Here is a 144,179-nt window from a genome sequence, read left to right on the forward strand (position 1 = left end):
TGAATCCAAAATTGGATTGCAAAGGGTTAAGCATCATTTATGTTATCACAACTAAAAGATAAAAGTCCCATAGTGATGCTTTGGTAAAGGCGAAACGTCAGCCCATGTGAATCTTTCACGGCGGAATATTCTGCAGTGTCCTGTGGAATATTCCGCCCTGCGTGGACGGCCCTTAGGGTCCTCTACACATAGCATTGTAGTGGCACAAACTGCCGCCATAAGAACACACTGTCTTTTCTACCACAATGGCCCTCAGGACGGCCTATAAACTGAAATGAAAAGGAAGTCCACATAAACACATTTATTTACATGGAGCAAAGAGGAGCTCAGTGGCAGGACGGAAATAGGTTAAAAGAGCTCTGTACCTCTATGCCAGAAGGAGGGGGGAAATATCAAAAGCAAATATCCAAACTGTCTGCCCACCAGAGCCAGCGATCGTCGAGGAGCATAAAAAAAAAGCAACCAAAACTATAAAAATAAACCCTGCATGCACACTGCCGGATAATAAGGAATAAAATAAGAAGAAACACGATAATTAATGATGACCGGGAGATGTAGCAGCACGGTAAGACTGAGGAGATCTACCAAAACAGCCACCAGGGGGCGAAGTGGACCCCATTATTATGGAAGCCCCAAAAAGCTGTCGTACTATAAAACTGGAAGAGGCCCAGCTCCTCCATGGAGCCGCCAGGGACCTGGAAATAAGGCACAGTAAGCTTATAGAGACAAAGTCTTGGGGGTCTCCGCAAAGGAGACATTAGAGCTATTGCACTTGAGTTCATGGCCATTTCCATGTCACATGATTGTCACTATAGGATTAGACTCCGAGAGGATGGTGGGTCACACAGGCTGCCGCCGCCAGCTCCTTGCAGAACTCCTCCAGGACTACCACTCCTTTGCAGAGAGTTTCATGTCCCAACCTGCAGGGAGAGACACCGATAAATACAGCATATTGATAGAGCAGGTGAGTCCCATCATCGTGTGATCCTCTCCATAACGCTTTGGAATGTGCTATAGGAATACTACCTCTTGGGTAAAATAAGAACAATCGGTAATTTGCGGTGTAAATGAGCCTTAAAGAAGACTTCTCAGGTCAGCAGGGCCATCTGCATAGCTTTGCACAAATGTCCCTTTTCCCCCTCTACCGCCTCCCCTTGCCCTCTGATGCTGTGAATGTATCATGTGGGCAAATAGGCTGCCCACCCGACACATTCACACTAAGAAAAGCCCATACAGGAGAATGGGAGGGAGTAGAGAGACAGTTATAGTAAGAGGGGCTGCAGCTGCAAAGCTATGCAGCCGGCTCCGCTGACATGATTATGTTTAAAGGGGCTGTGTGAGATTAGTAAACATAGTTTGTAGTATTACCAGCACCACTCTTGTACATAGGTTGTGTCTGGTATTGCAGCTCAGCCCTATTTCAGCTAATATGTGCAAAACCTGGAGCAGCCCAAGAGTAGCGCTGTGTATGGAAAAACACAATTACATAATATATTTAAAGCGCAACTAAACTTTTTAAAAACTTCTGACATGTCACAATGTCATGAGGGAGCTGAGAATTCCACCGGAGGATTATAAGCACTCAACTGAGTGCTATGCCTCTTCTGTTGTGATCGTTCTGCAGTGTACAGGCACATAGTCGGTATTATTGTATCTGGTCACCACCAGGAAGTACTTGTGGAGCCCAGAATGACAGGCAGGTGACGCCCCTGTAGCTGATTGGCTGCATAGGTGGCTGGCGTGCAGGTCCTGGCAGGGCACTAAGGTTCTCCCACAGCTGCAACAGTGGGAGTGCCAGCGGCAGGACATGGAGAGGATCCAGAGGCGGCAGAGAAGAACAGCAGCAAGCTTGGGAGTAGTGGCACAACATCCAGAGGCAGTGGCAACAGTCAGACCGCCAGGAGGCACGACATCCACAGGCAGAGGCAACAGTCGGAACACCGAGGGTAGCAGGAGATGCAGAAGATGCACACTCTGCAGCAGCAGGAAAGGACAGCAGCAAGGCTGTGAGCAATGACAGGACATGCAGAGCCAGCGGTGACAGGAGAGGCACAGCGGTCAGTAATCCCCCAAGTGCAGCGGCAAAGCTCCGAGCTGCTGCGGTGCTGGCAGGAGACACAGTAGCAGCGGTGCAAGCACAGCCGGAGCAGTGAGGGAGTGGAGCCAGTGTCTCAATGCAGGGGGATTGCTGCAGCGCGGAGGTGCTGGCTACTGGTTGCCATGGGGAGATGCTAGGGGGATGGCTGCTCCAGGGAAACACCTAGCAGCAGCATCTGTATAGATTGTTGCGTGGGCTGCACGGTTAGGGTGAGTACTTGCATGTTACCTCTGTAACATGCAAGTATTTACAGCTAATAATTTAAGCCTAACCCGAACCCTAACCGCCCAGCCCAGGCAACAATCTATACGGACGCTGCTGCTAGGACCTTACAGAAGTCACCCAATCGGAAGCTAGGTGTGTGACAGGGGCGTTCCTGCATTCAAGCCCTGTCACACCCCTAACTTCCGGTGGTGACAGGATACAATAATACCCACATAGACTTTTTATTGAGCCCATACACCAACCCTAGCACAGATGAAAAGAGCTGAATAAGCACAACGCCTGATAAGTGAGGGGCTCAGCCTCCCAACAGATCACTATGGCATGTTAGAAATTGTCTAAAATTTTAGTTACATTGTACAGGTTCTCCATGGCAGAGCTTCCTCACAGGCAATGCACAATACTGGGATCTTACTGTTTCTCAAGAAAACATAGCAACTGTAAAACGTAGAATATGGAGTAACGGTGCGCTTAGACAGAACGATTAAGGCTTACAAAATGAATGAAAGTGAATGATAATTTTACACGCAAGCCAACGACTGAATGACAAATGAGAATCCTGAAGTTCTCATTGATCATTCTGTTTCAGCCGGGATAAGAAGGAGTGCCGCCTCGTTCACTTGTCGGGCAGTTTAAACCCCGATCGTTCAGCGCTTTACATCCCTCTGTGAAACGCTGAACGATAAGTGAATGAGAACTGAATGATTCAACGACAATTGTGCGGTCTATACAGTCAGCCCAAGCGCGGATCAGCTGGAGAGGACATGAGATTCTCGTTCTGTCTAAAAGGGCCATAAGATATACTCACGGTTCAACAGGAGTTTCTCCCGTCAATTGTCTTCTAACCAGGATCAGCATCTCCTGGAAATTCGATATTCGCTGAGATCGCTGAGCGAGATCTGCAACCACCTACAGGTAACAAGCATCCATACAAAAGGTGAGAGAAGACACTAAGAGGGGGAGGGGCATATGGATTAGCAAATATATACATGACTGATCATATATAATCCACCTGGATGTAAAATCTCATATGTACATATATCATGCAAGCAGTGTAAGTGCGATGCCGCACATTTGCTGTGATTTTGATACCAGAAGACTGAAGAACACCTTGTCTGCTGACTGCCTCTCATGGCTACTTAGGGTGGCTTTACACGGGACAACTACCGCCCAAATAAGTGTGACAAGTGATAATTAGCTCACCAGTCACTAGTCAGTTCATTTTTGCTCACCTAGGAAATACATCGCTGGTTGATCAAATGCCATCTGCTGTAAAAAGTCACAGTCGTACATACTTGAATGACTTGCGAACAAATTTGCATGGGGATCCCCCCAAAAAGTCGGGTAACAACTAAAGAACAATAAGTGATGTAAATGTCCATTAGCACTTTACCAGCTTCATTTGTTTATAAAAGGGCCTCCTGGAGCTGTGTGCAGAGCACAACATGTGGTCTGAGCTCTGCACACAGCTCCATTGTTCTTGCAGAGACTATCGGCAGAATACATTGTAATCTTCTGGCACCAGTTGAGAACACAGCGTGCGGTTTCAGTTATCTTTCTCTGGCTGAGCAATGGATTTTAAGCTCACCTTAAAATCATCATTCAGCCGAAGAGTGAACGATGGAAGTGTTTACACGCAACGATTATCGCTCATATGCCATCGTTTGACCAAACTTTGAGCTATAATCGTTGCGTGTAAATAGGCCTTTAATCCAAAGAGTAGAGATCCTGAATCTGGACTGCAGATTGCCCCTGGATACTCACCCGTACAAGCACAGAGAAGAGAGTCCGTGCGCCCGGGGCCAGGTTGATGAATGGATTAAGAAGATATTCCTGGATGTGTGGGTGAGGAAAGAGGGCTATACGGGTGAGCAGAGAGGTGACCTGCAGATTTACTTCGTACGGCTGAAAGACAGAAGAGAGAATACCGAATGATCTGCGTTAGTACTTAAGCTGCATGAGGATGTCATTTTACGGGACATAAACATAAAGACGCATCAATGGCAATGCGGTGAACAATGGTGTATGGCAGAGGAGGATTGGCACAGGGTGGGGCGTTTTCTGGTATTGCAACATGAAGCTATATTTTCTGCTCCAAGGACCTGGAGAGATTACCTGAGGACTGATGCAGGAAATTGTCAATTTAAAGGGTTGCCCTATCAGGTAAAATAAGTCCGCTCGTGTCCCGCTTGTTACGGCACTCTGCCCCCCGAGCGCCAGGTGGGGTGCCCTGAACGTCCCGCACCCCACTGTCCCTGCCTACTTGCCTCGGCCCTGGCTAACGCCAGGCGGACAACTGGGTGGCGGTCCCTGCTCTGGCTAGGGACCTGGCGACTACCTAGATGGAACTACTAACAGGGGACAGAGTGCCGACAGAAGAGGCAGGTGGAACAGACCAACAGAACTTACAAGGCAGAGTCAGGCTGGAGATGGAGCTCACAGGCAAACTGGAAGGACACTGACTAGCAACTAGAGCAGACTGAGCCAGACCTGACTAGAGGCTAACAGAACCAATAACTGGCAGTGAGCTCAGGTCACTGCCAGCCTTTTAACTTCAAGCCTCCGCCCATGGGCGGAGAGTGGGAGGAGCCGACTCTCCCACTGTTGCATATGGAAGGTGGAGGAGAGCGGGCGGCACCCTAGGGGCGGACACGCCCATGCCGCTGCACGCTGGCTGCTCCATGCCGCCGGGAGAGCCCCGACAGCAGAGCTCCAGGACGCCGGAGCCGACATCGGAGCGGTGCGCGCCGGCCGCGGGACCCAGCGCCGCCCTGCATGGTAACATCGCTGTATTCAGGGCAGAGAACCATTGAAAAGGTCTTCCCTAAATTTTGAGCACAACCATGCATCATGTGGTCAACCTGCAACGTGGCAGTAGGAATGTATTCGGTCCAAGGAGAGCAGTTAGTCACCGGGGAGCTTCGATGCAAACATCCTGCTAAAACGGTTTCTTTTGCAGTAGGCCCCTTTCACACGGACGACAGCAATATAGTCGCGAGAAAATCGAAGCGATATCGCATCTGTGGTCTGTGCGATAACGTGATTTTGTGTCGCTACAAAGATGCGCGACTTTAGCTGTTGGTTTGCCGCTGTATCTGCCCAGATAGGCTAATTTCACACAGGCGAGCGCGATATCGGGCCTCATACAACGCTCAGGAATGTGCGATGTCCCCATCACTTTTGGGGAGTTGCAATCCTCGTATTGCACGCCGTGCGATGTATTTTCCGGCTCCATTGAAAACAATCAGCACAAATCTTGCGCAATTTTCCCGTCTGTGTGAAAGCTGCTTTACTGTGAAAGGAGGGGGGCGGGCTTTAACATAACATGATATCATGGTGTGCCGTGCCATCAGGGTCGTTTATTTACACTTGAATGAAGGCCCTTGTACATGGAACGATCATCAGACAATCATTTAAATGAACGATCATCATTCAGTGTTCGCTTATCGTTCATTTTTTCAGGCAGAAAAATAATCTTTGTCTCATTCACTAATCGTTAAGTTTAAATACCGATCGTTCAGTCGTTCTCATTCACGAATACAGTGAATGTGAAAGACTGAACGATTTATCGTCTGCCCGTATAAACCGGCTGCATGAAATGGTACAATTTCATAACCAGTCTGTCAAAAGCACCCTAAGGCCGAATACCCATGGATGGATTATCGCTGTTGAATTCAAAGCAATGGTAAGAGATTCTCCGCTGCCCAAGAGCGGAAATCAACTGCGATTTTTCCACGCAGGGGAGAATCGTGGCATGTTCTAATTTGTGTTAAATCGCACGGGCGGCTTCTATTGCAGTCAATGGAAGCTGTCCATCCTGTGATACTTCCGCTGTGAGAACAGTGGAAGTATTGTGGGTCATCGAGTCACCGCCCTGTGTCAGCACGTCATGCGCTGCACTGCGCATGCGCGCTGGCCAAGATGTTTGCAACAGATCCAGAGAGGGGAGTATGGGGTCTCTGGGGGGCACCGGCTCTGATTCCGCTGCGAAATTTCACAGTCGGAATCCCACCCGGCCGTTGGCATGAAACCTAAGTGTGGAGATCAGCATCAAGACATGCAGGTAATTAAACTGGTGGTTAATAAAAACCAAATGGTTAGTTTACAAATGCTGAAGATGTATCAACATTGATGTGAGGGGTTGGAGTGAAAACTTAGGAGAGACATTACCTGGTCTAGGATACTCCCTAGGCGATTAAGCAGAGTCTCAAGGAAAAGCCCCTCATAGAATTCATCCTGTCCTGAGTGTCCGCTACTCGGTGGTTGCAGTGACAGCGGCCATCCCCACGATGATGCCTGCGTACAGCAGCTGTGGTACTGTGTAAAAAGTAAAGCAAACCAAAGATGACATTAAATACAATACCCCTGCCACCGATAAAGGGGTTCTAGAACTTCAGGATGTTGTAAACTGAAACTGTAGTGTGGGCGACATGGCTTATTAACCCCCTAGCAGTCTACCTGCCTCTAACATAAAAATTGGAATTACCACCTTGAAATAGTTACTTTTAATTGCAGATATTGAATTTCTGCCTCATGTAAATGTACGTGCTGCCCAATTCATGCCCCTTGGGGTACATTCAGACATTGCGGTTTTTCTGCAGCAGAAAATGTGTGTCAAATTTCACATCAAAATCCATGTCAAAATCTGCAGCATTTGGTGTGAATTCTGATGTGGATCTGCAGCAGACCTTCTGCCTTCAAATGAAAGTGTGAAATCTGCTGCGGATCCGCATCAAAATCCGCATAAAACAGTGTGGATCCGCACCACAATCTGTCACATGTGAACGTACCCTATGTGCATATTAACCCTTTAATCACGTAGTCGATTCTGACATTAAAGACTAACAAAAATGTTCACCCCTCTCCATTCCGGTGAGCGGACAGCTGTGCAAGGCTGAGCATTTTATGTATTTGTTGTTATTTAACTTAGCATTTAGGCCTCATGTCCGCGGCACGCACGGATCTCGTGCACGGAATCCAGCCTGTGCCGCGGCCAGTAACTCTGCTTACCTGTTTTCACCAGCATCTGCGTGGATCCCTCCACTTCCGGGTTCGCTGTACTGCGCATGGCCCTCATGGCTCGCCGTTGGACATGCGCAGTACAGTTTTTTTCACCAAATCTCCTGCTTTCCCGCAGATCCGTGGTCTGCCTGCAGTATCAGCTGCAGGCGTGCCGCGGATCAGACGGCTTCCATTAACTTCAATGGAAGCGGTCAGTGCAGGAATCCGCAAAAAATGGTGCATGCAGCGATTTTTTCAAACGGTCCACAAATCAAATCCACCCGTGGACATCGGGCCTTAACCCCTTAACGACCAATGACGTACCTGGTACGTCATGGAGCGTCGGGGTATGTATGAAGAGAGGTTGCGATGCAACCTCTCTTCATACAGTGCGGGCATCAGCTGTTTATAACAGCTGACATCCGCGGGCAATAGCCGCGCGCGGCCGATCGCGGCTATTAACCATTTAAATGCCCCGAACGATGTTCGGGGGTCCCGCACGGCCCCCCCGCGGTGAGATCGGGAGAGCCGTGCATTTGTGTCATGGCAGCCGGGGGCCTAATGAAAGGCCCCAGGGCTGCCTTAGCAGACTGCCTATCAAGCCGTCCCCGTGGGGTGGCTTCATAGGCTGCCTGTCAAAAAGCAATATGACGTAATGCTATAGCATTACGTCATACTGCAGGAGCGATCAAAGCATCGCATCTTAAAGTCCCCCAGGGGGACTTCAAAGTAAAGTAAAAAAAAAAAAATCAATAAAGTTTTTTTTTTTATTGAAAAAAAAAAAAAGTTGTAAAAGTTTAAATCACCCCCCTTTTGCCATATCTATTATTAAAAAATCTAAATAATAAATTAAAAATATGTATTTGGTATCACCGCGTCCGTAAAAGTCCGAACTATCAAAGTACCACATAATTTTTCCCGCACGGTGAACGTCGTTCGAAAAAAGAAATGAAGAACGCCAGAAATGCATTTTTTTAGTTACCCTGTCTCCCAGAAAAAACGCAATAAAAAGCGATCAAAAAGTCGTATGTTTTCCAAAACGGTACTATCAGAAACTACAGGACATCCCGCAAAAAATGAAACCTTGCTCAACTACGTCGACGGAAAAATAAAAAAGTTATTGCGCGCACAAAATGACCGCAGAAAATAATTGAAAAAATTTTTATGTCTTTAAAAAAAAAAAAGAGGAGTATAGTAAAAAAAAACCTATACAAGTTTGGCATCGTAGTAATCGGACCGACCCATAGAATAAAGTTATCATGTCGTTTTTGTTGCCATTTGTGCGCCGTAGAAGCAAGACGCACTAAAAGATGGCAAAATGTCGTTTTTTTTTCATTTTACTCCACTTAGAATTTTTTACAAGTTTTTCAGTACATTATATGGTACCGTATATACCGGCGTATAAGACGACTTTTGAACCCCGAAAAATCTGCTCTGAAGTCGGGGGTCGTCTTATGCGCCGGTAATACAAAAAAAAAAAGTGTAAAAAAAAAAAAATCATTACTCACCTCCCCCGGCGTTCTGTCGCGCTCTGGCAGGATGTCGCTCGCTCCTCGTCCCCGGCGCAGCATTGCTTTCTGAATGCGGGGCTTGAAATCCCCGCTTCCAGAAAGCTAATACACACGCCGGCAGCCATGACAGCATTGAATGGCTGTGATTGGCTGAAGGCGCACGTGTTAGCAATTACACCCATTCAATGATGTCATTGAATAGTGTGATTGGCTGAAGCCACGTGTGTTTTAGCCAATCACAGCCATTCAATGATGTCATGGCTGCCGGCGTGTGTATTAGCTTTCTGGAAGCGGGGATTTCAAGCCCCGCATTCAGAAAGCAATGCTGCGCCGGGGACGAGGAGCGAGCGACATCCTGCCGGAGCGCGACAGAACGCCGGGGGAGGTGAGTAATGAATTTTTTTTTTCTCCACTGTATACCGGCGTATAAGGTGAAAGTTGGGGGGTCGTCTTATACGCCCCGTCGCCTTATACGCCGGTATATACGGTACTTTAAATAGCACCCTTGAAAAATACAACTCGTCCCGCAAAAAACAAGCCCTCATACAGCGACGTGGATGGATAAATAAAGGAGTTATGATTTTTTTAAAGGGGGGAGGAAAAAACGAAAATGGAAAAAGAAAAATGCCCGCGTCATTAAGGGGTTAATGTTCATTTTTCGCTTTCTACAGCAATAAGTGCCAAAATTAATAGATTTACATTTTTTTCCTGCCGAAAACCCTCAAACCTTTTAGCCATTTGTTTTCTTTTTTGTTTACCACCTTGCAACCACTTGTATACCACTGAGAGGAGTTCACTAATTATGGATTAAATTACAGCTTGCAATGAACTCATTTATAGCTGTATAAACCTGTATGCTACTAGCTTCCCCCCAGTTATTATTTGACTCTACTGCCAATGTAAGGGTCCATTTGTATGGGTGCTTAAGTGCTTGACAGTCATCCCAGAGATAATCGCTTCTTGCTTTCACACAAGAGCGATGATCGTTCAGTGAACGGCGGTGGAACGCGCAAGAGAGCGCTTCAGACTGCCTGCCTCCATTCATAGTAGACAGACAGTCGTTCATAGATAAATGACTGCCTGATTACACACGCCGAGTGTCATTTGGTTTTATACCTGCAGAAACTGATCAATGAACAATAATTCATTCACTTGTTCGGTCACGAACTATTATCACTCAGTTCTGCACGATCCAGCAATGAACTGAAGGAAAATCCTTTAGTACACTGGAGGAGTTCCAGGGCAGCATAACAGGTTGAGGTACATAAGAAAATAAAATATGTGAACAATGTGGAGAAGCACAAAGTGGTGGAAATGAAGGAGAGGCACTGGAACACTGATAAGGAGCAGGAACAAACGGGCAAACCGTAATCTACAGCATGCAGCTCCCCCTCCGGAGAGAGAAGATGAAAGGCTGGGCAATGCGTTCCTTTGATACACTTTGCACAAACTTTGTTCAACTTTCCTTCAGTTGCTTCTCCTTCTAATCAGTGTTTGCTAATAGGAGGGTGTGAAGTAAGCAGCCATCCTACACTCATGGCACTTGGTCGAAAGCTTGTCATAAACTGTGTCTGCATGTGCGCAGAATGGAGCTGTCTCACCTGTACCAGAGCATCCTGCAGGTAAGTGTCAAACCCCGAGTCTGAAGATTTCATCTCCTCCGGAACAAGTGACAGGAAGCTGTAAAACAGAAGAGCCATTATTCAATCTACTAATCTATCGATTCTTTAGTAATACCCCTCCATATCATCGGCTTAGCTTGTTTCTATCCTTGGTTCACCTGCCTATCTCCTCACCTCCTGACACTTTGTTCTGCTCCTCCGGATTCTGTACCTCGCCCTTGGTTTCCATTATTGAGCCTCAGGCCTGTATCCGGAAAGCCGTCTGTGAAGTAGGGGTCTTCTTCCAGCTCACTGTAGGTGACAATAAGACCATTATCATCACTACAGATACATTACATAGGAGCTCCTAGTTTGACGGTCTGCACAAGGAGGAGGTCCAGAATAGTAGTTTTCAGTAATGGGGGACGGCTTCTCACCGCACCACCATTGTCTGAATGTACAAGTTAGGTAGAAATGCTGCTACTTACTCTGAGCCTTCAAAAGCTTCGCTGTCGTGTCCTCTGCTCTCCTCGTGGACTGCAGATATGTACCGCCTTGATTCCAGGTTACGTAGCACCAGACTGTACATGCACATCTTCTCAGGTAACTGCAGAATCTCCTCAAAGAGCCGTAGTGTAGTAAGACTTATCTGAGCAAACAGAAGGTCACTAAATAGCTCACTTAGACTTATGATGTGAACCCCAGCACATTCCCAGGTTAGCAGCCATGAGAAATCAACTTGCAAGGCAATGGGATATGGAAAGAGAGGCACACGGCAAAGCCAGATTCTGCATGCAGAATCCAGCTCTGGCAGCAGCGGCATTCGCACGTACCTGTCTTTCTTCGCTTCAGTTTTTTTTTTTCCAACCTGCTGGCTTTTCCCGAGTCATCGCCTAGCCATGACACAGAACCCACGACCTTTCCGCAAAGTCAATTGACTATTATTCTATTGACTTCAATGGACGTCGTCCGTGCAGAATCCACTCAAAAATGGAGCATGCTACAATTTTCCATCCGCGAAGGGAAACCGCAATTGGTTTCCGCTCATGAGCAGGAAGAATCACTTTTGCATAGCATGCTATGGACGATATAAAAACACAGAGGCGGATGCCCGCCCGCCCCAGATTCCGCAATGCAAATCTGCCCGTGTGCAGGCGGCCTTAAAGTAGCTTTCCCATATTATAAAGCAATAGCATATTGCTAGAATATGCCATCACTTTATGATCAGCAGGGCTCCGATCTCTGGGTCCCTCACCAATCCTGAGAATGAAGGAGTGGCACTGATTTAGTACGGAGTCCAATTTTTTTTCTCTGTAAAGCGGGCCTCCCAGCCACCTTGAAATGGGGCTGGCTGCACAGCAATGTGGCTGGGAGAGCCGCTGTGCTGGGAACTGTAGATGGCGCCATTCCCGGGAGCACTGCTATGCTAAGAAAAGAGAAAAGAAATGTGATGAGGACGCAGCACTATACCAGTTTTGAAAGGTTGAACCCCACTGATCCTAATGGCATACGCTCACCTCAAGAAATCAGGTGAGCGCTCGTTCCCCTGGCATCAGCGCTCACATCCTGAGTGCCATTAAACCAGGGATCCAGCCAATGAGAGGCTGCAGCGGTCACATGATGTTCTGTGTCATCATCAGTCACAACAATCAGCAGGACCTGGGCAGGTTTGCAGCTCTGGATCCTGATGCCATGGAGGACCAAGTATAGTTCGTGCTATTATTTCGATACAGGGGGTTCTATTGAAGCAGGTTTCACCAGTTATCAGATAAAAATCAAATAAAAAACAATCAAAAAAGTATGTATCCAAAAATGGAACCAATAAAAACTAAGGGCCACTTTGCAAAAATGAGCCTTCGCACATCGGTAACTATGAAATAAAAAATGTTATGGGGGTGAAGAGATGGCAGCAGAAAGCACATTTTTTTTCAAAAGGTATTTTTTAAGTAGCACCGCATAGAAAGAAAAACTACCGTATATACTAGAGTATAAGCAGAGTTTTTCAGCACATTTTGAAAAAGCCCCCCTCAGCTTATACTCGAGTTAGGTAAAAAAAAACAAAAAAAAAAAAACTCAATACTTACCTATCAGCCGGCGTCTGTGTCCTCAGCGGAATGCTGTCCCTGGCGGTGCGGCCAGCTGCTGCAGTCTTTTCCCCACTGTCTTCTCCCTGGCCTGCTTTTGAAATCTCTGCCATCAGCGATGTGATTGGATCAAGCACTGGCCAATCACAGCTGCGTCCGATAAACCAATCACAGCCATTCAGTAATGTCATTCTGAATGGCTGTGATTGGTTTATCGAGCGCCAGCTGTGATTGGCCAGCACTCGATCCAATCACATCGCTGACGGCGGGGATTTCAAAAGCAAACCAGGGAGAAGACAGCGTGCAGAAGACTGCAGCAGCTGGCCGCATCACGCTGGGGACACAGATGCCGGCTGATAGGAGAGTATTGCTTTTTTTTTTTTTAACCTACTAAATACTTGAGTATAGCTAGGCTTATACTTGAGTCAATACGTTTTACCAATTTTTTGTGGTAAAACGTATTGACTCGGCTTATACTCGGGTCGTCTAATACTCGAGTATATACATTTGGCAACTCCATAACCAAATCGATCCACAAAATAACATGTCATTTTAACTGCACTGTGACCACGATAAAAAAAAATTAAAAAATCGCCACCAGTCTCTCAAAAAATAGGACAATTGCCTTTTTTACATTTCACCCCACCAATTTTCTTTACCTTTGCCAATTTATTGTAGGCAGTGTTAAAATAGTACCACTGAAAAATACAATACATCCCGCGAAAAGTATGCCCACATGTAGATAGGTCATTGAAAAAATAGGAAAGTTAATTTTTGTGTTCCCTTCCCCCCCTGCCAAATAAAATAATAAACTGACGTGCATGCCTTATACCACATGTATTATGTGTTTTAGGAACTTTTTGTGACTTAAATAACAACATGCTGTCGGGAACACGAAGCCCAGCAGCTCATCCCAGTGATGCTCGCTCCTTTGCTGTTACACAGGAGCGAGTATCACACAGGAGCGAGTATCACTGGCATGCTGTTGTAACTCTGCTATATTTGTATATGACATGAAGGTGGACTTGTTACCTCATCAGACAAGTGGTTACACCTCTGGATGAGCTGAGTCCGCAGCGGTGGCCCATTGTCGTTCCTCTTCTCCGGACCTCTGTCTTCTCCCAGCAAGAAGTGGAGCAGTCTATGAGTTAATGGGGAAGGGTTCAGGTGCTGGAGCACTGCAGAAAGCAGAGCGGTGCTTCGTAGGATACGGAGCTCTGATCTACAGAAGGCAAAAAATCTGTCAGTCGATGTAACTTTATTAGTTAGGTATCTGGTTAGCTGCAGACATGCTTTCTCTCCGACCTACAAGTCCATCCCTAGATACTCACACATGAAGCAGTTCCTCCTGCAGGATCCCTCTCAGGTAATGTTCTGTTATGGAATCTGCTATTGTCACCGCGACCATCTATGAATACAACACAGGTAAAAATTAAGGAAGCAGCAACAATATGACCATCCTATGTAGTTACTAAAGCTGCCAGAAGGGGCTCACCTCGTGGGACTCCCTTAAGAGGGAACTACAGTATTGCACCCAGCATAGAAACCTCCTGACGGCTGCCACTTCAGGTGGCATGGCATTGTAGTGTTCACTGCTGACCTCAATCCTGTCAACCAAAGATAGCGATGAGCTTGGGGAACGGTGGAGAACGTGACCGCTATGCATTAACTTCTTGACTGTCTATAAGGCGACGTGCACTGACCTCCAATCGGTACCATCTGCAGCGGTAATGTCACACGGGTGAGTGTTCAGAGGAATCTCATTGTGTAGTTCACACAGACGTCGTACTACTTGCTGGCTCAGGTCACTCTGTGCAATCAGACGTGCGGGACCCTCCTGCTGAGCTGCATGCAGAACCCCGAAGAGCGCCTCCCGCGCACGCACCGCCAGGCGGCCTGTCTGTGACTGAGAGAAGCAAGATAGGTGACTGCAAAAGTCTTCATATTCTATAGATTATACTGATTATATCTCTACATTAGGTCTGCAATACGGTCCGCACAGTACGCTGCCTGTTGAATTAAATTGCCCCTCGTAAAATAAAGCTTTTGACCCCATTTGTCATTTTAAATGTATTGCATTTATAGGCGATGGAGCATTTCATATTCTATCACCAGCAAGGGGTGTGTGGGTGAACATACAGCTGACACACACGCTGGTATCATGTATCACTCCCCTCAGCAATCTGCGTGAGTTCCTCATGCTGCCACAAGGGTGCGCTAACACTGCAGTGTTTGTCTGTCTGCAGAGTACATCTGAAGAATGCGTTGGGTAAGCTTCCAGTGTATACCTCTAACATAGCCATAAAGCTCAGTGCCTACAGGAGAGGTATAGGTGGCGGGAGGAACCAACAGTCTTTTGTACTTAGCGTCTGCATCTTAGGCTGGGTTCACACGGGGCGGATTTGCCGCGGAAATTCCGTGTACGGAATTTCGCCGCGGCAAATCCGCATGCGGCCGCTAATCCCGGGATTAGCCAGCCATGTGGATGAGATTTCTCAGAAATCACGTCCACACGGGACGGCAAACCCTCTGCGGCTAAGCCGCAAGAAGCCGCTCCTGCGGCGCGGATTTGCCGAATGCAGCAGGTCTTTTTTTTTTCCCGCTGCGGCCGCGCTCTCCTCTATGGGAGCACCAGACGTAGCGGAAGAGCGAGCATCCGGGCCGCTTCAAAGCCGTTGCGGCTTTTTACGCGGCGGTTTTCCCGGCGGAGATGTCACGGTTTTTGCTGCAGCCAAACTGCGACATTTCCGTTGGGAATCTGCCCCGTGTGAACCCAGCCTTAGTGGTAGCAGCTATACCCAAGCTCATTCGGTTTTCCCAGTGACACGGATGGGAAACATACTTACAGGCCGATAAGATACTTTATTACCAATAATTACTGCTGCGAACATCTGACTCATATTACATTATGGTTACCTGACACAGGCACAGTCTCAGCACAGCCTTAAACAGGGACTGCTTAGGTTTTTGTTTGTTGGGCCCAGCTGCTCCCTCTTCCTCGCTTGCAGCAGACGAGTCGCCCTTCACATTCTCACTCTGTAATACAAGAAAACGCATTCCAATCACCGTACTGCGAAGTCATCTTAAATCCAGTGATGACCTAGTCTTCACCCTTTATCCAGGACTTAGGTCATCATTCATTAATTGGTGGGGGTCATTCAATGTTCGTTCAGACGAAAGAAATCGAGCGAAAATCGGCTCATGTAAATGCAGAAAAATTGTTTAGTATTCGTTCACATCCTCGTTATCGCTGAGTCTCAGTCAGCATAAAAAAAAACAAAAACCGCTGGATCTCGGGATTCTCGCTGGATGTAAACGCTCTCTGCTCAGCACTTCACATAGAAGGTGAAGCGCTGAGAGAGAAGCGAAGACCTTAGCCGTGAACGCTGCCTGTCTAAACGCTCTGCACGAACGCTCATGCAGTCATTTAGACCAGGGGTCCACAACTCCAGTCCTCGGGGACCCCAACAGGTCATGTTTTCAGGATATCCTATGGTAAGAACACGGGTGGCAATGTCTGAGGACTGACAATAATTACATCACCTGTGCAACACTGAGGAAATCCTGAAAACATGACCTGTTGGGGGCCCTGAGGACTGGAGTTGGGGAACACTGGTTTAGAGACTGTCATCCCGTTTAAATGGTCTATTACTGTACAAACAGCTGCATTGTCCTTTCTAGGGCTACAGGACTGATTGCACAGCAGTTGCTCAGTCCACGATCACGTCACCAGGAATCTAAATAAGGGAGATGGAATAAATCCTCCACAGTGCCGCCTATTGAAAGGCAGCATTCCTTCAGGCCAAAGTCAGAATTTTTATACAAAAAGTCTGATTTTGGCTTGAAGGAATGCTGCCTTCCAATAGGTGGCACTGTGGAGGATTTATTACATCTCCCTTATTTGCATATTACCCAGAGGAGCGTGCGTGGCCATTTGAGTCTCCTCACTTAGTTTATAGTATAGTTGCTCTCCCTAAGGAGAAAAGATAGCACTTCTGACCAGGAATCTAATCTTGACCTCAGAGATTAAAGGGTTAATTAACCAGGGTCAGCAGTCCCTCTGATCCAAACCATTAAAGCAGCAGCGAGGCTGTCAGACAAACGGGAACCTGCTCCAGGGCAGCATGGGACACTTGTGCATTGCCTATCTACAGTGCTGTAAAAATACATCACTCTAGAACAGGGCCCCTTAACGATTGTCGGAAAAGGCGTGCTGGCGGTCATGAACGGGTTAATCCAATACCTGATGTGGCTTGTACAGGTAAAACTAGGTATGTGTCTGGACATTTAGATACCTCCAGGACATGGCAGAGGAGCGATGGGTCCTTCTCTAGTTTGCTGCAGACAGAAATCAGGAATTGCAACTCCTCCCTATGTGCGGTGACTCCAACGGTATCTCCACCCAGCGCAATCAGCTTCTGTGGGCAGAAGGACAGAAGAGAGACAACATCATCTTGTAGATAGCAAAGCTTTCAATGACTAACAGATAGAATGAGGATGTTAATAGTTAAGGGCCGTCTTCTGCTGCAAAGAACAGCCAAAGCAGCTGAACATAGCCAAAAGGGCTCAGCGATCAGAGGAGCACTGCAGGTGATCGGGGCGGGAGGGGGGGGGGCACTTGGACCCCCACTGATCAACATTTTTGACATGTCAAAAGTTTTAGAAAAGTACAGCAACTCTTTATTAACCCCTTAAAAGTCAGATTGTCTTTTGGGCCTTAAACTCCCAGCTGAGGCTGCACTCCATATGTGATCCTGTACTTCTTTGGAACCATTTTCATATATAAACCTCATAGCTTCTGTAAATAAGAGGAATACGGTGAATTAAAACCTACTTGCACCGGTCGGTGAACATTGATGTAGTGCAGCAGGGGGCGCTGCACTTTGGTCAGAAGGCGACTGAAGAACACAAGAACTTGCTGTCTCATTCCCGGGGGGTACTGCGGGGAAGAAGAAGATAAGAGAAGGTTATGACAAACAAGCACAGAAAGAGAGAACACCCTGCGGCTCCTGACCAGATGTGACCTCACAATCTGATGTGATTACATGCGGCCGTGCTGGAGGGGCGCAGCTACAGCCATAAATAAATCAGGGGGCAGGTGAATTTAGTCCTTGTTCTGCACTCCTCCATCTGGTTTATGTGCTCCACCAGAGCTGCTACTTACCTTAGTATCTGGTTATCCCCTAAAATTACATCCAGTAACTCGTATCTGCAGAATCTTTGAATCTCTCATTACTTGTACATCTGCATAGCGGTAAGGACTCATGCTTATACCGTGATTCCCTGGAAGTAAGACCCTGTCTTATATTTATTTTTGCCCCAAAAGAAGTACGGGGGGTCTTATTTTTAGGGCATGTCTTATACTTTACCTAACAGGCGCCGTCCAGGTCCCTCCCGCTGGTCTCCGGAGCTCTTGCTTCAGTCCTCAGCAGCCGACAGAACATTGCTTCCTGGTAACAAGAGTTTGTAAACCCCTCCTGAAGGAAGCCACAGGTCTAATTGGTTCTTGAGCGCCACTGCTCAGCCAATGAATGCAGCGCTCTGAGAACCAATCACAGCCATCGCATTGAATGTGCCAGCCACCACACCAGCGCCAGCCTCCACCCAGTGCCGGCCACCACGCCGGCGCCTCCACCCAGTGCGGCCACCACGCCGGCGCCTCCACCCAGTGCGGCCACCACGCCGGCGCCTCCACCCAGTGCCGGCCACCACACTGATGCCTGTACAGTATAGAATACAATTTATACTCCTCACTCTCATCCATTAGACCCTCCACAGTGCTGCACCTCCCTGTATCTCCTACCTCATCTCTGTCTACCTCCCTACCCATACTCTCTGCTCTGCTAATGCTGCAGCAGTTCTCTGGAATGCTCTACCCCAGACAATGAGGTTAATCACCGATATTCACAGTTTTTCCTAAAAACACATCCACCATAATTCCTAATCTAACTCTTCTCCATTTACCCCTCTTGTACATTCTTCCTCAGAACCCGTTCACCTCACTGTATCCCCCCCACCCTATACATCCTGACACGCTCCATATCTGTATACACAGGCACTGACTGGTGACTTTACGTATACTACTGTGCTTTGTATAAGAGATGGCCGGACCCATATATACAGTTATCGGCACCTAGAAGCAGACATGACCTCTGTACATACAGCACAATGGGTGAACCCAGTACGTTTCCCTACCTCGGCTTTGGCCAGGGTGCAGAGGGTCTCCAGTATCTTGTGCTGCAGTAGATACTCCATGCAGGGTCCTGTATTGCCAGTACTGCTATTTCCATCCTCTTGGTTTTCTCTTGTGCCTAATTCATTTTCTTCGAACACAAGGATGTCCAGAAGCTGACGGAGCCGCCATGGGATATCGGTGTTACGGGCCGGACAGGACTCATCTGCAGAGGAAGACAAAATCTGATGTCGCCTATAGAAGAGCAATAGTCACGTTATCACGAGTCGGCCTTATTAACACGGCCCATATTCTGCCTGTCAGAGGCTGAATGGACCCAAACAGGTGTGTTTGTAGTCTGTTACTATGGAGACACATAGGTCTGCATAGGAACTGTACACATAAAAACAATAGGAACTTTTTTTCCACTAAATGAAGACTTTTTGCAAAGTTACTTCAATTTGTAATTTTAGTTTTATTGGTGAGAAAACGGTTGCTAAAGTATATGAACCCTTTATAATGCTCGCATCCAATGCTTTGAAAAAAATGTGCAGCCTCTACAGCGGGTATTTTCTAATACCAGATAGAAGATATGGTGCTTGCCATGGTGGGCCTGCCTGCTCCCTATAAGGGCAGGTGAAAGGAGTCAGGGTGGTTTCACGCCTGCGTTAGGGATTCCCCTTTCCTGCTCTGTTCGGGGAGCAGGACAGGGGTATCCCCACGGCCGAACGGTTCCTTCTCTTGACGAACCCTATTGACTATAATGGGTGTCCGTCCGCTTTATCCAGTATTCTGACCCGGAACTGTGACGGAACGCAGGTGTGACACCGGCATCAGAGCAGTTAGACGTAGGGCCTCCTATTCTGCAGAACAGCGGTATCAAGGGTTCTGCTAAGGAAGCATAAGCTGGGTCACTACGATGTATGCTCACTTACCGGTCGTCTCCAGGTAGTACTGGGTCACCCCTTTCCAGTGCTGTACAAAGGACTGCAGCAGGTCCTGAGCCGGCTCACGCTGCAAGAATACACATTTAGAGGTGAGCATTTACTGTCATTTTATTTCCACAACTCTGTACATTAAAGGGGTATTCCGGGCTACTATGTACATTAATGAGGTATTCCGGGCTACTATGTACATTAAAGGGGTATTCCGGGCTACTATGTACATTAAAGGGATATTCCGGGCTACTATGTACATTAAAGGGGTATTCCGGGCTACTATGTACATTAAAGGGGTATTCCGGGCTACTATGTACATTAAAGGGGTATTCCGGGCTACTATGTACATTAAAGGGGTATTCCGGGCTACTATGTACATTAAAGGGATATTCAGGGCTACTATGTACATTAAAGGGATATTCAGGGCTACTATGTACATAAAAGGGATATTCAGGGCTACTATGTACATTAAAGGGATATTCAGGGCTACTATGTACATTAAAGGGATATTCAGGGCTACTATGTACATTAAAGGGATATTCCGGGCTACTATGTACATTAAAGGGATATTCCGGGCTACTATGTACATTAAAGGGATATTCCGGGCTACTATGTACATTAAAGGGATATTCCGGGCTACTATGTACATTAAAGGGGTATTCCGGGCTACTATGTACATTAAAGGGGTATTCCGGGCTACTATGTACATTAAAGGGGTATTCCGGGCTACTATGTACATTAATGAGGTATTCCGGGCTACTATGTACATTAATGAGGTATTCCGGGCTACTATGTACATTAAAGAGGTATTCCGGGCTACTATGTACATTAAAGGGGTATTCCGGGCTACTATGTACATTAAAAGGATATTCCGGGCTACTATGTACATTAAAGGGGTATTCCGGGCTACTATGTACATTAAAGGGGTATTCCGGGCTACTATGTACATTAAAGGGGTATTCCGGGCTACTATGTACATTAATGGGGTATTCCGGGCTACTATGTACATTAATGAGGTATTCCGGGCTACTATGTACATTAATGAGGTATTCCGGGCTACTATGTACATTAATGAGGTATTCCGGGCTACTATGTACATTAATGAGGTATTCCGGGCTACTATGTACATTAATGAGGTATTCCGGGCTACTATGTACATTAATGGGGTATTCCGGGCTACTATGTACATTAAAGGGGTATTCCGGGCTACTATGTACATTAAAGGGGTATTCCGGGCTACTATGTACATTAAAGGGGTATTCCGGGCTACTATGTACATTAAAGGGGTATTCCGGGCTACTATGTACATTAAAGGGATATTCCGGGCTACTATGTACATTAAAGGGGTATTCCGGGCTACTATGTACATTAAAGGGATATTCCGGGCTACTATGTACATTAAAGGGATATTTCGGGCTACTATGTACATTAAAGGGATATTTCGGGCTATTACAGCTGATCAGCTATTCTCAGGATCAACTGATCATCCGACTCACTGTCAGTGCAGCAGAGCCAGACATTGCCATCAGTGGTCAGGGGAGGAACTGCACTAGCCGGCTCCACTCCCACTGAAATCAATGGGGGCGCTGCCTCCTATCACACTTCCTGCTGCTCATTATGGAGCGGACATCCATCGGTCTGGGAGGATTTAGTGGTCCTGCATTGAGCAGGAGGTTGGACGCAACGATTGATTTGGGATTTTAATCTCCGCTTTTCAAAAGCCATAACGTTTTTGTTTTTCCGTCCACACGGCCTTGTTTTTTGCGTGGAAAATTGTAGTTTTTAGGCTGGGTTCTCACGGGGCGGATTCTCGTCGGAAATCTCTTGGTTTGGCCGCAGCAAAAAACTGCGAGATTTCCACCGGGAGAACGGCTGCTTCAAAACCCGCGGCGCAGCGGTGGCTTCTGCCGCCTTAGCCGCAGCGGATTTGCCGTTCCGTGTGGACGAGATTTCTGAGATATCTCGTCCACATGGCTGGCTAATCCCGGGATTAGCGGCCGCATGCGGATTTGCCGCGGCAAAATTCCGCATGGAATTTCCGCGGCAAATCCGCCCCATGTGAACCCAGCCTTATTGGTAGATTTTTTGGCTACATATAAAACTTTTATGAAATGTTTTTGGAGGGCAGGGAGAAAAAAACATTAATTCTGGTTTGTTGTTTTACAGCGTTAGTCAGGCAGCGCAAATAACATGGTCATTTTTTTCTGCATGTTTGAATCATTAAAGCAATACCAATATTATATAATTTTTTCTTTTTTTTGGGGGGGGGGGGGGGCACTTTTGCACAATAAAAACCCTCTTTGTTGGAAAATATTATTTTCGGCATAGCTGCATTCAAAGTCGCAGAACTTTTTTTTATTTTTCCAACGCCGAAGCTCCGGAAGGACTTTGTGTGACGAGCTGCAGTTTTTACTGGCACCATTTTTGGGTACGCACGGCTTTCGTGATCACTTTTAGGCCCGGAATTCCGCAGCAATAACCCTCCATAGCATATTATGGAGAAACAATTCTTCGTGTCCAAGAGCGGCAATCAATTACGGCTTCCGCTCGCGGATGAAAAATCGCTGCATGCTCCATTTTCATGCGGTTCCCACACGGACGGCTTCCACTGAAATCAATTGAAGTTCTTCGACCCGCAGCCCGTATGCAGTGGACACCGCGGACGGGCCGCAGATTCTGTGGGAAAGCAGTTAAAAAAAAAAAGCGTACAGCGCATGTGCCCATCGCACCAGACAGCGCTTCCGCACACATTCGCAGTACAAAAAAAAGAAGACCCGGACAGGTGCGCAGGGCCGCCGGCCGCGGGATCTTAGGCCTTATTGTATATTTTTGGGAAGCAAAATAAATAATCAAAGCATTTTGTTTGTTTATTTCCTTTTTTTATTGCGTTTGTATGCAGGATAAAACGTGTGTCCAATATGTAGTGCAGGTCGTTACGGATGCAGCGATACCAAATATGGTTTTTTATTTGTTTTTTAAACAAAGAGGGGGAGGTGCACAAAAGATGTTGTTTTCTTTTACATTTTCTGTTTATGTCCCTGTAGGGGGCTTGAACCTGTAATGCTACGATTGCACTCATAATACACCGCAATACTTCTGTACGGCAATGCATTGACCCTCTGCGATTACATGGCGAAGGGCTGATGAGGTAAACATTGATTGCAGCATTTAACCCCTTAAGGACGCAACGATTTTTGGCGGATTTTCATCTCCATTTTTTAAAAGCCATAACTTTTTTATTTTCCCGTCGACGCGGCCGTATAAGGGCTTGTTTTTTGCGTGGCGAGCTGTAGTTCTTATTTGTACCATTTTGAGGTACATAGACTATATTGTAAAACTGTTATTTTTTTAAGATAGCAAGGAGAGAAAACGCATTAATTCTGCCATAGATTTTTGTTACAGCGTTAATCATGCAGCATAAATGACACAACACATTTTTTCTGCGGGTCGGTGCGGTTACAACGATACCAAAATGCTTATTTTTACTTCAGGTTTTTCCACTTTTCTGCAATAAAAACCCTTTTTTAACTTCTTATTTTTCAATGGACGGAGCTCTGTGAGGGCTTATGTTTTGCGAGACGAGTTGTAGTTTTTAGTGGTACTATTTTGGGGAAGCTTTTTTGATCACTTTTATTCGTTTTTTGGGAGGCAAAATGCAAAAAATTTGGGTATGCACAGCTTTCGTGATCACTTTTAGGCCCGGAATTTGCATTTTCCCTCAGTTTTTATGGGGGGTTTTTATCGCTTCTTGGGGGTTTTTTTAACATTTTTCTTTTTTGTACATTATTTTTATCTTTTTTTTTTTTTTTTTTTTTTTTAAACACACCATTTGTGTCCCTGTGGGGACTTACATCATATGATCCGATGATCGCTATGATAAGGCATTGCAGGACTTTTATCCTGTCATGCCTTATCGCTTGTATTAGCAATTACAGGCAATGCAGGATGCCTGTATTTGGCGTGACGCCATGGCAACCTGTTGGGCTCTCTCCTTGATTATATCGCGGGACTCCGATAACGTCACAAAGGGAGCGTGCTCCCTCTGTGAACCCTTCACATAGATCGCGGCAGGGAATGAGTTAATAGTGGGGGGTCGCTGTCCTGATGCACCCCCACTGTTGCAGGAGGAGGCCGGCTATCTGTGACAGCTGGCTCCCAATGCCGAATCTCTTCTGATCTCGCGCTATCCTCAGAGTGTTACTGTACGCCCTGTTGCGCTAAGCACCTCCCTGTCAGGACGTACAGTTATGCCCTGTAGCGCGGGGGGGTGGGGGTGGGGGGGTTGGATTAACAGCGGGGATCCCCATCCCCACTGTTGCAGCAGGAGGCTGGCTACCGGTCACAGGTGATTCCGCTGTGGATGGCGCAGGCTCAGCTTCATAGGACATGTTTACCTCCATTCCTGGCTAGGATGTACACTTACGTCCTGGGGCAGGAAGGGGTTAAAGGCGATGGATCCCTTTAGGGGCAATTGTTTTTCTCATGTAAGTATTTTTGGGCATTTTTGCCACAGGGTTTAATTTATAATGCTGCACATTTGTCTTCTGCAGCTGCTGCACATCGCTGTATATAGACCCCGCAGCTGTGCCCTGTGCGTGCCCGCAGGGCGAAGACACGCATCTCATGTACAGCCGAGGCTCCGTCCACACGGGCCATCGCCATTCTACCGCTAGCAAAATCCGCTTGCGGCAAAATCGAGTCTGCAATTTTTGAGCGTCAGCGATGCTTTTAAAAAAAACACCTCGCATCGCCTCGCCGCCGCCCGCGATAAAGTTCTGCAATTTTTTATCGCAAAAGTCAATAGGACTTTCTAATGGTAACCATGGCATCGTGATGCGCGTTACGTCCGCCGCGATAAAACGGAGGCTCCATAGGGAAACAAAGGATTTTTTAAAAACGCACATGGCAGGAGGACAGAGCCTGCCACGATTTTGTGTTCTTTCAACATCGCATCAGTGAAAACATCGCTAACGGGATGGAAACCGTCGTAAATCATTAGTTTCAAAATCTGCTTTTTTACTGATTCTTGCATCGCACAAAAATCGTGCGACTTTCTCGCCGTGAGACCGCCCTGAGGCTGTCACATCTGCGCTCAGGGTTTCGAGGGGCAGGAAATTAGATCCCCGCTGCCAAATGGCTCCGCAATTTGGATGGGACCGAGCAGCGCTGGTCGCAGCCCGTTGACTATAATGGCGCTCGTTGCTCGGCTGTCCGGTTTTTAGGAGGAAGAAAAAGCGCCGCCTGAAGTGCTTTTTCTCCGGTACGGCGAGCCGGATCTGCGACAAAACCTCCGGACGGACGTTACTACGCAGATGTGAAACCGGACTTAGGCTGGGAATCACGCCGCCATATGCGCTCGCCATCACTTTGCGAAGTTTGAAAACAATGGGGGATGCGAGGGCACGCACGAAAATCATCGCCCACGTGTGACCCCAGTCAAAAGAACGAGGTTCAGATTTGTGCGTCTCGCAATGTGCAGCGGCCTTAGCGATGGATTTCCAGGCAGACGGCAGGGGGTATGAGAGCCCCACCCCAGACTCTGCGCCCGTCATATGAGCCCATGACTCTGGTCGGACGGCACAGTATATGCCACGCTGCCTAACGCGGTTCATGGGGCACTCCGGATTACAACGTCCATTGTAGTTCTTTGTTTGGCTGCCAGTTTGTGAGAGGGTACGCCCGTCGGGGGGCGCTCTATGGCGGCACTTACTGACTAGCACTGTTTTCAGGGCATTACCTGGCTGGTACTATGTATGGAATAGAGGCATACTCTGGCACTGTGGGGGCACACTGTCTGGCACTGGTGTGGGGGCGCACTCTGTCAAGCGCTGCCTATGGGGGCATATGTTCTGTCTGACGTACTATGGAGTCACGCACTCTGGCTGGCAATATTTTTGAGGGCTGTATGTTCACGTGTGGCATTGTGTGGCACGGCCTGTCTGATGCCATTTAAGGGGGTCACTCTTTGCCAACATGAGGGCATTCTCTGCCTGACAGGGTTAATGGGGACACTCCTACTGGCAATGTTTACACAATAGGCGCACACTCTGGCTGGCACTGGGAGGTGAGGGCACACACTATGCCTGGCACTGGGAGTGCAGACTCTGACTGGCACTGTCTCCAGCCTGTGGCTCCCCAGCTTCTGCAGTACTACACCTCCTAGCGCGCACGCTGGGAGTTGTAGTCCCCCAGCAGCTGGCGCCCCCCCGCCAGGTTATGTTGCCCGCCTCCGGCCGCGCTGACGTCACGTGACCCGCTGTTCCCGGCGGTGTGACGTGGCCGGGCCTGCACTCACCGTGTCCACCGCCTGCTGCAGCAGAGCCCCGAGCCGGCTCCACATCGTCTCGGGTCCCTCAGTGGGCGCCGCCCGCCACCATAGTTATTGACATGACGGCGCAGCCTGCTCCGGGCACCGGGACTTCCTGACTGTTTCCCCGTCCCACCCTCTCCCGCTCCGCCCCCTGCACATGGCCGGGTGTCACCCAGCGGGGGCGGTCGGGGGGCTGGGGGATATGTAGGGGCAGACGAGGTTATTTCTGTGGGGTCCTGCACATTTTGGCTCCTCGCTGTAGTTTCCTGCGTATTTGCTCAGCCAGAGCCGCCATAGAAGTCAATGGTAGTCGGCGAATACACGCAAAATACCCTGGGAGACGCCACGCGCTGGTGAATACGCCGTGCGGGCGCAAAAAGTACAGTAAAATACGCCAATGTGCGCAAAAAAAAGTTCATTGCACAACTCCACTCATACGTGCGCGAATACAGATCCGCTGGTGTGCAGGGGCCTTTATTATTTTCCCGTTGACGTGGTTGTTTACGGGGCGGCCTGCGGTCTCTATTGGCCACCTCCGTTTATACAACTTTGTCTTCACTTTTTGTTACATTTTTTTCTTGGAGATGGTGACCAAAAACAGCGCAATTCTGAAGTATATATATTTTTCTGACAGCGATCACCATGCAGAGTAAATAATGCCTTACTAAGATGGAGGCAGCGACACCAAATATGGGTAGTTTAATACTTTTTTGAACTTTTATTCCTTTTTTTTAGTTAATAAAACTTTTTAAAACTGCTTTTTACATTTCCTTTCTTCGCCCCCCACAGGGGACTTGAACTTGTGATGGTTTGATTGCTTCTGCAGTATGACATAGTACAGTAGTATCACATCATACCGCGATCTGCAGCCCTGGGCACTCTCAGAAGGCCCCCCAGCTGTCATGGCAGCCGAACGGCACACCGTGATCTGAACATGGGGCTTTTCGGGATTCCTTAACTCCGACCAGGGTATTTAAATGTCGCTATGAGAACTGACAGCAGCCCATTGTGCGGAGCCATTCGACCCCTGGTTCCCCTCCATATAAACACCGAACCTCCATGATGTAACGGTACATCATGAAGCATTAAAGGGGTTTTTAAAGCTGACCCGAAGTAGTGGAGATGGAACAGCCGCTTCCAGCTGAGTTCCGACTAGCAGTCACATGACGTTCCATCTTCAGTGATGTCATTGCTGAAGTGCTGGCTTTCGGCTCATTAAATAACTCAGCCAGCACCCTCCTATCACGGCAGACGTAGAAAGAGGGGTTGAAAGCCAGAACTTCAGCGATGACATCTCCAACAATGGAGGGGTTGCAGTACGGTGTGCCCGCTTGTTGGGACTCAGCTGGAAGTGGCTACTTTGGGTGAGCTTTAAAAATACCTGGAAAACTCCTTTAACTAATTTTATTTATATAGACTAGAGCAGCGATTCCCAAAGAGCCCTTGGGTCAGTCAGGGGTCCCACCGAGGGTCCAGGTCCCTGCTCTACTCACTAGTAAGGAACAGGACCTGTGGAGGCATATCAACGCAGACCACATGAGCCAGCTCCGGTCGTGTGATCCACATTGCTATACCACCGCAGGTCCTGTTCATTTATTTCCTGACTATAACCTGTCTGGACACTGCTGCAGCAGTGAGTAGAGGGAGAACAATGGCGGGGGGTGGCAATGGGGGACCCTACTACTCGGGCCACAATAGGGGTCAGCTTTTACTACTCTGGCCGCAAAAGGGGTCAGCTATTACTACTGGGGCTGCAATGGGGGACCCTATTAGTACCGGTGCCACAATAGGGGTTAGCAATTACTACTGGGGCCACAATAGGGGTCAGCTATTACTACTGGGGCCGCAATAGGGGTCAGCTTGTACTACTCTGGCCGCAAGAGGGGTCAGCTATTACTACTGGGGCCGCAATGGGGCACCCTAATATTACTGGGGCCGCAATAGGGGTCAGCTATTACCACTGGGGCCGCAATGGAGGACCCTATTAGTACCGGGGCCGCAATAGGGGTCAGCTATTACTACTGGGGCCACAATAGGGGTCAGCTATTACTACTGGGGCCGCAATAGGGGTCAGCTATTACTACTGGGGCCGCAATAGGGGTCAGCTTTTACTACTCTGGCCGCAAGAGGGGTCAGCTATTACTACTGGGGCCGCAATGGGGGACCCTAATATTACTGGGGCCGCAATAGGGGTCAGCTATTACCACTGGGGCCGCAATGGAGGACCCTATTAGTACCGGGGCCGCAATAGGGGTCAGCTATTACTACTGGGGCCACAATAGGGGTCAGCTATTACTACTGGGGCCACAATAGGGGTCAGCTATTACTACTGGGGCCGCAATGGGGGACCCTATTAATACCGGGGCCGCAATAGGGGTCAGCTATTACTACTGGGGCCACAATAGGGGTCAGCTATTATTACTGGGGCTGCAATAGGGGTCAGCTTTTACTACTCTGGCCGCAAGAGGGGTCAGCTATTACTACTGGGGCTGCAATGGGGGACCCTATTAGTACCGCTGCCGCAATAGGGGTTAGCTATTACTACTGGGGCCACAATAGGGGTCAGCTATTACTACTGGGGCCGCAATAGGGGTCAGCGTTTACTACTCTGGCCGCAAGAGGGGTCAGCTATTACTACTGGGGCCGCAATGGGGGACCCTAATATTACTGGGGCCGCAATAGGGGTCAGCTATTACCACTGGGGCTGCAATGGAGGACCCTATTAGTACCGGGGCCGCAATAGGGGTCAGCTTTTACTACTGGGGCCACAATAGGGGTCAGCTATTACTACTGGGGCCGCAATGGGGGACCCTATTAATACCGGGGCCGCAATAGGGGTCAGCTATTATTACTGGGGCCACAATAGGGGTCAGCTATTACTACTGGCGCCGCAATAGGGGTCAGCTATTAATACTTGCGCCGCAATACGGGGTCAGCTATTACTACTGGCGCTGCAATAGAGGTCAGCTATTACTATTGGGGCCGCAATAAGAGACAGCTATAATTACTGGTGCCGCAATAGGGGTCACCTATTACTACTGGAGCCACTAATACAGGGGGCCACTATTACTACACAGGGACACCAGTATAGGGGGTCACTATTACTACGGGAGCCACCAATATAGGGGGTCACTATTGCTACACGGGCACACCAGTATAGGGGGTCACTATTACTACTGGAGCCACCAATACAGGGGATCATTATTACTACTGGACCCACCAATATAGGGAGTCACTATTACTACACGGAGACACCAGTATAGGGGGTCACTATTACTACTGGACCCACCAATATAGGGGTCGCTATTACTACACGGAGACACCAGTATAGGGGGTCACTATTACTACTGGAGCCACCAATGTAGGGGATCACTATTACTACTGGACCCACCAATATAGGGGTCCACTATTACTACACGGAGACACCAGTGTAGGGGGTCACTATTACTACTGGACCCACCAATATAGGGGATCACTATTACTAAATGGAGACACCAGTATAGGGGGTCACTATTACTACACGGAGACACCAGTATAGGGGGTCACTATTACTACTGGAGCCACCAATACAGGGGATCATTATTACTACTGGACCCACCAATATAGGGAGTCACTATTACTACACGGAGACACCAGTATAGGGGGTCACTATTACTACTGGACCCACCAATATAGGGGTCCACTATTACTACATGGAGACACCAGTATAGGGGGTCACTATTACTACACGGAGACACCAGTATAGGGGGTCACTATTACTACACGGAGACACCAGTATAGGGGGTCACTATTACTACTGGAGCCACCAATATAGGGGATCACTATTTCTACTGGACCCACCAATATAGGGGTCCACTATTACTACACGGAGACACCAGTGTAGGGGGTCACTATTACTACTGGAGCCACCAATATAGGGAGTCACTATTACTACACGGAGACACCAGTATAGGGGGTCACTATTACTACTGGAGCCACCAATATAGAGGATTATTATTACTACTGGATCCACCAATATAGGGAGTCACTATTACTACACGGAGACACCAGTATAGGGGGTCACTATTACTACTGGAGCCCCAATATAGGGGATTATTATTACTACTGGACCCACCAATATAGGGAGTCACTATTACTACACGGAGACACCAGTATAGGGGGTCACTATTACTACTGGAGCCCCAATATAGGGGATTATTATTACTACTGGACCCACCAATATAGGGAGTCACTATTACTACACATGGATACCAGTATAGGGGGTCACTATTACTGCTGGAGCCACCAATATAGGGGGTCACTATTACTACACGGAGACACCAGTATAGGGGGTCACTATTACTACACATGGACACCAGTATAGGGGGTCACTATTACTACTGGACCCACCAATATAGGGGTCCACTATTACTGCTGGAGCCACCAATATAGGGGGTCACTATTACTACTGGACCCACCAATATAGGGGTCCACTATTACTACTGGAGCCACCAATATAGGGAGTCACTATTACTACTGGAGCCACCAATATAGGGAGTCACTATTACTACATGGAGACACCAGTATAGGGGGTCACTATTACTACTGGAGCCACCAATATAGAGGATTATTATTACTACTGGATCCACCAATATAGGGAGTCACTATTACTACTGGAGCCACCAATATAGGGGATCACTATTACTACTGGACCCACCAATATAGGGAGTCACTATTACTACTGGAGCCACCAATATAGGGAGTCACTATTACTACACGGAGACACCAGTATAGGGGGTCACTATTACTGCACATGGACACCAGTATAGGGGTCCACTATTACTACACGGAGACACCAGTATAGGGGGTCACTACTACTACTGGAGCCACCAATATTGGGAGTCACTATTACTACACGGAGACACCAGTATAGGGGGTCACTATTACTACTGGAGCCACCAATATAGGGGATTATTATTACTACTGGACCCATCAATATAGGGAGTCACTATTACTACACGGAGACACCAGTATAGGGGGTCACTATTACTACACATGGACACCAGTATAGGAGGTCACTATTACTACTGGAGTCACCAATATAGGGGGTCACTATTACTACTGGTGCCACCAATATAGGGGATCATTATTACTACTGGAGCCACCAATATAAGGGTCACTATTACTACTGGGGCCACCAATATAGGGGATCACTATTACTACTGGACCCACCAATATAGGGGGTCACTATTACTACATGGGGACACCAGTATAGGGGTCACTATTACTACTGGAGCCACCAATATAGGGGGTCACTATTACTAGTGGAGCCACCAATAAAGGGGTCACTATTTCTACTGGAGCCACCAATATAGGGGATTACTATTACTACTGGAACCACCAATATAGGGGTCACTAGTACTACTGGGGCCACCAATATAGGGGGTCACTGTTACTACTGGGGCCACCAATTTAGGGGGTCACTATTACTACTGGGGCCACCAATATAGATGACACTATTACTACGAGGACACCAATATATGGGGGCACTATTAGTATTGGGGCCACCAATATATGGGGGCACTATTACTATTGAGGCCACCAATATAGGGGATCACTATTACTATTGGGGCCACCAATATATGGGGGCACTATTACTATTGGGGCCACCAAGATAGGGGGTCACTATTACTACACGAGGTTGATTTGCTGCGGAACTCACAGTAGCTGTAGCAGCAAAGTAGATGAGATTTTGAAAAACCCCTCCACACGCTGTGGAAAAATATCTGCACAAAACCCATGTGGATGGAATGTGGGGAGGGATTTAACACTACATGTTAATTATAATCATAATGTATATCAATAGCCCACCTAGCGCTCCTCGTTACTCCCTGCTTTTTTCTTTTACAGGGCTCTGTCCTTTTTATAACAATGGAGGTAAAAAAAATCATATGTTGTGATAAGCCCCTCCCCTGACCACACCCCTGACCACACCCTCTCTCCTGCTTTGGTGCCACGAGAAACCTTTGCTTCAAAAAGGTCTGCATTGCTGAAAACGTTTGGGAACCACTGGTCTAGAGGAGAGAAGGGGGAAGAGTGGAAAATGATGGAAACCTGTGTTGTGTGGGAGGGACTTCATCGGTATGGAAGAAAGACCTTGATATATCACTTTGGCAGATCGCTCGAACGATCAAGCTCGAATTATAGCAAAAGGTGTACAGAGGTGAACCTCTGCATGGATGGAAGAACGGCACATAGTGATCCATTCTGTACTGTGAGTAAAATTGGACTGCACATCCCCAGCATAGGGCATCGAGAACTGTCTACACGAACCATCGGGAGACACTTGCATGACTTTAGGCTATGAGTCCGACCTCCAGCAACAGGTGCCCCATTGACCTCACACCATCGCTTTCAAAGCCTATCATGGGTCACAGCAAATGGCCATGGATGCTGGAATGGAGGTCTATCCTCTTTAGCGATGAGTCTCGCTTTTGTCTCAGACACAATGATTACCAGAGATTGGTCTGGAGAGGCCTTGTCACATCGGTCCTACTCCCGGAATTATGGTGTGGGGTGGCATGATGTACGGTAGCTAGACCCCTCTAGTCTTCATTCCAGGTGCACTAACAGCTCAGTGTTATGTTGATTAGGTCATGGAATCAGCGGTACGGCCAGGAACTGTCTTTCAACAAGACAACACAAGGTTCATGTTGCTCTTGCTATTCTGAGTAGCCTGCATGGCGCTAACATGGCCTGCAATGTCTCCAGACTTGTCTCCTATCCAGCACATTTGAGACATTAATGGTCGGCAATCACAAAGGAAGTTGCTAGCATCTTGAAGATTTGCATGCCCAAGTGCAATCAGCATGGCAGAACATTCTTTAGGCAACCATTAAAAACCTCTTTCCTAGCATGCCAAGGTGTGTAATTGTGTGTATTTCTGCAAGTAGCGATCATACCCGATATTGTGTCCATTTTTTCATCATTTGCATATCATTAACATGTCTTCCTTGTGATTTCCATCATTCCACGATTTCTCCTTCTTGGTGTTGCAATTTCAATGTTGAGGAGTGTGTGTTACAAGAGGGAATAAGGGAGAGAAGACATGATAGAAACCTTTGTATATGTTAAGGGGGAAGATGGGAGAGGATACATGATGGGAACCTTTATGTATGTTACTTGAGGAGAGAAGGGAGAGGAGGATATGATGGAAACCTTTATATAGGTTACAGAAGGAAAGAAGGGAGAGGGGGGCCATGATGGAGCCTTTATATATGTTACAGGAGGAGAGAAGGGAGAGGAGGGACACAATGGAAACCTTTATATATGTTACAGGAGGAAAGAAGGGAGAGGAGGGACATGATGGAAACCTTTATATATGTTACAGGAGGAGAGATGGGAGAGGGGGGGACATGATGGAAACCTTTATATAGGTTACAGGAGGAAAGAAGGGAGAGGAGGGACATGATGGAAACCTTTATATATGTTACAGGAGGAGAGAAGGGAGAGGAGGACATGATGGAAACCTTTATATATGTTACAGAGGGAAGAAGAGAAAGAGTGACATGATGGAAACCTTTGTATATGTTGCAGGAGGGGAGAAGAGAAAGGGGGACATAATGGAAACCTTTATAGGTACTGTTGTATCTTGACGCCGCCGGAAGTGGTGGGTGTAGCCAAGTGTTAGGCTGCTTGATAGCCAGGTGACACCCCCAGTACCTGATTGACTTCACTCAACACTCCGGGGCTGATTGGCTGCACTAACCCCTCCGCCGCTGTATTTTGTGCTGGGCTCCTGAGAATGCTGTCGGCTGCTTGTGGTGAGTGTTCCTGGGGCAGTGGCTTCTCGTCGCCGCCTACTCCTCTCTCTTCTCTGACATGTGGAGTGCTGCCGTGAGTAACGCTGCAACGTGTGGACTCCTGGGTCAGCATCTGCAGCACTGGCGGTGGCGCTGTGGCTTGCCGTAGTAAGAATGTGGTGTGTGGCCTCCCAGGTCGGCATTTGCAGGGGCCGCGGCAGCTCACACTACGGGGCAAGGCCCTAGCGACAGCATGTGAGCTCCCGGGTCGGCATGTGCTGCATCGCGGTGGGTTCACACTGCAGGGGAGAGTACCTCACACGGGCGGCAAGGTTCTGGCGGCAACGGCGGCTGTGTGTGTTTGTGTGGGCAGGGGGGGGGGTTTGGGGGGGGGGGGGGCGAGGGGTGTTCAGACTCCGGCGGATAAGTTCCTAGGAGTGTGGAAGGAGTTTGTGCTTGGATGGAAGGTTAGGGGTAGAAGCAGTTTACCTGTTAGGCATGCATTATTATCTGTAAATGCTTCCCGCACTAACATGGAAGCATTTACAGATAATAATATAGGCCTAACAGTTAAACTAACCCTAACCCTCCATCTCGGCACAAACTCCTTCTACGCTGTTCTCCGGCTCTGAGCAGTGCTGGGTCGCAAGCCAATCGGGAGCTAGGGGCGTGACAGGGGTGTTCCTCCATCTATGCCCTGTCAAACCCTTAGCTTCCGGTGGTGGCAAGGTACAATAGTACCACCTTTATATATGTTACAGGAGGGAAGAAGGGAGAAGAGGGACATGATGGAGGCCATTATATATGTAACAGGAGGGAATAAGGGAGAGGGGGAAGAACAGATTGGTAAACCAGGGGGAATTTTTTGTGCCTTCAATTTTCTATGAATCATCATTAGATTTTCTAAAAACGATGCAATCACGCACAAGTCAGAATATTCTGTAACCTTTAATAATTATAATAATATTAATTATACATCAGAAGCCAAAAATAATGAAAAGAAAAAAGCTTCAACACCAAAGGTAGACACAAGACACAGATGTGGAAGAGAGTAGGCACGAGTGAACGTAAAGGTGTCACAAAGGAGTAGTGAAAAGCTAATAGTGATGAGGACAAGTAGAGATGTGTGTGACAGTATGAGACTACGTGACGAGTAGGAAAAAGTGTGTCACCCGGTAGGTGACGCTCATGGAGATGGCATGGAACAGGGATGTGAATGAGGACATACACTGAAGCACAGGTGACTAGGAAAGAGCATGTACCAAAAATTCAGCATATCACAAGCCACACACAGCAGAAAAGAAGGGTAAAAACTGCCATTTTGGTGGGGAAACTGAAGTGCCAAGTTGTCCTTTGGGCAATCAAAGAATACGGGAATGCGGTAAACTGAAAGCACTCATCCATATAACACACAGCGCCGGCAGCATAGAACAACGGGGTAGTGGCACCTCCGCCCCTACTCACTAATTTAATTGTAATATTAAGAGTACAATGCCTGCGTTCTACGTTCAGAGGGTAACTGTGGGGTGAATGCTGCACTTATGTAATATGTGCGTAAAAAGACCCTAAAAGCTATGTGCAATTCCGATATGTCCACTGCGATTAATAACTGTGAATGTCACCTAATACATACAGGAGGGGTATTCGGAATAGGTTCTGGTGTGTAAGGACTTGGCTATATAGGATTCTATAAGGTATCTGATCTGTCCTAGACTATCGTGTGTTCAGGTGATCCATCATACAGAATAGGGTTCGGTATGATAAATAGATCGACTTGCATAATTAAGGGCTATCTAACGTGTATTAATTTGGTCCTATATGAGTCTGAGTCGGGGGAGGGGGTCCTTGATTGACCCTGGATGATTGACGTAAGTTTTTAGGTTGATTCTCTGGCCCCGTGAGGTCACTCAGTTCAGACATGCTGGTCACAGAGTCCATCTCCTCATGTCACCCCATCTACTCTGCTCTTCCCTAGTGGTGAGAGGGCAGTAGTGTCTTTAGAAGAGAAGCAGTTTTCGTTTGAGCTCATTTCTTCTCCACAATGGCATCTTTACAAACTCATCCAACGTCATGCAGAAGAGTCGCTGAAAGTCCTCGGGGGAGAGATATTTCTGTAGAACAGAATTGGTAAAAATTATATTAGGGTGGTTTCACATCTGCGTTGGAACCTCCAGTCAGAGGATCCGGCACAAAATACTGGAAGAAAAAGTGCGCAAAGTGAACGGACCCCATTATAGTCAATGAGTCCATTCGGCGCTGTTTGGCTCCGTCCTAAAATGAAGCAGTTTGGCCATGAGGATTCCCCTTTCCTGGTCCATGAACGACGCAGGAAACGGGAACCCCCGACGCAGGTGTAAAACCACCCTTAGAGAAGCTCACACTTGTATCTATGCCATATATTGTACAGATGTAGCAAACATTACCTTGACATTCATGGTAACTCCATTTACAGCATTGTAGTACAGTGTAGTTGTCAGTATGTACTAGTCATGTTAACAATTGCTACATCTGTACTATTTGCCTACATTGAATGACCCCTTTATTAGAGACCTCCATCTAGTAGCGTATTGGACCTTCTTTAGAACTGCAGAAATTTGTTGTAAATTCCACTAGGTGTTAAAATCATTCTGCAGGAATTTTGGCCCCTGAGGACAGGAAGCTTCTTGTAGTTGCAGCAAATTAGCTGACAGGAAGGGGTCATCAATTCATGCTGCTTGTGCCAAATTCCAACCTTCCTATCAGCATGGTGCAACAGAAATCTGGATTCATCTGAGCAGGAGATGTTTTTACGCTGCTCAGTGATCCAAATTTTTGCGCTCTTGTGCCAACCGGAGTCTCGCCTTTCTGTTTCAATGTTAGTGGAACTGGTCATCTGCTGTTATAGCCCATCTGTGCAAAAGAGTTGTGTGTTCAGACATGTTAGTTGGATCATCAACGTTGTATTTGGCTGCGATTTCCTTGACTGTACAGTGCCTGTTTAACTGAATGATTCTTGACATCCTCCTCTGACCCCTTTTGGTGACAAGTTGTTTCCATCCACAGGATCCCCGCTGGATGTTTTTCCTCCATCACAACATTCTCGGTATATTAGTTGGAAGTCACTCAGATCGCTGGATTTTCTCATACAAATGTGAATTCACACTGAAACTGATCCACATAATTTTATGCTGCAGTCCCGTGTTTAAGGGCGTAATATCCATAGAGGGAAGCTCCAATCGTGGATGGCCGGGTGCCTCTCATAAATTGACCATTCAATGTATACTCCAGATGCAAAGCTTAGAATAAGTAGATTTGTCCTTACCTCTAGCTGAGTCTTATCAACCCCAGGAGGCAGTTTCTGGCGTCCTCTGTTTGTCACAATTAACATTTCATATGGAAAAACCTGGCAGAGAATCAGAAAACATATTAGGCAAAAATACTAAAGTGCATGTAAGGACAAGCCCAGGTATAGAGCTGGCGATGAGATATGTCATAATACACAGCTTCACGCAGTCTGCATGCATTGTGTGCCCAGAGCAGATACGGCGACACATGGGTCCATCTTCTATGTTGTATGCATTTCATATACCGTCATATGGCTCCCTCTAGAAGCAATTCCTGGGTAGGATACCCCCATAATCCATCCTGTAACGGCAGGGAATGGAGAAACCGACACTATCTGTCTAACCCTTTGCATTCTGCAGCCAATACGACCACGGCATGTAAAAGGCTGAAAGAAGAAGGGGGTGCCTTCTGTCACTCATCAGAATTCCAGTAATTTGATTGCGGGGTCCTACTGTGTGACTGTTGCACCCAGAGACTTGAAGGTGGCCTCTGGGTCTGCCATCTGCAGTGGCCTATGAAGCTCAGGCTCTGGCTGAGCCTCATGGATGATTATAATACACTGCAGTACTGAAGTATTGTAGTGTATAACTCGTATAACAGTCAAGTATGATGACATGTAAGTCTTCTAGCGGGACAAAAATCAGTAAAAATAAAAGTAGTAAAAAAAATATGTTAAAAAATACAGTCGAAACACCACCTCTCCCTCCTTATATGTATATTTTTTACATGCTATCAGCACATATTTGGTATCGCCACGTTTGTAATAACCCACGTAAAAAAGTTAGTGCATTATTTAATCCACGTGGTGCATGCTGTGAAAAAATATAAAACACAGGGTAAAAGTAGCTATATTTTGCATATCTTGCCTCACAAAAAATGGAATAGAAAGTGATCAAAAAGTCATTTAAATCACCAACTGGTACAATTAAAAAGTACAACTTGTCCCCCCCCCCCCCCCCATAAAATCACTCACGCAGCATCAATGACAGAGAAAACAGATAGGGGTCTTTGTATGTGGCAACTGAACAAAAGTATATCTTATTTTAAAAACTGTGAAAATGTAGTAAAACATAAAATAAAATAAATTTGGTATTAACATAATTGTACTGACCCACAAAATCAACAACATATTAATTATAGCGCATGGCGAAGGCCGTAAAAAAATAAAATAAAACATGCCAGAATTGCAGATTTTGTTAATCTTGTCTCTAGAAAAAATACAGGATAAAAAGTGATCAAAATATTACATGTTCCCAAAAATGGGATCAGAGAAGACTTGAGCTCATCCTGAAAAAGAAATAAGCTCTCATAGATCTCTGTTGTTGGAAAAATAAAAATCTTATGGCTCTTGGAATACAGCAAAATACTGTCTAGTCTAACTTTATACCACCTATTAGTTGGCCAAACTTACAACAAAAATTGTATTGCTAGAGCAAGATTCTAAACAGAACCAGTGTCCTTCCCTCTCTGGCAGTAGATAACATAGCCTCTTCTAATTTCCCCCAATAGAAAGAGTCTTCTCAACTATACATACAGAAGCAAAGAGAGAGGATCACTATGCAGATACCCAGCTGGGTACTAGTGTACCATGTCTCCACCGGAAGTATGGGTTGGCCGGCCTCAGCTACAGGTAACGCCCAGGTCATGCTCAACAGCTTCCGATTGGTTCCCGCACACACACCCTCACAGATTCCCGAGTTCTGAGCTAAGCTGACGAGCGATTAGCCCAGAGGCTACAGCCAGAAACCATTGTTCGCTGATGCTCAGTAAGTGGCCCAGTAATTGCCGGGAGCTCGGAGGTGGGCACGGTGGCCGCTCAGGTCAGGAGCTCGGAGGTTGGCTTGGCTGTAGCCTTGGGGCTGATCGCTTGGCAGCTCAGCTCAGACCTTGGAAATCTGTGAAGGTGGGCACGATGGCCACTCGGGAGCTCAGAGGTTGGCATGACTGTACAGCTCATCGGAAAACTTGGGAATCTGTGAAGATGGAATCGGGAGCTTTTGGGTATGACCTGAGCATTACCTGTAGCTGAGGCTTGCCAACCCATACTTCCAGGGAAGACATGGTACACGAGTACCACCCAGCTGTAAGGAAAGTGACCGACGTGTTGCGGCGGTTCTGGGATTGCTGTCTTGCTGATAAGTCTGATGCTGGTTCAGTGGGTGTGGTATATGGTGTGACGTGCTTAGTCACACCTGTGGGTAATTACTTGGGCTATTTAGCCTGGCTTAAGACTAAGCTGAATTGTGGTTTATTTTTCAGTGTCTCTCTGACTGGGCTAGCAGTCAGAAGCTTACTACTGAATCATTCCTGCATCTCAAGCTAAGTACTGCATTTGTTTGCATAGTAGTTTTGGTTTTCTGGTTTTGTTTTCTTTCCCCACGTAGGATAAAATGGGGGCTGAAGCATGCGGTCGGGGCCGTCCTTATCGGGGGGATCGCTCTGCTTTCAGGCAGGGTCCTTCCCAGTGTTTGATTGTGTAGGGACAGTGTTTACCGTATTTTGGTTCCATTCTTGTTTTGTCTTTATTTATTTGCATTTGTGGTAGATCTGCGAGTGAAAGACCCAGCGTGTCCAGGTTGTACGTGACCTAATCAACCGCCATACTTACTCGGTGGGATACTTTTGCTTATCTGATATAAATCCCATTGAGGTTTTGTCAAACCAGCTGAGGGCGCTGGCACTTGAGGTTGCTGAGGTAAAGAAGCAGCAACCAACCCTGGGGGCTTCAGGTAAGGAGCCTAAACTTGAACTACCTGATCTTTTCTCTGGAGACAGAAAGAAATTTGTGTGCTTTAGAGAATCTTGCAAGCTGTATTTCAGGTTATGCCCTGTGTCCTCTGGTGACAAGTTACAGAGGGTTGGCATCATCATTTCAAGGCTGCAAGGGGGCTTAACAGGTGTGGGCTTTTTCCTTGCTTCCCTCCTTTTGAAGCTTTGTCCTCTGTGGATCGTTTTTTCAATGCCTTTGGGTTAATCTATGATGACCCCGATAGGGTGTCGTCTGGTTAGGAGAGCACTACAGTATTTAGTGAATTGGTGGGGCTAGGGTCCTGAGGAGAGGACATGGGTACCGGCTGCTGATGTCCATGCAAATCGGTTTGTGAAACATTTTCACAGACTAAATCTGAATTGACCTGGTCTTAAGGGTCCTGGGGCCCCTTCTGAAAGGGGAGGCACTGTTGTGGCGGTTCTGGGATTGCCGCCTTGCTGATAAGTCTGGTGTTGGTTTTGGAGATGTTTCTACATCTTCTGGCCCAGTGGATGTGCTATTTGGTATGACGTGCTTAGTCACACCTGTGGGTAATTACTAGGGCTATTTAGCCTGGCTTGGGACTGAACTGAACTGCGGTCAGTTACTTGCTGCATCTCAAGCTAAGTACTGCGTTTGTTTGCATAGTAGTTTTGGTTTTCTGGTTTTGTTTCCTTTCCCCATGTAGGGTCAACTAGGGGGCGAGGCACAAGTGACAGATCTAGCGCGTCCAGGTTGGACGTGACAACATGTGTGTCCTCCAGCACTCGGCTCTTTGGTGGATGCGCGCACTGCTATACACTGCCAACACCAGGTGGTGCCATATTATAACTGTCATAATTCTTCACTGGATGCAGCTGGTAGCAGGCAAATTATACAATGATTCATGCAATGAATTTGATCCCTAGTGCTGAGTGCCCCTATTAACAGGCCTCATTATCAGGATTTATCATTAGTTGTAATTGGTCATCACTCCATACCTTCTCCAGCATGCTGGGGAGAGAGTTGCCCCGGTCCATCCTGCCCCTCTGCCCTTCACCGTTCTGTGGGACACATAAGACATTTCTGGTTGTACTGAGTCCTGATGCTGTGAATCCAGTGTCCCTTCCCTGTGAATATTCTTACCTGAAACCCTGAAAAACAGATAAATAAGTCATTAGAAAAGGATTTCAGAACTGCTGATAGTTTTCACCCTTTTATTACTGTTTACAAAAAAATAACTAAAACTAAGTATAAGGCTCTGCTTACATCTGCACTGCCCCATCACAGATTCTGTTTTGTCCAGTAAAACAATGGACACCCGATGGACCCAACTGTAGGTGGCTGATCTCCATCTATTATCAGGTCCAGCAATTTTATTAACCACCGACAAACTACTTATGGTTTGTAAAACCATTGCAGGGGATCTGATAGATATGTGTATGAGTAGCATCATTACTGCCAGCATGGAGGAACTTCACCATGCGTTGGACAGCAATGCCTGCTGTAGACCCAAGAGGTTCTGAGATCATCCAGTGGGTATTACCAACCGAAGATTTTGGTGAGATACTGGACTGTGTTTGGCTAAAGCCGGCTACACACGGGCATATTTGCATTACGGAATCTGGAGTAGGCGTCCGCCTCAGGGTTCCGCAGCAAATACCGCCCATAGCATGCAATGGAAAAGCGCTTTTTCCTGCACACTAGCGGAAATAAAGTGCGATTTTCCTCTCGCAGAGGAAAAATTGCAGTATGCTCTATTTTTGAGCAGATTCGGCTCGGACAGCTTCCATTGAAGTCAGTGGAAGCTGTCTGACCCCCGGCCATTCTGCAATTAACATTGCGGAAAGGCTGTGGATTCCACATCATCGTCTAGCAATGGCGTGGGAAAATCTGTACTGCACATGTCCGCCGGCTCGCCAGCCAGACCATCTGTAGTATAGAAGAAAGAAGAAACTACAGGTATGCGGGGTCACCGGCCAGGCACAAGGTCGGATTCCAGTGCGGAATCCCGCATCCGGAATCCGACCCGTTCGTGTGGAGCCAGCCTTACGTTTATTGAAGCCTTTGGAGATATTTGTGCTATGCAGAATAAAGCATTTCCTTCTTACCTGTATTCTCTCTCTGCCGGTCTGGGTGATGGAACTCTGCAGACTGGAGCTAAAGACAGAGGACACCATTATCCATTAGACCGTGCACACTGCTCAGTGGCTAATAGCATTAATCAGTACAGTATATGAGCATATATATGAACCATTATATTACAAGTGTGTATGACTATACATAGCACCGCAGTGAATACATACCCTTGATAAACTGCTTCTTCCATAGAATGTAGAATGAATGGCTGTGGAGACAAACCACTGACACGTCAGACATGGCACAGCAGAGATGTTGTTTCTTCAGCTTTTGTTATTAGATTTGGAATCATGGAGACAAAGACTAGGTTTAGGGGCTTAACTAGAAGGGTGCAGAGGTAGCAAGGCCACATAAGAAGGCATAAATGATATATGCCTTGTTAAGATGCCTATACATATTGGAGCAAAGTCAATAGAAACCTCAACTTTGGCAGGACCAGCTGACTATCTTTTGTGGGGTTATTCCAATTCTTCATCACTGACATGTCAGGGAAGAAGGATCAGGTATGCTGGATTTTAACATGCCAATCCTTTTTGCAGCTGGAGATGAGCCAATGCCGGAGGAGTCTTGGAAGTGGTCCTATTTTCTCTACCCATTTAACAAACTTGTAAACTTGGCTGAGCCAAGCATGCATGTATCTGGAGGAGTCCAGAAGAATAGCTGTTGGCCACTGGCTATTAATGTGTGTGTGCATCTTTACAGATTTTGCTCTGGGCCCCAGTAGTTACGCCTGTGACTCGGGTCATTCGAGCTGCTCTTCTGGCCTAATTGAATAAGTTACCATAGAACTATTTAACCTGACTTTGAACTCAAACCATCTAAATTCTGTTGGTACAATGTAGGCTGAACCACATTGAAATACATAAAAGGCATTGGCCTATCTAGGCAACAGCTATCCAATGTGCTACCCTGTTTCCCCGAAAATAAGACGCGTCATATTAATTTTTGCTCCCAAATATGTGCTACGTCTTATTTTCAGGGGGTGTCTTACTTCGCCGCGGCAAATTCGTCTGTGGCCGCTAATCCCTCAATTGGCCAGCTTTGTGGACGAAATTTCTCAGAAATCTCGTTCACATGGGACAGCAAATCTGTCACGGCAAAGCTGGGAGAAGCCGGTGTTGTGGTGCGGATTCACCGGCCACAGAAACGGAAAAGCGTGCAGCCAGGTCGCTTCAAAACAAGCGGCTGAGTGCCGTGGGTTTTGAAGCAGCGCTTTCCCGGTGGAAATCTCGCTGTTTATCGCTGTGGCCAAACTGCGAGATTTCCGCTGGAAATACGCTCTGTAAGAACCCAGCCTTAAGAATCACACACAGGGTGCCTGACTCACACACAGAGCCATAAAAAAATAAGGGCTGTAAAGTAACGTACCTGTCTGCAGACAGAAGTTCCTGTACCACTTGTAAGCAGGGATGGTATTGCAGCTTCCGGCCACCAGGGGGAGCTTATCACAGCAGACATGTACAGCAGGAACAGAATGTACAGTATGGACTTTTCCAGCCAGCAAGGGGAGCTCACAACAGCACACTCGTACAGCACAGCAGGGACAGGATAACAGCAGACTGTCTGCAGATCTACCTATACATCTGGAGGTAGGAGACAACGGGGATGGCAGCAGGGAACAGGCCTCTTGACTTGCCTGCACACTTTACTATGCCTTACTATCGAGGGGTGCCTTATATTTGGGACTCCTGCGAATTTCAGGGGGTGGCTTATTTTCAGGGGGTGCCTTATTTTTGGGGAAACACAGTAGCACATGTGGACATCATAGAGTGGGGAGGTCTCCCACTATGCACCAGAGAGCAACTGAAGATACCAAAATCCACTCTGCCGGACCTAGCATGACCATATGAATTACACTCATGTGGAAGGGTGACATATTAGTTCTAAATTTCCTCTGCAGTTGACCATTGGGGCAAGTTTTTCAGGGATTACCCTAAGACTCTGTATTTGGGATCCATATAGGGCTCATGAACACTACTGGACTCTAAGTCTATATCGTAATAAAAAAAGACGAGAAATACGCAGTATCTAAGCAGCATAATTTACTGCTTGACCAATAAACTACAACAAATAGAGGGGTTGGAATGATACCAATATATATAACCACAAATCAAGATAAAACATACCCATGTGTATGAAAGATCATGTAATCTCATTGGTGCCTGATGAATTCAGGCAAATGAAAGCATGGAAATACCCACGTGTGTAGATTGGAGTCCGGTCTGGCAGAGAACGGGTTTTTCTTCGTGGGGTTCCTCCCTTCTGCATTTCTTCTTTTAGGATAAGTTTTCCTAGATTAGACTGCATCTGTAAGATGAAAGATCTGTGTGAAAGAGGAGACCTTGGTGAATTATACACAGACATGCCAAAGGTCATGGGACAGGAACGAATATCATCTCCTCCTCTAATATCTCCTCCTCTAGCCTGACAAAGTGCAGCAACTCGACATGGCATCGATTTTATAAATGGATGGAAGACAGCTGGAGGGAAATTGAGCCATCAGGATAGCCACGGACAGCTCTGTAGTAGTTGTAGATGCAGGATTTCGGGTGTAACTGGACCTCTCCATCACATTCTATAAATGCTCATGTTGGGTGAAAGTGCAGGCCACACCATTCATAAGAACCCTCCAAAAAGCTCCTCTAACCACTTGTGGACGACTTGGACATGATGGCATGGTGCTTTATCCTGCTGGAATATCCCATCATTGTGAGGGTACATGACATCCATGAAGCAGTGAAACATAGTGAAAATTGGTTAATGACATGTTTAGGTGGACCAGAGGACCCAACCCATGCCATGAGAATACCCCACACCAGTATGAAACCACCACCAGCCTGCACAGTGCCCTGTTTACAATTGGGGTCCATGACTCTATGGGGTCTGCACCACACAAGAACCCCATCATCAGCCCACAGCAATTCATACTGTGACAATGTTGTCAGTCCTCAAGGGCCCAGGTGGGCGCCATGTCCAGTAATGTGGTGTTAACAGAGGCATTTTGGTGTGTCTTCTGTTCCCATATCCTATGGAAGCTACAAAAACTCTGCACTGACCTGCAGGATATATGTGTGGGGCTTCCCGCATTGAATATGGATTTGATTTTGTGCCAGAGTCACGGACAATTCTAACCAGATGCCACCAGTTGCGTTTAATTAAGCACCTATGGGTGTCTTCTGTGCTGTCCCCTGTGTGTAGTAATACCTTCAATGACCTATTCCTGGTATATATGTGACACTGTGGATCGATGAATGTTAAATGCCCGCACAACTTCAGTAATGGAAGGTCCCATGCATCTGGCACCAACCATCATGCCAGCAATAATTCATGTCACCTTGCAATGAGCTCACTGCCCACTGTTCTACCTCACTCACAAGATAACTCCTCACAACTTATCCAGGTGTGGCATTCCCAAGACGTCACCTGAAGTAATGCTACTCCATAATCAATTTACATACTGCTATTCTAGGACTTTTTGCATGTCAGTGTATATTAGTTTATACAATGCCGTTCATTACCTTGTTCAATTCCCCTATATGCCGTTCATTCAGTTCTTTCACATCCTCACTTTCTTCATTGTCTTCCTCACCTTTGGATTCCTTGCGGTGGCGTCTCTCTAACTCTAATCAAAGAAAACACATCATTGGACCATGCCCCGGTGACGGGCAAGTAGCACATGCAGAATTGTTCATCTCTTACCTACGACGGCCAAGGAAGGAGGACATGGCCAGTAATCTGTTTCGATCTTAGCTGGCTGATTTGGGTCTGGTGGTTTTGCAGCTGGGAATTTAGAGGATTCAACTATGGGGTCATCAGTGAGTCTGTGGGGGAGTGCTGATTCTGAAAGAACAGTATTGAAAGCGTATGTAATACAAGAGGTAAGTGCCAGAAAGCAGTTGTATGGTCATCGGGGTCTTCTCACCTCTCTGTCTGTAGATTGGTGGCTTCTTGTAGAGATTTGGCTCATTCTGAGAAATCTCTGAAGAAATAACGTACAGTGGTATGTGAGATTACATGATCATTGAAATACAGGCTTCTGATATCACATATTTACCCCTCAATATTACCTGGGCGATGAAAATGCTGAAATGCTCCTCTAGGAGAACTGGTTCCTCCGCGGGAGCCTTGAACAGTTGAACTACTGACCACAGACTTGTTGTCAGCCCAGATCGCAGCGACCTGTGTAATTATAAATCATGAATATTAACGCTTTCCAATCCACTGTCTGACGTCTAAAGACATTCTGTTTTAAAGGCTGTACAGCTCCAATGTTGGAAGACATCCGGCAGGGTATTCTTACTGTAGATTACTGGCTGCTCTGTTGTTGGGGGCCCTTTCAGTATGTCACATTACGCAGTACTAGCTCTAGCCAGCAGATGGCACCATTGTATGATGGCCACGACCACCACCATACACATTCAACTAAGCAGACCTGTCTCATCAGTAGAAAGAGGGAAGCAAGTTGCTGCCAGATACCTTCGGCGACTTATCTCCCTTAAGAACAAAAGGATTGGGCATGTTGAAATCCAGTATACCCGATTCTTCTTTCTCTTACTATCTGCCATTCGGGGAGAGTTGGGAGGCCTTCATACACATTAGGGCTCGTTCATATCTGTGTAGGGTATTTTCATTTGAATTCCATCTGGCTGTTCCGAGTGGAAAAATGGAATGCAAACTGAAATAAGCGTTTTTTTCATTTTTCCCATTGATTTCAATGAGTCTTCAAAAAAACAGAATTCTTTCCATTTGGGTTCAGATTTTTAATGAAACAAATAACACTGCCGGCTGCAGTATTTGCTGAGATTAAGAAACGGGATCATAACCGAACTGGATCAATGGAAAGCATTCTTTTTTGTGAAAACCCACTGAAATCAACGGGGAAAAAACAGGAACATTTTTTTCAATTTGAATTCATTGTTTTTAGCTCCAAGAACGGAACAGCCGGACGTAACTCAAACAAAACAAAACACAGATGTGAATGAGCCCTTGGATACTTGGCCAGTCCTGCCGAAATCAGAACAGGAAAAGGTACTCCATTGCCTACACCTCCCACCATAACCCCTCCGTTGTTTACCTCTAGTGATGTAGAGAAAAGTCCCCGCGCTCCAGCACACAGAGGGATCTGTTAAGGACTCCTTAGTCCGTTAGTTCAATTTTATTATGCGACGCATTTTGGCATATACAATTTTGCCTTTATCAAGCATACAATACATGCTGTGTAGAGTTGAGCGAACGTACTGTCGAGCTTGATGCTCCTTCGAGCATTAGCGTACTCGATGGTGCTCGGTACTTGAACGAGCATCAAATTGTGTTCGACCCCGTGTCATTCAAAAATTTTTGGTCTGGCAGGAAGGAGAAGGAGAAGGAGAAAGAGAGAGAGAGAGAGGGGGAGAGAGAGAGAGAGAGAGGGGGGAAAGAGAGGGGGGAAGAGAGAGAGAGGGGGGGGAAGAGAGAGAGAGAGGGGGGGAAGAGAGTGAGAGAGGGGGGGGGAAGAGAGTGAGAGAGGGGGGGAGAGAGTGAGAGAGGGGGGGAAGAGACTGAGAGAGGGGGAAAGAGAGAGAGAGGGTGGGAAGAGAGAGAGGGGGGGGAAGAGAGAGAGGGGGGGAAAGAGAGAGAGGGGGGAAAGAGAGAGAGAGGGGAAGAGAGAGGGGGAGAGAGAGGGGAAGAGAGAGAGGGGAAGAGAGAGAGAGGGGGGGAAAAGAGAGGGGGGAGAAAGAGAGAGGGGGAGAGAGAGAGAGGGGGGAAAGAGAGAGAGGGGGGAAAGAGAGAGAGAGAGGGGGAAAGAGAGAGAGGGGGGGGAGAGAGAGAGGGGGGGAAGAGAGAGAGAGGGGGGGAGAGAGAGAGGGGGGGGAAGAGAGAGAGAGAGGGGGAGAGAGAGGGGAAGAGAGAGAGGGGAAGAGAGAGAGAGGGGGGAAGAGAGAGAGGGGGGAAAAAGAGAGGGGGGGGAGAAAGAGAGGGGGGGAAAGAGAGAGAGAGAGGGGGGGAAGAGAGAGAGAGGGGGGAAAGAGAGAGAGGGGGGAAGGAGAGAGAGGGGGGGAGAGAGAGAGGGGGGGGAAAAGAGGTGCTCGGTACTTGAACGAGCATCAAATTGTGTTCGACCCCGTGTCATTCAAAAATTTTTGGTCTGGCAGGAAGGAGAAGGAGAAAGAGAGAGAGAGAGAGGGGGGGAAGAGAGAGAGAAGAGGAGGAAAGAGAGAGAGAGGGGGGGGAAAGGGAGAGAGAGGGGGGGAAGAGAGAGAGAGGGGGGGAAAGAGAGAGGGGGGGGGGAAGAGAGAGAGAGGGGGGGGGGGGGGAGAGAGAGAGAGAGAAAAAAAGCCCGTGACCCTGCGTTCCACATACAAAACTGCTTTAGTCTCCCATTGAAGTCAATGGGGTTCGTTACTCGAGTAGAGCTCTCGAATGTTACGAAAAGCTCGACTCGAATAACGCGGACCTGAGCATTTGGGTCCTCGCTCATCTCTAATACTGTGCCTATATTTGGATTCACAGCCCATGGTGGGCTGCATCCCCTAGGACGACTCTCCAGGAAACTCGATAAAAACCAGTTGTGGTTGATAGGATATCATGGACACTAGGTGCCAGTGGATTCCCCCTCCAGAGTTATCCACTGAGCACCAGGTGAGTATTGGTTTTTATTCTCATCACTCTGTGTACTATGAGGCGCTGATAGACATATTCATTTACCTCTGGTGATGGAGGTGGCGATATTGACTTAGGTGACAGGGATCTCTGCAAAACAAAAAGTGTAAATCATGATTTTTTGCACCAATGAATACCATATTGAAGAAGTTTAGATGACCGTAGATTCGAAAATGTTGTATTATCATTTTTAGGGCTCTTTCACATCACTGTTTTTGATTTCCTTTTTGCATTTCCATCAGAGGAGCTGCAAAACTTGAAAAAAAACGTGAGTTTTAAGTCCCCCTGATTTCAATGGGATTTTCTAAGCTTCAGTTATGTTCAGTTCAGTTCAATTCCGTCTAATTTCAGTTTTTTGTTTTTTTTTATAATATCGCAGCAGTCTGTACTATTTTCATTTTAAAAAGAGAAATCAAATGGATCCATTTTTTTTTTTACATTATAGTCAATAGGTGACGGAACGGAATGAAAGGTTTTCTATTTGGTTCCTCTTTTCATGCCCGTTTGATGGATCTGTTTAGAAATGATCACAAGCCGAAGGTTAGAAAGACAAAAGAATTAAAAATAGAGATGAGCGAGCAGACTCGTTAAGGCGATTTACTCGAGAGAGAGCATCACCTTTTTCGAGTACCTGCTGGCTCGTCCCTGAAGATTCGGGGAGGCCGCGGGGGTTGCGGAGGGGATCGGGAGGGAGAGAGAGAGAGAGAGATCTCTCTCACTCTCCACCCCCCTTCCCTTTGCCGCCCCCCCGAATCTTCAGGGACGAGCCAGCAGGTACTCGAAAAAGGCGATGCTCTCTCTAGTAAATCGCCTTAACGAGTATGCTTGCTCATCTCTAATTACAAACAGTTGAGTTAAAAATGGATCTACATGGAAACAATTAAGAAAACTGATAGAAAATTTCCATTTTTTAATGGATCCGTTTAAAATAAAAACCTGAAAACTTTCCATTTGAATTCCGTTTTGCTATCTGTTCTATTTAGGAAAGAAAAAACGGATCAGCTTAAAGCAGAAATCAAAACGCTGAATGTGAAGGAACTCGGCACGGGATAAGAAGATAAAAGCATCATTAAAGCTAGTAAAAGGGGCAAAAAAGGCTGATCTTCTTGCACACATGTAGAAGAACTGCTTATATCTGCCTCAGTTTTTATTACAATATGAGACACAATAGGGTCAATAAAAATGGTTGTTAATGGAGGCATCGCTGGGATTGTTTTTTTTTTTTCTCTTTTGGGGTATTTTTGTGTTTTATGTTCCTTTTATAAAAAAGTGGGGCTACAAAGTGGCCATGTTGCCCCAGATGTCTCACATTTCCGTAACTACTAAACGTGAATTGGTCATTGGTATTATAAAGGCTAGATACATGACAGCGGTGGTGTTAGTGTTGTACTGTACACTATACAAGAATTGGCTTGTCCTAGTCTAGTTTATTTTTGTACAATTTTTAGACCCAGCAATTACTTCTCGGCTTCGAAGAGTCTCTGTATTCTCCAGAAGGGTGTATGTGAAATGTGGTTCGTAAATCATCAGGTCTGGACGCTCTATATCCAGTATAGCTTTATCACGTGGGAGGGCAGCTAGGTCCTTGTAACCCAAGACACGACTGTCCATCCGAGCCTGGACAAAAATAAATCAAGAGACAAAGGGCAAAAACAAGGCATTACGTGAAGTATGGGTATGATCTCATTCAGCATCATTAAGATTATTTTTCTATGCATTGTGCTTGAGCCGAAGTACAAGGACAAATCTTTCACTCTGTTGCCCATTTATCTTCATGTCCTCAGTCCATTAGGAGATAAAAAATACACATTGACAGACCTGGACGTGTACTGGTTGGTGACACGCATGGGGTGCTACTTACAGTGATAACAGAGGGAGAGCCTGGTACACTGGACCCTCTGGACGAAGTGACACTGCCAGGAGACGTAAGAGGGATCTGCAAACCAACAGAAGAGTTCTCACTCACTTGAATTGTACATACTCGAAAAGGAAATAGTCAGGCTACAGCAACCGCATACAGTATGGGGATGTCTGATCTTTAAACTAATTTTTATATAATACAAGACTAAAATAAAAAATAAAAAAATCTTCTTATTTGTATAGCAGCACTTTCAAGTGAGTCGCACTTGAGCTGGCTACCTGAACCATGCAGGGATTCAACTTGCAACCTTGTTTATACCCAGGACTGCGACTGAAACAAGAGGGCATCCGCTATGTCTAGAAGAAAGCAGGTTTTATCACCAACACAGAAAAGGGTTCTTTACTGTAAGAGCAGTGAGACTGTGGAACTCTCTGCCGGAGGAAGTGGTGATGACAAAATCTATAGAGGAGTTTAAAAGGGGACTTGATGTCTTTCTAGAGCAGAAGGATATCCAGGATATAAATCTTAGGTTAATTGTTAATCCAAGTTTACAGGCAGGTAGGAACTATTAGGGGTTGATCCAGGGAACAGTCTGATTGCCATTAGGGAGTCGGGAAGGAATTTTACCTCAAATGGGCTAATTGGCTCCTGCCTCTTGGAGTTTTTTTTGCCTTCCTCTGGATCAACACAGGAGGATAGACACGCTGGATTACATGGACATTGTCTTCATTCAGCCTTACATACTATGTTACTGTGTTACTATGTTAACACTCTGTGCCACACGAGGCACTAGAGTACATCAAAAGAGGTCTAGAGGATCATCACAAGAACATTGGTCTTCCTCTGTACAAGTCACTGGTCAGACCACACATGGAATATTGTGGATGGTTTTGGGGTTATTTAGTTTAGAAAAAAGACGTCTGAGGGGCGACCTAATAACTATATATAGTTATATCAGGTGACAATACAGAGATCTACCATCATCTATTTATACCCAGGACTGTGACTGTAACAAGGGGGTGCCCTTGTTTACGTCTAGAGGAAAGAAGGTTTCTACACAACATAGAGTGGGTTCTTTACTGTAAGAGCAGTGAGACTATGGAACTCTCTGCCTGAGGACGTGCTAATGGCGGACTCGAAAAGAGTACAAGAGGAGCCTGGACACCTTTCTTGAGTGTAATAATACACTATTTGTCAAAAATAATCAAGCAGCTAGTAGGAGTTGTCATTTGGATGCAAAACCTGGCATGAAGTTACATCTCAGACAGATATGCCATTCGAGTTGTGGTGTGATTAGATGAGGTGGCACCATTGTTACAGGCCCCTGTGTCTGCCAGAAGCATTTCCAGGCACTTGGCTGAAGGACATTTGGTCTTGCGGCATTTGGTCTTGCGGGCACGGAGCTGCGGGGGAGAGCGGGTCGGAACGGAGGGGAGATCTCTCTCTCCCTCTCCCCCCCCCCCCACCGCCTCCCTCCTGCTGACTGCCGCTACTCAACGCTCCCCCGCGCCGGCACCCGAACCTTCTGTCTCGAGCGGGGGAGATACTCGCTCATCTCTAAAACTGATGACTGTAGTATTCTGTGGGATTCTATATAAATTGAGTGGTTATTTTACCATATTCTGTAACCCCCGCTCCTTTTTTTTTACCTTACAAAGGGAGATGCTCTATGTTGTTGCATATTGGGCTAATGACGCTATATATCTAGTATGACACCACTAACATGGCCCCAATAAGGTTATCCACATGGTATTTGTTTACCTCTATCTGCTTGAGATTTATATATTATATCTCCCCATTTTTTGCCTTTAGTACGTATAGGGGTAATGAGGGTATGGTGACCAACCAATGGGGAATGTTTTGCGTGAAGTGTCATTATGAGGCGTTGTTATGGTGCCGCGCATGCGCATAACGGTGGAACGCATCGGCCCCAGTGAGACGCTGTGCAATCCAGCGCATGCGCTGTACGGATTTCTAACGCATGCGCACTTGCTCTCTAGAGACGCTGAGCATGGACCGGCCGGATGGATCACTGGAAGATTAAGCAAAGGTGTTATGTATGTCATTTCTATGTAGTATGCCTTTTAATGATTACTGTGATTAGTAACAGCTGCACTGATCGCCTGCATATGGGTTTGTTATATGGTGATTGGTGCATGCCTTTTAATGATTTTCTACTTAAAGCATGTATCTGTATGCATTCTTAAGCTTGATAAAGACCAAATCGCTGGTCGAAACGTCGATCACTATGGGAGAATAAACTTTTCTTGGACTATTTGCACCTATTGACGCTGCCACCTCTACTTTATTTTGATGGCCGTGTTTGTGTCTGAAGACCTTGGGGTGACCACCTCATTCATGCCTTTGTGGTGGAGCGGCACACTGCCCCCTGCTGGTGTGAAGGTCTGAGAGGCCATCACATATAACAGTCGGTCACTCCTAGTAGTGGTACGAGGGACAATGACAGCTCAGCGATATGCTCAGGACATCCTGCAGCCACATGCATTCCTGTCATGGCGGCTTCCAGCAGGATAATGCTCGGCCGCACACCAGGGGGTCACAGGAGCCCCCACAACATTGTCACACTTCCGTGGTCTGCCTGGTCGCCAGACTTATCTTCAATAGAACATGTATTGGACCATCTGGGATAGCAACTTTGACAGCCTAGGAGTCTACACAATTTAGAGGCTCAGTTACAGCAAATGTGGAGCGATATTCCGTGGGATACCATACAGAACCTCTATGCCTCCATGTCCGCCCGTAAAATATCTTGTATCCAAGCTAGAGGTGGTACGACAGGGTACTAGAGCCTCCATGCCCCTGGTATCACATCTTGTATCCAAGCTAGAGGCAGTACAACAGTGTACTAGAGCCTCCATGCCCACCTGTATCACATCTTATATCCAAGCTAGAGGCGGTACACAGGGTACTAGAGCCTCCATGCCCACCTGAATTGCATCTTGTATCCAAGCTAGAGGTGGTACGACAGGGTACTAGAGCCTCCATGCCCCTGGTATCACATCTTGTATCCAAGCTAGAGGCAGTACAACAGTGTACTAGAGCCTCCATGCCCACCTGTATCACATCTTGTATCCAAGCTAGAGGCGGTACACAGGGTACTAGAGCCTCCATGCCTGCCTGTATCACATCTTGTACCCAAGCTACAGGCGATACAACAGGGTAATAGAGCCTCCATGCCCACCTGTATCACATCTTGCATCCAAGCTAGAGGCAGTACAACAGGGTACTAGAGCCTCCATCCCCGCCTGTATCACATCTTGTATCCAAGCTAGAGGTGGTACAACAGGGTACTAGAACCTCCATGCCACCTGTATCACATCTTGTATCCTAGCTTGACGTCGTACAACAGGGTACTAGAGCCTCCATCCCCGCCTGTATCACATCTCGTATCCAAGCTAAAGGAGGTATAACAGAGTATTAGAACCTCCATGCCTATGGTATCACATCTTTCATCTAAGTTAGAGGTGGCCCAACAGGGTACTAGAGCCTTCATGACTGGCCTGTATCACATCTTGTACCCAAGATGGAGGTGGTACAACAGGGTACTAGAGCCTCCATGCCCCACCATATCACATCATGTATCCAAGCTAGAGGCGGTACAACAGGGTAGTAGAGCCTTCATGCCTGCCCGTATCACATCTTGCATCAAAGCTAGAGGCGCTAAAACAGGGTACTAGAGCCTCCATGCCCCACCATATCACATCTTGTATCCAAGCTAGAGGTGGTACAACAGGGTACTAGACCCTCCATGCCTGCCCGTATCACATCTTGTATCCAAGCCAGAGGTGGTACAACAGGGTACTAGAGCCTCCCTACAAGGGGTCGGTTCTTCACAATAAATCCTCCTTTTGCTCCGATATTATAATCACTTACATCAACGTTACAATCACACAGGGAACGTTTGATTTGATTCCCACAACTCCTTTTAGGGGAGGGATTGGTTTTGACGATAAGTGTATTACATGTTATAATCACTGATTACTACAGAAGGGTCGGTGATCCCGGGATTATTATGATTGCCAGATTTGGAATTGGAAGGAATTCTCTTCCCAGCAAATTGGTTTGACTGGACGGACAGATGCCTTGGTTGGACTTCACACACTGTTACTATGTCAATAGAGGAACGTTTTTAAAGCAAGGAATTAAGATATCGTTTTGCATCTTAACCTTTTTAGGCGGCTGGAGACAGTGTAGACTTTTTTTCCTAACTAAAAGACATAGTTGAAGGATATTTATTTCCTGTCTGTATGACATTTATGTCCCTCCTCAAAGGGGTTTTCCAGGTAAACGCTATTGATGAACTATCCTCAGTCCTCAGGATAAGCTATCAATAGTTCATTGACTGGGGTACACAGATCCCCGCCGAACAACTTACTGGGCGCCTGCTGTCAGTGCCGCAACACACAAAAGTACAGAGTGGAAGCCGTTAGCTCCAACCCATGTGTGGTGGCTGGCACTGGTAATTGCAGGCGTAGTTCTCATTAAAATTAGCTGTTAACCATCACACAACTCTAGACCACCAGGAACATTACAAGGATACTCTCACTATAATCTGTCACTAAATCTCAATAGGCAAAAACATGTAATTGTAGATGGTCGCCATAGTGAGTATAATTTGATGGGAGGGGGCATTTTGCCTTCTTGACCGTGCTTTCGGCCCCGACATTCTGGTTTGTCATTATGTGGCATTCACTTTTACCTTATGTAATAAGACACCAAAATGACATAAATGATATTACATAAAGGTCCATTATAACGTTTCCTCATTTTTAAAAATTCCTCCTCCTGCGATGTTCGTAAAGCACAGAAACATAGATGTCCTTACGGACGTTACCTTAGGAAACCTTTCCATTCAGCTGTTGTGTTTCAGTGTTCTGTATGTATACCGGAAATCTGCGGGTGGAAGAAGACACCATTAACCCATAATCTTTGTTGGTTGTGTATACATTTTATCTCCGTCATGTCTCATTGGCGGGTGCAGGACATAGAAATCATTTAGTTTGTGCAATGTCTGGTTAGATCTTTTTTTTTCGGTACAACGGAGGGCATCAAGAGTGCGTGAGTAATTATGTGGAGGTTACTCTGGATTTAATAGTGATAATCTGCATTAATCCTTGGTTCTTAGAACAATAATGTCTAAAAAACCTCGGAGTAATGATCTTCAGGATTGCTTTTCAGGAATTGGGTCACATTGTGTTAAAGAATTAACAAGGGCATTACAAATTGTGGTCAAGCATTGTCATCTTTTGAAACAGTCCCAACCAGGAGTAGAATTACTCAACCACTAGCAAATCGAAATGATGAGGATGGTCTACTGAGAGTAGCTTGAAGTGATAAGGAGGTGATTGACTAATGGAGCAATTCCTCAAACACCACTAGCCTGAAATGATAAGCATGGATCCATGAGCCCATCATCATAATTTCAGGCTGGTGGTGAGGACCCATCCTCATCAAATTTAGGTTTGAGGTGAGGAACTGTGTTCAATATATCAGGCTGGTGGTGAGAACCCATGATTATCACTTCAGGCTGGTGGTGAGGAACTATCTGCTTCATTTCAGGCTTGTGGTGAGGAACTATCCGCTTCATTTCAGGCTTGGTGAGCACCCATCCTCATCATTTCAGGATGATGTTTAGGACACTTTCTCATCATTTTAGTCTGGAGGTCCCTTCCAACTCTACCAACTCTATTTTGACCCTTGAGATCCCTTCCTCCTTATCCTTCCAACTCTACCATTCTATGATTCTATATATCTGTCTGGGATGATTTAGTAAATCCTGCACTGAACAGGGGGTTAGACCCAATGACCCTGGAGGTCCCTTCCAACTCTACCATTCTATGAGACCTGATCTACGTCACTTCAGGCTGGTGGTGAGGACCATTCTCCTCCTTATTGGCTGGTAGGGAGGAGCCATTCTCATCATTTCAGGCTGGTTATGTTTGTTTTATTCTGCCTACATCTTAATATTTCTTACCAGATTGTGTGTTGCTCTGCATCACGTGTCCTCCTCCAGAGTTCTTCTCTGGCTCTGCTGGTAACCAAAAACAGTTAAACAAATGTAGACATTTAGTTACATCCTATTGACCTAAATTTGAGATACACTGAATGACCATTTTATTAGAAACACTGGCCCTTTCGCAATTGGAGCTTCCCTGTATGGAAATTGGACGAGTTTTCCATGGATCAGTTTCAGCATGAATTCACATTTTATGGGAAAAATTCAGTGATCTGAGTGACTTTCAGAAAGGCCTGATCATCGGTGCTAGACTAGCCAGGATTTCACTGCCAACCTTGTAGGATCTTCTTGTGCAGCAGTGTGGAGAGTATACAGAGAATGGTGTGTTACAGATAAAACAAAAAAGAAAAGGAATCCCGTGGATGGAAACATGGGAATTATTAATGAAAGAGGTCAAAAGAAGATGTAAAGAATCGTTCTAACGAACAGGCGGTGCACAGTCAAGCAAATTGCAACCGAGCACAACACCGATGTTCCAACTAACATTTCCAAACACACAACTCATCGTTCTTTAGCACGGATTGGCTACTACAGCAGACGACCATTGGGTCTAAGAGAAACAGGCAGAAACTCCAGGGGGCAAAAGAGCCCAAAAATTGTATCACAGAGCAGTGGACAAACATAACCTGGTCAGATGAATCCAGATTTCTGTTGCTCCGTGCTGATTGGAGGTCAGAATTTGGTGAAAGTGGCATGAATTGGTGAACCCTTCCTGCCAGCTGGTCAGAACATGTCAGTACCTCCATGTAACGTCCGGCAACTACGGGACCGGTATTCCGGCAGAACGATTTCAGCACCTGGTGGAATCTACATCACATCGAATTTCTGCATTTCGGAAGGCAAAGGAGATCCAACGATCTACCAGATGGGGGTCTCTAATGCAGTGGCCATTTAGTGTATATTAGCAATTGTATAAAAAAAATAATAATAGAAAAGGTATGGCAGTCATAAGATGTGAGTCTTCTCACTTTATTACATAGCATGATATTAGAGGTACTTAAACTTCGTAGTGAAATGCAATCATAATACGGTATACATGGACTTCCATGGCACACTACTGTAACTTTGATTTCACACTAAGGCCGGGCTCACACGACCAGGTTGGATTACGCATGTGGGAGGTCTGCAGCAGATTCAGGCTGCGAGCCCGGCCGGTGACCCTGCGTACGGCAATTAATTGTATTGTGCATGACTGCGGAGGCTCGCAGGCGGTCATGTGCAGTACAGGTATGTTGTTTTGGTTGGAATTGCCCCTACAGGCCGATGACACCGATCACCGCAGCTCATACAGCCGTCTGTGTGGAATCTGCAGTAAAATAGAGCATGCTGTAATTTTTCTTCCGCTCGCGGAATGTGCAATTTCTATCCGCGAGTGTGAAGGAGAATTTGAAAATACATGCCATTCAATGCTTGCGTTTTCCTGCAAATCATTCGCGGAATCCGCAATTCAAATCCAGTCGTATGAGACTAGTGGCACATGGAGGGTCTACGTTTTCATATCTTGTAGCCGCATGGACTCCATGTAGACCAAGTGGCTTCAGCTCCTGATCTTGCAGGCACTTCATGAATAATGAACGCCATCCTTTCCATCTACAAAAAGTTTCCAGCATGTTGGAAATTTTTTAGTTCTGCACTTCTTCCAGTGTTTATATGGCCCAGTTCTTGTCTTAGTAAGGTTTACCATCTTAAGTATAGTACTGTACAGGGGCGTAACTAAAGGCTCAGGGGCCCTGATGCAAAACGTGAGCTGGGGCCCCCCCTCTATTTGTATCTGTACCCGTACCCATACCTAAACCATGCTGCACAGGGACATAACTTGAAGCTTCAGGGCCCCAATGCAAAATCTGTAACAGGGCCCCCAACTATAATGCTTTACTCATAGTACTGGGTTCCCTATATGGAGAAGAGAGGCCTTATGGGCCCCCTAAGGCTCCTGGGCCCGGGTGCAACCGCAACCCCCTGCATCCTCTATAGTTACGCCCCTGGTCCTGTATATACAAACTGCTAATCAGTCTATTGTTAAAAGCAATACTGTATGGAAATAAGAGGGGAGAGAATGACAGGGTACAGGAGGAAAGTGCAGATCAGCTCCGAGTACACAGCACCTGTGTTTCTGTCTGACCTCTTGTACTTTTTCCATGTATTGGTCTCGCTCCCCTTCCCTATCCCATACACTCACTTCCCTTCCCACAGACCATCCAGAACAGATTGCACTTCCTCTCACAGTCTATAAGACAATGAGGAGATATCGGTGTAAAGGGGAGATGCAGAAAGCATATATACAACCAAACTGACGAGATAAGTGGTTATAACTCAGGTGCTCAAATATTATATGGTTGTCAACGGTGCTGACCCTAGGTTAGATGGCACCCTCTGCGGAATTATTTGTTACTCTCCGCTACCCAATCATAGGAAAAAACTATGGATATTGTACTGATAGGCAGTCTGATGGTATTTTACTTGTGCGAAAGCAGCAAAGCCACACTCAGTGAATAAATACTGCACCCGAACCAAGCTCATAACATAAATGCAGCACCAGAGCTCATAAAAAAACAGAATCGGAACCAAGCTCATAATATAAAAAGGCACGGAAACCAAGCTTGTAACATAAATACAGCCCCAGAACTGAGCTCAGTGCATGCATACAGAACCACAACCAAGCTTAGTACATAAATACAGAACAAACCAATCTCCGTACAGAAATACAGCACCAGATCCAAGCTGATAACATAAAATACAGCACCAGAACCAAGCTGATAATGTAAATACAGCACAACCTCAGTGCACAGATACAATACCAGAACCAATCTCATGCTAAGTACAGCCCCCGAATCATGAATGTAGGTGTGAAAACCAAATAAAGTATGTATGCACATCAAAAGTAATCTGCAACCAGCTTCAAGGGGTTGTCTGCTTTGGAAATCCTTTTTTATTAGAAAGGTATGACAAACTGATGAAAGTTAGGCTGCTTTCACATCTGCCGCGGGGGTTCCGTTTTCCTGTCCGTTTGGGAAGCAGGAAAAGGGAATCCCCTGGCTGCACAGGTCCGTCTTATGATAGAACCGAACAACGCCAAACGGACCACAGTGACTATAATGGGGTCTGTTTGATTTCTGCTCAGCTGTGCCGGATTTGCCATTGAATCACTGAGGTACCAGTGCAGATGTGAAAGCGGCATAAGGCCGCCAAGAATCGACTATGATCTGTGGTGAAACCCACTAATAAGTGTTTAGTTATCCTGTAGCGCCACCACAGGAGAAATTTATTATTACGCAGCTCTAACTGAAATTAATGAGCCAGGTCCACCAGAGAAAGACGCTATTTGTAACTCATTTTTTAAATACCTAAGCCAGATAATCACTCTAAATAAGACTATATAAATGACCCAGCTTAGAGCAATTAGAAAACGATACAGACCAGAAAATATCATATTGCATAAATTAAATTAAAAAAATTAAAAAATAATAATAATAAAAAAAAAAATATATATATATATATGTATTACATAGCAGAGACTACATCCTATACACTTAAAGAAAAAATGGTTAGTGCAGAAATGACAAACAAAGCAAAAGTTCCTATAACATACATTATTGAGACTTTTCGCAGTAGAGGGATGCAGTCAGTATACTAAGCATGTGCGCAGAATTTGGCTGGGTTACACGTGGTCATAACACTTCTCTGCCCCTTATCAATGCACAACACGGTGCGCCCCACCCAGCGGGTCACATGTCCTCTATAACTATCAGCGCAGCCCATCTGTGGAATTCTTAGGTGACAAATAACGTAATAGAAAGAAATGGGATATATATATATATATATATAAAACACTTAACTTGTAATAAAGATTTTGTGCAAGGATCATGACCATGCAGGGGTTAAAATAAAGTCTCCTTGGGGTTATTTACTAGGGCTCTGCTCAAATTGTAATATACAGAAAATAAGTTATGGACCTTGTTTTTTCTGTAACAGACCCTATGGTAATAGAATGGTTAATAATAAATGCCAGAAATCAGAAATTAATAATTAATAATGCATAAGGTCATAATTTCCACCTATCGGTATAAGTAAGCCGTATACAGTGTTTAGCAGAGGCGGTGGATGCAGACAGTGGAAATAGGACGGTAGATATAAAAATAGCCTTCTCATTGCTGACTATGGGTTATTATACCCAGTCCCATTGTAAAAGATGTCGTCTATGTATCCCCCGTCCACGCTCATACCTTTACATTAAACCTAAACCCTGAACACACAGTTCTGGTATTATACATATTTTTGCCCATCCACATACTTATATATACCTCTCTGAAGGGGCCGCCTTAGTATTAACACCCTATTATAAATCTAATCTCCATCCTGCATTCTATGCGTCCTTCATTATTAATGAATTTGCACACAATCTCAATAATTTAGCATTCTATCCTCCCATTCCAGTAATCCCCCCGACCTTGTACACCCCCTATTGTATATATCTACACACCCCGTCCTGTCACTGCTCCTCTGTGGCTTCCCTTCCTGTCGCATGTAACCGACCCCAGACTCCCACACATAGGACATGATAGTGCACCTTAGAAGTCAAGTGGTTGGATGTCTCTTGCAGGTGCAGTCTCTTTCTAAGGTCTGGTCCGTGTTTGCAGATATCCAGGCAGTCTATCAATGCCCCTCCCTGTACTCAGAAGCTGTGAACTGTCTGCAAAGAACTGTCCTATCCAGGGAGGGGATTCGCAAGGAGCGTAAGGATGTCTCTTCAGATTAATGAGAAAGAATGGCAGACTTCTTAAGATGTGGTCGAGATGGTGTCGGAGAAAGTGCAACAGATGGAAGAGTGTGAGAAAGGAAGGGAGAAAGAGAAAGCAGCAGAGGTCAGCGGAGAGAATTAGATGGAGAGAAGAGAGATAACAGGAGGGAGGAGTAAAGAAGAGCAGAGGAAACCACTTTGAATGAGGAGAATGATGAAAAAGCGATATACTAATGGGAGACGCTGCATCTCCCAGAGGCGGACATGGATATCATCATATACGAAGGATGCTGCAGCCTTTATACTCTATAAGACATAAGAAAAAGTTTCATTGTTGCCCATATTGTCATAAGCCTTTGGGGCTCATGTGGCTTATGTGGACCAGAAGTGAACGAATCCTCGTCTTTATGCCATTTCCTTAAGTAATCTATAGATGGAAAAAAAAAATGGACATCAACTATGCTTTTTTATGCAATTGGCCACCATAAAAAAAAACGTACCGTGCAGCATATTTTTCTAAATACAGGGTGTGAACGCAGCCAGGGTCGGCCTTATAATGATCAGCTGTTCGCCGGGCTCGTGTGCTCATATACTGAACTGATTCCAACAGGTAGCAGACAGCTCTACTGCAGTGACTAGACAAAGCTCCTATTGAAGTGAATGGCTTGTAATACCAAGCCTGGCCACTGCAATGGGAACAGAGCTGTCTGCTTCCTGTAAAAATCAGCTCAGTGCATGAGCACAACGAGAGTAGCTGCTTGGCAAGGGTCCTGGCTGATAAATAGACCATCAAAAGCTTACAACTGGACAACCACTTTAAATATGTGTGCCATTACAGTACACCATGCTCTGTTTTTAAGTAATGCCAACATACAGTGACCAAATAACAGATGAAAACATAAAGTAATCTAATAATATTGCTAAACATTTCATATCAAGATTTGGGGTGATTACAAACCTGAAGTTCCAGGGATTCTGAGATGCCCCTTCAACAGAGAAAGCTGGAGAAGCCCTGTGTGAGTGAACTGGTCACACACACCAAAGGCGCAGCCACTTTCCATACAAAACAATTGACGAGTCATAAAAGTAAAGGCAGGGCTGTCAGCGGATAACCCTTTAAATGAGCACTCAGTTCACAGTTGCGAGTCTAATTAAAACTTTGGCCAAACTTTTTCAGTATCGGATTTACTTTTTGTGGAGCCTTGGAGTAGGGATAGGCACTAGAGGCATGCAGAGGATTCTGCTGCACCGTTTTGTTTTGTTTTTCATACCCCATTTTCAGATGATTCAGTTCCTTTATAATAGTCATATTAGCTATAACTACTTGTGTGCAGAAGCCAGCAAGAGAACAGACTGGTGGCGTATCATGATCCACTGAGCCCAGTCCCCAGGTCTTCCCAATTCATTTGGGAAGAGACACAAATTAGGAAAAACTTTTTAACAGTGAGGGTGATCAATGAGTGCAACAGGTTGCCACGGGAGGAGGTGAGTTCTCCTTCAATGGAAGTCTTCAAACAAAGGCTGGACAGACATCTGTCTGGGATGATTTAGTGATCCTGCACTGAGCAGGGGGTTGGACCCGATGACCCTGGAGGTCCCTTCCAACTCTACCATTCTAGGATTCCATGAGGGCAGTAGGTTTTCCAACATTCACAGTGCAGTAAAATGATATTTGAACTTTATTCTGTGGGTCAGCACAATTATGGTGATACCAAATTTGTATAGTTTTTTAAATGTTTTTCTACTTTTAAAAAGTAAATTTTTAATGAACAAAAAATTGCTTTCCGTGACTAAAATCTCAGATCTGGAACTTTATTTTTTCGTCGGTTGCGCTGTGGGAGGGCTTGTTTTTTTGCAGGGTAAGCTAAACTTCTCATTGTTACCATTTTGGCAGACATAGTTCTTTGTAATCACTTTTTAGAGCTGAGATAACAAAAAAAAAAAAGTTTCTGGTATATTCTGTACTTCTTTTATGGTCTTCACCGTGAGCCATATATATTGTAATATTTTAATAGTTTAGACTTTTACATTCACAGCGATACTAAATATGTGGGGTTTTCTATTTGTTTAGATTTTTTTTAATGAATTTTTCATATTTATTTTTTTTTACTGTTTACTTCATTCTTTTTTTTTTTACACTTTTATTTATTTTATTTAGCCCCCACACGGGACTCGAACTTTCAATCTTTTTTTGATATTGCCTATAAAGCTGTGAGCAGAGCTTGAGAGGCATCTATGCATGGCAGCCCTGGGAGCCTTCAGTAGATTCCAGGCTGCCATGCTAGGCCTTCAGCACCCCTGTTCACATTGCAGAGGGTGCCCATTTCGTTCTTCTTTGATGTTTTCCAGTACGTTATATGATACATTACATACGGTGGTACCACTGAAAAATACAACTCATCCCGCAAAAAATAGGCAGACCGCTATGTTGACCGAAAAATAAGAGTTGTGCTTTTTTGAAAGTGGGGAGAAGAAACACTCTCTCTCTCTTGTTCGAGTAGCGAGCACCATCGAGTACGCTAATACTCGAACGAGCATCAAGCTCGGCAGAGTACGTTCGCTCAACTCTATTCAACATGGGTCATATTTGGCCAGTGACGTGTCTTCCTACTGTTCCTAGATCTTTACCCGCCGTCTCCTTCCTGTCTATCTCCATACAAATTAAAATGGCCTTTGGGACCGTGTGTAACGGATGTCGGACTGTTGGGATTTGTGGACTGCTGAGTGCTTGTCTAATGGAATTTTATATTAGAAAGGGTCAATGTTTTCAGCGGGAGAGGATGGTTGCTGCGCTCATGAATGAGATACCTTTAGGACGCTTCGAAGGCATTTTTTTTTCAATAGTATGAGAAATCTCAGAAAACTCCCTGAAGCTATCGCCAATCTAAAAATAAAATAAACCTTTTGCTATACCATTACATCACAAAAAACGCCTCTTTTAGAGGAACGCCCGTACGGTTTCCCATGAAAATATAACCTACAGATAGTCTCCTACTTGCAAACATTCGACTTACGAATTTCGCAAGATACGAACTATCTGTTCTGCACAGTATGATGTGATGCTATGGCATTACATCATACTGTGCAGGGACCGGGCAGGCTTCTATCAAGCCTGATAGAAGCCTGTCCGGTCAGATCGCAGTTGCTAGGCAGCCGGGGGCCTTCTGAAAGGCCCTAGGGCTGTCTATGCAGAGCGCCTAGCAAGCCGTGCGCTTGATGAGCACTCTGCATAGGCAGCCCTGGGGCCTTTCAGGAGGTCCCCGGCTGCCTAGCAACCACACAGCGTCCCGCGATCTCATCATGGGACGCTGTACGTGCCCCCTGAACGTCGGGTGCAGGCTGTTTCTTACAGCGGGCACCCGGCGGCAGCAGTTCCGACGAGCTGCGCCGTTCGTCAGAACTGTTAACACTTTAAATACCGCTGTCAGAGCGGTATTAAAGGGTTAACAGTTCTGACAAGCGGCGCGGCTCGTCTGAACTGCTGCCGCGGGGTGCCCGCTGTAAGAACAGCCTGCACCCGACGACGTATGGAGCGGGATCCACCCACGATCCTGTTCCATACTACCATTTGTTCGACTTGCGAACAAAATGGACTTGCGAACGGGCTCCTGGAACGGAACCTGTTCGCAAGTCGGGGACCATCTGTATATTTATTTTTACTATTTAAAATTATATAAAGACTAGGGATGAGCGAGCGTACTCGGAAAAGCACTACTCGCTCGAGTAATTTGCTTTATCCGAGTATCGCTGTGCTCGTCCCTGAAGATTCGGGTGCTGGCACGGAGCGGGGAGCTGCAGGGGAGAGCGGGGAGGAACGGAGGGGAGATCTTTCTCTCCCTCTCTCCCGCCCGCTCTCCCCTGCTCCCCGCTGCGACTCACCTGTCAGCCGCAGCGGCACCCGAATCTTCAGGGACGAGCACAGCGATACTCGGATAAAGCACATTACTCGAGCGAGTAGTGCTTTTCCGAGTATGCTCGCTCATCTCTAATAAAGACACATTTAAAATTTTTCTAATCTGTTTTTTTTTCTGATTGTAGATTTTTTAAAATTCTATTTTCTGTACATGACTGTGGGAGCGGTCATCTTGCCTTTCCTGCAGTTAACAGCGGCCTCATGGGCCATAGGCAAAATGTACAGGAAGGAACCCATTGACTTCTGTGGGAGAGTGTTGTGGTCATGCTCTGTGATTTATGTAGAGGTCATTGTGCAGGGAGGGGGTGGAGGTGAGCTGTGACAATCACTTATTGTGAATGGCCTGTGTGTTTTATCCATATGTAGATGTTTACATTTCTTTCTAATCCTGTGATGATAATGATATGACTACTGAGAAAACTCCTGTAGAGAACAGAAAGTGTCAGACTATTCGCAGGCTTATTTGTCAGCGTGAAAACTGCAAGATTTCAGGATTTTTTAAAAATATAAATCATGAATGATATGACATAAACATTTGATTGATACAGTAGGCCTTTTTCTGATGACACATTCCATTTAGAGGCCTATGAACTATTGCATCACATATCTGACTGGACCTGTAAATACAATAACAAGGTGAATCGCCCAGTATGGGCCTTAAGGTTAGAACCGCTGTTGGGAGTATGTACAGAAGTAACAAAGTTTTAACTTAACTGTGGTAACTTTTTGTGGCAAGTAAACCTACCTTAAAGCGGTTCTTCCATCCGGGGAATCTTATTTCAATGTGTTCAAAATCGCAAATCAATGCATTCTCCCGTAAGATGTTTATTTCCAAAATGCTTAGCTCTCCAGATATTGCAGATATTGATTCCTCTGCCCTCTGGTTGTTTACTGCTCATTGCCAGGGGAACCAGCCACCTCTTTTATGGAAAGAAATAGCAGAGGAGGCCGGCTACCGCTGTGCTCTACTTTTTTTTCCCAGAGATGGTCTGTTTCTCTGGCAACAAGCAGTAAACAACCAGAAGGGCAGAGGAATCAATATCTGCAATATCTGGAGAACGGAGCATTTTGGAAATAGACAGCATATTGTTGAGTACATTGTTTTGTGATTTCAAACACACTGAAATAGGATTCCCGAGATGGGAATACCCCTTTAAGCTATCACAAAACTATTGTCCTCTTATCTCAACACAACAAAAGCCATTGCAAAATAATTGAAAGGGTAAACAAAACTGTGGCACAGAAAGTTATCTTAACACATTAAAGGCCCGTTTACACACAACGATTATTGCTCAAAATTTGTTTAAACAATGTCTTTTGAACGATAATCGTTGTGTGTAAATGCTACTGTTGTAAGCTTTTCGGACGAACGATGATTTTTAGTTCAGCATAAAATGTATTGTTCGGCTGGCCAGCTGATAGCAGGGACCTCAAGCTTGATTCTCCGTGAGAGCGCCGATAACATTGTTTTTAGCAGCTTTCCTGTGGGAGAACAATGGAGCTGTATGAAGATAATAGACCACCCACTGTAATCTGCCTACAGAGAAGGGAGCTTCATTTAAATGCAAAATGAGGCTGATAAGCTACTAATAGGCATTAGTGCCAATTAGCAGCTTATGCAAAATGATTGCTCAAAACTGTCATTCAAACTGTCTTTTGAGCTACTTTTGAGCAATCATCTTTGCATGTATATGGGGCTTAAGTCTCAAGGTAAATTTTGCTATATCTGCAGTGACAATATATCATCACATTAAAGGGGTTGTCTGCCTTCATGGTAGTCTTTGCAAATGTGTCAAGGGTGTATTTATGCAACTTACTAATAGAGCCTTTATTGATGTTGGGTACTGATGTCATCCTTCAAACCACACCCCGCATGGCCAGTCTACTGCACCCTCTGGACAGCGGGCCTGTACATAAGATGGCTGCCTATGGATGGGCATGTGACCAGCACGTCATTATGCTCCTGCATTGAAACTCTATACACCTTCCATCTGCATAAGCCATAAGCGCAGAAATTGAATGGTGGTAACGAGTGTTTCAATGGAGGCATAATGATGTATTGGTTACATTCCCCTCTATATGTAGCCATTTTATGGATGGGAACGCCACCTTGGGAGGACCAGAGGCTATCTGAGCAGGGGGTGGGGTTTTAATAATAAGGATTCTGAAACCCATCTTCAATAAAGACTAGCTTAACAGTCTCCAACTACTTTAAAGGGGTATTCCAGGTTTTTACTATTGATGACCTTCCCTTAGGATAACTCATCAGTAGTTGATTGACGAGGATCAGCTGCTCAGGATCATCCAGTTCGATATCAGTGCAGTGGGAAGGATGACGTCATCGGTAGTCAGGGCCAGAAGTGTAATAGACGACTTCACTTCCATTGAAATCACTGACCAGCTGATCAATAGGGATCCCAAGCGGCACACTGTCAACGATCAACAATTGATGACTTATGCGTCATCAGTAGTAAAAGCCTGGAATACCCCTTTAAGGCAAAGGGGACCAGAGCCCTTAGTAAAAAAAAAATTGGTGGTGGTCTTAGTGTTTTAATTTTTCTTCTGTACCAATGATGCTATCTCCAGACTTGTCTCAATGGGATATAAATATGTAAAGGTGATCGGACCCTTTAAGCAATACGCAAAAAATATTTGTAACTGGGCATCAGTTCAGTTCTAGGATGTTTTCCTCATGTCTTATTCAGTGCAGTCTGGAATAATGAGCAGTGAATTCCAACAATGGGCGAGGAACGTCCTGCCTTACCCAGGTTACAAAGAGTCAGCTCAGTGGGTCAGGAATTTGTACACAGCAGAGACTGTGTGACGTCAATAGGTGTTAAATATGCTTATTATGGATACCTCCGAAAACCGCATATCAGTATCTGTAGTGTTCATGCTGAGCAATGGCGCCTTATAGAAAGATTTAATCACTCGGCACCTCCATGTTGAGCAGCGTTGTATTGGCACCATTAGACAGTATTATTCTTTATTTATGCATGGTGACATATTAAGGCCTCATGTCCACGGGCAAAATAATAATTAATATCTGCAGCGGATCACCCGCATGGGCATCCGCATTCCATAGGGATGCATTGACCACCCGCGGGTAGATAAATACCCGCGGATGGTCAATAAAAGTGAATAAAAAAAATCCGGAGCATGAAAAAAATGGACATGCTTTATTTAGGTGCGGGTCTCCCGTGGGGACGGCTCCCGCAGGCTTCTATTGAAGCCTATGGAAGCCGTCCGGATCCGCGGGAGACCTAAAATCAGAATATACTCACCTGCTCCGGACGCTCCGAATCTTCCTTTCTTCGCAGCTTGATCTTCTCTCCGTCGCGGCCGGATCTTCTTTCTTCGGGCCGGTGGATGTGCCCGGCCCATGCGCGCAGCACGCAGCCGGCGTGCCGAGCACATTCGCCGGGCTGAAGAAAGAAGATCCGGCCGTGACGGAGAGAAGATCAAGCCGCAAAGAAGGGAAGATCTGGAGCGTGCGGAGAGGTGAGAAATTGTTATTTTTGTCTCATGTCCGCGGGGCAGGATGGACCCACTACGGATTCTCCCCGTAGCGGGCCTGATTTTCCCCAGGGACATGAGGCCTACAGATTATTGGCGCTTTATTGTTGTTACTGATAAATAAAAATCTATAGTCTGAGACTCAACCTCACCGTGTATAATAAACTAGAATGTCCAGCTTACCTAAAAGTCAAGATGTACTACAAAAAACAAGACATTAAAGGGGTTGTCAAGTTACCCGACAACCAATGTTTAATAGGGCTGCCTATCTTGAGGGCCATGATGCCAGGAGTTTGGGAATGTGACACTGCAGTCTCTGATTGGCTGCAGCCATCACCTCACTTCCTGCAACAGAAGCAATCACAACAAACGCCGAACCACAGTGGGGCTACAGCGCTGGATTCTGGCAGCGTCAGAGGGGTAAGTATAGCTCAGTTGATTCCTTCAATACAGGCAGACCTAATGAAGGGGGACAACCTCTTTAATAACACAGATGCACATACTTGCAAAAGTTTGCATACCATAGCCGAGCTCTGAGCTAATTAGCTGCTTCCAAAGTCCAGCGCAATACACTAATACCCACGCAAAAAGGCCGCCTCATTCATAGCACAAAAACGTCGCACTAAGGCATGTGCAATTGTGCATGAGCTTGTGTGAAGCGAGCCTTATATAGAGGCTGCAGACACGGAAATGTGGAAATATAACCTAAGGGTACTTTTACATGGGATGACTACCACTCTTGGGCTTTCACAAAGGAGCAATAGGTGTCCAGTGAATAGAGGAGGCAGAGTGTGCAGGAGATCTCTTCAGACTGCCCGCCTCCATACACAGTGAACAGGCAGATCAGCGATTGCCTGTTCACACAGCGCGAGAAGTGAGCAGTAACGAAGCAACTAGCGACTAATAAGCCATTTCTCACTCCGTGCCCTGTCGGGTCCTGCTTTTACATGGGGCGACTATCGCTGGAAATTTCTTGTCTGAGCGATTTTTTATTTGTTATCGAATTAATAATTTTTAACAATTATAGACAAACACAATCTAACTAAACTCATCACACACAAACAGTTGTATCGTTCATGTCTTGTATTGAGCATATTGAATAATCCACAACGAGAGAAAAACTAAGTGAACCACTCTGTTACCGACTTCTGCAGAGTCTATTCTTTCCTTGTGCAAATGAGAATAGGGCTGATCCCTCTGCACTGTGACAGCCCTTCAGATATTTGTAGACTGCTATTAAGTCTCCTCTCAGCCTTCTTTTTTGCAAGTGAAACATTCCCAGATCCTTTAACCGGTCCTCATAGGACATGATTTGCAGACCGCTCACCATCCTGGGAGCTCTTCTCTGAACTTGCTCCAGTTTGTTGATGTCTTTTTTAAATTGGGGTGCCCAGAACTGGACACAGTATTTCAGATGAGGTCTGACTAAGAAAGAATAAAGGGGGATAATTTCTTCACATGATCCAGACTCTATGCTTCTCTTAAAACATCCCAGAATTGTGTTTGTCTTTTTTGCTGCTGCATCATACCGTTGACTCATGTTCAGTCTCTGATCTATTAGCATACCCAAGTCTTTTTCATATGTGTTGCTTATCCTAATTCCTCTCATTCAGTATATGCTTTTTTCATTTTTCTTTGTTTTTGAATCCTCTCTCTCTCTTCTCTATTGTTAGCAACTCTCATAGCTTAGTGTCGTCTGCAAATTTGATCAGTACCCTTCAATTCTCTCATCTAGATCGTTTATAAAAATACTAAACAAAACTGGGCCCAGGACACAGCCTTGTAGTGCCTCACTTGAGACATTCTATCAATTGGATGTGCAGCCATTTATGACCACTCTTTGAGTACAATCACTCAGCCAGTTGTGAATCTACCTAACAGATGCCTTTTCAATCCCAGTCCGTGATTCTGTCAAAGAAAGAAATTAGATTGGTCTGCCATGACTTGTTTGTTACAAACCCATGCTGGCTCTTGTTAAATACTCCATTCTCATCCAAGTACTTGCATATACATGTATGCTATTTAATAATTTGTTCAATCCCTTTTCCTGGTATAGAAGTCAGGCTCACAGGCCTGTAGTTTCCTGGGTCCACGTTCTCCCCTTATTTGAAGATGGGGACAACATTTGCCCTTGTACAATTTTCTGTGACTTCTTCTGTTCTCCAGAAATTTTCAAAGATTATGGTGAGTGGTTCAGCAATTACCTCTGCTGCTCCCCTTAGTATCCTAGGACCTGGAGACTTAAATTCATTTAAGTTAGCTAAGTGTTCCCTCACCATTTCTCTGCTTATAGATAGCCTGCATTCTATTGTTTCCCCAATAGCACAGGGAGGATCAGTGGATGTTACATTTACTTCTTGAGAGAAAACAGATAGAAAACAGTAATTTAAAAGTTTGGCCTTCTCATCATCAGTTTTAGCAAATTCACCATTTTCATCCTGTAAATATCCTATTGCATCTTTGATTCTAATCATGTGTATCATCCCACCAAGTTTCCATGATGTCTATGACATCATATTTCTTTTCCTGTGTTAGGAGCTCTAATTCTCTTTGTTTCCCATGCTCTGCGCATTTGTGTAGAAACATTTTAGTTTGTGATCGGTGTCTCTTGCTCCTCTACTTTCCTTCTAAATTTTTTGTCTTTATTCTTTCTTTCCACTTCTAATAGCAAGGTTCTCAAATGTATTAATTAGCTGTATATTTTTGTCTGGCCTTTCATATTCCTTCCCATATTGTTCTAGTTCAAAGCTCTCCTGATAAGTGTAGCAAGGCTCCTGCCAAATACATGCTTGCCTGTCTATGTAAAGTGCAACCCGTTTCTAGCAAGAAGTTCATCATATAGGTAATTCACTCCATGGTCTAGAAATCCAAATCTTTGCTTAGGGCACTATCAACTGAGCCAGTTGTTCACCTCTAGAATCCTGTTCCATCCCCTTATTCCATGGCCATCCACTAGGAGAATGGATGAGAAGACTACCTGTGCTCTTAGTTCCTTCACCTTCTTTCTGAGGTCTTCAAAGTCTCTGCAGATAGTTGCAAGGTCCTTTTTTGCAGTGTTATTTGTCCCTACATGTATTAGTAGGAATGCGTAGTTGTTTGAGTCTTGATAGCCTATTAGACACGTCTTTGATTTGAGCACCTAGAAGACAGCACATCTCTCGTGAGGTGTCAGGTCTGCAGACAGTGGCCTCAGTTCCTCTCTCCTTTTCTTCTTCACAACAGCACTTCTTTTTCTCCATCCAAGAGGATTCTGAGTCCTTACTAGACTGTTCTTCATGGGCAAAGTAATTTCTTGCTGTACCTCCTCATTCTTTGTCATTTCTTGATGTACTGGTTCCCGAGCAGTATGGGTGCTGGCTGACTCCTGATCCTCCTGCTTCTTTGGGTCACATGCTTCCATTTCTCAGCTTCTGCAGACACACTGAACATTTATTTTCTTTCAGCACTCAGACTTTCTTCTGCTCTGTCAAGGAAATCCTCATCTTCCTTAATGAGCTTCAATGTAGCTCTTCTCTCCTGAAGACTACGCACCTTTTCCTCCAGTAGAGACACAAGTTTACATTTCTGGCAGGTGAAGTTTGACTTTTCCTCTGGTAGGTCTGTAAATATGTAGCATACATTTCAGCTCACCAAATGGCTCCTCTCCCCTCCCAGGCTCAGTTGATGTCCACTTCCAAACTTCTAATAGTTAAAAATTCTCGTCATGATATTTAACCTATAAGATGTTACTAAATTCACATGTTGGTAGATCTGGTGATGTCCTCCAAGCAGCTAGATCCCTGTAAACCCAGCGATCGTTCCACCCACAGCGACTCTTTGCTCTTCCCAGAATGCAAAGGAAATATGCAAATTATGTTCCTGGAGCTCCAATTCCTGAATATGTTACATTATTTTGTACTGGTCCTGAGTCACAGCCTGTATTAGAGTACAGAGCTATATTCACAATTGTGCAGGTGGTCATTGGAAATAGTTGGCAACCTGGTTGACAGACACCAGTCTGCTATAGTGCAATGGCAGAGATGTTGGATCTAACAAGGTTCAGCATAGTCCTGATAGTGACTACTTTCACAATACCAAGGCCATGTCCCTCAATCAGTAGCCCCAACTGTATAAAAGCATCCAAATGCAAAATTAACATAAAGGAGTAAATGTATCATTTTATCACTCCCCCTTTTCTAGACACTTTTTTTTGCCTAATGCGCATTATCACATGAAGAAGGGGATATCTAACACCATATAGGTGTTGCATCTAGTATTGATCATCTAAAGGGTTACACAACCAGCATTGGAGTATGGGAAGATGCCCATCAATTTCAGATGCCCCCCTAGAGGGCGATTGTGCTGAGCTGCTGTGGTATATTAATGGCAGTTTACAGGAAGAGGTTGGAGGAAGGGGAAATAGCCCAGGACTTAAGTGGTTAATAAATTAGTGCCATAAAAATACAATTTTAGATCAAAGCTAAATATAAAATTCTGCAAGTTTAAACTTTTTGACAAGGGAGCTCTTGTTAGGAACAAGGTCTACAAATAGCCATTTCTGACAACAAGAACTATTTTACCTGTTTACTAAAGTATTGTACGGGGTGGTGCAGAAGTAGTCAGACGGCCTTCACATCTGCGGCAAGAGTTCTGTTTGGGGAGCAGAAAAGGGGAATCCCCTGGCTGCACAGGTCCGTCTTATGATGGAACCGAACAACGCCAAATGGACCCCATTGACTATAATGGGGTCCGTTCCGTTCCCGCTCAGCTGAATGGCATTGTACCGGAAGAAAAAGTGCTGCGTGCGCCAGTTCAATTACATCAATTGTAACAAATGGAGATGAACATTAAACTTTCAGAAAGTTCATCTAATGTCCGTTTTCGACATAATGATCAACCATCGCACCTTCAAGATTGATGCAAGCTTGGAGACGACAAGCCACATCTTCGGATGCATCCCAACACATTGGAACTGAAATGTTATTGAATTCCACAGTGATAGCAAGCTTCAATTCCTTGACTGTTGAAATGGCAGGTGCGTATACTTTACCCTTACCCTCTTAACCACCACCCATATGTTTTTTGATGACGGCCGTTAAGGGTCTTTATTCTACAGCACCGTTTTTTGATGGAAGCTGCATTAGTAACCTGGAGCGGGTCTCCCATGCCAGGGGGAGCGGGTGCTCTGATGTCGGATGACAGACTGGCACTTGCTCTAACAATGGAGCCCAAAAAAACACAGATCTTCGCTGTTTAACCCTTTACACGCCGCGGTCAGCGCAACTGCAGTATGTTAAAGGCTGACAGAGGGAGGGAGTTCCCTCTGTCACCCATCGGACCCCTGCAATGTGATCACAGAATTCCCGATGAGTTGCAATGGCACACAGAGGCTGGTATATAGCTTCTGGGTCTGCCAGCCACGGTGACCTATGGGGCTCAGACTCTGGCTAAGCATCATAGGCTTTCTAATGCACTACTATACTGATGTTTAAAAAATATTAAAAAGAGGTAAAAAAGAAATATTAAAAATAAAAATGCCAAAACCCCATCTTTCTTCCTTTACCATGTAAAAAATAAATAAAAATCACTAAAAATCACATATGTGTTATCGCTGCGTTCGTAATGACCTAGAGAAAAAAGTTAGTACATTATTTAACCTGCACAGTGCACGTCATGAAGAAAAAATACAAAAAATATGGCAAAAATAGGTAACTTTGCCTATTTTGCGTTCCAAAAAACAGAATAGAAAGTGATCAAAATTTTGCATGGATCAACAAATGATACTATTAAAAATCAGAACTCCTCCTGCAAAAAAAAACAAAACCTTTCACAGCACTGTTGACAAAAAATAAAAAATGTTAGGGGTGTTTGTATGCAGCGATAAGCTTATAAATTTGATATTGGCATAATCGTATCGGCCTGCAGAATTAACTTAACATATCACTTATACTGCACAGTGAATGCTGTAAAAATGTGAAGAGAGGTGAGATCAGAGATGTGGTGAACACCCCCCCCCCAATAACCCCAGTCCGACCCTCAAACTCATAATCCCTCCCCAATCATCTACAATACCGTGTGTTCCAAAAGAGTGATGTGTCATGAAGAGCGTGACCCCTGACATCACAATGGGTGGCGCCGGGGTTGAGAACGCCAGTCGGCACGGCTGACCTATGTGTGGACTATTATATAAACGATCTCTGTTAACTGTATTTTCTTGCTTGAAAAAGGCACCTATGTGCGCTGAAATGTGTAGCATGATGGACTCTGGATGGTTTCTGTAACTTTTTGTAAACTTTTAATGACTGTTGTTTTTGAAGAATAAACCAAAAAAAAGTTTTGTATACCCTGGAGAATCTCATTGGGCCTCCATTGCTCTACCAGGGCCTCCCCCGCTTGCGCCAGGTAAGTCTCCTTCCTTGTGCATAGGCATTCATATGCACGCTTTATCTTTGTAACTTACACCTAATTGAAGGCGCTTGTCCTATATGTGCATTTTTCCCCCAATCCCCCTAAAAAAATGTATATAAGTAAGGCCGACTGCAGACAGCCGGGTCGGATCCCGCGGCAAAAAGTCTCGCAGAGAACCCGACCCAAGCCCGTGCAGGGACCAGTGCGGTGCTCACCTCTCCTGCAGCTCCGGCTCTTTGATGTGCCGGCTGCCGGCCAGCCGACGCATGCGCAGAGTGGAGCCAGGGTGCAGGGAGAGACATTTCTGTGCGGGCCTCTGCGAGACCCGCACAGAAATAGAGCATGCCGCGATTTGTTTCCTGCATGTATTTTTATGCAGACAAATCGCGGCCATCTGCATAGGATTGCATTTTGCAATGCAATCCTACGCAGGCGTCCAGGGGCCGAAATTCTGCCGGAAATTTAACCGCAGAATTTCCGCCCATGTGCAGGGGGCCTTATACAGTACATTAGATAGACATTATGCTATTAGATACAACTAGTCCTGCAAAGAACAAACCCTCATATGGCTATATCAACGGAACAATTAAAAAAGTTATGGTTCCTGCAATGCAACAATGAGAAAAACTAAGAAATTAGTCATTAAGGTGCAAACCAGCTTTTTCCCTAAGGGGTTAAGATAGCCCCGTCCAATTGGGATAAACAGAAAGAGAGAATGGGCCTATCAATTCTGATATTAAATTCCCCCCCCAGACCATCACCCCTGGACTGCTGTTATCCACCCAATTGTCAGGATTTTCAGGTCACCAATAAACTCAGTTGTGTTAACGCCTCTGAACTGAATTCTGAATCGGGGATTAATAAACCCGCCCTTTTTTGAGGGATCAGTGACAGGAAATAGTTTTATAATAAATATAAAGTGTTGAGTAACTTTAGGTACTTAGTAAATACACTGCATTACTTATTCTGTACTGATCCCAAGTTACAGCCAATATTACACTCCAGAGCTGTATTCACAAGTCTGCTGTGGTTGATCATAGTATCATAGAATGGTAGAGTTGGAAGGGACCTCCAGGGTCATCAGGTCCAACCCCCTGCTCAATGCAGGATCACTAAATCATCCCAGACAGATGTCTATCCAGCCTTTGTTTGAAGACTTCTATTGAAGGAGAACTCACCACCTCCCGTGGCAACCTGTTCCACTCATTCATCACCCTCACTGTTAGAAAGTTTTTTCTAATATCTAATTTGTGTCTCCTCCCTTTCAGTTTCATCCCAGTGGACTCAGTAATATTAGAGACAGTCAACAAGCTTGTTTTCATACAATTATATTAAACTGTATGATTAGCCTCTATAATTCAGTTGAACAGTTATTTCTTTGCAATTACTATACAGAGCCCGGTGTAAAATTACACATTTTGAGCTCCCGTAAACAAAACCATTAAGGATTGTTGGGAGACAATAATAATCTTTATTTATATAGCGCCAACATATTCCGCAGAACAGGGGAATAGAACAAAACCACAGTAACATGTAGTAACCAGTTAATGGAAACAGTAGGGCTGAGGGTCCTGCTCCAACGAGCTTACATACTACAGACAATGGGGTGATACAGAAGGTAATGGGCTGGAGATGTGCACTGTATGGTGAGGTGGAGAGTGAGGGATACTATACATAAATAAAGCACATAATACAGCACAGTGAATGCAGCTCTGGACTATAACACCGGTTGTAACACAGGAACAGTACAAGATAAGTAATCTATGGAGAAATTCACTTCACCAGCAGAATAGTGAGTGCAGCTCTGGAGTATAATTAAAACAGGATGTAACTTCGTATTAGTACAGGATAAGTAATGCATGTGCACAGTGATTCCACCAGCAGAATAGTGAGTGCAGCTTTGGAGTATAATACAGGATGTAACTCAGGATCAGTACAGGATAAGTAATGTATGTATACAGTGATCCCACCAGCAGAATAGTGAGTGCAGCTCTGGGGTATAATACAGGATGTAACTCAGGATCTGTACAGGATAAGTAATGTATGTATACAGTGATCCCACCAGCAGAATAGTGAGTGCAGCTCTGGAGTATAATACAGGAAGTAACTCAGGATCTGTACAGGATAAGTAATGTATGTACACAGTGATCCCATCAGCAAAATAGTGAGTGCAGCTCTGGGGTATAATACAGGATGTAACTCAGGGTCAGTACAGGATAAGTAATGTATGTACACAGTGATTCCATCAGCAGAATAGTGAGTGCAGCTCTGGAGTATATTACAGGATATAACTCAGGATCAATACAGGACCAGTAATTATATGCATGGTTTCTTCACTAGCAGAATAGTGAGTGCAGCTCTGCTGTATAACACAGGATGTTATTCAAGATCAGTGCAGCATGCCTATATATATATATATATATATATATATATATATATATATATATACACATGCTACTCATGTAATCTAGAATACATAGTTGAATCATTCTGTAAATACAGTAAGTCAGTGTACTTATGCTGTACTGATCTCAAATAACATCCTGCGTTATACATACAATACAATATACTCTATATGCAGCACTCATATACATCCAATTATGTAGCATACAGTAATACAATCAACAGTAGCCAACACCACAATAGCCTCTTGTATATAAGGACCAGCAGATACTCCCCCCCTGTATTTCCCTTCATGTCCCACCAGTCACCAGTGTTGCAGAACATAAGCATATTAAACATTAATCCCATTTCCACAGCCATTAATCTGTCTTCCGTGCCAACTTTGCATTTCCAGTAAACTTGTACGCCGCCCTCCATGCTCTGGCATGCGTGTGCCATTCCTGTGCGGACACTCCTTGCTCACCCTCTGCCATTGTCTCCAGCGCACTGGACACAGAAAGACATTTCAGTTCAGCGATACAGAATGACTAATCTGTTTTACCAAGCAAATACCCAGCAATCCGCATGGCTAGAACCAGCGACGCTGCAGACCCATCAACTGCAGTCAGAGCTCCAGCCGCACACATGTGCCCGCTGCTGCAGAAGGAGGGGTACGGGCACACCAACTATAGGCACACAGGTATAGCGCAAACACATGCAGAATACAGTGCCCATAAGGGGACCCGATACGAATATAGACATGCGTCACACAAGCGCAGGTAATAACACACCAGCACGCACCTAGAAATACGTACACGATGCCAGGCCCAGCTCCCTGTTACGCAGTCACAAGATGCAGACACAAATCCTCCTCCTCCCCCATGTTACCCCTTTTACACACCCTAAACTCCTCTTGCACTTCCCGTTGCACCCTGTCTGTCCGCCCGCCCCCGCGCCCGGCCTGTCACCCCCCCCTTACCACCTCCCATCGTTGTGTTACCGTGGGTTCCCGTGCAGTATAGACAGTGTCAGCATCATCTGCTGTTCCTGACTCCCGTAGCTATAGCAACAGCTAATCCTCATCATCACCAGGGGGATGAATGGTCCCCTCCCTGCCTGCAGAGCAGCTGCCGCCCCTCCCTGCAGCACATCGCCACCCCTTCCTCCCAGGCAGCGAGCACGAAGAGAACATCTCTCTGCAGAACAATTGTTTCACCTTGTCTGCTGTCACCCCGACAGTCCTTAGACTAGAGAAACGTGTATTTATAAGTTGGTATGGAGACGGCGCGGCGACCTGCCATGTCTAAAGGTGGCGCACAACACAACGCAATGCCCTCTTGGTCATAAATTACTAGTCGATGTTACATAGCATCACATGGAACACACACAATACTATACACATGGACCACAAAAACACCCACAGCTACATCAAAAAGTGAAGTCTAGCAGGTCTACAGTGTAATGCTATACATTGTTCCCTGTTATCAGCTATTTTAAGTAGCAGCGTTCTGCAATGGGATGGAGGACAGGAATTCCAGAAAAATATCTGCCCCCCCCCATCCTTGTCTTCATGTTCATTTGAAGAGTTTTTCCATTTGCACATTGCTGCCAGTGCCAGCGTTAGGTTAGATGGCACCCGGTGCAGGATCATGTTTTGCACTGGTAAGCAGTCTGCCTGTATTCTGCTTGTGCGGAAAGCAGCAGGATAACAGCATGCCCGCACCAGAACAGCTCAGTGAATAAATACTGCACCAGAACCAAGTCATTCCTATAAATAGCAGAACCAAGATCATACCATAAATACAGTGCTAGAACCAAGCTCAGTAAATAAATACTGCACCAGAACCAAGCTCATTCCTATAATAGCAGAGCCAAGATCATACCATAAATACAGTGCTAGAACCAAGCTCAGTAAATAAATACTGCACCAGAACCAAGCTCATTCCTATAATAGCAGAGCCAAGATCATACCATAAATACAGTGCTAGGACCAAGCTCAGTAAATAAATACAGCACCAGAACCAAGCTCATAATATTCAACCCCGATTCCAAAAAAGTTGGGACGCTGTGTAAAATTGTAAATAAATGTAAAGATAAAAAAGAATGCAATGATGTGGAGATCTCAGTGAACTGTATTTCATTCACAATAGAACATAGAACACATATCAGACCGTGACAGGGAGATATTTTTCGGTACCATTAAAAACATTTTTTACTGAGTCACATGACTGTGTATAAAAAAAGAGCGTGTTAGAGAGGCAGAGTCTCTCAGAAGCAAAGATGGTCAGAGGTTCACCGGTCTGTGGAAAACAGCATCTATAACTTGTGGAACAATTTCAGAGAAATGTTCCTCAAACTAAAGATGTTGATAATCCCACCATCTACAGCACATAATATCACCCAAAGATCCAGAGAATTTGGAGAAACTCATGTGCACAAGGGGCAAATCCGATAGTCAATATTGAGTGCTCAAGATCTACGGGCCCTCAGGCATCACTGCATTAAAAACAGGTATGATTCTGTAATACAAGTCACTGCATGGGCTCAGGAATATTCCAGAAATCATTGTCTGTGAACACAGTTCTCCGTACAATCCACAAATGTAAGTTAAAGCTCTATCATACAAAGAAGAAGCCATATATCAACACAATCCAGAAACTTTCACCATCACTTTCACCAAACTCATAACATAAATACAGCATGGACGAGCCTCAGTGCATAGATATAATGCCAGAACCAAGCTCATAATATAAATACAGAGGGGAGGTGATAGTGCTAGCACTTGGTAGTCTCTGTAACTCCTTTTCCAAGAGCGTGAAACCATAAATGTTTGTCCTCGATCCCATTCTTGGTATCGATTAAAGTCTCCTGTGACATGGAGGACCTCAGGGTTCCCATTAATTATGAAACTTGTGCTCATGGCCAGGTGTAGCTACGTGCAACCCATGCGGTCGAACAGGGCACCAACCACCAGCTTGTAGAGGGGCACCAGGCCGATGTAGGTTGGGAGCAATCAATCTCTTAAATCTGCCTTGGCCAGATGATCTTCTTCCTCATGCAGCAGCATCTTGTAGAGCTACATGAATTATCATCCTCTGTCTCCTCCCCTCTGATGTCCCAAGGCTCAGTCTGTCAGGCCATTGGTGCTCCTGCAGCACAGTTGGTTAGTTCTGCTATTGTATTTATGTTATGAGCTTGGTTCTAGTACTGTATGTTATGAGTTTGGATTTGGCGCTGTATTAATGTTATGAGCTTGGATCTGGTGCTGTACTTATGTACTAAGCTTTTTGTGGTATTGAATCCATGTGTTGAGCTTGGTTCTGCTGCTGTATTTATGTTATGAGCTTGCTTCTGGTGCTGTATTTATTCACTGAACTCTTCTAGTGTGGGTATGCTGCTATCTTGCTTCTTTCGACACAAGCAGAATACATGCAGACTGCCTATCAGTGCAATATATATTGTTTTTTTTCTTATGATGGGGGCGTCAAAAAATTCCGTACAGGGTGCCATATGACCTAAGTGACTGCTTGTGCTCAGCCACTATTTGTTCCTGGAATTATGAGGCCATCCATCAATTTCGTGCTGATCCAGCAATAAAACGGTTGTCTGGTGCCTGGATAAAGGGCGTTTTACTGGACTAATGAAGTGTTACTGTGCACTCCGAGTACTGAGGATGGAGAAAATAATGGGGGATTTGTATGGTACTTGGAATACAATACAGATTCCATTTTCTTGCACACAAAGAAGCCCCTATTCTTCTGATTAATGATCACAAAGCAGAAGAATATACGGGACATGCCAGCCATACAAGAAGAAGGGACTCCAGCTCATTCTAAGAACTCTAAGTACTCTAATACTGCTGGAGACTCCCAAATTCAGAAACATGAGATCCATTACACGGGTGAAATACCCCATACAGGGGTGCATGCAAGAGTCATAGCAAATTTCAAAATGGGTCCGAGGGCTCCACCAAATGTATTTAGTGGGAAAAGTACCTGCAATAGCAATTTGGACAGCTGCAATGTGTACAGAGATATCTGCTTCCTACTCTGTACTCACAGTCAGCGGCCCTGTGAACAGCTGATCGGAGGGGATGCTAAGTGGTGGAAACCCACTGATCAACTATATTGAAGATACATCATCAATAGTGTAGTGGTGGACAACACCTTTAAATTGAATCAGAGCTGTATACATTCGTGAGCTCCACCTAGTGGTGGCCGTTGGTAGCCATTATGACAATGCCATCATGACCCCTGCCCGTTCTACTTCAATACTGTGTATTACGGTCTTTATTACAGATCACAGTGCAGTGGTACACAATGCAGAGTTTCTGCAGCCAGTATATAGTAGAAATCACTTAAAGGGGTTGTCCCGCGAAAGCAAGTGGGGGTATACACTTCTTTATGGCCATATTAATGCACTTTGTAATGTACATCGTGCATTAATTATGAGCCATACAGAAGTTATTCACTTAGCTGTTCCGTTGCTAGCGTCCTCGTCTCCATGGTGCCGTCTAATTTCAGCGTCTAATCACCCGATTAGACGCGCTTGCGCAGTCCGGTCTTCTCCCTTCCGAATGGGGCCGCTCGTGCCGGAGAGCTGCTCCTTGTTGCTCCGCCCCGTCACGTGTGCCGATTCCAGCCAATTGGCTGCGGGGATTCCCCTTTTCTGTTCCCCGAGTAGGAAAGCCAAACCCGCGGGCGCAGATGTGAAAGCACCCTCTGACATAACATGCGGTGTAAACTTTACTTATAGAGTGCTATACCAAGAGGCCATATCAAAGTACCTAAATAAATTATCTTATAATAAGCATGTTGAAGGATCTCCTGCTGCTCAAAGCCTCAACTGCAATCTGTGAGGGAACCCAGCCATAAGTGTTCAATCTCTCTGTAGTGCCTCCGCAGGGGAAGTGATGCATTGCACAGTTTCCATTGAAAGGTAATGTATGAGCATGCTGGGTCCTCCACAGCAAAAAACTCTTTGTAGACTCCTCACTACGCTGGCTAATAAATCAGGGTCCTGGATGGGGGTCTCTGTTCTTATTCTCTAGTGACTTATTGCAGAAAAAAGGTTTAATCGATCTGCCGTACTGCATATGTAAAAATAAACTATTGCATTCACTGACCCTGAAGACCACCACCAATATTACCTCTTCATATACACAAATTTCACAGTAATGTGAAATACCCCTTTTAGAGGAAATGTTAAAGTTTTCTCCATCATCCTGCTTACAAAGAAAGAAACCTGACATGACACATACAGAAACAGTATTTGGAGCTGTTAAAAGGAAAATTTAGGTTGCACACTGTCAGCAAATACCAGAGAGACAACGAGAAAGCGAAGGGAGGGGGAAGAGCAAACACTGACACACTACACTGAGATACACCAGAACAGTCCTATTATATACGGCGAGACAGACACAGAGATATACACCAGGGACTACGCAGCATAGTATGTTAGGCCGAAAAAAGACATGTCCATCCAGGTCAGCCTATTACTCCCCAATGTTAATCCAGAGGAAGGCAAAAAAAAAACCTATGAGTAAGAACCCAATTTTCCCCATTTAAGGGGGAAAAAATTCCTCCCCGATTCCAATCTGGCAATCTGAATAATCCCTGTATCACCGACCCTTTGTTATTAGCGATCATAACATATAATATTGTAACGCTCAAGAAAGGCGTCCGGGCCCCTCTTGTACTGTAATAGTGAGTTCGCCATCACCACGTCCTCAGGCAGAGAGTGCTATAGTCTCACTGCTCTTACAGTAAAGAACCTCTTTCTATATTGGTGTAGACACCTTCTTTCATCTAACTGAAGAGGGCGCCCCCTTGTTACAGTCACGGTCTTGGGTATAAATAGATGATGGGAGAGATCTCTGTATTGTCCCCTAATATATTATTTATACATAGTTGTTAGGTCACCCCTACATCCTATGCAGTGATAAAAAGAGTGAAGAACAGCCCTATTACACACATATATATATATATATATATATATATATATATATATATACACACACACACACACACAATGCATTCAGAAAGTCTTCAGACCCTTTCACTTTTTTTTTACATGTTGTTCTGGCCCTGTGCAAATTTTACATTTTTTCCCCGAACATTCTGCTCTCATTACCCTATAATGAAAGAGGGAAAACAGAATATTAGAAATCTTTGTAAATGAATTAAAAACTCACATTTTGTATTGATATAGGTATTTTGGTATGACATTTGAAATTTAGCTCGGGGGACCTTCCATTTCTCTTGATCATCTTTGACCCACCAAACTAAGTAATTGGAGGAGAAGGTCCTAAGTAAGAGAGGTGACCAAGAATCCAATGGTCAATGTGGCTGAGCTCCAAAGATTCTGTGTGAAGATGGAAAACTTCTAGAAGGCCAACCATCACTGCAGCCTCCACCAATCTCCTCCCCTCAGTAAAAGACACATCAAAGCTTGCCCAAAGTTTGCCAAAAAGCACCTAAAGAAATCTCAGACTGAGAAACAAGATTCTCTGCTCTGATGAAACAAAGAGTGAACTTTTTTGGCCTTAATTCTAAGCATTATGTGTGGAGTAAACCAGGCGCCGCTCATTACTTGCCCAATACCATCCCTACAGTGAAGCCTGGTGGTGGCAGCATCATGCTGGGGGGTATTCCTCAGCGGCCAAGATAGGGAGACCGGTCAGGGTTCATGGAAAACTGAATGGAGCAAAGTACAGAGATATTCCTAATGAAAACCTGATCTAGAGCACAAGGGATGTCAGATTTCCAACAAGACAATGACCCTAAGCACACAGCCAAGACAACACAGGAGGGGCTTAGGGACAACTCTGTGAGTGTCCTTGAGTGGCCCAGCAAGAGTCCTGACTTTAACCCAATTAAACATCTCTGGAGAGACCTGAAAATGGCCTTCCATAGACCCCCCCCCCCCCATCCAACCTGATAGAGCTTGAGAGGATCTGCAGAAAAGCAGAAAAGAAAGTCAGAAAGCCCCCAAATCCAGGTGTGCAAACTTTGTGGCATCATAGCCAAGAAGACCGGAGGGTGTAATCACTGCCAAAGGTGCTTCAACTAAGTACTGAGTACAGACTGTGAATACTTATGTCAATGCATAATGTTAGTTTTTAATTTTTAACAAATTTGCACAGATTTGTAACATTCTGTTTTCACTTTTACATTAAGGGGTATTGAGTGAAGAATGATAGGAAAAAAAATTGAATCTTTTTTTTAAATTAGCATAAAGCCACAACATAACAAAATGTAAAAAAAAGTGAGAGTCTGAAAACTTCCCGAATGCATTTTATATATATATATATATATATATATATATATATATATACACACACACTCTTTGTAAAATCAAATCCCGCCTCTAGAAGAAGTTGTCATTTTGCTGCAAAACCCGCCCTGCAGTTCCATCTCAGGTAGATATACAAATGATGAGAGTTGTGGTGATTAGATGAGCGGTCTTGTCACCTGAAGCCCTAAAAGTGGTTCCCCCATTGGCCTATAAAAGGCTCGGAGGCTCCTTGTGTGTAGTGACCTCTTCTTCCGCTTGTGTGGAGCTTGTTGACCGCTAGACGCCTCTACGACGCAGAGAAGAGATTTTGCCCCGTTACCAGAGTCTGAGAGGGGCGCGTTATTGGGATGTGAGAAGCTGGATGGTTGTGTCAATGAATTGTCCCCCATCGGGCCGTTCTGACCAAACTGTTAGGAGGTGCTGGACCAGTGGATGTGTGAGGACAGACAAGGTAACCGGGCTCAGGACGCCCCCTACAGACCATTAGTAGAGAGGAGCATCTGATTACCCGACAAGCACCAGCAGCTCCAACCATTTCACTGTCTGCCATCCAGAGACAGGTGGCGCCTTTATTACAGGTCCCTGCGTCTATCAGAACTATTTCTGGGCGATTGGCTGAAACACATGTGGTCTCAGAGCCCCCATTACATGTATGGTCTTTGACACCCACTGTCGCCTCTGTTTGCAGTAATGTTGTGAAATATGAAACTGGACGCTACGGAGTGGAACCGGGTTGTCTTCAGCGATGAATCCAGATTTAGTTTGAGCTCTGACGACGGCCGTGTTCATGTCTGGAGACCCCAGGGCGAGCGCCAAAATCCTGCCTTTGCTGTGGAGTGGCACACTGCCCCCTGCTGGTGTGATGGTGTGGGGGGCCATCGCATACAACAGTCGGTCCCCCCTAGTACCGGTACGAGGGACAATGACAGCTCAGCGATATGTTCAGGACATCCTGCAGCCACATGTGTTCCTCTCATGGTGGCTACCAGCAGGATAATGCTCGGCCGCACACACAAGGGGGTCACAGGAATGTCCCCACAACATTGTCACACTTCCGTGGCTGCTCAGTCACCAGATTTATCACCGATAGAACATATATGGGACCATTTGGGACGCCAACTTCAATAACCTATGAGTTTTATCTAGAGGCTCAGTTACAGCAAATGTGGAGCGATATGCTGCAGGATACCATACTAAACCTGTATGCTTCCATGCGGCTCTCCCCGTACCACATCTTGTATCCAAGCTAGAGGCGGTATAACAAGGTCCTACTGCCTCCATGCCCATCTGTATCACATCTTGTATCCATACTAGAGGCGGTACAACAGGGTACTAGAGCCTGCATTCTTGCCCGTATCACATCTTGTATCCATACTAGAGGCGGTACAACAGGGTACTAGAGCCTCCATGCCCACCTGTATGACATCATGTATACAAGCTAGAGGTGGTACAACAGGGTACTAGAGCCTCCATGCCCACCTGTATCACATCTTGTATGCATACTAGAGGTGGTACAACAGGGTACTAGAGCCTCCATGCCCACCCGTATCACATCTTGTATCCAAGCTAGAGGTTCTACAACAGGGTACTAGAGCCTCCATGTCTGCCTGTATCACATCTTGTATCCAAGCTAGAGGTTCTACAACAGGGTACTAGAGCCTCCATGTCTGCCTGTATCACATCTTGTATCCAAGCTAGAGGTTCTACAACAGGGTACTAGAGCCTCCATGCCCACCTGTATCACATCTTGTATGCATACTAGAGGCGGTACAACAGGGTACTAGAGCCTCCATGCCTGCCTGTATCACATCTTGCATACAAGCTAGAGGTGGTACAACTGGGTACTAGAGCCTCCATGCCCACCCGTATTACATCTTGTATATAAGCTAGAGGCGGTACAACAGGATACTAGAGCCTCCATGCCCCTTGTATCACATCTTGTATCCAAGCTAGAGGCGGTACAACAGGATACTAGAGCCTCCATGCCTGCCTGTATCACATCTTGTATCCAAGCTAGAGGCGGTACAACAGGGTACTAGAGCCTCCATGTCTGCCTGTATCACATCTTGTATCCAAGCTAGAGGTTCTACAACAGGGTACTAGAGCCTCCATGTCTGCCTGTATCACATCTTGTATCCAAGCTAGAGGTTCTACAACAGGGTACTAGAGCCTCCATGCCCACCTGTATCACATCTTGTATGCATACTAGAGGCGGTACAACAGGGTACTAGAGCCTCCATGCCTGCCTGTATCACATCTTGCATACAAGCTAGAGGTGGTACAACTGGGTACTAGAGCCTCCATGCCCACCCGTATTACATCTTGTATATAAGCTAGAGGCGGTACAACAGGATACTAGAGCCTCCATGCCCCTTGTATCACATCTTGTATCCAAGCTAGAGGCGGTACAACAGGATACTAGAGCCTCCATGCCTGCCTGTATCACATCTTGTATCCAAGCTAGAGGCGGTACAACAGGGTACTAGAGTCTCCATGCTTGCCTGTATCACATCTTGTATCCAAGCTTGCGGCGGTACAACAGGATACTAGAGCCTCCATGCCAGCCTGTATCACATCTTACATCTAAGCTAGAGGCGGTACAACAGGATACTAGAGCCTCCCTACAAGGGATCGGTTCTCCACAATAAATCCTCCTTTTGCTCTGATATTGTAATCACTTACTCATACCAACATTACAATCACACAGAGAGAGTTTCATTGCATTCCGACAACTTCTAGGGGAGGGATTGTTTTGTGACAATGAATAGATAGATAAATTAAAAAAATAAATATATATATACACACACACCGGAGACTACGTCCTATACACTGATATACAGTACAGAGCGGAGAACGGTGCTATATGGTGCTTTATGTAGTTTCATTTATGGAATTACCTGCTCAGGGTATAATCTTCTTCTGGTGGTTCAGATTCCGATGTGAGCACCTTGGTAGTGAGAAGTGACTGCCAGCAAGGAGACTTAAACATTAACTGGAAAATAGAATGATTGAAGTAAAACCTTGTTATATATGTAGGTGTCTCTGTTGTGACGGTATACGGCCTCTGTCACACTGGCTACAAAATCATCGCTACAAAATGCATCTATGTGAAGCTAATGGTTTCCAATGGGTTCTTTCACATGAGATATTTTGTAGCCTGAAAGAACCCATTGGATACCATGGGCTTCACATACATGTGTTTTGTAGCCCATGTGAAAGAGGCCTAAAGAACATATACACAGTTATGGGTTTGTTTCCTCCGGTGTCTACTATTTATACTATTCAGACTTTTATAGTTAAACCTTTATCATGCAGAACAGTTTATTCTCTCTTTTAGGCTGGGGCCACACGGGATGTAATCCTGGCAGAAATCTCGCGGATTGCCAGCAGCTAAAAACGGCAAGATTTCCGCCAGGAAAGTGCTGCTTGAAAACCCGCAGCACTTAGCCGTGAGTTGTGAAGCTGCTTGGTTGCACATTTTTCCATTGCGGCTGCGCTCCCATAGAGGAGAGTGCGGCCGCAACGGAAAAAAAAAATTAATATTCTGCCGGCTTTGCCGCCGCGGATTGGCCGTCCCGTGTGGGCGAGATTTTTCACACATCTTGTCCACATGGCTGGCTAATCCCGGGATTAGCGGCTGCAGGCGCAGCAAAATTCCTGGACAGAGAAAGAGGAGAGGTATCCTGATGTCCCTATCCCAGGAACTTTTATTTGAGAGTGAGAGCTGAGTGGATAGAGAGAAGCCCACCGTGCAGTGATCCAAGTTGAATCAAGTGAGTGTCTGTGGAGTGTTCCTACCCCGCTTCCTCCTCTGGATTGCTCCCCTTTCAGTAGCGGCACCTTACAGATAACGTGGACTGTAGGACTGGTGTCTCCTCCCTGACCTCACAGTCTACTGTCCTACCTGGACTGGTGTGTATTAAGCTGTACGCTGTCAAGTTACAAGTAAAACTTTTCCACCCCCTGTCTGTTCCCAGGGACTCAGATGCTAAAGTTAATTGTGTGTGTGGACTTCCTTCATTTCTCCACCGAGGATCATACTGGTGTGCAAGGAACGATGGCGTCACGCGTGACAAGTTTACAGTCCACCACATGTATACAGGTAATAGGAAGAAGCCTAGTAGTACTCGGGCCAAGATGGCATGCGTCCCTCCAGGGAGGAGCCTGTTAACAGCCACCTTGACAAGTGCCAACTCTACCCTCCCAGCTCCTCAGCGTGGGCCTCGTGTTTAGGTGGCCGCTGAGACGCTGTATATGCTAAAAAATATATACAAAAATAAGTTAAAAAATAGAATAAACAAGGTACATGAACTTGGTAATATCCAGCGTTGTCATTGAAGTGAGTGGAGCAGCAGCGCACCGGCGTAACCACCACTCCATTGACTCAAGGACCAGCTGAAGTCCCATTCTCAGGATTGGTGGGGTCTCAGCAGTCAGACCTTCATTGATCATAAGTTATCCACTAGCCTGCGGGTTGGGAAAACATTATAACTTTACACAACCCCTTTATGACTCGTTTTTTGTTAACATTGTCAGTTATTTCAGTTATTTTCCATGTTAGCATCTGACTACAGCAACACAGACCTCTAGTGGCAGTGCTGGAAAAAACAGCTGCAGTTGTGCTGCACTATATGCTTCCAGTGCCATATCTGTGTTTTTTTTGTGATTGTGCGTGTATATATGTATGTAACCGAAACATTTGTATTTATATATGCGAGCTCAAACTCTAAGGATCATCTCAGATAGAAGTCCATTCACTTATTGAATGACTTCACCCCACCAGGCCTGGAGTGACTCAAGAAAGTGAACCAGGTCCCACCCCAGCCACAGCTAACTCCACCTTCACCTGCAGGTTGAAATGAAAAATATCTAACTCCGTGTTAGATAAATGGACCCCATTATCAAGATCTATATGCTTAAACAGAAAACCCCAAATGTAAACTAACTTGTTCATCAATCTGCTCACCTTCTTCCTAATCCTGTCAATTTTGATTTGCAAGACGTAACCTACACGCACCATGATACTATTTTTGAAAATACCAGACGTGTAACAAATAACAGTTGGCACAAATAAAGGGGTTGTCCCGCGCCGAAACGGGTTTTTATTTTTTTCAATAGCCCCCCGTTTGGCGCGAGACAAACCCGATGCAGGCATAAGAAAAACAAACCGTCCAGTACTTACCCGAATCCCCGCGCTCCGGCGACTTCTGACTTACCTTGTGAAAATGGCTGCCGGGATCTTCACCCTCGGTGGACCGCAGGTCTTCTGTGCAGTCCATTGCCGATTCCAGCCTCCTGATTGGCTGGAATCGGCACACGTGACGGGGCGGAGCTACGAGGAGCCGCTCTCCGGCACGAGCGGCCCCATTCAGAAGGGAGAAGACCGGACTGCGCAAGCGCGTCTAATCGGGCGATTAGACGCTGAAGATTAGACGGCACCATGGAAACGGGGACGCTAGCAACGGAACAGGTAAGTGAATAACTTCTGATAACTTCTGTATGGCTCATAATTAATGCACGATGTACATTACAAAGTGCATTAATATGGCCATACAGAAGTGTATACCCCCACTTTGTTTCGCGGGACAACCCCTTTAACTAAATCTGTTCCTTTGTACCAAATTTACCAATATCATTGCCACCAAGATGGTAACAATGATATCAGGTTCGGGGCAGGTGACAATATTTGAGAACTGAGCTTCAGCAAACCTGCCCACTGTAGACCACTTCCAGCAGCCCAAAGAGTGAATGAAGGACCGATGTCCACACAGTAGTTGTGTACCTGTGAAAATTGAGAAAACAAGAATTAATCAACAAGCAAATGAGGACGCACCTAAGTTTTTATAGCGTGATGACAAACATCTTCCCAATCGTTTAATGACCAATTCACTCAAACTAGCTCTGACTGCAGCGGTATCCAACACAATTCTGAAGGGTGACCTAAAAAAGAATGACTGACTATGCCCAAACACACCCGAAATTTAGGCAACACTGCTCGAAATTAAACAACACGTGAATTATCTTCATCTACATCTACAAGGAAAACCCTATTATCGCTGTCCAGCCAAATAGCGCAATATTTTACTCAAACTAGCCCTGGCAGCGGCGGTATCTGACACAGTTCTGAAGGGTGACCTCAAAAAGAATGACTGACTGCGCCCAAATACCCCCGATATTTAGGCAACACTGCTTGAAATTGAAACTGAATAACAGGCGAATGATCTTCATGTACAAGGAAGAGTCTACTACCACTGCCTGGCCAATTAGCGCTATATATTATACTCAAACTAGCTCTGGCAGCAGCGGCATCCGACACAATGAAGGATGACCAGAAAAAAAAATGACTAACTAAACCCAAATACCCCCATAATTTAGGCAACACTGCTTGAAATTGAAATCTTCATGTACGAGGATATGCCTACTACCACTGTCAGGCCAAATCGCACAATATTTCCACACAGCCTGGACAGGCCAGATACATATCAGGAACAGCACCAATATGAACCCGGTATTCCTTACCTGAAGGGTCAGTTTCTGAGATCTAACAATAAAAATTGACAAATGCTTATTACTAACAGAAATGTGATAAACCAATAATGCAGAAATTCCTGATCAAGATAACACCTCCCCAATGCGAAAAATACAGACGATCGTCAAACTAAAACAGTAGAGAGAAGCTGCACTTCAAAACCTGAAGTTTACACAACTCTGGACACCAGGCATAACCTAAAGGGTTTTATGATTAACACAAAACCTCATACCACAGCTCCACACTGCCTAAAATAAGAAAAGAGGGTATACTCACCTTTGCTGGGGGCCCGTAATACAGATGACAGCCGGCACGGTGCAGAAGCATGTGACTGCTGCAGCCAATCAGAGGCCACAGTGTCACCATCGCCACTCCTGGCATCAGCACTCATATCCTGGCCTCAATGATGCCAGGAGTTTGGGGACATAACGTCACAGGCTTCCGCCCAGCTCGTCTGTCCGAAAGTCACCGCCAATGCTAGCATCAGGGGTCTTCCACTTTTTCTTTTGTCTGCCAGGGACAGGTCTTGTGATATAAGAGGCTCTTCGTATGCTTCCTGTGCACCTTTTTGATCAACACGAAAATCTCCACTTTCTGCAATGACATAAGTGGTCAATATCACCTACAATGTAGTTTCGTCTCTTCTCACCTGTGTCTCGGCAGATGATGCCGTCTTTCCATCTCTTCAGACCAACTGACCTGAAGAAGCTCCTGGCCTATGTCCTAATGGTGTTGGTGATGTCAGAGCTGGCTCCCTGACCCTGGAAGTGAGACTGATGTTTCCCAGGAGGATGGGATGGCCAAGCTGATTCTTTGTCCTTGGTGATGAAAAGCCTAGCTACACCTCTGCATGTTGCTAACACCAACCCTTACACTTGTGAGGCAGAAGACAATTGCCATGAACGCATGACTTCTTATTTGTAATGAAAACAAAGGTTTGGTCCGGTGTTAGACAGTAGAGCAAAATGTGATTGTTCCCAGCAAGAGAAACCAAGTAATCTTGTAGATATGATAGCTTTTAATGGCTAACAAAAATACATGATGTAATAGTGAGCTTCCGAACGAACGCAGGGCTCTTCTTCAGGCTTAAATGAAATAGATCCGAAGAAACATGCATATTTATACACACTAATGACACACATACTTTGTTAGCCATTAAAAAAGATCATATCTACTAGATTACATGGTTTCTCTTCGTGGGAACAATCACATTTTGTTCTTATTTGAACACACGACTGTATCCAAAATAAGCAGAAAACACCATAAATATCAAGAAACAGAAAGATGACAAATGATCAACATATCAATGAAAGTACAACATGTTCTCATAGATTCGGTCCTTATGTGCTGATAGCCTGACACGTGTTCCTGGCACACAACCACCTGCTTATTAGGAATTTGGGATGGAGTTCAGATTAAGAATTAAAAAAATCTTCTCTCATTATAGATGGAACTACGGAAACAGTAAAGCTCCAGGGCCCGCAGGCTGAGGGGCCACTTTTGGTTGTTGCTATGACTATTATACAGACATATACAGTATTATCACATGAGAAGATGCTATACTAATTTTGTAAGGAGGATCTTACCTTTATGGTTTTGTGATGGCATCCAATGTCTGGATCTCTGGGTCTGTGTTTGATGGTAAAGAAGTACTTGCTCCCGCTCCTTCTAGAACAAAAAGTGAAAACAATGAAGGTCGCACGCCTCCTTATGATAGCAGTACCCTCTTTCTTCATTTTTGTTTTACTATCAGTATAGCAACATGATAAAGGAAAATCAAGGGGAAAGTCAGTGGTCACTTACTGGTGCCAACAGGTCTATGGGTTCTGAACCTGTACCAGGAATCAGTGGAGGTGATCTGGGAATCTGGGGTTGGGTAGAGATGGCAGACACAGAGGATCCTGGTCTGTCTCGGTGGTTGAAGGTCTTGGCCCATCCTAGACTTTATATGTCTTCCTTATAAGACGTGAGTAATTGACCTTTTTGGGAAATGCAGGATGCTGCAATTATGCAGGCAGGATATTAGATGATCTCTTATCATCTCATGATGGTACCTCGCTGTTGGATCACCAGTGGCCAGAAACCCAAAGGCAAAAGCTATAGCAAATACCCCACAGTCATAGCTGTTTCTCTGCTGATCCACTTGGACACATTTCAAGTGATTGAGGGGCTCATGGACCTCTTCACTGTAGATGTTCTTAATTTGCTCACGGATGGATAAAGACAGATTGTAGATGCTGATGCTGTCTGCCATGAGGACCTTGCCATCTTTGAAGCAGGTTGTCAAGTCAGCGCTCCCTTTCCTCATCCCATTGGATTTGCACAGCCTCCTTTAGTACGCTGCACCCTGGAACAAGAAGGGTCTGGAGACAATTCCCTCTCTAATTTGTTGTTTTGCTGGTGTTCTTGTCACTACAGTAAAAAAAAAAAAGTATACACATTTGGTATCGTAGTAATCGTACCAACCCATAAAATAAAGTTGTCATTTTTGTTGCAGTTTGTCTGCTCTAGAAACAAAACGCACTGAAGGATAGTGGAATGTCATTTTTCTTTTATTTTAATCCACTTAGAATTTTGTAAAAGTTTTTCAGTACGTTATATGGTACTTTAAATGGCACCACTGAAAAATACAACTCGTCCCGCAAAAAACAAGCCCTCATACAGCGACGGCGATGGACAAATAAAGGAGCTACGATTTTTTTTTAAACCAAGGGGGGGGGGGGGGGGGGGGAAGAAAAAAAAATGTGGAAAGAAAAAGGGACCGTGTCATTAAGGGGTTAAATAATGTACTAACTTCCTTCTCTGGGTCATTACGATGCACGGATACCACGTGTAATTTTATTAATTTTTCACAAAGTAAAGGGCGACAAGTGTTTTTATTTATTTTATGTTTTTATTTATTTTATTTTTTTAAATAATTCCTTTTTTTTATTTTTGTCCCTTTAGGGGACTTCCAGAGAGACCCATCAGGACCCCCTGATCACATTCTGACAGCCAAGCACCAGCTCTCCCTGCAACAGGGACCATCGGCTTGCTTCTGACAAGCCGGTGGTCTCTATGGCAACCTGTAAACCAAGCAGGGCATTAGAAGCAGGAGATTGACGGCATATTGGCAATATCTTCCGGCTTCTCAATGTCCTGTGGGTCTGTGCAGGGAGAGCACACTGTCACAGCTTGTGGCATTGTGCTCTGCAGCTCCCATAGTGATGATAAAGCCCAGAAATCTTCCAGGCTGTATCACTATGAGCAGTGAAGCTCGTTCCGGAAAATTTCCGGGCGTGCCACTCAAGGGGTTAATGCATAGTGAAGGGGAAAAAAAACCCAAAACAGAAATCCCTAAATAAGGTGAAATGGAAAAACAATTGTAGCATTTGGCAAGTAGTTTTTACAGCCTATGGGTTTATATTGGCCGGGTTTTCATGCCATTAGTTTACAATGCAATCAGTGCACAGGGGCGTATCTCCGCAGCATAAAAGCAGCTGGTTGGACACTTGTCGGCGGAAGCTGCATTGACTCCTATGGGGGCCAATGACAGCTGTAGGAGAAGGGAGGTAGTTTAACAGCGTGGCTGCTAAACGCTGTCCCCCTTCTCTTCTCCTTGCAATGGGAAGGGTGGCAAACAGCAGCAAGTGGTGGGAGCTCAGCACTAGCTCCCGCCCTGTCCCACCTCCTCCCCTTGCAGAGAGCCGGCGAGGGGGAGGGAAGGGAAAGACAGCCCAACGGCATACACGCTGCCTCGCTTGGCTGAAATACACTTGTGTGAATAAGCCCTACAGGTGTGGAGCCAGCGCCAAAAACACCCAAACAAAAAATGGTAGCTTTATTCTGTGGGTTCTCTTCAGTTAGGCCACTTTCACACGGCCTGAGAAAAAAACAAAAAAAAACAAAACAGGATTTGTACTTTGAGATGCACAAATATGAACCCACTCTTTTGAATAGGAATAGGCTTCAGTCTTCACATGTAAGTGACATCTGTCTGCAGCCAAGACTACAAAAAGGTAGGTACCCCCAAGTCAGTCTATACCAGTCCTGTCACTACAGTAGCTCAGACTTTAACTTTCCCATCTTCAAGGGCAGTTTTCATGAGATCAGAGAAGGCACCGAAGTGCTGAGTAGCTATTTCCAGTTGAGCTGAATTCCCACATGACAGATCCTATGACAATGGATTGTAAAGCGGATAGCCACAGGCAAAACCACTGCAAGTGTATCTGGAGCTATTCAGAGGACCCAATAGTGGCCTCAAAGGTAAAGAAACAGCACCTTGAGGGAGGAGTGTTCTCTCCTCTACAGAGATTTATTCCTATTTACACTGACAGATGGAATGCTGTCACCAGATAAGTGACAATGGCAACTATGGTGGACACACACTTCTTGAAATGGATGTCAGTTTTTGCCTGCTTCCAGTACAAGTGTCAGGGAATGTACACATTGCAGAAGAGCATTAGGCCTCATATCCATGGATGATTGGACCCTGCAGTGGAATCAGACCCTGTGGTTCTTCAGTGGAAGCAGTCTGTGCAGGATCCACACTGAAATGGAGTAGGCTGTGATTTTTTTCTTCCCCGAACCATCCACAAATCAAAGCCGCATGCTTTATTTTATTTGCAGCTGCCCATGTATCCCTATGGGTGGCTTGATTTGCCGATCTTACACATGGGTGACCTGTGCAGATTCTGCAAATCAGACCTGCCTGTGGATGTTGGGCCCGAAATGCATGGGTAAAATCTGTAGCAGACACCCGACACGTATGGGGCAGGCAGAAGCAGACGCAACAGTTTTTGAATTGACCAGTTGCAGACTCCTAGACAACATGTGTATGGGATTTACTGAGCGCTCTTCCACATTGGTTCTGGTTTTCCACGCCTTCTGCAGATGTACTGTCACAGTAGGTTACCATTTGTTTTGGTTCTACTTTCACTTTTTTCTCCCCCTGCAAATGCCAGATAACCACTTGTATTTTCAATGTGCATGAAATGTTTCAACTCTACCACCATGTGGTCATTATTGGTAGTGCACATATAGCAATTCCTAGGTGAGGAAAAAATAAATAAAACCCATAAAAGGCCACATTTCTTCTTACTTCCCATAGAAAAGGGACTTTATTTTACAGGTTATAGGACAGGAACACCAATGAGCATATATATTATATAGACAATATCCATTCTGCCATAGGCACAGGTGTATGAGAGAGATGGTATTCTGTAGTACACAAAACGATGGTCACACAGGGTGGCAGTCTGGATTGTTATAATATACAGCCAAATGCATAAGACGGGACAAAGAGGCACCTGCAAAAGACAAGGTGATTGTTAGCCTCTAGCACCGTGATTGGTAGATTGAGAATAGTGACAATTACGATGAAGATTACCCAACAGCTCATTTCTTAGCTGGCTTCCTGCCTCGTCCTGCTCCTTTGCCCTGAAAAGATAGTTGTAATCACTCAAGAGGAATACTAGCCTTCTTCCATGTACAACAGGGTCAACTTCAGGGGATTTTTTGGGGGGGTGGGGGGCTGGTTTCTCCACTCTGCTTGACAATCAGATCACGTTTAGCCAGATCTCCATGACCCCCTCACCCAAACTTGGTAGGTCCTGGCATCTGCTCAGGTTTGTTACAGATGCCAACATGGGACTGGAAGACCTACCTTTTTTGCTTGACTGTCCTCATCAGAGCTCCTATAAGCAAAAAAATTAAACACATTAGTAGTGTAAACAGTGAGTGTTGAATTGGACGGGCTATACTACTAAGCATACATCATGTATACCAGTCTTGTAGACCATATACAAGCCCATCAGATACAATAGTCACTGTTCACACTACAACAGCCTTGTCAGATGTCATCTTGTATCTTACTGTATAGGCATAGATAAGGATTACAAGTTAAGAGACAACAACATACTAGTTTGTGTGATGCCTCTAAAAATCTAAAGATTAAGGGAGCACTTAAGTGGTCTTCCATGCAAGATACTATTGATGTCCCATCAGCATAGGTCATCAATACTTGACTGGCTAGGATCTGCTTCTCGGCATCCTGGCCACAAACTGTCAGTGCCTCTACATACAGCGGGATAAGGTGGAAAGAAAGCTGTTACTGACCTCTACAGTGGTGGGCACAGCCATCGATGAACTCTGTGTGAGCTGTGCCTAGTGTTACAAGTTGGCCACCATACGGGCATCAGAGCAGCCATGTGTATCACTGCACTGAAAGTAGGCGCCTAGTCAGCTGAGGATGTCGATAGTATTATGTGGAAAACCTTTTAAGGCTCCCAGTATGCCCCTAGTCACTTACACTTTAGGGATGTTCATCTGCCTAGTTAGGAAGCAGAAGTGATTGTGAATCTATTTCCCCTGCTTTGATGCAAATAAGAGGGATAACAGAAGCACCGGAGAGGAAACAGCAAGATGCCCCCTTAAGGGTCTGGAGACAATTCCCTCTCCAATTTGGTGTTCTTGTCACTACTGGTACATGAGGCACAACACTCAGGGTGTACAGGTAGTCCTGCTCCTCCAGGATGGCACATCTGTATGTGCCATCACAAATAGGTTTGCTGCGTCTCCCAGCAGAGTCAAGAACAGATACCAGAATATGGGCCATTACACAAGGAGAGCTGAGTGGTCTGTAGAAGAGCATCAATACCGCATCAGGACTGGAGGAGCATTGTCAGAACAAAGTGACCTCCAGCAGCTACCAGTCTGCATGTTACTGGCCAACCTGTCAGATTTCATGGGGTGGCATGGGCTCACAGCCACACTCAATTGGCATTCAGAGCACCAAAATTGAGTTGGCAGATCAGCCATTGGTGCTGCATTCTCTTTATAGTTGGGGAAAAAAAAGTTGCAGTCACATACTAATTGGAGTGATACCAGCAGTCGTTGGGTTAGTGGGGCACCATGAATACATCATGAGCTTTCCTCACATATGCACACAATAGGGCAAACACGTTATGTGAAGATAACCTTAACTGGTACTAATGTACACGTCAGGCCATCTAAGCTGTAGCACCACAGTACTATACTCACTCTTCCTCCGGCTCATCTTTATCCAGCTTCTTCTTCTGGGGCAAAAACAATGAGGTTAACAGAAGGGTACAAGAACCACAACAGCAAGTAAAATAATCTTCTTAAACTTTGTACAGTTTCTTGAGCAGCACGGCAGACTGAAGCTCAATGTCCGTATTAAAGTGCCAGGTAGTCGCTCACAGTTTACATTGAGTCTCCTGGGAGTTACCACTCCAAGCTAGGCTACCTTCACATTGTTGCATGACTCCCAGCACCAGCTGTGCCTCAGGTCTCCATCTATGCAGAAGACCCATAGTGTTTAATGTGCAACACAGACATCTGATTGTTTCATGTTGGTGTCTGTCAGCCTCTCTTAACTGGATAGAAAAGCAGAGGCCAGAAACAATATGAAATAGAAACCAGAGAGGTCCCCATCCAGTTTTATGCATAGGAGACAGAAACCAATGATGAAACCGTGAAAGAAAGATCAGTGTGAAAGCCTAAATACCAAGACTGCTGGCCATAGTGACAGCCCTTTACATGCAGCATGTAAAGGGTTAACACAGCAGAGTTTTTCTCTGATCTCTGCCGTAAGAGCTGGTGCCTGGCTGTCCTAACAGCTAACCACCAGCTCTCCCTGTCAGAGACCATCGGCTTGCTTCTGACAAGCCGGTGGTCTCTATGGCAACCTGTAAACAAAGCAGGACATTAGAAGCAGGAGATTGCCGGCATATCGGCAATATCTTCCGGCTTCTCAATGTCCTGCTTTGTTCTCTGTGGGTCTGTGCAGGGAGAGCACACTGTCACAGTTTGTGGCACTGTGCTCTGCAGCTCCCATAGTGATGATAAAGCCCAGAAATCTTCCAGGCTATGAGCAGTGAAGCTCGTCCTGGAAAATTTCTGGGCGTGCCACTCAAGGGGTTAATGCATAGTGAAGGGAAAAAAAACAAACAGAAATCCCTAAATAAGGTGAAATGGAAAAACAATTTAGCAAGTAGTTTTTACAGCCTATGGGTTTATATTGGCCGGGTTTTCATGCCATTAGTTTACAATGCAATCAGTGCACAGGGGCGTATCTCCGCAGCATAAAAGCAGCTGGTTGGACACTTGGCGGCGGCAGCTGCATTGACTCCTATGGGGGCCAATGACAGCTGTAGTAGAAGGGAGGTAGTTTAACAGCGTGGCTGCTAAACGCTGTCCCCCTTCTCTTCTCCTTGCAATGGGAAGGGTGGCAAACAGCAGCAAGTGGTGGGAGCTCCGCACTCTAGCTCCCGCCCTGTCCCACCTCCTCCCCTTGCAGAGAGCCAGCGAGGGAACGGAAAGACAGCCCAACGGCATACACGCTGCCTAGCTTGGCTGAAATACACTCGTGTGAATAAGCCCTACAGGTGTGGAGCCAGCACCAAAAAACACCCAAACAAAAATGGTAGCTTTATTCTGTGGGTTCTCTTCAGTTAGGCCACTTTCACACGGCCTGAGGAAAACAAAAAAAACAAACAAAGAGGATTTGTACTTTGAGATGCACAAATATGAACCCACTCTTTTGAATAGGATCAAAAACAAGGTTTTTTTTTTGTTTTTTTTTTTTAAACACACACACACACACACACACAAAAAAAAGTTGCATGTCCAATATTTGGGTGTTCCTGCCCGGCCTACGATACAAGAGTGTTGAGGTTTTTAATTTAAGACAATTGTGAACCCACCACGTCCCTGAAGAGACACAAGGCATTTGAGACGAAACCACCTTGTATTACGCCCATGCTCAATATCAGTCAGGGTTTCATGACCCCATATTGCATGCTCCTGTGTGACATTAGCCTTACAGAGATGGCCAATGTATATAGTCAAAGTACAAAACTATCTGTAGAACTATTGGTATTTTAGGATGCATATGACTTGCTTCATTTTTTTTTTTTTTTTTTGAGACTGGGTGACAAAAAAAAAAAAAAAAAAAAAAATAGATCCTAGGATGGCCTTTGAGTCCATGTACAATATAATAACTTTGCAGAAGCTTGGTGTGGAGCAATCTTTAAGGCCAGGCTTACATTCTTCAACAGCACTTCCAGACTTCAGTCTTCACATGTAAATGACATCTGTCTGCAGCCAAGACTACGAAAAAAGGTAGGTACACCCAAGTAAGTCTATACCAGTCCTGTCACTACAGTAGCTCAGACTTTAACTTTCCCATCTTCAAGGGCAGTTTTCATGAGATCAGAGAAGGCACCGAAGTGCTGGAGTAGCTATTTCCAGTTGAGCCGAATTCCCACATGACAGATCCTATGACAATGGATTGTAAAGCGGATAGCCACAGGCAAAACCACTGCAAGTGTATCTGGAGCTATTCAGAGGACCCAAAAGTGGCCTCAAAAGGTAAAGAAACAGCACCTTGAGGGAGGAGTGTTCTCTCCTCTACAGAGATTTATTCCTATTTACACTGACAGATGGAATGCTGTCACCAGATAAGTGACAATGGCAACTATGGTGGCCACCCACTTCTTGAAATGGATGTCAGTTTTTGTCAGGGAATGTACACATTGCAGAAGAGCATTAGGCCTCATATCCATGGATGATTGGGACCCTGCAGTGGAATCAGACCCTGTGGTTCTTCAATGGAAGCAGTCTGTGCAGGATCCGCACTGAAATGGAGTAGGCTGTGATTTTTTTCTTCCCCGAACCATCCACAAAATCAAAGCCGCATGCTTTATTTTATTTGCAGCGGCCCATGTATCCCTATGGGTGGCTTGATTTGCTGATCTTACACATGGGTGACCTGTGCAGATTCTGCAAATCAGACCTGCCTGTGGATGTTGGGCCCGAAATGCATGGGTAAAATCTGTAGCAGACACCCGACACGTATGGGGCAGGCAGAAGCAGACGCAACAGTTTTTGAATTGACCAGTTGCAGACTCCTAGACAACATGTGTATGGGATTTACCGAGCGCTCTTCCACATTGGTTCTGGTTTCCCACGCCTTCTGCAGATGTACTGTCACAGTAGGTTACCATTTGTTTTGGTTCTACTTTCACTTTTTTCTCCCCCTGCAAATGCCAGATAACCACTTGTATTTTCAATGTGCATGAAATGTTTCAACTCTACCACCATGTGGTCATTATTGGTAGTGCACATATAGCAATTCCTAGGTGAGGAAAAAATAAATAAAACCCATAAAAAGCCACATTTCTTCTTACTTCCCATAGAAAAGGGACTTTATTTTACAGGTTATAGGACAGGAACACCAATGAGCATATATATTATATAGACAATATCCATTCTGCCATAGGCACAGGTATATGAGAGAGATGGTATTCTGTAGTACACAAAACGATGGTCACACAGGGTGGCAGTCTGGATTGTTATAATATACAGCCAAATGAATAAGACGGGACAAAGAGGCACCTGCAAAAGACAAGGTGATTGTTAGCTTCTAGCACCGTGATTGGTAGATTGAGAATAGTGACAATTACAATAAAGATTACCCAACAGCTCATTTCTTAGCTGGCTTCCTGCCTCGTCCTGCTCCTTTGCCCTGAAAAGATACAGTTGTAATCACTCAAGAGGAATACTAGCATTCTTCCATGTACAACAGGGTCAACTTCAGGGGGATTTTTTTTTGGGGGGGGGGGGGGGGGGGGCGGCGCTGGTTTCTCCACTCTGCTTGACAATCAGATCACGTTTATCCAGATCTCCATGACCCCCTCACCCAAACTTGGTAGGTCCTGGCATCTGCTCAGGTTTGTTACAGATGCCAACATGGGACTGGAAGACCTACCTTTTTTGCTTGACTGTCCTCATCAGAGCTCCTATAAGCAAAAAAAATTAAACACATTAGTAGTGTAAACAGTGAGTGTTGAATTGGACGGGCTATACTACTAAGCATACATCATATATACCAGTCTTGTAGACCATATACAAGCCCATCAGATACAATAGTCACTGTTCACACAACTGAGCCTTGTCAGATGTCATCTTGTATCTTACTGTATAGGCATAGATAACAAGGATTACAAGTTAAGAGACACCATGCTAGTTTGTGTGATGCCTCTATAAAAATATAAAGATTTTAAGGGAGCACTTAAGTGGTCTTCCATGCAAGATACTATTGATGTCCCATCAGCATAGGTCATCATACTTGACTGGCTAGGATCTGCTTCTCGGCATCCTGGCCACATACTGTCAGTGCCTCTACATACAGCGGGAGAAGGCGGAAAGAAAGCTGTTACTGACCTCTACAGTGGTGGGCACAGCCATCGATGAACTCTGTGAGCTGTGCCTAGTGTTACAAGTTGGCCACCATACAGGCATCAGAGCAGCCATGTGTATCACAGCACTGACAGTAGGCACCTAGTCAGCTGAGGATGTCGATAGTATTATGTGGAAAACCTTTTAAGGCTCCCAGTATACCCCTAGTCATTTACACTTTAGGGATGTTCATCTGCCTAGTTAGGAAGCAGAAGTGATTGTGAATCTATTTCCCCTGCTTTGATGCAAATAAGAGGGATAACAGAAGCACGGGGGAGGAAACAGCAAGATGCCCCCTTAAGGGTCTGGAGACAATTCCCTCTCTAATTTGGTGTTTTGCTGGTGTTCTTGTCACTACTGGTACATGAGGCACAACACTCAGGGTGTACAGGTAGTCCTGCCCCTCCAGGATGGCACATCTGTATGTGCCATCACAAATAGGTTTGCTGCGTCTCCCAGCAGAGTCAAGAACAGATACCAGAATATGGGCCATTACACAAGGAGAGCCGAGTGGTCTGTAGAAGAGCATCAATACCTCATCAGGACTGGAGGAGCATTGTCAGAACAAAGTGACCTCCAGCAGCTACCAGTCTGCATGTTACTGGCCAACCTGTCAGATTTCATGGGGTGGCATGGGCTCACAGCCACACTCAATTGGCATTCAGAGCACCAAAATTGAGTTGGCAGATCAGCCATTGGTGCTGCATTCTCTTTATAGTTGGGGGAAAAAAAAAAGTTGCAGTCACATACTAATTGGAGTGATACCAGCAGTCGTTGGGTTAGTGGGGCACCATGGATACATCATGAGCTTTCCTCACATATGCACACAATAGGGCAAACACGTTATGTGAAGATAACCTTAACTGGTACAAGTGTACACGTCAGGCCATCTAAGCTGTAGCACCACAGTACTATACTCACTCTTCCTCCGGCTCATCTTTATCCAGCTTCTTCTTCTGGGGCAAAAACAATGAGGTTAACAGAAGGGTACAAGAACCACAACAGCAAGTAAAATGATCTTAAACTTTGTACAGTTTCTTGAGCCTGGAGCAGCACAGCGGACTGAAGCTCAATGTCCGTATTAAAGTGCCAGGTAGTCGCTCACAGTTTACATTGTCTCCTGGGAGTTACTGCTCCAAGCTAGGCTACCTTCACATTGTTGCATGACTCCCAGCACCAGCTGTGCCTCAGGTCTCCATCTATGCAGAAGACCCATAGTGTTTAATGTGCAACACAGACATCTGATTGTTTCATGTTGTGTCTGTCAGCCTCTTAGCTGGCTAGAAAAGCAGAGGCCAGAAACAATATGAAATAGAAACCAGAGAGGTCCCTATCCAGTTTTATGCATAGAAGACAGAAACCAATGATGAAACCATGAAAGCAAGATCAGTGTGAAAGCCTAAATGCCAAGACTGCACCAAGTACCTTAGCCTGGCCTGCCTTCTTGGAGGCCGCTGGCCTTTTTACTGCTTTTGGGGGAGATTCTGGATCTTCATCCTCCTCTTCTTCTTGCTCCTCCTCTTCCTCTCCTTCCTCCTCCACCCATGAGTAATCTTCTTCCACTAGGAACACATTTCAGCATTATATATTATACCGGCAGTATAAGTGACCTGTGTTTTACAGGTCTAGTAACAGTTCACTTTACGGCAAGGTGTCCACCATCTCTGCTGGGGCTTCAGTGTGATGGTGGCTACCTCAACTATGCAGGTATAGATAACACTAGGTGGTTTTCACATGGAGCAGAATTGCCACCGAGTGTAAATACAGCTATATTAATCAGCTAGACCCCCACCAGGCCTCTACATTCAAGAGTTTAGAGAGCACTGTTACATTTGAGCAGTTTGAAGTGGGGTTGGGAATGCTGAATTTCTAGCAGAAGGGAGCAACATGGGAGGAACAGGCAGTAGAGAACAATCTGATTCTCTTTTCTGCTAGTCTTCCTGTCCAAGGGGAGGATTGACTGACTTTTTCCTTCATGTTTTCACCCCCTTGGTCTTTTCTTCTCAGAGAAGGAGTATAAAGATACTCATCTTGTCACTCCTGACATTTATCCTAAAGATGTTAGGTCATTGCTGACCACAGCATCTAAGTGGTCTTACAGATTAACTATAACTTGCTTCCTTATCTAGTGCTGCCCCCCCCCCCCCCCCCTCTGGGAAACAAAGTTAGCCAATGCATCATGATGTGCCTAAAGTTGGTTCCTATAAAAAAAAAACAGAACTCATCCTGAAAAATACAAGATCTCATACTGCTAGAGCAGTGTTCCGCAACTCCAGTCCTCAGGGACCGCCAACAGGTCATGTTTTCAGGATTTCCTCAGTATTGCACAGGTGATGTCATTATTGTCAGTGCCTCAGACATTGCCACAGGTGTTCTAACTATAGGATATCCTGAAAACATGACCTGTTGGTCCCTGAGGACTGGAGTTGGGGACCCCTGTGCTAGAGCACAAAGGTGAGATGATTTACAGGTTCTTAAGACTAAAGTTTGCTATATGACCAAGGGCTTAAGAGCGGATTTAAGCTGACCGAACTCAGTGCTAAGCATTTACATGAAACAAACTACAATAGCGAGTCACTTTCTAGGAGGATTTTCCCAGTTTTAAAGTTTGATTACTAGGGGTTAACCAATTTGGTTTCAGTGCTGTGATGTCCTAGACTCCTTCAGGTAGATCTCTGAGCCACCCACCATGACCATCAGCAGAGTCTAGTCTACCCACTTGATACCTTGGATAACGTCTTTAAGGCACCACCACAATTATATGAGTTGGTCAGCTAAGGAATCATTCCCCTAACCGACAAGGCTGCACCATGAGATGAACATGTGCCCCTACAAGCCGAGATCATATTAACAGTATACCCATAGGGAACAAGTTTACTTCAATATATTGGCAACAGTTAAAGCTAGAGTACATCAGTGACACACTTACATGCAATATGTTGGCCACTAATAAATACTGGTCCAGAGCCAGCCTTCAGCCGGAAGGTTATTGGAGGAGTTAATTCAATGCCCACCATTGTAGCCTATGACAGAGAAGTCAGTGTAAGCAACATTCAGAGATATTTCCCTGCAAAAGTTCTGTGACTTACCATAGGCAGAATAGATGGCTTTAGAGTGGCTATGGGAACGGGTTGTGCGTCGCTCCCTTCTACCTCTTGAGGGACTATTTCTACTATATGAAACTCATCTTTGGCTTTGTCCCCCAGACACACCTTAAAGAAAGTTTCATCTTTAAGTCAGTACAACTTAATGAACACTCAGCAGTTCAAGAAAGATATAACCAAAGCTTGGAGTAGTCAAGCAACACAATTGTGACCCCCACCATTCTTCTCATGGCACATCCACATGATGGTGCAGGTTACCAGCCCACCACCGCTGTACTCACAGTTCTCAGGGCCAGCTGGTGCTCGCTCTTGTCTTCATCTGATACTTTAAACACAAAGGTCTTGTTCTGTTCATTCAGCTCACACCCTGTGGAGGTAAGCAGAAGACCCACTCTAGTCCATTAATACATGCCAAACCTTACAATCCAGCTGTGACCGCCATATTATGTGCCTAGAGAATATAAGAGCTCACTTGTATAGGATCAGGGAGATGGAACCCCTGCTGCAAATATGAGAGCAGCCATACTATACGACCAAGTTCAGTTCTTTTTAAAGGGGGTGTCTACTTCTGATATTAAGCTGGTCCCCTTAAGATGATAATAGTCACACTGCTGGATGGCCAGTGATCATTCTGCGTGGTGGGAACCCTGTAGCAACAGATAAACCCTTTGGAGGCAGCACCGCCACAGATGTGACACATTACACAGTGCTTACCGAAAGACATCTTTTGTGTTCTTTCTGCACTTTGGGCAATGGATGGAGTTTATAAAATGAGGGACTGCCTTCTTGATCTCAAAAAGCCCCCCCTGTAAGAGGTGTGTGTCAGGCTATCGGAACACTCTGTATACACCTACAGGTAGTAATTTTCAGTTATCACATGTTTGAGCACTATATGAAAGTGTAGCTTGTTTGAAGGTCCCCTTGCCATTTTAAACATCATTTGACATCAATGAATGGAAGTTCTACCATTCAGGAGGTAGAGAACACGTCCTAATCATGGACATTAGCTGTATAACAAGCCCTGGTGCAATGTCTGGCTAGGTTTACATCAAGATAGCAGCCTCAGATTAATGTATACACTGGGAGAAGCCCTCAACATAGGTTTAATAGAGGTCATTACAGACAACATACATTGATAAGTCATCCTTAGGGTCCCATTAAGAAAAGTTTACTTAGCTTACTGGATGTATAAGATAGGACTGCGCCACAAGGTTTCAAACCACTCCACTTCACTGGGGATCCAAAAGTACCCAATCCACGTATTAGTTGGAGAGCTGCAGGACATTAATAAGGGTTCCCTGGTATAGGGTACCCTCATATAGAAATATATAATAAATAGTATTAGAAAAAATATGTCACCGCGCTGCAAGGTACTTAGTATTATACAAAGAACACTTTTCCTTTAGTATTGCACATAAAGGCTAGTGATAGTATAAGAAAGACACTTACTGGGGAGGAGGGGGGTGTGTATGGACACAGAAGCCCCCTCCTTGAAGTGTAGACTGCAATCACAGATGATGGTACACACCGGTGTACTGGATAAATCCAAAGTTTTTATGAATAGTTAATCCACCGATTGTGGATAACGTATTATACAGGTACCTGTATAATACGTTATCCACAATCGGTGGATTAACTATTCATAAAAACTTTGGATTTATCCAGTACACCGGTGTGTACCATCATCTGTGATTGCAGTCTACACTTCAAGGAGGGGGCTTCTGTGTCCATACACACCCCCCTCCTCCCCAGTAAGTGTCTTTCTTATACCATCACTAGCCTTTATGTGCAATACTAAAGGAAGAGTGTTCTTTGTATAATACTAAGTACCTTGCAGCGCGGTGACATACATTTTTTCTAATACTATTTATTACTTAGCTTACTACATTCCATCTACACCTGACCAAAGACAGAAGGGAAATAAGAACCCTGGCCTTCATTAGAAAATTGAGCCCTATGATGTGCCCCAGTGAATATACCAAGCCTATTAAAACTGTTACATTAGAGCCCTATTTACAGGGGACAAACAATGCCCAACACTCGTCCCTGTGTACTCACTCCCCTGCAGTTACACAGGAGCAAGTATCACTGGCTCTGACAGAGCCCCCAGCAGGGAGCGGGGCGGCTGCAGGAGATTTCCCTCTTCGTACTCCCTGCCCCTCTCCATTCACTTACACAGCGGCCATTCAGTATTGAACGATCATCGCTGAGGATTTTATGCAGCCTAAATGATGAAAGATTAGCTGAATGGTGATCGTTCAGTGTAGACAGCAGCCGTTCAGTGGTGAACAGTGGCTGTGTCAAGTGAATGAAGAGGGGTGGGGGAGCTTGAGGAGTGAAATCTCCAACCACCCCGCTGCAAGCTAGCGATACTTGCTCCTGTGCAACAGCATGGGAGAGTGTCCATGTGGGGACGCAAGTCAGGCATAGTTTGTCCAGCATTAGTCCCGTGTAAATTGGGCTTAAGACTACTTGTTACCCCCATCCGCAGCAATCAAACCTGCTTTTATTTTTCAAGACCACCATGAGGAATAAAGTCTGCACTACGATTGGTTATGATGAGCAGCTAAGACTTCTTTTTAGACAGTTTCATAAATCACCCCCATGTGCTTTCTGGTAGACATAAGATGGGAGGTCTCAGTTGGACTGTCATCAGGAAGTGTTTTCAGCCACTGAATACAGATTCCATTCTCCAGCAGCAAGCAGATATTTTGAAGTAGCAAGAGATAGAACCAAAAATAAAATTAGGCTGAAAGATATATAAAAACCACCAGTCAGTAGACCAAGATTTAGTTTGACACTTTAAAATTTACTTAACTCACCATGAGAAGAGTCAAGAAAAGGGACATGGGCATGTCAAAGCATTAAAATACAGGGATAGGCACCATTTTTGAGTGCAGAAGTGCTCTCTGCCATGGTTATATAAGGAGGTATTCAGACTGTGCGGTTGAGATGCAATTAAAACTCCAAAAAAAAAAAAAAAAAAAAGTTTAATTTTTTTACTGTGCCAAAAAGCAAGTTTTTCGCTACAGTTTTGATCGCAGCTCAACTGTACCCCTAGGGACCTTTTATTAGCCTGTAGGATGCATTGCAAGCCAAGGTACATTCTGCACAAACATTTCCAGGCTACCGGCAGATTTTGACATGGAATTAAAAATTGCTAAAGTCTGCAGATTTTGGTGCGTAATTCTGGCTGTGCATCACCAATATAGGAGACACTACAGTCTTACAGTTAGTCAGCCCCTCAAAGGAAACAATAAGGCTGGTGTGGCCCTTGGTGAGGGAGTAACACTGCCGCCTTAAATTACTCTAGAATTGTTTTTTTTGCGGGACAAGCCCTCGTATAGCTACATGGACATACATACCATCCTTCCACTTACCCCATATAAGAGACACTGGTTTCTCCAGCTTGCTGGTGTTACTGATTGTAGAGGCCATAGTTACAGCACACTCTATAGAAGACACATACATCAGATGGATTATGTGTTTAACCTACCCAGCTTCCCTTACCCCCCGAGCCCCATACAGACCTTGAGATCTATAGCAGTGAGAGGAGAGAGAGTCTCAGCTAGCACCTGCAGGTTTATATGGCTGATGGCAGCCACCTGACACTGATCAGACATTATTGCATTAACTCTTTAGGGCTCACTCACACAAGCATATTTGCCCTATGTATTACGTGTGTATCAATGCGACCGAACGACAGTATGCATTTTCACTCTCTTGTGTTTTTTTGGTGTGTGTCAATGTGTAGTAATCACTGCGTATTTACATACACCAAAAACCGCAAGAAGGCCCCAATAAGGTGATTTAATGGCTAAATATGCAGGGAATACGCATATATCATGGGTATTCACTGCAAATATGTGGAATCCCATTGATTTCAATAAGTTATTTTGGCCTGTAATACAGAACAAAACAGGACATACTGTAGATGAAAAATGAATGCGGTCAATGGGGTTTCAGCCCTGCACATTAGGGCTCGAACCCACTTGCGATATGTTTACAAGCGATGCGAGACTAAGGCCTCATGTGTACTGGGAAATTCGGGCCCGCACGGATTCTCCATGCAGAATCCCGCAGCAGGTCCCTCCTTTCCCGCAGACATGAGGCCTGAAAATAGATTTTACTCATCTGTCCGGACGCTGCAGGTTCCCGTCCGTCGCGGACGGATCTTCTTTTTTGCTGCCCAGTGGATGTGCTCATGTGTGGCGCACATGCGCCGTGCACCTTTTTTTAAACTCCTGCTCTCCCACGCTCCCGCGGCAGAGCAGAACGTCAGCTGCTCGTGTGCCGTGGATCCGGATGGCTTCCATAGGCTTCAGTGGAAGCCTGTGGGAGCCGTCCGTGCGGGAAACTAGCAGAAAATGGAGCATGCTGCGGGTGATTTTCTGCACATGCGATCCTCGCGGCAGGAAAAAATGACATCCGCAGGTATTTACTGACCTGCGGGTGTCCAATGCATCCCTATGAGCGCGGATCACGCGTGCGGGACACCCGCGCGGATGTTGTAAATAGAATTATCCAGTGGGCATGAGGCCTTTGTGAAACCGCCTGATTATGAAACCAATGATTTTCAATGGTTTCATACTCGTTTGCGATGTGTTCACTCAAAGCTCGCAGCGCTAAGAAAGTCTGCGCTATCACCCGTTGTTTGCAATGGGGCCGGCGGCAGCAGCGCCAGCCCCATTGAAAACATAGGGAGTACATCACGTTCCTCTGACACAGCTGTGCCAGCTATGGCAGGGGATTCCTTCATGCTGTGAGGAATTGACCGACTGTAAACAATGAGGTCTATTTTAGTGCAAGTTTTGTGCAACCTCAAAACAATTGGTGGTGTAAATATGGCATCATGTGCGTAAGAAACACACACATAATACGCAAGGCAAATACACTTGTGTGAGTGAGCCCCACGGCTGGGCTACATGGAAACAAGTTGCACAACCCAAAACATTTGCGTGACTTGGGGCTCACTCACGCGTATTACGTAGTATGTGCATGTGAAAAACACAGGTCTGAATGGCCCTATGTAAATCAATGGCGTTATATATGCATACAAATCTGTGCATAAGGGCGGCTACACATGGGCATGCAACATATCTGCGCTGTGAGAGTTGTATTTTTGCGCACTTTTAATATGTTATGTAGCCTAATTAGCTCAAGATGTGTTATTTTTCCTGCCGGAATTGCACAATTATGCGGGTTATGAGTGGGCACACCGCATAGACCTCTACGGGGCCTTTGGTACACAAATACACACGTGGGCTGCATTCCCACCAACGTATATCGGCTCGGTTTTCACGCCGAGCAGATATACGTCGTCCTCGTGTGCAGGGGGGGAGGATGGAAGAGCCAGGAGCAGGAACTGAGTTCAGGCCCCCTCTCTGCCTCTAAGGGAGGTAGAATTAGCCCTGCCCCCGTTCCGCCTCTCCCCATTGCAAATAGTGCAGAGGGGCGGAGAGGAGGCAGAGAGGGGGCGGGAGCTCAGTTCCTGCTCCTGGCTCTTCCATCCTCCCCCCCTCCCTGCAGATGAGGACGATGTATATCGGCTCGGCGTGAAAACCGAGCCGATATACGTTCATGGGAATGCAGCCTAAAATAGAGCATGCTGCGTTTTTTTTCCTGTGCGCAGAATGGTGCATATAAACAAAAAATGAGAATGAACCCATTGAAATCATTGGGTTCTTCTGCCTGCGTATTACACACACAAATCTTGACCGTACAAATGTGAAGCCGCCATAATACGCTTGTGTGAGTAAGCCCTTGCTGTTGCACGACTGTTTCAGAGCTGAAATTTGTCTGTTAGGCTAGGGCTATACGGTAAGATCTGTTGCAGAAAAGTCATGTGACAAACAGTTTCGCGACTGTTTCAGAACCACAATTTGGCTGATAAAAACCCCAGTCAAGTCTCAGGTGCCAGTGACTTCCACTAAAGCCGATGGTAAGAAAGTTGTGTGCAACCTGCAACCAATATACAACCAAGTTGGATTTTTTGCAGCTGTGATGACGCAGTTTGCAGATTGCAATACAACACCATTGACAACCCCTGCATGCGACCTCACAGTGCAACACGTGTCGCCATGTAGCCCTAGCGTTACACAATAGCCAATAGTTTTTTTATGCGGAATATACATTTCTTTGACCAAAATTCACATGAAAATCAATGTGTTACATTTGGTTTTGGGTCCAGATTTTGAAAGAGTGATACTCTACAGGCCGGTACATCCAGAGATAGATCGAACGTTGCATTAAAACAGAACAGTCTTTCACCCTCTCCAATCCACTGTCTGACGTCTGAAGACATTATGATTTAAGACTGTACAGCTCTGATGTTGGAAGACGTCCTTTGGGGTTCTCTTACTGTATATTGCCAGCCTCTCTGCTGTCGGAGCCTATCCAACGTGTCACCTCATGCAGTACTGGCTTTAGCCAGCAGATAGCGCCGTTGTATAAGAAAAAAAAAATTAAGCACCCTAGGAAAACCAGGATACAAATTGTATTGGAAAGGGTTAACCCTTTTCAATTCAATTTGTATTCTGGTTTTCATAGGGGGGCTTACTCATTTTCTGCTGTTATAAAACACATAACATGGTTAAAGAATCCGTTAAAACTAAAATGACATCATCAGAGTATAGTCCTATTTTGTGTTCCTGATGTCCTAATTTTATTCCTTTGATGTTATTATTAGTTCTGAGCTGTTCGGCTAAAGGTTCCATGAGAAGGGCAAAGGTGAGAGGTGAGAGAGGACAACGTTGTCGGGTGCCATTAGAAATTGTAAATAAAGACGAAATACACCCAGATGTGAAAACCCATGCAGATGGTACTGAGTATAATGACAAAATCACACATTTAGGGTGCATTCACACGAACGTATATCGGCTCGGCTTTCACGCCGAGCTGATATATGTCGTCCTCATCTGCAGGGGGGGAGGCTGGAAGAGCCAGGAGCAGGAACTGAGCTCCCGCCCCCTCTCTGCCTCCTCTCCGCCCCTCTGCACTATTTGCAATGGGAAGAGGCGGGACAAGGGGCAGGGCTAATTCGCAGACCTTAGCCCTGCCCCCATCCTACCTCCTCTCATTGCAAATAGTGCAGAGGGGTGGAGAGGAGGCAGAGAGGGGACGGGAGCTCAGTTCCTGCTTCTGGCTCTTCCAGCCCCCCCCCCCCCCCTGCAGAGAGAGACAGCGTATATTGGCTCGGCGTGAAAACCGAGCCGTTATACGTTCATGTGAATGCACCCTTAGTGGAGTCAGAGAAACCAAATTTTCCCAATCTAGCCTCTAAATATTCCCAATGGATCCGATCAATTGGCTTCTCTGCCTCCAAAGCCAAGCATAGAGAAGGTATACAGCCTATTTCAGCGGTTTTAATGAGATTTAGGAAGCGGCACATTTAGAGATGAGCGAGCATACTCGATAAGGCAAACTATTCGAGCGAGTAATGCCTTATTCAAGTACCTGCCCACTTGTCTCTAAACATTCAACTGCTGGCGCAGGTGACAGGTGAATTGCGGCGGTGAGCAGGGGGGAGCGAGGGGGGAGAGTTCCTCCTCGCTCTCCCCCACCGCTCCCTGCCGGCACCCGAATCTTTAGAGACGAGCGGGCGGGTACTCGAATAAGGCACTACTCGCTCGAGTAGTTTGCCTTATCGAGTATGCTCGCTCATCTCTAGGCACATTCCATCGGGAGCTTGTCTCTGTGGGACAAATCCTACTTGATCTGCAGCAATCAATGTTGGGAGAATAGAAAAGAGTTGAATGCTGAGAATCTTAGTGTAAATTTTAACCTCGGTGCTCAATGGGGAGATAGGACGGAAATTAGCCTGGGAAGTTTTAATTTGTGCTGCTGGAGTTCGTTGTTCTACACAATTCCAGGAGCACACCTGCACAGGTGAGGGTTAATTGAGCTGGTTCGGTGTGGTTGTTCAGGTCAGCCAATACCCTGGGTCTGGGTGTAGTTATATACCCCAGCCCCTCTGCAATTAGGAAGCTGTATTTCCTCAGTCTTGTCTGCTGTGTGAGTAGTGTCTGGTCAGCTTGCTGTGTGTGTAGTGTCTAGTCAGCTTGCTGTGTGTGTAGTGCCCTGTGTCGCCTGTTTAGTGTCTTGCTACAGTAGGGACTGCAAGACACGAGGAGCCTTGTCGGGCCTTGCAGCTTAAGTTCATTGGCCAATGTACAAACTAATCCCTCGCTTTTATATTCAGCTTTACCATCTGCTTTAGTGTGCGAGGTTGTGTGGTAAGTGAGTTTGTGCATTTAATGTGTCAGTTCCACCTGGTTGCGAGTATCACCCTTTTAGGGAGAGCAGAGCCGTGGTCCCAGCGTGGGGCCACCTTAACAGAGGCGATCGATCCGCTTGTTAGGTAGGGCCAAGTCATCTTCCTCGCAGCAAAGGGTCAGTTTCCCCAACCCGTATTTTTCGGGTCACGTTTGTGTGGGCCCGGTGCTTAGTGGCCCACACGAACGTAACAGGAAGTAGTTTCTTCAACAGTTTTAGGTAGGGTAACAAAAAGGGCCTCTAACATTTCTGAATGAAAGTAACCCCCATTCATTGCCTCATTAAACACCATAACCAAACAGGGCGCTAGAAATGAAGAGTATTTTCATTCAGTATGGAGAAGCAGTCTGGGGATTTGAGGGGTTTTAACATTTTAACGGTTTCTACAACTTCAGCGATAGAGATTGGTGTAGAGAGAGAGGCTAATTGGTCGGATGACCGGGAAAGGAGATTAATACTCTGGAGGTAGTTTAAAATGTCTTTCGATTGGGGTTGAGGCGTATTTGTATCCTCTTTTAAATTATGAAGGGAAGAGTTATGCGAGGCAAATGCATTGACAATTCTTGGGGATGGGTGATTTTGTGTCTAAAGGTATCTAATCCTCTTGTTAGATCTAAGACTCTTAAGTTGCTTGGCCAGCAATGCTCTGACTGTTATGGGTGTAAGGGTGCATTCCCACGAACGGTTTTCACGCCGAGCCGATATACGTTGTCCTCATCTGCAGGGGGGGAGGATGGAAGAGCCAGGAGCAGGAACTGAGCTCCCGCCCCCTCTCTGCCTCCTCTCTGCCCCTCTGCACTATTTGCTATGGGGAGAGGCGGGATGGGGGCGGGGATAATTCTCCCCCACTTAGCCCCGCCCCTGTCCCACCTCCTTTCATTGCAAATAGTGCAGAGGGGCGGAGAGGAGGCAGAGAGGGGGTGGGAGCTCAGTTCCTGCTCCTGGCTCTTCCATCCCCCCCCCCCTGCAGATGAGGACAACGTATATCGGCTCGGCGTGAAAACCGAGCCGATATACGTTCGTCTGAATGCAGCCTAAAATTGCATGTTCATTCAGTGGAAACAATATCACGTTGTACCGCAAAGAGACTCTGAGGTTTGGGACGCAATTTAAATATCTCTTCAGTTCTATGAGGCATAGGATTAGCTTTGTTTAGAGAGTCAATAATTTTAATTTGCGCAGTTGGGGAAGTTAACTCTCTCTCGCTTCCTTTTAGCCCTGGAATTTTAGAAATAAACCTTTCATATAGGCTTTGTGGGCATTCCAAACTGAGAACACAGTAGAAACTGATGGAGAGGTAATGGTGAAAAACATTTCTACTTCAAATCTTAAATTAGATTCATATTCCGGTGGGAAAGGATGTATTAATTAAGTCACCAAGGGAACGAAGGAAAATAAGTAATGACAAAGACATTGGGGCATGGTCTGACCAAGTGATGGTTCTAATTTTGGTCCGTATAACCTACCCGGATCCCCTGACACACAAGACAAAGAAATCAATTGAGTAAGAAAAATGAGGTGAAGACAAAAAGTCTTAGTCTCTCTAAGAGCAATGAAGACAGCCCCATCATGGGCGGAAAATACGTCAGCATGTAGCTTGAGGGCCTTGCATCGGAACAAATTGCATTTATATGGGCTGTTCAAAGAACGAAATATTAATAGACATGGCATATATTAACAAAGAATAGTTGCGCCGCCTTCACGGTGGGCAGACAGTGGTGGACACGTAGCACAATGAAAAAAACTCTCATTAACCCCTTAGTGACCAAGCCTCTTTGCGCCTTAATGACCAGGCCAAATTTTGGAAATCTGACATGTTTCACTTTAACATAAAATAGCTCCGTATCAGAGGGCGCTCGAGGGGGACTTCTCTTTGCAAGAAGTGAGGGAGGCAATCCAATCTCTCAAAATCGGGAAAAGCCCAGGGCCAGACGGTTATACGCCTCGCTTCTATAAAGTACTTGAAGAACAGTTGGCCCCTCTGATGCTTAAGGCATTCTACTCTATCTCTCATGCCTGCCCTTTTCCGGCTCAAGCGTTACAGGCAGTGATAACAGTAATACCTAAAGCAGAGAAGGATCCCTTGGCCTGCGGTAGCTACAAACCGATCTCCCTTCTAAATATAGATACTAAGATCTTTTTAAAAATTTTAGCTACACGCCTCCAGCCTTACATCCTATTGGTTCATGGGGACCAGGTGGGCTTTGTACCGGGGAGGGAGGCAGGGGACAACACAATAAAAACACTCGCCCTTGTGTCTCGGGCACGTAATTCCGGCGATCCCCTGTCGCAGAAAAAGCGTTCGATAGGGTGAACTGGGGGTTCCTGGAGGCGGTTTTGGGACTTGTGGGTCTAGGCCCCGGATTTAGGAGCTGGATAATGGCTCTGTATCAGGATCCCTCCGCACGTGTCCGGATCAACGGTCAGCTTTCGTCATCCATACAAATTCGTAATGGCACGAGGCAAGGCTGTCCCCTGTCTCCCTTCCTGTATATACTGGTCATGGAGACTCTGGCAAACGCTCTCTGCGCAAATTCCAACATCGGCGGCGCTAAGTTAGGCAACAAAGAATATAAAGTAGCCTTGTACGCGGATGACTTACTATTGTACATCACAAACCCCAGAATTGCTCTCCCTAACGTCTTAACAGAATTTAAACGGTTCGGGATGCTCTCTAATTTTAAAGGAAATCTCGGTAAATCGGTAAACCTCAATATTACTTTATCGGACTCAGAGGTCGACGCCTTAAAACCCACTCTCCCGTTCAAATGGAATCTTAATGAGATTACATACCTAGGCGCGACCATCACGAAAGACCCAGACAAACTTTTCTCGAAAAACTATGAACCACTCCTATCCATGTTGGAAGCAGACTTTAAAAGGTGGAAATCTGTCCCCATTTCCTGGTTCGGCAGAATCAGTGCAGTAGAAATGAATGCCTTACCAAAATTCCTGTATATCCTTCAAACAGTCCCTATTCAGTTGCCCTGGTTTTTCCTTTCGCGGGTTAGGAAAGCTATAATGAGCTTCATCTGGGGAAATGGTAGGCCCAGGCGTAACTGGAAGGCCCTCACTAGCCTTAGGGATTTAGGAGGAATGAGTATACCAAATATCTCCCTTTACTACAGAGCGTCACTGACTAAAAGGATTCTGGATTTGTTCCATGGCAAATCACAGAAATTATGGGTAAAGATGGAGCAGGATTCTGTTCTCTTTAATGATTTGGACCTTATTTGGTTACCGGGCGGAGGTAGGCATAGGGGCTTGGGGCTGTCTCCATTTGTATAGATAGTTTTATAAAGTGATTTCTTATATCCTTAACTTTGGATAAAACTAATGTGAACTGTGATTGACCTGAGCCTATAAAACTCGTTTAGGTATGCCTATTGTATATCCTGTAAACCAATGGAGCTTTGTAATCAACTGACAATGAGCCATCAATTACTGAATGGTCTTGTGACCTTTAACAATGTAATTATCTGGCACTGAGCCCTCAGTTCTCTGAAGGGTCTTGTGACCTTTGACTCGTAGATACCTGAGGGATTGGCCACCCACAGGTGTGTAGGACAGTTGTCAATAGCTGCACGTACACATTTTTCTATGTATATAAGCTGGGGCAGAAGGAAGATGGTCAGAGCAAACTGGACCTGCACTAGGGACGCCTTATGCAGTGATGAATCCCCAGGAGAAACTCTGAACCATTTTGCTGGTGCTCTCCCAGCTGAGGGTAAATTGGACAGATGATGGAAAAAGACTCCTAGGTGAGGAAACTCTGTTTAGTAGTGGGTATCCAGCTGAACAGATGTAGTTTATGTGTTGTAAGTATGTTCATGTGTAATGTTAATGTGTTCATGTATTTTACTTGGTGATACCAGTATTTAACCTTTACCTAAGAAATAGTGTAAAAGTATGCAATATCACCTATTTTATGTAAATTAGTTTAATTATCATCCATTTTATTCATTTATTATCTTATCAAATAAATTGTGTTATATCAACCCATTTGTCCTTCTTTAAAGCCGTATCCGAACTTGTTGCCTTTCGAGTTGGCAATACACCATTTATAGAAGACATGATCTCGGCCTGGTTGGGCCCGGCGACTAAGTCAGGACTGATCACAAGACCGGGTCCGCTCACTTCCCTGGTGGGAAATCTGGATATCCCTAATTTTGTAAGGGGCACTTCTTTGACAGGTATCATCTCTGACACGATCCCCAGGGTTCGTGACATAACCTCAGATGATGGATTTAAAACACTACATGAGATCCTGGGGGGACAGAGACCCCCACCCGGAGCATGGTTCCAGTATCTACAGTTACGTCATTACATTGGGGCTCTGGGAGATGCGCGACAGATGAGGTATCCTATCACCCCTTTTGAGAAGTTGTGCGTGTTGGCTCCCACAGCTCCTCAGAAGATTTTATCGCTGTATCGGATGTTTGTGGAGGAGGACACGCGCAACAGCAACAGGGATCTGGAACGAGAGTGGGAGGGGGACCTTGGTATCTTACCCCCAGAGGAGTCTTGGAGAAAATCGTACATTCTGACCCATTAAATGAACGTATCTAGCAAAATGCAAGAACTAAATTATAAAATTTTGACAAGATGGTACCGGACTCCGGCGAGGTTGGCTAGGATATTCCCCCAGTATCCGGTTACATGCTGGAGATGCCTCACAGGGGCTGGTACACTGGTCCACCTATGGTCTTCCTGTCCCCTGATCCGCCCCCTCTGGCAGGAGGTCAACATCCTATATTCCTCAGTGTGCAGGAACAAAATTGCATTTACTCCGGAGATAGTATTGTTGTCTATGTTCCCAGGTTCACTAACCTGCATCAAGAGCTCACAACTCAGATTCTTTATACTGGCCATGCGCCAAATAATCCCGAGAAATTGGAGATCTACCGCGCCTCCCTCAAGATTGATGTGGCTGGAAGCGATAGATCATTTAAAGTACATGGAGGAACTTTGTGCTAAAGAATGAAATGAGACACAACAAATGCGCCTCGACCTGGATGATATGGAACCACTTTCGCTACTCTCCGGACTTAAAGGTGTGGTTAGATAGCGGAGCACTGCCCGCCTCACTACAAATAATACCTTAGCCAACGCTACAAGACCATAAACTAATGTCTTTCTACTTCTCATTTGAAAGCCGGGCAACAAGAATCCCTCCCCTCCTTCCCACATACACCTTCCCTACTCATCTGCCCCCCCTCTCTTTCCTTTCTTCTTCTTCCTTTTTTCCCTCTCTTGCTTTATATCTTTTTCTGTATAAGTATTTAGTATTCGCCTGACGAGACATAAAAGTGTTATGTTAGAGATGTTTGCATGGCGAAAGTAAACTGCCTTAGAGATCGAGTATGTAAGTTGAAAAATGAAGACAGATTTTATGCATGTCAATATTGTTTATTTGCAGATTCGCTTATACAATTCTGTACTCATTGTATTTTTATGGCAGACCAAATAAAAAAATTTTGAATCATAAAATAGCTCCGTAAAGGTTTTGCATATCCAAGTGATTCAGACATATTTTGTACTTCATTCATCTGGTAAATATAGACCGATAGAATTTGTGTAAATTTATTAAAAGCGCCAAAATTGGGAAAATTTTTAAAAAATTGTAATTTTTCACATTTTCAATTGTAATATATCAAATATGTGCAAACATACTGTACACATTTTGCTAAGATATATATTTCCATCTGTTTACTTTATTTTGGATGTACATTTGAAAAGCTTTTGTTTACTTTTTAACCATTTAGAAGACGTACAAATTTAACATTGATTATCAACATTTTGAGGCACACTTTGTTTTCCTGCACCAAGCCAAGATTACAAAGGCTCATAGGTGTCCGAATGTTAGATACCCCCCACAAATGACCGCTTTTTAAAAACTACACCCCTTAATATAGTCACTGAGGGGTGTCAGGAGTATTTTGACCCCACAGGTTTTTTTCAGGAGTTAATGCAATTTAGAGGAGAGAAAATAAAATTTCATATTTTTGCAAATATATAATTTTATTTTATTTATTTATGTTTATAATTAAATTTTTATTGGAATTTTTCAAAATTTTCAACCAGTTACATAGTTGTAGAAGCACCTTAATAGGTGAGTCTTAATCTTAGCAGTACAGAGTTGTAACATGGGTGGACATACAGACAAAAACATAATCAAACATAACAACACTTATAAAACAATGCAAAAAACAAAAAAAATTAAACCAGCGGAGGTACATTTTCCCTGTTGAGAAGGTACTTCTCGTTGGGTTATGCTAATAGGTCTTTACGGTATAGGTCTGAATTCCATCCGTTAGGAGGTAGAGGAGTCGGGGGGGAAGAGAAAGGGTTAAGAAGGTTAGGGAGGTGGTGGTGAAGAGTGGGGTTGATAGGATGGGGGTGTTTCATTGAATTATGTTAGTTGTTTTTATGTCTATCGTTTGGAGCCCCCGTGTCTTTTACCCCTCAGACTCTTATCCTTTCTATAAGGGGTTATTGCTTGTATAGTCCAGCCAGGTTGCCCAAAAGGATGTTCGGGGAGAACTGGAGGCAAATCTACGCGGAAAAGCTTTCTCTAGGTGGAAAGTAAGTTCCACCGAGTTTCTAACCTCTGAGATCGGGGGAGCCTCCTTTGCTTTCCAATGTCTGGCGATTGCCAGGTGTGCCACAAGAATAATGTGTGAGGTAATGGCTGAATAGAAGGGAGATAATTTGTCTGTTTTCAGGAAGCAGAGGGCCAGGGTGGGGTCGGGGGATACGTGCTGGTGGGTGACTGAGTATATAAGATTAAATACAAGGTTCCAAAAGGACCTTATGATGGGGCATAGCCACCACATGTGGAGATAGGTGCCCTTTGCGCCACACTCTCTCCAGCAAGCCTCCGAGACTAGGGGATTCATTGTGGATATTCTTGCCGGGGTGAGGTACCAGCGGAGAAATATCTTTTGGGAAGATTCCCAGTGGGAGATGCCGTGCGAAATCTTTTTAGTTCATGAGAGTGCCAGGTTCCACTCCTCCAAGCTGAAAGTTTGTTTAAAGTCAAGCTCCCATAGTGTCATGTGGGTTGATTTAGTTTGGGCAAACTGGGAGAATGAGGTTTCATAAAAGGTAGAAATGCCTCCGGAAGCCCCTGTTGAGAGTGAGAAAAAGGCAAAGGCTGCCTTGGGAAATATATGTTTATGAACATCTAGAGATTGTAATGCGTACCTTAATCTTAGGTGGGAAAAGCCCAGTTTATTGGGCAGTTTTAGTGTCTCACTTGCTGTAGGGAAGTTCATAATGGCTCCATCTCTATAGAGGTCTCCAATCTTTCTGACTCCAAGCTTCTCCCAGGTCCTGAATTCAAAATCTGGGAGAATGGAGGATAGGAATCTCAGTGGGAGAAGTGTGGCCGGTATTTTTTCAGAGGTTGAGGAGACTAATTGGTTCCATATCTGAACCGACACTTGTATGCTTGGTAAGGCATGAGGCGGGGGAGGGGGAGGGTTGACTCCGAGGAGAGAGATCAGGGGGGCTCCCAGAGTTGCTGTTTCTATGCTTACCCATTTTTTGAGGGATGTGGGGGTCCACCAGTGCCTAATTTGATCTAGTGTGGCTGCTGCAAAATATCGCTTAATGTCGGGGGCTTGCATCCCCCCTAGTTCGTATGGCCTTGCCAAGGTGGAGAATTTAATTCTGGCATGTGCTCCTCCCCAAATAAATTGGTTGATAAAAGCTTGATGTTTTGACATAAAATGCGCGGGGATTGTAACTGTTCTATAAACGTATAATATACGGGGGAGGATCATCATTTTAACCGCTGCTATTCTGCCAGCCCATGAGATGAAGGGCTTGCGGAATTTACTTAGAATGCTCGGAATACGGTGCAAAAGTGGTAGGTAGTTTTTAGAAAAGCTCAGGGAGCTAGGGTATGTAATATTAATGCCTAGATATGGTAGCGCGTCTTTAGACCAGGTAAAGGGGAAGGCTTCCGTGATGGCCTGGGTAGTCTTTTCGTCTAAGCCTAGGTTTAGCATTTGGGATTTCGCGTTATTAACCTTGTAGTATGAAACATCGCCAAACTGGGCTAGGGTGGATTGGGCTTGTGTCAGTGAGGAAATGGGATTTGTAATGGCTAGGATAACGTCGTCTGCGTATAATCCGATTTTGTGGTCCTGTGAAGCCATTTTAATTCCCTGTATGTTCTGGTTGCCCCTGAACTTTTCCACCAGCGGTTCCATGATAAGGGCAAATATTAGGGGTGATAGGGGGCACCCCTGCCTTGTACCGTTGGAGATGGAGAATGAAGAGGAGAGGCAACCTGAACAGAGGACTCTTGCAGATGGAGTTGAATACAAGGCTAAGATTGCTGATTTAATAGGCCCGGAGAAGCCGAATTTCCCCAGGGTGGCTTCCAGGAATCCCCAGTGTATGCGATCGAATGCTTTCTCGGCATCTAATGCCAAGAGTAGTGCCGGGGTTCCATTCCTTTCTGCCACCCTGACAAGATTCAGGAACCGTCGGGTACCATCAGGGGCCTGTCTCTGAGGAACGAATCCAACCTGATCGTCTGCTACCAGTAGAGGGAGGATCGAGAACAGTCTTATACTGAGAAGTTTTGCGTAAATTTTTACGTCCGTGTTTAGCAGAGAGATGGGACGGAAATTAGCCGGGGTTGTGTTCTCCTTCCCTGGTTTGGGGATAGTGACAATCAGGGCTTCCAACATCTCGGGTGGGAAGGAGCCACTACTCATCGCTCCATTAAACACGGACGCCAAGTGAGGGGCTAGAGTTGGGACAAATTTTTTATAATAACCATTTGAGGAGCCGTCTGGGCTCAAATATATAATTTTAAAGGCATTTTTTTATTCTAGAGTGCACATGAAAATGAGGATTTGCACCACAAAATGGATACACCCGTTTGTCCTGTGTTCAAAAACATACCCTTTTTGGCCCTAATCTTATATCTGTATGTACAACGGGGCCCAAACCGAAAGTAGCAGTCGGTGGCTTTCAGAACAGAGATTTTGCTTGAAGGTGTTTTAGGCCTAAAAACTAGACCCCTTATCGAATTTATCTAAGGGTGTACTGCGCATTTTTACACCACAATTTTTGAATGAATCTAAGCAAAGCAGAAGGAAAAAAATTACGATTTTAATTTTTTTGGCAATTGTGTTATTTTATAAACAGGTTTTTTGTACAACACACATATGAATGAAGACTTGCACCCCAAAATGGATCCCCCTGTATGTTCAGAAACATACCTATTGTGGCCCTAATATGATGTCCGTATTCACAACTGGGCCCAAACCGAAAGGAGCAGCCGCTTGCTTTCAGAACAGAGATTTTGCTTGAAGGTGTTTCAGGCACCATTGCCCACTTGTAGAGCCCTTGAGCTGCCAAAATAATATAGAACCCCCACAAATGACCACCTTTTGAAAATTAGACCCCTTAACGAATTCATCCAGGGGTGTACTGCGTATTTTGAGTCAACGTTTGTTGAATGAATCTAAGCAAAGCAGAAGGAAATAATTACGATTTTTATTTTTTTGGCAATTGTGTCAATTTAAAAACAGTTTTTTTTGTACAGCACATATATGAATAAAGACCAGCACCCCAAAATGGATACCCCTTGGTTAGGCTTATAATGGAAGGAGCACCCGTTGGATTTCAGGGCACAACTGAATAAATTCCAGGCCCCATTGCTCACTTCTAGAGTCATTGAGCAGCCAAAATGATAGAGGACCCCCACAAGTGACCCCATTTTAAAAACTAGACCCCTTAGCGAATTTTATCCAGGGGTGTACTGCGTATTTTGACCACACCGTTTTTGAATGAATCTAAGCAAAGCAGAAGGAAATAAATACAATTTTCATTTTTTTGCCAATTGTGTCATTTTAAAAACAGTTTTTTTTGTACAGCACACATATTAATTAAGACTTTCACCCCAAAATGGATACCCCTGTTTGTCCCGTGTTCAGAAACATACCTATTGTAGCCCCAATCTGCTTACTGGAAACATGGCAAGGCCTATAGTGGAGGGAACACCTGTTGGATTTCAGGGCACAACTGAATAAATTTCAAGCTCCATTGCACAGTTGTGCAGAAAAAAAATTGACTCCCTAAAAATTACACCCCCCCACATCCCCATTTTTTGGCGTTCCCCAAATCTTAGATAAAAGTAATAACGTAAACTAAGTGGTATGTCCGAAGACAGGGGTAATTACGGAGACTCGTTGGGATGGGCACATGGGGCAATAAAACCGGTTATCCCCCCTCCTCTCATGCTTTTTTGGGGGGGGTATTTCCTGACCTTAGCAGCAGGGATGGGGTGTAGAAAGCTGCGCCCTTTGAGTCTTCGTAAGCTTGATGAGGTGCGGCGGTCTCACACAGAAGGCGCTCAACAAGCTGCTCCTGGAACTGCAGGAAGGCGAGCGTTCCCGGGGCTTCTTGTCTGAATAACGCCGGGGTCACGCAGCCGTAGGTGGAATCCGCTTGTGGAGGCCCGCAGCCGATCGCAGCTGTGAGCCCAGCCGTGGCGCTGTGTACGGCCGCATAATGTACTGTGCATAACTGCGTACTCACACAGGCGGTCATGCGCAGTACACAGTTTTTTGTTTGTATTTCCTGTGCAGTCGCTTAGCGATAGCCCGGGCACCTGCAGCCCGTAGACAATGTAGTTCCGTATGGGCTGCGGGTATATCCGTGACCATGGAGCACAATGAGCTCTATGTTACGGATATCCGCGGTAAAATAGAACATGCTGCGTTCTGTTTTCTGCGAGTGGATTATGTAATTCCGACATGCTAATTCGAGCGGAATTGTGTAATACCTGTATTGTGCATTTGATACATGTATCCGCGTACTACCGTGGATCAAGTGCATGCAAAATCCATAATTCCTATTCGGTCATGTGAGACCGGCCTAATGGTAGATCGCTACCTTTTTATCATGGGACCACGGACCGCTCATCGAGGTCACCAGTCACTGCTCCAGGCACAACAGGGTGAATAATAATTTGGGGGTGTTGACAAATGCATAATAGCTCCATAATGCCAATAAGTATGAAAAAATTTGAAAAGTGCACAAAAATAACATCATCATTAAAGCACTTATCAGTTAGGTGTGACGACCATTCTTGCCAACTGTGGACCATTTTTGCGTAATCTGAGGTGGGGGCCTTTTGTTGGGGGAGGTGCTGCATGGTCAACAGGAATATCCCACTTTTCCAGTAGGACACAGTCCATCCATCACAGATGCCACTAGATAGAACGCATCATTTCTTGAGATGAGAAGCTTTATAGCCGAGGTAATTGGTGAAGATTGCCTACGGAGTTGCAAGGTTGCTGGAGAGAGATCAGCTGGGCCTGGTAAAGATCCCCTCCACCTTCTTTTGCTTAAAAGCTTTTCTTTGGTTTGGTAAAAAATGGATTAGAGCTAGAACGTCCCGCGGAGCAGCATCTGAGACGGAGTGTGCTTGAGGAGCTCTGTGCGCTCTGTCAATAGTGTATTCCAATGGAGATAGAGATAGTGTAAAGTCTGAAAGAGCTGGAGTAAGTATTAGGGAAGGTCAGCGGGAGACACAGATAACAGGATCCCATGGAATTTTATATTGTTTCTTTGCGACTTATCTTCAAGATCTGTAACTTATTTCTGTAAACTAGTGCAGTACCCCAGAGGAGTACCCCAGACACCTCACATACGTGGGGAGCTGGGAGGGTTAAGTGTTAGCTTGTCATGGCGGCACTTACCAGACTTCTTTCCCTGAGTGATAACGCGTAGCCAAGGCCAGAGTATAACTGCAGGCCACCAAAGACACCCCTAGGATGGGGAATGCCAATAAACAGGAGGATGGGGGTAGTAGTTGTCACAGGTGATGCCACCGTTCCTACACATCGGAATGATATACGGCGGGAACAATCACAGACACGGATTTCTAGTACCTCGGGTCCCTAGGAATGGTTAGGGCCCGGTATGAACTTTACTTGAAATAACTTAGAGCAAACAATTATTACAAGGCAATTTAGGTACAATCTTCACAGCGCAGAGAGATCAGAGGTCAGGGAAGATACACAGGATGAAACCGATCCTGCAGTACACGTTATCTGTCAAGCACCGCTCCTGGACAGGGAGCACTCTGGAGGAGGAAGGGTGTAGGGTCACTCCACAGACACTCTGGCAGCAATTAATTTGACTTTTAGTAATGGCACCACACATTTGGAGATGCGTTGGTGTAACTTGCTAGCGTACTTCTACGCGGGGATCCTAGCTTTGGACAGCCACATGAGAAACTTGTTAACTTGAATTTGTACCTCTGCACTGGGCTCGTCTTACAGAATTACTTACCAATCCTCACTCTCAGATCTGGGCTCACTCCACTCACATCCAGAACACAGTCGCTACGGGATATCTCTCCTCCTCCTCGCTCTGTGTTAGGTGGCACTACTGCTACTTCAGAAGATGGAAGACCCTTTTCCAGCTCTTAAGCACTCCTGTTTATACCGTCACTTGTACCACATGACATGACAGACTGATACATTTACATGCAGGCAATGATTTTATTGAAGTTAACCTCTCAAGCGCCGCAGCTGTGCAACACACACACTGGAAATAACAAGACAGGCTTGCGCAGTACATCTACATGAGATAAACGTGTATGACATTTATGGAGGGGACCAGGATGATGTACTGCACCACTACAGTTCCCCCATACTTAAAAATAAGCCGCCCCCAGCGGCTCCAAAACAGAGTGTATATATCCGGCCATCTAAGGCCTCCCTCACACAGGGCGTTTGCAGAAACGCAGCGTTTTTCAACGCTGCGTTTACTGCAGATTCCGCCCCGTTTCAGCAGCGCTGGCATACTTTATGCCAGCGTTTTGGCTGCGTTTTCAGCTCGGCTGAAAACGCAGCCAAGAATGCTGAAAGAAAAAAAAAAAAGCAATACTCACCTAGCCGCTGCAGTCCGGGTCGCGGCTGCTGGTCTCTGCTGCTGATCCGGGCTTCCTCGGCACTCCCAAGTCTATTGTCGGAGGCCAGGTTTGAGAACCCCGCCTCCGGCAATAGAGTGCTGTGATTGGTTGTCGGTGCTTGCTCGATGCCCAATCACAGCCCTTCATTGACTGTCTCAGCCAATCAGAGCTTGCCTGCGCTGATTGGCTGAGACAGTCAATGAAGGGCTGTGATTGGGCATCGAGCATGCCAACAACGAATCACAGCACTCTATTGCCGGAGGCGGGGTTCTCAAACCTGGCCTACAACAATAGACTTGTGAATGCAGGGGATGCCCGTATCAGCGGCAGAGACCAGCGGCCGCGACCCGGACTGCAGCGGCTAGGTGAGTATTGCTTTTTTTTTTCTCCACCTAGCAGGGACTGATTTTCGGGGTAGGGCTTCTATTGCAAGCCCTCACCCCGAAAATCGGCGAGCGGTTAACGCTGCCAAAAACGCGGCACCAAGTTTTGCCGCATTTTCAGCAGTGCTAAAACCGCTGCCCATTCATTTCAATGGGCGACGCAGGGCTGAAAACGCCCCAAAATAGAACATGCATCGCTGTCAAAGCGCAGCGTTGGAAGGCGCTGCGTTTTCAGCCCTGTGTGAGCAGCCCCATTGAAATGAATGGGAGTGTTGTACAGCGTTTAGCGCTGGGCTGAAAAGGCAGCGCTAAACGCTGTACAAAACGCCCTGTGTGAGGGAGGCCTTAAGTGTATTACTTTCATCCCCTTTAAGAGAACACTGCGCAGTCACAGAATGTGCAAGGCGAAACCTGTAAACACAACTCCTACCTCTGGTCACCTATATGTTAATATGTACCCACTCCCAGTATACTGTGACTAAAAGAAGTGTCATTTCTATGTGTGGCTTTTTATTCATGACAGCGTGTAAAGAACTATGACTTGCAAGTACATTTGTGTAAAATATACTAGGGTGGACAGAATCCAGAACCACTATTATTGCTATGGAGCTTCTTACATAACACTTTGCTCAACAGGCTAGAGATGTAAGATGAGTGGAATGATCATCACTGTTTCTTACGGAGAAGGATACACACTATTACCAAGCATAACAACACGAAAGGGTTACTGGCAGGAAAAACTGCAAAAATTATCATCAGAGCAGTCAGCTTGATTTGTTAAGAGGTGAAGGAAAGCCCCCGCCCCCTGAGACAGGCTGGAACGGGCTGCAAACACTAAGACTAGACTTAAGGGGAACACAAAAGACCTCGAGTCATACACATATAAGGCAATCATGCCATGCACACAGTTTCAGACATATGGTGACATTACTAAGCTAGCATTTCTAAATTAGCATTAATTAGAATTAATTAGCATTCATGGATTATTTAAACTAGACATGAATATGCATGGGAATAATAAATGACTTTAAAGAAGAAATTACTTTAGAGAGTATGAGCAAGTGAAATTTAAACTGAAATACGCCTTTACTTTCTCCTCCTGCACATTGCTTAAAGGGGTTGTCCCGCAGCGAAATCGAAAAAAAAAATTTTCTCAATAGACCCCTGCATTATGCCCTGTTAAAAAGAAAGCATTTGTTAGTTTTAAAAAATAACATTTCGCTTACCTGCATCAGCGTTCTGCAGCTTCTTCTTTTAAAGATGACGCCGATGGTCTTCTCCCACGGTGCACAGCGCGTCTTCTCCCATGGTGCACCGTGGATTTTCTTCTCCTGTCTTGCGTTCCACTGCCGATACAGCCACCTCATTGGCTGATCGGCACCAAGTGACGGAGGCGGAGCTACGATGACGACGCACAGACCAGCTCTCCGGCGCGAGAGCGCCGGAGCGGCCCCATTCACCAGGCAGAAGACCGCACAGCGCAAGCGCGTCTAAAGATGCCAGAAGACACAGAAATTAGTCGGAGCCATGGAGACGGGGACGCCAGCAACGGAGTGGGTAAGTGAATAACTTCTGTATGGCTCCTATTTAATGCACGATGTATATTACAAAGTGCATTAATACGGCCATACAGAAGTGTATAACCCCACTTGCTGCCGCGGGACAACCCCTTTAAACATTATAAACGTTGCATTAAACTTTTCAACATGAAAAACAATTATGAACTGGGCATGACTTTAAAGTCCTTATAGCAGGATGAAACGGAGAAAACAGAAGCAATGTCTCTGGTACATTAGAGTCTTAAGGGAAATGGAAGTTATTCTGTCTCCTAAATGTCTGCGAGACAGATTTCTCCGCTTTCCGAGTCCGTAGATCAGCCAGTAGCAGACGGCATACTCCATAGACACTCTGGCAGCAATTAATTTAACTTTTATTAATGGCACCCCGCATCTGGAGACGCGTGGGTGTAACTTGCTAGCATACTTCTACGCGGGGATCCTAGCTTTGGACAGCCGCATAAGAAACTTGTAAACTTGAATTTGTACCGCTGCACTGGGCTTGTCTTACAGAATTACTTACCAATCCTCACTCTCAAATCTGGGCTCACTCCACTCACATCCAGAACACAGTCACTACGGGATATCTCTCCTCCTCCTCCTCCATCTTCACCACAAGGAAGCTGAAGGTGCTTCCATGTGGCTCTGTGTTAGTTGGCACTCTTGCTACTTCAGAAGATGGAAGACCCTTTTCCCGCTCTCAAGCACTCCTATTTATACCTTCACTTCTCTTAGTATCAATGCATTCCCTATGGTGTGTTCACATGTCTGTGTTTCTTCAGGTGTGTGCCTGCAAAGATAGGACATGCGTGCACAATAGGGAATGCACGCATTGTCTTCAATAGAGCCGCTGCTGCTGCTCCATTGAAGACAATGGTCTGCTGACACACCTGAATTGTTTTTCAGGGAAGAGCTTTACATGGAAGCAGGAGTTTAAAGAAAAGACAAACTTTACTGCACATGTGCGGCAGCGTGCCGGCCGGTGCTTCTGCACACATCCGCAGTGAAGAAAATAGAAGACCTGGATAGGTACACAGAAGATCCGCAGTGTCCTCGGCCGCGGGCAGGGTCGGATACCGCTGCGGGCTCCCGCATGCAGAATCCGATCGCCCCCTGGATGTTTGGCTTCGGGGTTCTTTTAGATAAACCGATTATTGTGTGAACGAACAAGTGACATCATTGCTAGCTCGTTATCTCGTGCAGGCTGTTTAGACAGGCAGATACATCGTTAGCTCGCTCAAACAAGAATCGTTTAGTCTTTCCCATTCGCTGTATAAGTGACTGAGAACTGAATGAGTGCTGGTTAAACCGAACGATAAGCGAACAGTGAACAATTATTCTTCATCGTTCGGTCGTTGGCGTGTATTTAGACGGCACAATTATCATTCGCTTTCCCTCGTTTGAACGATTTTTGAACAATCATCGTTCTGTGTAAAAGTACCTTATGGGGATATTGACTCGTGTCTTTATGGACTTGGGCTTTAAACTTTCCACTGCCAGTCATTTGTGGTTTTTGCACATCTTGCTCCTCGTTGTAATTGCCCCAGGCTGGTTTCAGACATGCATATTGTAACACGTCCGTAATACGGTTCTCTCACGGACGCGTTACAGATGACATCACAACAGCGTGTCTTCAGTATTTGCTACCATACTTACTGCCATGGCTTTTTATTTTCTACTGGGCAAATACTGATCCGTATTCGCCGGATAGAAAATAATTGCCATATGGAGGCAAAAATACGTAAAATAGATCAGAAATTGTCCGTGAAAAATACGGTGATGTGAATAGATACAAAGATTGACATTAGCTCTAGAGATGAGCGAACGTACTCGTCCGAGCTTGATGCTCGGGCGAATATTAGGGTGTTCGGGATGCTCGTTACTCTTAACGAGTACCACGCGATGTTCGGGTTACTTTCAGTTTCCTCTCTGAGACGTTAGCGCGCTTTTCTGGCCAATTGAAAGACAGGGAAGGCATTACAACTTCCCCCTGTGACGTTCAAGTCCTATACCACCCCCCTGCTGTGAGTGGCTGGGGCGATCAGATGTCACCCGAGTATAAAAGTCGGCCCCTCCCGCGGCTCGCCTCAGATGCCTTGCGACTGAGTTAGCTGAGGGAAAGTGCTGCTGCTGGTGCTGCTGTAGGGAGAGTGTTAGGAGTGAGTGTAGGCTTCAAGAACCCCAACGGTCCTTCTCAGGGCCACATCTATCCGTGTGCAGTACTGTGGAGGGTGCTGTTAGCAGTGTTGCACAATTTTTTTTTTTTCAAAATCGGCTGTCTGCAGAGCATTGCGCCCTGCAGTAATAGTCCAGGGACAGAAGTGGTGGTTAGGCAGGGAGAGTGTTAGGAGTGAGTGTAGGCTTCAAGAACCCCAACGGTCCTTCTCAGGGCCACATCTATCCGTGTGCAGTACTGTGGAGGCTGCTGTTAGCAGTGTTACATTTTTTTTTTTCAAAATCGGCTGTGCAGAGCATTGCGCCCTGCAGTAATACTACAGGGACAGAATTGTGTAGGCAGGGCCAGAAGACATATATTATTGATTGAATATAGTCAGTGGGCCTTTTCTTTTAAAAAAAGGGAAACATTCTATTTGGCCTGCCTCTGTCAGTCCTCAGCGTTCTGTGTACGTGTGTGGTGGGTGGAGATAGTAAAAAATTCATACGCAGCCAGCTACGTTTAACAGCAGGCTTGCGCCAATTTATTTCCTGTCTTCCTGGGAAAAATCACCGCTCTGCTGCACTTCATATAACTGCATTTCTGTGGAACAGATTTCTTATCTGATTGAATATAGTCAGTGGGCCTTTTCTTTAAAAAAAAAGGGAAAAATTCTATGTGCCCTGCCTCTGTCAGTCCTCAGCGTTCTGGGTACGTGTGTGGTGGGTGCAGAACGTTAACAAAAAACATACGCAGCCAGCTACGTTTAACAGCAGGCTTGCGCCAATTTATTTCCTGCCTTCCTGGGAAAAATCACCGCTCTGCTGCACTTCATATAACTGCATTTCTGTGGAACAGATTTCTTATCTGATTGAATATAGTCAGTGGGCCTTTTCTTTTAAAAAAAAGGGAAAAATTCTATGTGCCCTGCCTCTGTCAGTCCTCAGCGTTCTGGGTACGTGTGTGGTGGGTGCAGAACGTTAACAAAAAACATACGCAGCCAGCTACGTTTAACAGCAGGCTTGCGCCAATTTATTTCCTGCCTTCCTGGGAAAAATCACCGCTCTGCTGTAGTTAATAATTCTGCAACCCTGCAGTTCTGTGACACATTTGCAGGGCCAGAAGACATATATTATTGATTGAATATACGCAGTGGGCCTTTTCTTTACCAAAAAAAAGGGAAACATTCTATTTGGCCTGCCTCTGACAGTCCTCAGCGTTCTGGGTACGTGTGTGGTGGGTGCAGAACGTTAACAAAAAACATACGCAGCCAGCTACGTTTAACAGCAGGCTTGCGCCAATTTCTTTCCTGCCTGGGAAATCAAATCACTGGTAATACACCATGCTGAGGGGTAGGGGTAGGCCTATAGGATGTGGACGCGGGCGAGGACGCGGAGGCCCAAGTCAGGGTGTGGGCACAGGCCGAGCCAGTGCGGTGGCCAGGGGTAGAGGCAGGGCCAGACCGAATAATCCACCAACTGTTTCCCAAAGCACCCCCTCGCGCCATGCCACCCTGCAGAGGTCAAGGTACTCTACGGTGTGGCAGTTTTTCACAGAGACGCCTGACGACCGACGAACAGTGGTGTGCAACCTTTGTCGCGCCAAGATCAGCTGGGGAGGCACCACCAACAGCATGCGCAGGCATATGATGGCCAAGCACCCCACAAGGTGGGACGATGCCTGTTCACCACCTCCGGTTTGCACCACTGCCTCTCCCCCTGTGCCCCAACCTGCCACTGAGATCCAACCCCCCTCTGAGGACACAGGCACTACCGTCTCCTGGCCTGCACCCACACCCTCATCTCCGCTGTCCTCGGCCCCATCCAGCAATGTCTCTCAGCGTAGCGTCCAGACGTCGCTAGCGCCACAGTTTGAGCGCAAGCGCAAGTACGACGCCACGCACACGCACGCTCAAGCGTTAAATGTGCACATTGCAAAATTGATCAGCCTAGAGATGCTGCCGTATAGGCTTGTGGAAACGGAGGCTTTCAAAAGCATGATGGCGGCGGCGGCCCCGCGCTACTCGGTTCCCAGTCGCCACTACTTTTCCCGATGTGCCGTCCCAGGCCTGCACGACCACGTCTCCCGCAACATTGTACGCGCCCTCACCAACGCGGTTACTGCCAAGGTCCACTTAACAACAGACACGTGGACAAGCACAGGCGGGCAGGGCCACTATATCTCCCTGACGGCACATTGGGTGAATTTAGTGCAGGCTGGGACAGAGTCAGAGCCTGGGACCGCTCACATCCTACCCACCCCCCGAATTGCGTGCCCCAGCTCGGTGGTGGTATCTGCGGGGGTGTATGCTTCCTCCACTAAACCACCCTCCTCCTCCTCCTCCTACGCAACCTCTGTCTCGCAATCAAGATGTGTCAGCAGCAGCACGTCGCCAGCAGTCGGTGTCACGCGGCGTGGCAGCACAGCGGTGGGCAAGCGTCAGCAGGCCGTGCTGAAACTACTCAGCTTAGGAGAGAAGAGGCACACGGCCCACGAACTGCTGCAGGGTCTGACAGAGCAGACCGACCGCTGGCTTGCGCCGCTGAGCCTCCAACCGGGCATGGTCATGTGTGACAACGGCCGTAAGCTGGTGGCGGCTCTGCAGCTCGGCAGCCTCACGCACGTGCCATGCCTGGCCCATGTGTTTAATTTGGTGGTTCAGCGCTTTCTGAAAAGCTACCCCCACTTGTCATACCTGCTCGGAAAGGTGCGCCAGCTCTGCGCACATTTCCGCAAATCACACACGCACGCTGCCACCCTGCGGACCCTGCAACATCGGTTTAATCTGCCAGTGCACCGACTGCTGTGCGACGTGCCCACACAGTGGAACTCTACGCTCCACATGTTGGCCAGACTCTATGAGCAGCGTAGAGCTATAGTGGAATACCAACTCCAACTTGCGCGGCGCAGTGGGAGTCAGCCTCCTCAATTATTTACAGAAGAGTGGGCCTGGTTGGCAGCCATCTGCCAGGTCCTTGGAAAGTTTGAGGAGTCTACCCAGATGGTGAGCGGCGATGCTGCAATCATTAGCGTCACCATTCCTCTGCTATGCATCTTGAGAAGTTCCCTGCAAAGCATAAAGGCAGACGCTTTGCGCTCGGAAACAGAGCCGGGGGAAGACAGTATGTCGCTGGATAGTCAGAGCACCCTCCTGTCTATATCTCAGCGCGTTCAGGAGGAGGAGGAGGAGCATGAGGAGGATGAGGAGGAGGGGGGAAGAGACAGCTTGGCCCACTGCTGACGGTACCCATGCTGCTTGCCTGTCATCCTTTCAGCGTGTATGGCCTGAGGAGGAGGAGGAGGAGGAGGATCCTGAAAGTGATCTTCCTAGTGAAGACAGCCATGTGTTGCGTACAGGTACCCTGGCACACATGGCTGACCATGTTAGGATGCCTTTCTCGTGACCCTCGCGTTACACGCATTCTGGCCACTACGGATTACTGGGTGTACACACTGCTCGATCCACGGTATAAGGAGAGCCTTTGCACTCTCATTCCCGAAGAGGAAAGGGGTTCGAGAATGATGCTATACCACAGGGCGCTGGTGGACAAACTGATGGTAAACTTCCCATCCGACAGCGCTAGTGGCAGAAGGCGCAGTTCCGAGGGCCAGGTAGCAGGGGAGGCGCAGAGATCAGGCAGCATGTACAGCGCAGGAGGGGAACATTCTCCAAGGCCTTTGCCAGCTTTATGGCTCCCCATCAAGACTGTGTCACCGGTCCCCAGTCAAGGCTGACTTGGCGGGAGCACTGTAAAAGGATGGTCAGGGAGTACGTAGCCGATTGCAGCACCGTCCTCCGTGACGCCTCTGCCCCCTACAACTACTGGGTGTCGAAGCTGGACACGTGGCCTGAACTCGCGCTGTATGCCCTGGAGGTGCTTGCTTGTCCTGCGGCTAGCGTCTTGTCAGAGAGTGTGTTTAGTGTGGCTGGGGGAATCATCACGGATAAGCGTACCCACCTGTCAACCGACAGTGCCGACAGACTTACACTCATCAAGATGAACAAAGCCTGGATTTCCCCAGACTTCTCTTCTCCACCAGCGGACAGCAGCGATACGTAAGCAATACGTAGGCTGCACCCGCGGATGGAAGCATCGTTCTCTCTCACCATCCAAAACGGGGACATTTCTGCTTCATCAATCTGTGTATAATATTCATCCTCCTCCTCCTGAAACCTCACGTAATCACGCCGAACGGGCAATTTTTCTTAGGGCCACAAGGCTCAGTCATATAATTTTTCTAAACAATTTTTATACGTTTCAATGCTCTTAAAAGCGTTGAAACTAACTTGAACCAATTTTTCGTTCAACTGGGCTGCCTCCAGGCCTAGTTACCACTTAAGCCACATTAACCAAAGCGATTAATGGGTTTCACCTGCCCTCTTGGTTGGCCATGGCCAATTTTTCTGATGTACATTAGTACTGTTGATACAGCAATTTTTGTGGGCCCTCGCCTACAGTGTAATCAAATGAATTTTTAGCCCACCTGCATTACAGCTGACGTTACATCCGCTGTGTTGGGCAATGCAATGGGATATTTTTATGTACCGCCGGTGGCTTCCTGGCACCCACCCATGCTGTGGGTCCACAGAGAATTATAAATGCATCTGAAACCACATCTAAAGAACCCCAGTCAGACTGGGGCATGCAGTGTGGGCCGAAGCCCACCTGCATTAAGCACGACATTACTACCTCAGCTGTGTTGGGCAATGCAATGGGATATTTTTATGTACCGCCGGTGGCTTCCTGGCACCCACCCATGCTGTGGGTCCACAGAGAATTATAAATGCATCTGTTTCCACTTGTAAAGAACCCCAGTCAGACTGGGGCATGCAGTGTGGACCGAAGCCCACCTGCATTAAGCACGACATTACTACCTCAGCTGTGTTGGGCAATGCAATGGGATATTTTTATGTACCGCCGGTGGGTTCCAGGGAGCCACCCATGCTGTGGGTCCACAGGGAATTATAAATGCATCTGTTTCCACTTCTAAAGAACCCCAGTCTGACTGGGGCATGCAGTGTGGGCCGAAGCCCACCTGTATTAAGCACGACATTACTACCTCAGCTGTGTTGGGCAATGCAATGGGATATTTTTATGTACCGCCGGTGGGTTCCAGGGAGCCACCCATGCTGTCGGTCCACAGGGACTTCACAATAGGGAGTTGTACCTGCCTGTGTCTATGAATTAAAAAGACCGGTCTGACTGGGGCATGCAGACACCTTGACAGAATGAATAGTGTGTGGCACATAGGTTCCCCATTGCTATGCCCACGTGTGCAGCTCCTGATGGCGGTGGCACAGGATTATATTTCTCATTGCTTCTGTACAGCATTGTGGGCTACCGCCCCGCCCCTTTTAAAGAGGGTCGCTGCCTAGCCGTGCCAACCCTCTGCAGTGTGTGCCTGCTTTTCCTGTGGCAGACGCACTTATAAATAGACATGAGTGTGGCGTGGCATGAGGGCAGCTGAAGGCTGCGCAGGGACAATTTGGTGTGCGCTGTGGACACAGGGTCGTGCAGGGGGGGTTGGGCAGCATGTAACCCAGGAGAAGTGGCAGCGGAGTGTCATGCAGGCAGTGATTGTGCTTTGTTGGAGGTAGTGTGGTGCTTAGCTAAGGTATGCATTGCTAATGAGGGCTTTTCAGAAGTAAAAGTTGTTGGGAGGGGGGGGGCCCACTCTTGCCGCTATTGTGGCTTAATAGTGGGACCTGGGAACTTGAGATGCAGCCCAACATGTAGCCCCTCGCCTGCCCTATCCGTTGCTGTGTCGTTCCCATCACTTTCTTGAATTGCCCAGATTTTCACACATGAAAACCTTAGCGAGCATCGGCGAAATACAAAAATGCTCGGGTCGCCCATTGACTTCAATGGGGTTCGTTATTCGTAACGAACCCTCGAGCATCGCGATAATTTCGTCCCGAGTAACGAGCACCCGAGCATTTTGGTGCTCGCTCATCTCTAATTAGCTCTGTATTATGGTGCGCAAAACACGGACCAAATACAGAGTTAGGCCTCATGTCCACGGGGACAATCAGGCCCGCCGCGGATTCTTCATGCAGAATTCCGCAGCGGGTCCCTCTTTTCCCGCGGGCATGAGGCCTAAAAGTAAGCATTACGTACCTGTCCGGCCGCTGCGGATCTGCCCTCCATCGCGGCCGGATCTTCTTTCTTCGGCCCTGCGGATGTGCGCGGCACTCTGGCAGCGTGCCGCGCGCATTTGTCATGCACTCCTTTTTTTTTCAACTCCTGCTCTCCCGCGCCAGAGAGCAGGAATTCAGCTGCGGGTGTGCCGCGGATCCAGACGGCTTCCATAGGCTTCCATTGAAGCCGCGGGAGCCGTCCCCGCGGGAGACCCGCACTAAAATGGAGCATGCTGCGGGTGTTTTCCGCGCCTCAGGGGAAAATGACATCCGCAGGTGTGTCCAATGCATCCCTATTGGGCGCGGATCACGCATGCGGGTGATCCGCTGCGGATCTGTCCCCGTGGACATGAGTCCTTAGGCCTCTCTCACACAGGCGCTTTTTACAGTGATTACCGCAGCGTTTTGAACACCACGTTAATCGCGGTATAATGCTCCCATCGAAATCAATGGGGCCTCGCAGATATGCGCTTGACCGTGGCGCTGGACGGCACTTTGCAGCGCTGCGATGTTTGAGCTGAGTCTGTTCTATATATGGCCGTTTAGCGCACCTCATCGCCCACCACAATGAGCCGGGTAATCCGAGTATTGCGCACGTGTCGGCGCTTATTACTGTACATTTTGCGCGAGCAGCAGGGACAGTTCACACTGCGCACGATACTCTGTTTTCGTATAATTAATTGGCTATCAAAGCCTAATGAGGTGCGTCCGTCTTCTTTTCCTGTTTTGCGCAGTGTCACACCCTTCCTCTTGCGTAATTTCGCCCTTGCTATAGACTTCTATGGTATTTTCACTGCGCAAAATGCGGGAAAATAGAGAAGGTCCTATTTTTTTGCGTAAGCAAAACCTGCGCGTCCACAAAGCGCTTCTGAGAACGAACCCATCGCAATCAATGGCTCTGTTCTTTGTGTTTTGCGCAGGCAAATTTAGCATTTGCAAAAACGTGCGCAAACACGCCGTCTGAAGGAGCCCTTAAAGGACCCTCATCTGAAGGCGACCTGACCCGCATTTTGGGGCTGTTCTGCAGGGGCGGATGGTTACATGTGATCTGTCCGATGCTATTTAGTGTCTTTTACATTTTCTTACAATTTTTTTTGTTTAGTTTCCTTTTTTATTCGATACACTAAAACCCTTTCCTGCTTTATACTTTGGGTCTTCACAACCATTCGACTGTTTGACACCCTAACCATTATTATGACTGCTTCGACTGTGGTGCTTGTGAAATGCTTTGTTCCCTGCTCTCAAACTGACAGACGGCCATCTGTGTTTTATCCTCTCCTCACAAACTTCAGTGAGCGTCGAGTATAACGCAGTTAGTATTTACAGCACGAAAACGGCGGGAAACAACACTGCTCGTCACGTGACTCGCTCGGTCTCGCATCATTCAGGCCTCTGTATAAAAACTGCCCGGTTCCTATAGCAACCGCCCAATCGCTGCAACGTTATTGGTTGGGGTGCTCGGCCGGCCAGCCAAACAGCGTTCAGCTTCTGCGCATGCGCACACCTCGTGGAATACTACAAATGGCGGAACGGGCTTCATAGCGATGAAAGGAGAAGTGTTTCCGGTTATAGAGAGTAAAAAGGTGGAGGTTGTTAGTATGGCGGCTCCGGGAGACTTAGGTGACTTGGGCTCACTGGTGAGGATTTATAACTTGTTAGTGTAATGCATTGGCACAGGCTGACAGCTGTAGAGGTGACAGTGTAGTGCGGTTATTATGGACAGGGGGCGCTGTTCTGTACTCCCCACCTATAAGGGAGCTGTCAGAAGCACGTGGTCCATCCCTACTGCCGGGTGTAGTGTGACTCGGGGGCACAGGTGGTGGGTTAGCTGGGATTGGGGGACTTGTGCCCCATCGCATTGGAAGTGATCCCGATAGTAATGAGTTGGGGTGGTTTATTCTGTGCTGTCTTTTGCGCATATATTGATGTATAATAAAGTCTAGCAATGTCTGCTGTACGGGTCACAGCGCAGAGTACAAGCCGCATTCAACCATTCAATGGCGTGGCATAGCTTAGTGGTCTTTTTTGTGTGGGGGGGTGACTTTCATCTTTTTTTTTTATTTTATTTTTTTTACAAGTCATAACTTTTTAAATTCCCCTTTGCCGTATGACAGCTTGTTCCTTGTGGGCACGGATTGTATTTTGCTAGTGGACATGAGGCCTTAAACTTCCCATACGTGTATATTCTTGACTCCGTTTCTTGCAAACCCCTTCCCTTCTGTGATGAAGATGTACATCATGGGGTGGGAAGGAATTGAGAAAAAGAGAACTTTTTGACATGTCTGTTTTTTTTTCACTCTGAGACCCCCCCCCCCCCCCCCACTATAACCGGGGGTATGGGGGTGCATCGCTAATGGGCTGGCATTGGTGTAATAACAAAGAAGCCCTAGTAGGGGCACGGCGGGTGCTGCAGCCCACCTCCATATAGTTTGGAGCTTGTAGAGTTGGTGTAGGCTGTGGCACAATGTAACCCCATCTCCAAGCCGGTACACCCGCATAGTAGGAACCCCAGTAATACTGACATTTGCCCAATATAACTAATATATGATACTTATTCCAAAGCTAGTAGGCGCTGTAAAATAATAAACCGTTTTCCCCCTTCGTCTTCCAGGGCGCAGCAGAAGCGCTGTCTGTGGCGGAGGCCTTGTCCCTTCCTGCAGAATCCTATGGCAATGACGTAAGTGAGTGATGGACACAGTAATCTCCTTGTATATGAGACGGATCTACTTGCGGGTAACAACCAGGTTGTGGCGACACTCTTCTAATTTCAAGGACATTCCATTTTATCAAATCTATGAAGGTTTCTTAGAAGTGCTGCTCTTCAATGAATGCGGCTCAGTGGTTAGCACGGTTGCCTTGCCCTCCTGGGTTTCCAGGTTCAAATCTGACCATGGACAACATCTGCATGGACTGTGAAAAATGTCATACAGATGTTTGCCTCGGTCAGTTTTGAACCTAGAACTCCAGCACTGCAAAGCAAGAGTGCTAACCACTGAGCCATCATGCTTCTGTTGCCTTGCAGTGCAGTGCTTGGGTTTTAGGTTCAAATTTAATCACGGGCAACATGTATGACGTTTGTAAGCTTTCTTGTGGTTTTTCTTGTTCTCCTTCTACCCCCAGAGAAGGAAGAATAAGCATGGTGGCTCAGTGGTTAGCACTGTTACCTTGCAGTGCTGATGTTCTAAGTTCAAATTTGAGGGCAACATCTTTTATGCAGCTTTTCAAAGTCCATTTAGATGTTCTTCTTGGTGAGGGTTCAACCTAGGACCCCAGTGCTGTAAGCTGGCAGTGCTAACCACTGAGCCACATTCATTGAAGAGCAGTCACCACAATGTCCTAAGGGAAGGCTTGCACTTCTAGCCACGTGGTAGAACAAGTAACATGGAATAAGATGGGGCTTTATAAGTAATAACTGTCTTTATTTTGCAGCCCAACGTGGAGATGATGTGGGCCATGAAGGCGTATCAGCATGCAGAAGTGTACTTCAATGTAAGTCGGCACAGTGGGTATAGATCTTGTGGTGCCTACATGAAGTTGTGGCTTCATGTCGCATTTCTTGCAATGTGGTTTCAAGCCACTGGTGCGATTATCACAGCTGTTTAGTCGCGGACTCACTTGGGCATTCGTGGGAACCGATCCCTTCAGGGAAAGTTTTCCTATTTGTGGCCACCCGGATGCCAAGGAAGCACTAGCCAAAATCCCAGCTGAGTGAAGGCTTCATATATTTTCTCCACCAGCTCATATCCTCCGTTGACCCTCACCGCCTGAAACTGACCCAGTTAGATGATGGCATCTACACTGCTTTCCGAACAGAATTCCCAGACCTTCGTATTGATGTAATCGACCCTGAAGATCTGAAGTCTCCAGCAGCCAAAGAGGTAAGTGAGGACCTTTTTATGAACCTTTGCTTCTTCCCTAATTATCTCTGCTGGACCCTGTCTGTATATCTTTAACCCCCCTCCTCCCACACACAGAAATGGCGGCCTTTCTGCATGCAGTTTGAGAAGCAGGTGGAAGACTTTAACTACGGGACCTTGTTGAGACTGGACAGCAGCAAGGAGTACTCCGAGGAGAATACCATCTTCTGTAAGTGTGAACAGTAGGTGGAGCGACCCCCAAATGGTACCTGAAGATTAGAGGGGGTTTAGGAAACCCCTCAAGTAAGATCTCAAAATCAAGTACAACCTGAGGTGTTGCCAACCAGGTCGGATGCCTCACACCGATGGGTGGGATACATTGCAAGATGACCGTGAAGAGGGCTCTGGTGCATGGCCCAACCTTCTGATAAAGATTAATGTCTCATTACTGAAATAGGATGCCAGCAGAAAAACACCTTTTGAGGCGAAGAGCCTCTTCATCAGTAAAGCTGGGGTATAAGGTGGGGACGACCACAAAGGACGTGTAAAAGCAAGGTGGAGAGACCGAATTGGGTGAGATCACAATCGTCATACCGCGGCAGCGAGAGACCTAGAAACTATGCCTATATACACAGTCTATGGCCGAGCATGCATGTCACCACCGGGTCATGTCCCCATAAGGAAACTGTACCAGGGCTGTAGATCAATCTCAGAGCTTGAGGAACGTACCCAGCCAAGGGATGTGCAGCCCCTGTGTACACGAATTGTCCATCCCCACAAGTAAGTGGAGAAGATCTCCCAGTCAGATTTACATACTCAATGGGAGATATAGATTTCCGCTGACTATGCATAAAGACTGCATGTACATTGACTCGTTTACCACGCATATATCGGGACACAAGTGTCATAAAGCCATGACCTATATGGGTACATGACCCCAAAATTAATATACAGACACATCAGCCATGATCATATGGCTATATAAATAGGTGGTCAACATAGAGATGTGAGTGTGCTCTCTATCCTCACAGTCCTCTTCTGGGAGGGTAGAGAGAATGGATGATAACCTGTGAAGGACAATAGGCATTGTGTACCCTACCTGTCTCAGAGCAGGGGTCACCTTGATGCTGATGGTTTGGCAGTAACCATCCTCTGCCAGCATCACTCCATTCAGACTCCTGCTCCACAAAGGAGGTGCAGTGAGGAGAGCAGGCTATGGGACCCCTTTTTCTTGAGATATTTGGTGGAGTCTCAATGCTGAAGTCCCCATTTAGACCTCTCGCCTATCTTGCAGGTAACTATTCAGTCCTCAGCATTTTTACATGGGGTGACTGCAAGTATAAAGCAGCGGTCATGTGAGAATGAACCATCGATAGCCCTCCGCTACACTAGCCAATATGAGACTGTGGTAATCCACAGATCGCACAAGGCCCCATTATAGGCCTGGGGGGCGATACTTATGGGTGTGTTTCCCTCCACCCCACATGTGGGAAAAAACTCCTGCCATGCCCTATTACTGTCTGTTACAGGAATGAGAAATGGGACAAGTCAGCGGGCCGTGTCCATGCATATAGGACAATACATGGACCGGTGTCCGACGTGAGTTGCCCCAGAGTCCCTTGGGTGCCACTCGCACTTACTTTCGGTTAGTGTGCCTCTAGCCATAAGACTATTTTTCACGCTGGACGATTAAAACGTTTTGCCCGGGATTCTTTCCCTGCAGTGATGTAAGGCTGTGGTGCAATATGGGGGTGGGATACACGGCCCCATATCGCACTCACCCGTGTGAAGTTGGTCTTAATGAGTAGTAGTGGCCACATCTAGACTAGTAGTGGCCACATCTAGACTGTACATGGCCGTTACATTCCTACATAACGCTACAATGTCCCAAACCTACTAGCCGGCCTGAAACTTTTCTCTCACTTTTTTGCCTTCCAGCTACCAGAATCCAGTTTTTTGCTATAGAAATTTCACGGAACCGAGAAGGATGTAACGATGTCGTCTACAACCGCAGACTAACAGAAGCTGCACCAGGGCAGTAGCTGACCGTCATCGGGTAGATGCTGGGGTCGCTACATCAAGTATTGGACACTACTGGAGTCGGGGCTATCAGATGATAAGGACCTTCCCTTGTGCCCGCTGCCGCAGTATCAGCTACCAAATAACTTTATTCTCTGCAGTTTCCACTATACATTCATTAAAATACCCCAAATTCATTGTTGCCGCCGCCGACGTTAACACTGCTTCAGACTTAACAAAGTGCCGTCGCTCAGTGTCTGGACTCCTGGGTTACCTTGTTTTGTAATTTTAATAAATGGCCTGTAAATTGACAGATTTCCCATCGAGTTGCTTCCTTTTCTAGTTGCTGGGCTGAGGGCAAGTGGTCCTATAACCCCCCACTACAGCAAACCTACATTTTTCATCTCACACATGCATCCCTAAACACATAGCAGCCCTGCTAGAAATTAGAGGTTGTCACATCTCCGCCTGCAGAGGGCGTGAAGAAGGACGGTTCCATTTGAGTGTTCCAGGATAGTTGCAGAATGTGGACGGTTCACTTTAGTTTTCAGCCATATTCTCCCCCAGCTATGGCTAGAAGTAAATTATGGGTCATATAAGAGTCTGCTTTTAAAGGGGTTTTCCAAGTAATTTCTTTTTATATAGTTTGGGGTACGAGGGACCAAATCTATATAAAAGCCAGCTATTCACTGTGGCATCTGATGGTTGATGTCACCCGGTGAGAAGATCCAGTGATGTCCCATCTAACATAGAAGCCCCAAAGCAGGTTTACAGGAAGCCACTGATGTCCCTGTTTGTGGCCTCCTATTGGCTGCAGTGGTTAAACAAACCATGTGACTGATGCCATCAAAGTAAATAAACTAGTAGTGGTGGGGAAGCAATGCAAGTAGTTTTTTTTTTTTTTTTTTTTTCCCCCCTCCCTTAAATTTTCCTTACCCCCCCCAACATTGGTGGAAGCAATCAGAAAATCCCTTTAATGCCAATATGACAATAGAACCTAATGGGTCGATCTCAAAAATACTACATGCAATATGGGGTTGTTTAGGCAACATTATTTTTGACAGATTTCCTAAATGTGCCTTTTTTTCTTAGTTTTTACCATTTTAAATTTGAGAGGTGAGAACGACATCCCAAAACTACCCTGCATGTCTTGTTTTTTTCCCCTCTTTAGATCTGATTATATTGTCTTGTCATTTTTGTGTATAGCATGCTGTACTATCCTCTAGCCTGTAGAGGGCACTGGTCAGCATGCCATACCTGGCTTATACAACAATTACTAGCTCATCTGTTGTATA

At 45.9% G+C, this 144,179-nt stretch overlaps 4 protein-coding genes across 13 annotated transcripts; 1 reads left to right on the forward strand and 3 right to left on the reverse strand.

The window, feature by feature from the left end:
• Positions 1–286: 286 nt before the first annotated feature.
• On the reverse strand, positions 287–26,065 carry FHIP2B (FHF complex subunit HOOK interacting protein 2B). 2 transcript variants are annotated; one of them, XM_066593470.1, is made up of 17 exons: positions 25,923–26,065; positions 19,625–19,703; positions 18,713–18,915; positions 17,352–17,456; positions 16,813–16,935; positions 15,434–15,553; positions 14,221–14,423; positions 14,013–14,124; positions 13,849–13,925; positions 13,550–13,739; positions 10,922–11,082; positions 10,629–10,745; positions 10,434–10,512; positions 6,491–6,637; positions 4,085–4,225; positions 3,129–3,229; positions 287–920 (listed from the first exon to the last, which is right to left on the reverse strand). In XM_066593470.1, exons 1-17 carry the CDS (start codon positions 25,965–25,967, stop codon positions 818–820), a joined length of 2,106 nt encoding a protein of 701 aa, XP_066449567.1. In that variant the 5' UTR covers positions 25,968–26,065; the 3' UTR covers positions 287–817. The 2 variants fall into 2 exon arrangements, with proteins under 2 accessions (XP_066449567.1, XP_066449568.1); XM_066593471.1 differs by lacking the exon at positions 19,625–19,703 and having other exon boundaries at positions 25,923–26,042.
• An 8,582-nt stretch (positions 26,066–34,647) lies between these two features.
• Positions 34,648–78,426, reverse strand: DMTN (dematin actin binding protein). 9 transcript variants are annotated; one of them, XM_066593481.1, is made up of 16 exons: positions 61,014–61,311; positions 56,405–56,458; positions 55,265–55,323; positions 50,410–50,484; positions 50,010–50,165; positions 48,594–48,638; positions 45,977–46,088; positions 45,832–45,888; positions 45,609–45,749; positions 45,428–45,531; positions 44,111–44,216; positions 42,077–42,117; positions 41,882–41,930; positions 40,772–40,911; positions 37,020–37,100; positions 34,648–35,829 (listed from the first exon to the last, which is right to left on the reverse strand). In XM_066593481.1, the coding sequence occupies exons 3-16, from the start codon at positions 55,280–55,282 to the stop codon at positions 35,716–35,718; spliced, it is 1,239 nt and encodes a 412-aa protein (XP_066449578.1). In that variant the 5' UTR covers positions 55,283–55,323; positions 56,405–56,458; positions 61,014–61,311; the 3' UTR covers positions 34,648–35,715. The 9 variants fall into 9 exon arrangements, with proteins under 9 accessions (XP_066449578.1, XP_066449576.1, XP_066449575.1 ...); XM_066593479.1 differs by lacking the exons at positions 34,648–35,829; positions 37,020–37,100; positions 61,014–61,311 and adding an exon at positions 78,383–78,426 and having other exon boundaries at positions 40,776–40,924; XM_066593478.1 differs by lacking the exons at positions 34,648–35,829; positions 37,020–37,100; positions 61,014–61,311 and adding an exon at positions 78,184–78,205 and having other exon boundaries at positions 40,776–40,924.
• Positions 78,427–101,693: 23,267 nt separating this feature from the next.
• NPM2 (nucleophosmin/nucleoplasmin 2) lies at positions 101,694–108,990 on the reverse strand. The gene is made up of 8 exons (XM_066590048.1): positions 108,933–108,990; positions 105,834–105,919; positions 105,538–105,660; positions 105,378–105,471; positions 103,874–104,010; positions 103,370–103,404; positions 101,979–102,006; positions 101,694–101,735 (listed from the first exon to the last, which is right to left on the reverse strand). The coding sequence occupies exons 1-8, from the start codon at positions 108,988–108,990 to the stop codon at positions 101,694–101,696; spliced, it is 603 nt and encodes a 200-aa protein (XP_066446145.1).
• Positions 108,991–138,523: 29,533 nt separating this feature from the next.
• LOC136612798 (protein PBDC1-like) lies at positions 138,524–143,195 on the forward strand. Its single transcript, XM_066593482.1, has 6 exons — positions 138,524–138,645; positions 139,620–139,685; positions 140,438–140,497; positions 140,746–140,886; positions 140,983–141,094; positions 142,804–143,195. Exons 1-6 carry the CDS (start codon positions 138,553–138,555, stop codon positions 142,905–142,907), a joined length of 576 nt encoding a protein of 191 aa, XP_066449579.1. The 5' UTR covers positions 138,524–138,552; the 3' UTR covers positions 142,908–143,195.
• The last annotated feature ends 984 nt before the right edge of the window (positions 143,196–144,179 follow it).

The sequence above is a fragment of the Eleutherodactylus coqui genome, chromosome 2 (assembly GCF_035609145.1).
Source record: "Eleutherodactylus coqui strain aEleCoq1 chromosome 2, aEleCoq1.hap1, whole genome shotgun sequence".
NCBI lineage: Eukaryota > Metazoa > Chordata > Amphibia > Anura > Eleutherodactylidae > Eleutherodactylus > Eleutherodactylus coqui.

Coding starts and splice junctions, on each gene's coding strand:
- FHIP2B (XM_066593470.1), bottom strand. CDS start 25,967: ATGTGGAGCCGGCTCGGGGCTCTGCTGCAGCAGGCGGTGGACACG. Junction 17,457..18,712: donor GCACCCTGGCCAAAGCCGAG/GTAGGGAAACGT, acceptor TCTTCCCCGCAG/TACCCCCCGGGAATGAGACA. Junction 10,513..10,628: donor GCAGAACAAAGTGTCAGGAG/GTGAGGAGATAG, acceptor TCTGTTTTACAG/CTTCCTGTCACTTGTTCCGG.
- DMTN (XM_066593481.1), bottom strand. Junction 37,101..40,771: donor TCCCCAGCATGCTGGAGAAG/GTATGGAGTGAT, acceptor ATTCTCTGCCAG/GTTTTTCCATATGAAATGTT. Junction 35,830..37,019: donor TTGATAAGACTCAGCTAGAG/GTAAGGACAAAT, acceptor TCTGTTCTACAG/AAATATCTCTCCCCCGAGGA.
- NPM2 (XM_066590048.1), bottom strand. CDS start 108,990: ATGGCCTCTACAATCAGTAACACCAGCAAGCTGGAGAAACCAGTGTCT. Junction 105,920..108,932: donor ACCAGTGTCTCTTATATGGG/GTAAGTGGAAGG, acceptor TTACCTCCACAG/GGTGTGAGCTGAATGAACAG. Junction 101,736..101,978: donor AGGACAGTCAAGCAAAAAAG/GTAGGTCTTCCA, acceptor GTATCTTTTCAG/GGCAAAGGAGCAGGACGAGG.
- LOC136612798 (XM_066593482.1), top strand. CDS start 138,553: ATGAAAGGAGAAGTGTTTCCGGTTATAGAGAGTAAAAAGGTGGAGGTT. Junction 138,646..139,619: donor TAGGTGACTTGGGCTCACTG/GTGAGGATTTAT, acceptor TTCGTCTTCCAG/GGCGCAGCAGAAGCGCTGTC. Junction 140,887..140,982: donor AGTCTCCAGCAGCCAAAGAG/GTAAGTGAGGAC, acceptor TCCCACACACAG/AAATGGCGGCCTTTCTGCAT.